This window comes from Gavia stellata, chromosome 25 (assembly GCF_030936135.1).
Source record: "Gavia stellata isolate bGavSte3 chromosome 25, bGavSte3.hap2, whole genome shotgun sequence".
Taxonomy (NCBI): domain Eukaryota; kingdom Metazoa; phylum Chordata; class Aves; order Gaviiformes; family Gaviidae; genus Gavia; species Gavia stellata.
Window position 1 is genome coordinate 4,437,170 of NC_082618.1, and position 114,176 is coordinate 4,551,345.

At 49.3% G+C, this 114,176-nt stretch overlaps 3 protein-coding genes across 6 annotated transcripts; 2 read left to right on the forward strand and 1 right to left on the reverse strand.

Annotated features, from left to right (window-relative positions):
• Positions 1-28,391: 28,391 nt before the first annotated feature.
• Positions 28,392-90,240, forward strand: CAMKK1 (calcium/calmodulin dependent protein kinase kinase 1). 2 transcript variants are annotated; one of them, XM_059829087.1, is made up of 16 exons: positions 28,392-28,569; positions 28,621-28,923; positions 39,054-39,101; positions 40,806-40,859; positions 47,919-47,970; positions 48,539-48,672; positions 49,280-49,316; positions 51,946-51,967; positions 53,928-54,016; positions 69,974-70,173; positions 70,904-70,957; positions 72,301-72,374; positions 76,840-76,927; positions 79,992-80,120; positions 81,171-81,274; positions 90,047-90,240. In XM_059829087.1, exons 1-16 carry the CDS (start codon positions 28,468-28,470, stop codon positions 90,117-90,119), a joined length of 1,563 nt encoding a protein of 520 aa, XP_059685070.1. In that variant the 5' UTR covers positions 28,392-28,467; the 3' UTR covers positions 90,120-90,240. The 2 variants fall into 2 exon arrangements, with proteins under 2 accessions (XP_059685070.1, XP_009812927.2); XM_009814625.2 differs by having other exon boundaries at positions 28,392-28,923.
• Positions 90,241-104,033: 13,793 nt separating this feature from the next.
• MIS12 (MIS12 kinetochore complex component) lies at positions 104,034-104,764 on the reverse strand. The gene has a single exon (XM_009814626.2). It carries the CDS (start codon positions 104,762-104,764, stop codon positions 104,132-104,134), a length of 633 nt encoding a protein of 210 aa, XP_009812928.1. The 3' UTR covers positions 104,034-104,131.
• A 578-nt stretch (positions 104,765-105,342) lies between these two features.
• DERL2 (derlin 2) lies at positions 105,343-111,910 on the forward strand. Of its 3 annotated transcripts, none has more exons than XM_059829278.1 (7): positions 105,343-105,435; positions 106,021-106,086; positions 106,369-106,442; positions 107,458-107,551; positions 108,085-108,280; positions 108,842-108,932; positions 110,936-111,910. In XM_059829278.1, exons 1-7 carry the CDS (start codon positions 105,343-105,345, stop codon positions 111,039-111,041), a joined length of 720 nt encoding a protein of 239 aa, XP_059685261.1. In that variant the 3' UTR covers positions 111,042-111,910. The 3 variants fall into 3 exon arrangements, with proteins under 3 accessions (XP_059685261.1, XP_059685262.1, XP_059685263.1); XM_059829279.1 differs by having other exon boundaries at positions 105,343-105,432; XM_059829280.1 differs by lacking the exons at positions 106,369-106,442; positions 107,458-107,551; positions 108,085-108,280; positions 110,936-111,910 and having other exon boundaries at positions 108,842-108,919.
• The last annotated feature ends 2,266 nt before the right edge of the window (positions 111,911-114,176 follow it).

The window sequence follows — 114,176 nt, forward strand, 5'->3', positions numbered from 1 at the left end:
GGGGAAGATGTTATGGTGAGGGAAAGGTAAGGGGATTCAGTCATTAGTTCTACTCTTCCCAGGACTAGGTGACTTAGTGCTGCTTCTCTCATCTTCAGTCTTTCCTGTCAGCCTTCTAGTGCCATTCTTTCCCTCTGCCTGCCCACGCTGCTTGGTCCTGAGGGATCCTTGTCCTGTGACCCTTTCTGAGGCTGAGCAGGGACTGCTCTGGTTTGGGGCTGGGCTGCTGGGAGGGCAGTGCTGGTCAAAGCTTGGGCCATTTTGGAGAAGCAGTGGGGCAGCGATGCTGGGATACACGGAGACCGAGCCTCAGAGCTGCTGCATGCTCTCTGTGATGGAGCGGGGAGCCTGGGGAGAGTGGCGTGTTGGGGGTCCAGGATGCAGGCAGCTTGCCTGACCACAAGTTAGTACAGAAACCTTGACCCGAAGAAGCCGTCATGGGACTGCCAGCAAGGCTAACTTGTGTGATGCCGCGCTGCCGTGCTGTTGCTACACCAGTTCATTGGTGTTACTTTTCATCCTCTAGATGATCAGATTGATGGCCCTGACCCTTTCTGAGACCATTTTTTCCTTTAAAAGTTCATATGGGGAATAAATACGGAAAAGAGAAATCCCTGAAAGATAAATAATCCTACAGTCTTCAGCTGGACACAGCTCCCCAGGAAACAGAATTTGTGGTGCTCCTTTTAACACTTCATCATCCTCAGCGGTCCCCGGGCAGGCGGTGTTGAACCCCTGTTGCACAGAGAGAGGAAAATGCTGTGTTTCAAAGTAGGAGTGAACTGAACAGCATCAGATCCAGGCATGGATTTGTCTGTGTGTCTTGGATCATGAACCATCTGAAGGAGTCAGTGGGATGTTTGCATGTGGGTAAGGAGTGGGCAAATGCAGTTTGACTTGGGTGCTGGCTAATAAAGAGTGTAGCACAGAAAAGAAAATCCTCAGAGGAAATTTAATAACTGGGGAGAATAATTGTGAAGTACTTCAGAATATTAACCAATGGCTGAATGCATCTAATTAGCTTAATGAAGCTGGGTGGTTGCGTTCTTTTTTAATCAAACAGATGGGAAAAACATTATGCACAAAAAATGAGATCTGAATACAATGAATGCATTTAATTAGCAAATAAAAGACAGAGAAAGGGTTTGTTTTTCAACTTGAGAAGTGAGAGATTCTTCTTCATTGAATGCTCAAAAAAAGCCTTAAATGTCATGGTTTCTCGGCAGTCTGAGATTGTTACAATTATTATTTATAATGGCTTGGGTGTTTGAGATGGGAGTCAGCCCGGGGCTGGCCGCACCTGCGGGGAGGCGAGCGGGTGCTGCGGGGAGGCGAGCGGGTGCTGCGGGCAGCAATGCCTTGCCAGCCCCAGCAGTGCTGCCGCAGCACGGAGCAATCCGTGGCTGCAGTTGTGGGTTGGAGTCCCCAAGGGCAGACTCAGCAGCAGTAATACTGCTTAACCCACTGCTCCAAAGCCTTTTACCTAAGTGTTTATATGTGATCACCTCTGTTTTGCAGAAGGGGAAAGCGAGGAAGCAGTAGCCCGAGGTTAACCAGGGTGTAAGTTCAGTGTTGAACATATGGTGCTGGTCAAGGTGCCCTCAGTATCTGGGACACCTGCAGAACATTTTGCTGATGGCCAGTGCTTGTGTGGTCCGTGCCTGGAGTTCCTGCAGCCATCCATCTGTAATGCTGCTGGCCTTGGTCAAAGAGATCAATTCCTGCCACTGATTTCACTGGCCTTGCTGCATTGCTGGCTCCCATCCCTGCTGGTGCCCGTTGCAACATGCGTGCTCTTCTGCTAAGAAGACCGGCCAGTTTTGCTGTGCCATGGAAACCTGGTGCAAATGAATGCCTTGCCTCTCTAAACAGAAGACTCCTCTCCATATGAACCTCAAGTGCTTATGTAGGTGTGTAATGTAGATCTGTAGTATCTCTGAGTCTTGCCAAGACTGGGAGCATTTGCTCCAGTCTAATCTTATAAGCTGAACAAGCCATTTTGATATTAAGCCTATAATAATAACACCTTGTAGCTAAAGAGTATGTTTTTCTCCATTGGTGGATTACTCAGCTCTGTTCTTCTGAGGCAGTGTTTAACAAAAGCAGAGACTTTCCCAGACTATATTTAATTAAACAGAGCTCAGAGATCTCTTCCGCTTCATTTCAATGCTGTGACTATATTGCTCTACAGTCTCATCTCCGGGGCAGTTAGAAATGGAGCTTGTGCTCTGCCTGCGCACAGGCCAGGCAGGTCACTGTCGCCTGCCCAGATGTGCTTGCCCAGATGTGCCCAACGATGTGCTAATCCTGGAGGGGCTCACAGATTTAGGGACCCACAGGCTCCAGCTGCTCTTCAGTACGATGGGGAATATGGCACTTAGGGCAGCCTCTGAAGCTGGATGTGGCCAATTCAAGTGGCAGCTCAACTAAATACATTACAACTAAGATTTGGGGTCCTAATTTCTACCTGTTTCATTTTTTGTGGCTAGCGTAGGTATAGGAGCATTTGGAGTACGATGGCTTGGTTATCAACAGTTAGATACAAAGTGAAGACTTTAACTTGAAGGTTCCTTATTTCTGTCTTAGGAGGTATCTGTGAGCAGATGGTGATATGCTCTGGTTTTGCTTATTGTTGCAGATTATTTGCCAGTTAATTTTTCTGACTAATCCTTTGGCCTGTAGACTGTTTAAAATCCTGGAGTCAGGTTTCTGGTAAAAACACTTGTGTTTGCAAATTTTAAAATCTGTTCCTGTGCCTGCTTGCTGATGTCACTGTGAGCAGGAGACTTTTCTCTGGGTGGCAGATGCCCTCTGCTCCGTGGGAGAGGGGCAGATCCTAAAGCAGAACCTCCCTCTCAGCGGCTGGGTGGGAAGTAGCACCTTCATGCCCGATGTTGTGTTTCTTTTATTTTAAAGCATGGTATGGCTGAAGTCCTAACCGCCGCATCAGTACTATCATACTGACCTCCCCTGAGGTCGCATTGCTGTGGTACGTAGCGTGGTAGGGAGGCACTCTGCTGACACAGGGCTTGTTTTGTGCAGGTGCTGCTGCATAACTTCACCTGTGCAGAGCAGCAGTGGGGTGATTTGCCTCTATGTAGCTGAGCAGGACACTGGTAGCAGCACTGATGGGGGTACTGCAGCCACCGGCACAGCTCTCCCTCTGCTGAAAGGCTGCTGTGATTATTATTATTATTATTATTATTATTATTATTATTATTATTATTATTATTATTATTATTATTATTATTATTATTATTATTATTTTGTTTTCCCCTTTCATCTCTTGCCACCTCTCCCTTTAAAAAAAAAAAATCTCTTGGATGTCTCTGGAGAGCTGGCTATGATAACTGCTTGACTGATTTATTCTAGTATTTTAACATTTACTGGATTTACATAACAGCCAAACAATCTGTTTCAGGAGTTTAATATAAACCCAACTCTAGTGAGTCACATCCATGTTAGCAATAATGCAAAGAGGCAGCTGGGGGAGTGAGGAGGTGACTTTTTCTGGGTTTCTGCATGGGAATATCTGCCTGCCTGAAATATCTCTGACACCTCATAGCCGAGTGACACTGCCAGTTCTCCTCTGCCATCAAGGAGTTGTTCTGAAACTTTGAAAGAGCAATGGGTACGTCACATCAGTGCTCCCATTGCTGCTCCCGGCTGAGCTTGGTGGCCTCTCCGGAGGTACCCGGGCAGTGCTGTGTGTCCCTGGCGCTCTGCAGCCTCGTGGTGTGTTAGGTACCTTTACCTGGTGTGTGCCTGTTTGAAAGGGGGGGAGTGTAACTATGAGAGTTGCAAAATAAAGCCTGTAGTGATTTGCTGCTTGCTTTTTCAATTAAAAAACGCATAGCCTTTGTTTGTTTGTGCCAGAACTTTGTGGGCCGGGTCCTCAAGGCGTGCAGATCAGCGCAGCAGCAAGCAGGATGCTGATGTGTACCAGTGGGCATCCCTGCTCTCCTGCTGGGGTCCGGCTGCACCGACCCATGGGGCAGGGTTTGGGGGCTGGAGTGGGTTCGAGCTGGTCCCGTGGCCCTGTGCAGTCATAGCAAGACAGCAGAGCAGTTGGAGTCTCACTGCCCAGGAATGAGCCGGGTGAGCAGGGCTTGTTCCTTGGGGACAGCAGGAGTGAGATCCATCAGGATGATTAACAGCAGGGAGTTCCCAAAGTGTGTTGTGTCACTTGCCGCTTTGGGTCCTATCCAGGCAGAATAATTTTCAGACTCCTTCAGTTGTCTTGTACAGTTAGATGAACGCAGCAAACCTCCGGAGCACCCCTGTGGTGGGCAGCCTGGTCCTCCCTGCTCCGGAGGCTCTGTCACCTGCGTAGTGGCGGGGTTGTAATGTGGTCAAGCAAAAATAGGTCTCCAACTTGAGTTGTCCTTTAGGAAAATCCGGAGCAAGAGACTGCAGGAATGAAATAGCCAGGTTTGCGTTTGTGTTGCTGCCTGTGTTAGACGTTGGCTGTTCAGTTAAGCAAGTGCTTCTCTGGCTGCAGCTTGCTTATTTGAATTCTTGTCTTCAGAATGGAAGATAAATGCTGGCTGATGAGGTCCATTACAGCACTAATTTTAGAGCATGCCAAACACTAGGAAATTGGTTTCAACCGTCAGTCTCATTTCTCCTTTATTTCCCCCATTTGTGAAAACCGCCTTTGTCATTCTTCTAAATTCCCGGTGATGTCCCGCTCGCTGGTATCTTCAGTCATTCTCCTTCCAGCGCTCTTTTCTGATACTTCTTCGTTCAGCTACTTGACACCGCTGTTACTAGAGCTCTCTCCGGGGCAGGCAGCCGTGTTGGCAGGATGCAGGCAGTGAGCGCTCGGCCAGCTGGTGCGGGATGCCAGCAGAGCCCGCTGCAAGGCTGGGGGGAGCAGGAGGGGCAGCATCAGAGTGGAATTTCTTATCCTTAGGCAACCAGGGCTTTGTAGGTCTTTCCAGCTGCACCACACCCTGCTTTCTCGATGAGCAAGAGGGGAAAATACAAATTTCCCTCTGGTCTGCTGAAGAGTTTAGGAAGCAGTCCCAAAACTTCAGTGTTTGCCCTTGGCACTAATGAAAACCTGAGTCGTTGCTCGAGAGGATGGAGCAGGCAGTGAGTTAGGGATCAAAATGCTTGATCAGTGCCAGAGGGAGATTTTAAAAACATGATTGCTTTTCATCGGCTGGAAGCTTGCACTGGTTTGAGAAAAGCCTGGATGCTTAACTGGTGGTCTCCTTTCAAACCTTCAGGGTGGCTGCAGACACCAGTGCTTCCTTGCTTGCTGCATTTAGCAGAGTCTGGAGCTCTAGCCTAAAGTTGATGGCTAAAGTCCAACGGTTTCACCCCATGCAATTTTCAGGAGCTCTCTGGAATATGTGTTTCATGGGTTTGGCAACCAGACATCCCTGCCTACAGCTGCTGTGACCATTAGTAGACAGATTGCTGGAAGACTTGGTGCCTGCCCTGGGGGGGCTTTGAGAACCTTCCCTCTCCTGCCCCCAGCTCTCACCCTTCTCTCATCCGGAGAGGTTGGTCTGCTGGCAGATGGTGGTGGCCGCGTCCCTCAGAGAGATCTGTCTCTTGCCCTGGCTTCTTGTGCCGGAGAATGGTGAAAAACTCCCTGCTCCTAGCGATTACCGTTTCATGCCTCCCCCGGGTGCGCTCGGAGCCCTGCGGCTGCTCGAGGTGTCAGCCTGCGGGAATTCGGCAGGCAAATGTCTTCATAGTCGGCCTTTGAATGTGGCTGAGATAAACCCTTTACTGAACTAAAAGCAGTAACAGCTAATCCTTTGGAAACAGGCACCTGGGCCCTGCATGATGAAAAGAGGCTTTGCTGCTCTGATTAGCAGCGCTGGCAAGAACATTAACTCACTTTTCTTTGGAAATGAAAAGCACTTCTCCAGAAGAGTTTAAGGGATTAGGTACCAGCTGGAATATTAAGGTAGGTGGGTTTTTTTGCACCTTCCTTCTAAATACATAGTTTAAAAGCCCAATCAGCCCTGATGGGATGGGTGACTACAGCTGAGCGTGCCTGTGCCACGGTAGAGAGGAGACTTGCTGTGGCACGGAGGACAGCGTGAGGCCAGTGTCCCCGAGGAGCTTCCCAAGTTGCTTCCCAAGGAGGACTGCAGTGGTGCGCAGCTTTTGGCACCGGCTGCCTACGCTGGGGTGTTTTGCGGGGCACCAAGGCTCGGTATTGTAAATTAACCCCTGTCAGACTGGCCACCCCCACCTAAAGGGCTCATTTAAGCCTTGCTAAGAGCCAGATGACACTGACCTTTTCCAGCCCCTTCTTTAGCGAAAGCCGAAGGCTGTGGAGAGCATTCCAGCTGTTCTGACAACTCCACTTTCCTTTTTGGGGGGAGATTTGCACTGATTTCTTTATTATTTTAATCACGATGCTTGGTTTCAAAAGCCTGAACTAGAAATTTCATCCATTAAAACCAAAGCTTTTGTACTTCAGTGAAGGCCACTTCGGGCTGTATTTTTGAGGCAAGGCTTTTATCTTGGTGCTGGTTTCCGTAAGGCTGCACGCCCAAGCTCTGCCCTGGCAGGAGTGCAGCCTGACCAACAAGCATGACATGTGATAGGGAAGGCTGTTGACCAGCAGCCTGGCTGACTGAAGGGATTAAAATAAAATCTGTCTATTAAAAAAAATACAAAAATTGAGAAAAGATTAAACACTTGTATTAAGTATTTGTTGTTCAGAGCAGGTTTGAGTGCTTAGAATACTTCCAAAATCCTGTTACCTTTCAACCTGTGTTTCTCCTACTGAATTTTCTATTTTAAATAAATAGCACAGAGTTAGCTCAGAAGGGAAAAGCTATAAGTGTCACTGTTCAAAGCGTGCTTTACTGGTGAGATATTTATGGGAGACATCCAGGAAATGAGCAAACACTTGAAAGTATATGTATTATTTATTATTGTAGCTGATTAATTACCGCTTGAAACCTTTTGGTTGGCGTTATGGCTCTGTATACTCTTCACCAAGCAATGCTCCAGCAATGTATGTGCTGGCATTTGTCCCAGTTAAACATTGCAGGAGATGAAAGTGCCGCAGTTGATTTATGGAAGTTGAGAGTTTGAGCAGTGGAAGATGACAGCGTGGCACTTGGTGCAAGCACCGGTAGAAGTGAGTGAGATCTGCAAGCGGACGGGACTGGTGAGACGCTTGGTGATGGCTCAGTCCTCCCAGCCCCAGGCTGAGGAGCTGCTGGCCCCATTTTGTGGAGAAGCAGCGAGGTGGGGTTAATGTGTCTGACTCTGTGTGATGAAGTGATGACAGTCAGGGGTAAAACTTGGCTCCCAAGCACCGGGCTGCCAGCCGGGACTCAGGCTCCCTGCTTCTGCAGTTACGATTCCTCCTCCGGACTGGAGTGGAGTAGTACAGAGTAATTGCTTGAAAAAAGGAGGTGACGCTTACCTGTCCCAGCCATGCAACTGGTTCTGAATCCACGGGCTCGTGGGGCATGCCATGCAGTAACCTGCCAGCTCCACCTCCTTCCTGGGCCCATTGTTAATGTTGCTATGTGTAAGACCATGCACCATCATCTCTTTTCCTGCCCAGGTTCCCGAGCTGTGACTGGAACACCTCTTTAATTCATGTGAAACCCACTGGGTGAGCAAAGCACAGATCCCATCCAGCAGTTCTTCCCTAAGCAATATGCGCTTTTAAGCATTTGCTAAGCTTTAAACAAGACCTAAGCAAATGAGGCATGTGTTGAGGTAGTTATTTAGTTCTAATCTGCACATCTGGAAGAATAATTTGATAAAACCACAGTGGAAGGGGTGGTGGGACTCTCTCTGCCTTCAGCAAAGTAGGTGCGATGCTCAGTTGCAATGGGAAGAATCCCCTTCACCTTCCTATTGCCAGTGTGACCGGAGGTGGGCCCTTTCCTGCAGGGTCGGCCATCCCCACAGGGATAGGCTCGTTTAAGCCTTCTGCATAAAAGGTTTGCAGAATGCTGCAATCAGAAAAGTTCCTTAATCAAATGACTCCTGCGGGAGAGGAGTGAGGGGGCCTGGAGAGGAATGGAAGAGTCATAAGAGATGTAGGAAAATGCTTTTTATGGAATGAATACTTTTTGGTGCAGAGGCGGCAGCGTCTTATTTAATTCTAATTTGGGGATTTTTTGGGAATGCGTGATTGACGCCCAATGAGGGGTGCAGGATGTTGTTTCTCAGCAGGCTGTCATTCCTGCGCTCCATTTACCTGTCAGCACTCCCGCGGAGACTTCTCTCTTTGGATGCCATTAACCCATTTCCCACAACACGTCCCTGCAGCCTCTCCCGGGAGCTGGCAGCACACGAGGGGCCCTGTCCAGTCCCTGCAGCTGCGGGGAACCACTTTGGGGTTGTGCTTTGGCTGGTTTTTCTTGGCTGTACCTTTGCTGCACTGGTGAGCAGGAGCCTTCCTGCTCTAAGTCCATCCGTGGCTTGTTGCCGACGGGCCGGGCACAGCCCAGCGCTGGCCAGCCCTGAGCTGGCTGATGCCCCATCAGCTCCAGGCTCACTCCCGCCAATGCAGTGTGGTTTTACTTACCTTGCATATGGTCATCCCTAGCTCTCCTTTCTCCCTGACATGGTTGTCATCTCCCTGGGAAGGACTGGCTCTTGTTGTATGTGGGTGCACTGCGAGTCCCTGTGCAGCATCGTGCCCAGACCCTGCTGAGTCAGCAGAAGTGATGCTGGCACTGGGGCTCCTTTCTCTCCGATACTGGCCTTGCTCAGGAGAGGAGGGACTGGTAGCCCTACCCTTACAAAAAGGGCCATTAAGAGTTTTGTTTTGCTGTAGTATAAATTTCAGCCAAATTCTTCCTCTTGGCCCTGTCCCCGTAATTAAGAGGGTGTATGTTAAATGCCGTGAGCCCGAGCAGAGTCTCATTGCAAAGTAAATCGAGAGCGTGGGACTTAGGCGAGTCTTTTGTTACTGCTGTACAGGGCTTATGCTAATAACAACAGCAGAGATTGAACCCAATCCCTGATGAGCTTTCCAAGAGTCTGATTAATCTGTTTAACAATGGAGCTGGGTTTTTGTTTTGATCTTTTTCACGAGAGTTAAATTTTTGTCCCTTTCGTAGTAGCTGTGGATCATGTAAGCGCAGCAGTATTGTTTTCCTAATTGGCTTCAGGTTTATCTGTATCTATTATGTTAAGGGTTTGCAAGAGCACCCGTCACCATGGCATCAGAATGCTTCCTATGCCAAAAACGCTTGATAAAAGCATACATATATGTGTGCACACACTTTTTTTGGTCTGTTGGAAAGTGCGAAGACATTCTACATGTGTTTTTGCATGATTGTATTCCCCAAATAGTTAGCTTTGCAAATAGCTCTTTTCTGCTCCTGCTGGTATTATGGCTCTGGTCCACATGCCATTGAAGAGAGAGAGACATCTTTCCGATGAGCTTTGGACCGGACCCTGTACAAGCAGAATTTTGCATTCCTGTTGTTTGTGGTTCATGCTGTGGGGATGGCGGGGCAGGGTCCTGTCGCGCAGGTGCTTACAAAGACAGTTGGTGACAGACCCTGACTCAAAAACTTCTTGTCCAAAGGTCAAGATGTAGCAAGGGGAGGAGAGAAGGGTGGGGAGGCAGGGGAGAGAGTACAGATTTTTAGCCAGTCAGACTAGTGTCTCCCCTGGGCAGGCCACAAATGCTCTGGCTGGCTTTGACTTTCTGAAAAATACAGCAGCAGTATGGGGAAGCAAGATATTTAAAGTGAAGATGCAGATGTTGAAGGTAACAGGATTTAACGGCTGCCTGGCACAAAATACAATGCGGCATAGAGCTGGAGGAACCAGGCTACGCAACGTGCGCTCAGAGAAACGTTCCACTATTTATAGCAAAAGCTTCTTCCTCTCTTGATTTCACCTCTTCTTGAATGCACTCAGTGATTGCTTTTCATGTATGAATGCTTGTAAAAATGGAGCTCCCTAAACAGACGGGAAATGTTTATGAGTTAACGACTTCAGAGAGCTCTGGCTGTTTAAAAACAGAGTGGTGATGAAGTTGCCTTGGCCGCAGTTGGCAGTCCTCCGCGGAGCAGATCCGGTGCCGACGGTGGGGACAGCGTGGTGGTGGCTGTGCACAGCTCCATCCTTGGGGAGCTTCATCGTTACTGACTTTACTAACGTGCTTATGGCAGGGTGGGAAGGAGTCTTCCCAGGGGGTGAGAAGTCCACGTGAAGTGCTAACCTCTGTGGGATTTGCGCTGTCACAGAGCAGAGGGTGAATGAAATCTCACCAGTGATTTCCAGTTGCAACAGGATGAAACTCTTAGCCTGAAACCAGGGGCTTGTCAGGGGTGGGTCTTTATAAAGTGTTTTATTCTGTGTATTCCTACTGCTTCTTTGCTCCCCACAGTCCCCTTTGAATTCAGCTACCTGGAAAGAGAGCTGCATCCGTGTGTTGCCAGTTACCCCGGGGGCAGACCTGCCTTGCCCACAGGTCGGATGCAAACAGCTGAGGGAGTATTTCCAGAGCTGAGATAGTCCTTACACCTCTGCAGCGGACTGCCAGAGAAAGGGATTAAGAATAACAGTAAGCTCCTTTCTGCCTGCCCTTCTCTTTCCCCAAGGTACAGCTATTTGTCTGCTGAGAGGACGTGTCTGTCTTTGGGTTTGCTTTTCGCCAGTGCCAGAGGCGTAAGTTCAAAGTGCCGTGGCAGCGTGCCGATCTGTAATCCTCCAGCAGCCAGCGAGTGCCTTCTGTGATGGCCAGGAGAGCTGGAGGTGGCCGGTGGAGTCTTGCTGCCTCATCGGCGCTTGGGAGAGTGGCTTGGATGGAGACAGACACACGGAGCAGTTATCCCAGCAGGGAGCAGACAGATCTCATGACATTATAACCATAGCAGAAGAGCTGGTAATTACGCTTTATTTTGAAGGATGCTTTTAGTGTGGGAGAGGGGACGTGTTTGCATCAGCGTGAAGTGAATTCGCGGTGGAGCTGCTGTGCATTCTTCTTGAAGGCTGTCAGGTTTTCCTCCCTCCTGGAGACTTCATTTGTGCACCTGATACAATTGCCATGGAGAGCAATAGATGATGATGTGCTGGTGGGATCTGAACTTTTTGCTTAAATTTGCGGGCACGCGTGTCTGTGAAGGTGTGTGTCAGTGCGTGTGCCATCATGGCAGCAGCTGGGCTGGGGTCTCAGCTGAGCTGTCAGTCCCGAGGAGCTCTGTCCGAACCCTTCGGAGGTGTGTGTTGACCCACCCGCAGCTTTAGCCGTGTTAGCTGTAATGATGCTGAAATCCAGCTTACCCTTGTACCTGCACCTGCAGGCAGCTGTTGTGAGCCTTTGTGGAGATTTTGAGCCTTTTCATCCTTCCTCATCAATGCTGGCAGCTGCTGCTTCTGCTTCACGGTAATTTTGACTGAGTTATCCAGGTTTTTCTTGGCTGTTTCTTTGGGTCTAAGTCTCTCCATCCTCAGGCCAGCCCATTGTCTGGGCTCTCTTCCCTTCTGCTACCCAAGATGGGTCATTTTGCATGTTTAAGTATATTATTTCAATGGTGAAGTTCTTGGAGGAAAGTGGGGCGTAGAAAGGTGGCCGGGAGGCATGGGCAGACATGGTCTAATGTTTCAGCCGAGGAAGATCACTGCCACACTCTGGCACAGCAGCTGTGGAGCCAAGGCTGACTGTCTTTACGGTATTAAGCCCCGTTATCTGACCTCAGTTTGCAAGAGGTTGAGTTGTGGTCACTGGATTTACCGCAAAGTGGTGAGACACTGGAATAAACTGCCCAGGGAGGTGGTGGAGTCACCATCACTGGAGGTATTCATGGAACGTGTGGACGAGGCATTGTGGGACATGGTTTAATGGGCATGGTGGGATTTTTTTGGTTGATGGTTGGACTTGATGATCTTACAGGTCTTTTCCAGCCTTAGTGATTCTGTGATTCTGTGAAAGTTTTCCTCTTGGACAAAGGGAATAGTGAAGGCAAAGCAGCCTCAGCTCCGTGGAGGAAAGCAGGTGGGTGTTGGCGACCGTTAACACCTTTAGTCCAGCACAGGCAAATTGCAAATTCATTCCCTGGTGAGACATCTCTATTCTTCTGTATTTGTTCATGTAAAGGCAGATGCTCACAGGGCTGGCCGGTTAGGTGAAAACCCTGGCTGTGTTCTCCCGCAAGTCTGTTGAAAGATTCAGAAAACCTAAAAACTGTGGAAATGCAGTACCAAGCCATTGGTTATAGTGTGATGACAGCAGTATGGTGCAGAACAATTTAAATTAGTTCTGTGAAGGTATTCCACCTACGAGTGTATTTTTTCTGCTGTGCTAATTGAACATGGAGAAATTAGCAGCCCTGCGGAAAGGCTGTGCACTGGACTGTAAAACAGATTGAACAGACTAATCATTTCTGGGGGTGCCCAGGCTGTTTGCTGGGTGCATTACCCCTTCTTTGCTTGTGGCTGCCCTGATGGAGCACAGCGTGCTAGGGGCCTTCGGAGGAGAGACCAGACCGGCTGACTGATGTCCTCGCCTGGATTTTAGGAAGAGGGCAGAGGGATCTGCCATAGACCTGCTGTCGGATCTTAAACTAGCATTTCAAAGGCATCAAGGTATCTGTTGGGGTCTGTTCAGGAATATTTATAGGAATTACATCTGCTCCCCGGTGCTCTATTTCCCTGCCTGCGAGTGTATCCCACGGGATGTTTGTGAAGATACGTGCATTTGTTTTGTCAGGTGCTTGTATTCTTCCAGAATGGAGAGATATTTCAGTACTGTAAGTGGTTCAACTTAATGCTTTTGTGGCTTCGTATAAGAGCTTTTGCAAGAGTAACAGAAGGATGTTGAAAGAGTTTGGCTGCAGTCCTGGCACCTGCCTGCGCTGAGCCCCGCTGGCTCTGGGATCCGGGCTCTGCCCGTCCCTGCTGCCAGGAGCAGGGCTTGTGTTTGCCTTTGCAGGGGTGCTGAGCTGCACGATCCACTGGTGCCAGCAGCTTGTATACGCTTAACCCAAGCGTTAGCTGAGGTTGGAGGCATCTCCAAAGTTGACTTTCAGAACACTTTAAAATGCAAACTCTCAATGTGTTTTTCCTCCGCTGTTTCAGCACAGGGTTTCCTAGCAGTGCTCTCTCTGTCTTAGCATGACAAGATCAGCAGCAATTACACTGGTGTCAGAAATGGGAGCCCTTTCCTGACCTTGGAGTGCTGCTGCATTAACATATAAAATGGACAAGCGATTTAGGTAATGAAATGATTTGGATTTGGTCGTGGATTGAATGAGACTTCTAGAGCCGATGTGCTTACTCATCAGATGACTCACATCTTAGTCACTTTAGAGTAAGTGCTTCTCTTTTTGGGTGCTTCCAGATTGGCATGGGTAGCGATGAGCTTAAAATTTCCACCTCCCCCTTTGATAATTTAAAAAAAAAAACCCTAAAAAAAGAATGATTGTGGGAGGGAAGATAATACAGTCAAATCAAGGCCTTTGGAAAGAACGGGATGGGACAATTTATCGGACAGGACACAGCTCTATGTGGCAAGTAAGGTGCACCCCAGGTACTTAGCCTGAATTTTACAGCACTGTGAGACTTTAATTTTGTTCTTTGCTTCCTGGTCAGGTAGAGTGATCTCATGCTTCAAATCAGACTTCTCAAGCTTTGTTCTCCGAGTACTCAAGTAAGTCGACGCTGTGGGTAGGTGCAAGTCTGAGCCTATTCTCAAATTCCTGTGCCACCAGCAGTACGTAAAAGCATCCTTAGATGGAAGCTGGCCCCTGAAACACTCTCAAGATTGCTGTGCAAATAAAACTCTGCTGTTCTCAACTTTTCTTTCTATGCAACTATATTTTTCATTACCAATATATTGAAGAGTTGACTTGAAATGTGATTGTTCAGAAACATGCATGTGTTTAAGAAAGTGTGAATAACATACCTGTGAACCTGGGGAAACAATGAAAAATCCACTACCAGCTTTATATAGCAAATAAACTGGGATTTTTCCTTTTTCTTCCTAATCCTTTTCCTTCTCTCTAATCTCAGTCATCCTGCAACAAATATAATGTAGGCTATTCCTGATCTAACCACGTTCATGATGAGTCAGGTGAGCTCAGAGTGGCATGGTGTGATCTCTGCTTCTTACTCGACCCACATGGCTGGGCAGCAGCTAAAGCAGGAGACCCGGGCAGGGAGCAACACAGGGCATTGCTGCTGGCTTAGGCATAGGCTTTGCTAAGCTGGATGTGGTTAAACTCTTATCAGTGCTTCAGGTGTTGAAAATGGGGATGCACTGACTGTCAATAATTGGTCTGTAAGCACGACTCCAGTGCAGACGTTTTGATTTCTGTCAGGAATGATGATGTAGTGTTGTTACAAAACATGATGCTGGAATTACTCTTACAATGGTGTGTTCAGTTATAGGGAGAGTACAAAGTCAAATGAAGGCGCCAGAGGTCGGGAATCAGAAATTTGGGATTCTCCTACTGAGAACTGCGGAGCCGTCTGGGTTACCCTGAGCAAGAGTGTCTCTTCCTAACTCCTCTCTGTAAATGTTCTTTCGGCCCTTGGTAAATAGGCACCATCTGTAAAACACGGGTAGGTCACGGCAGGTGACAGATACTATGTAAATGAGGATTTCCCATTGAAATGTATTGAGCTGCAATTTCAAAAACAGGAAGCTGAAGAATAGGGTTTTATTGTTAAACAGAACTGGTGAAAGGAAAGCCAAAAATAGTTTTCTGATGAGTGTCTTTTGTCAGGTACTAGAGAATAATTCACAGGCTTGTAGGTTTTAAGGTCTCTATAATTGTCTGTGCTAGATCTCCTGGGTCACAAGCGTGGAGGATTTTACCAGCAGTCCCTTTTGGAGAATACAAGTCAAGAGGAATTTATCACTTCCTCAAGAATTTTTCCAGTTTGTTTTGCCTCTTTTAATTGCAGAAGAAGTTCCTTTCTATTCTCTGTTTTAAGACGTAAATTTGCAAGATTGTTGCTAAACTTCACAGGCAAGGGAATTAAACTAATACATGATAATAATATAATAAAAATAAAGGCAAATGTTAGCAATTTGGTGGTGTTACTGCACAGAAAACCTCCCAGGTGAGGTTAGTTCACGTGCAGGGAATGTAGATAAAGCTGCCTCCCAGTGCGTTACCTCTGGGTTTATTTGTACTTCTGCTCAGTGTTTGGTTGATGATATTGGGTGTTTCTGGCATCCCTTTCCAAATGAGCGTGTGTGTGTGCCTCCCAGGCATCAACAAGCAATTAGGAAAGTATGGGAGATTACCATGCTCCCTGTCACCCCATGCACCTCTCATGGGCTCGAGCAGCCGCAAAGCAAACAGCCGTGGTGGTTTAGGGCCAGAGAGGGACAAAGAGAGAGGAACTGAGCAGGAGCTGCGTCCAAGAGTGATGCTGGAGCGTCTTCAGCCTATGATGGGAGCGTGACCGGCTGAGACCTTCCCGCAGCCCTCTGCCACCCCACAGCTGGTTTGGTCCTCTGTCCCCATGTCTTGTGTGCAGGCAGCTGCAAACTCGTCAGGACCGAGCCCAGCCCTGCCTCCGTGGTGTGTGTGGTGCCCCGGGGGCCGGTGGGGAGTGCTCGTACCAGGGCGGTGATGCTGCGGTGTTCTCTCCTCGCTTGCCACACAGAGCTCAAGGTGGCTGTTTGTGTGTTGCAGCTTGTGCAGGTGGAAGGAAGAAAGCTGGATAGAAGCAGACCCCATCTAAGAGGATGGATGCAATGGGAATTATTTCTGATGCTTCCTTGACGTGAGCCCTGATAGCCTAGGAAGAGCTGTGAATGCAAGTGTGGAAGAAAACACTGTTGTCCTCCTCCCCTCCTGGGAAAGCAGCCCTGAGATGACTGCAGTATAACTGGGCAGCTCTTTTGTTTAGGCACATGTGAAACGCATTTACCCGGACACTCACATGAGTATTTCCACATTTTTGAGGCTGAGATTTTCAGTGTTGTTCACGCTTCGGCACGTGAATGTTGTCCCTTCTGATATCCTGAAACCATAGTTAAAGTTCAAGTATGTGCTTAAGTGTTTTGCTGGAGTAGAGCCGACATCTCCATTGCAGAGAAAAGTAGTGTGTTGGGAAACTGGGTGGCTACATACAGACTAATTGTTCTGAGATGCATCCTGGAAGGTGCTGAGCACCCTGGCTGGGAGCCAGCAAGGCTTTTAAACACATGCTTTGCTTTTTTTTTTCCCCCCACATTGTTACCAGTTCTGTTCTTTGATTTCTTTTCCCCTGGCAACTAGAGAAGGATATCTGAGTAGCCAGAGCAGTGTAATTCATCTGCCAGCGATATCCTGATGTGTACCGCAGGGGTGTCTCACGGGACATGGAATGGCTGATGGGGAGCAGGTATTGCTGTCAGTGCCCAAGAGAATTGGCTTCAGATTTTCTTCTGCATTCTCCTGCTGGGCATGGGGCAGGCCAGACTGCATGAGCAATGCTCAAACTACATTTGTAAATCATATCCCATCTTTCCACATTTCAACATGTCTGCTTGCTATTAAACTGCATAAATCGTATTTCCTTCTCGGCTTTCCTCTTAGACTGTATTCGCCTTTCCCCTGCCTTGAAAATTTTGGTGCCAAACTGCCAAATTCAGGTTGTATTGGAAGTGGCATCATCTGCAGCGCAGCCCAGGGCAGAGCAGAGACGAGCCTAAAACCGCTCTGGGGGTTGCTGGCTTCTAACAGCCATGGGTGTTTCAGGACGCTGTTCTTTCTTTGCCTGCTGTGTGCAGTAGAAGGGTGCTACAGCCCTAGTCGAAGACTGGGAAGGAGGCTTTGATTCTGCAAAGAGATGGCCCCATGCATGCTGCCATCCGTATCGGTTGTGTCTCTTCTGTCCCTGTGTCTTCAGCTGGGGAGCTCCTCCTGTAGCTCAGTGTGCCTCTCTGGGCCTGGGGTTAGGGCTGGGGCACACAAAGCAAGACTAAATCCTGAATTGCTGTCAAACTGCACCTCCCTCAGCTGGGGACGTCTCCTTGCCAGCGGATTTACTCCCGTCCTCCTCCTGCACCTGCTGACTTGATGGCCAGAAATGTGCATTTTTCTGCTCTTCTTGCTGCAGCTCTGCAGAAGTGACAGAGCTGTTGGATGGGTTTGCAAGGTTTCTCATGCTTCAGAAAGTGTCCGGCTGGTCGAATACGACACGCAGTTCTTGTCCTGAGCCACAGAGAACGGGGGAACTGCTCTGGTGTCCCAGGGCAGCGTGGCACCCCGACTGTGGCTTCCGCTCAGCCCCAGGCTCGCTGTGCGCAGCCAGAATCACTGGGGTGCAACTAGGGTGCCCCAGGGTGGCATTTGCACACTTGTTTTTCCAAGCAAAGCTGCACCTGGAAACTTTCATTGGTCCTTAGGTGCTGCAAAGCCTTTTTCATGCTCTGACAAATGCTGAGATTATCATCAGCCTAAATATCTGGAATAGCATTGCAGTGACTCAAAAGAACAGCTTTCTCCTGAGCAGCCTTTGCCTGTTGACTCGCTGGATAATCTCCAGTCATGGACCTGGGGGCTTTGAAAGTGCATTTTGGCTTATAGAGCTAAAGCTTAAGGCTTCAAAGGAATTGGGAAGCTTGCTACCCTTTAAATTTCCAAGCGGTGTGGGTTATGTGTGCATGGACAAGGGTAATCGTAGGGGCAGTTTACCTGGTTCTGACTCCTGCGGGATCTGTCGCGCATCCCCCCTGGAGCCTCTTCCCTCTGTTCAGAGAACCTCTCTGCCGCTGCCGCCTTTGATTTTGTGCAGGTTAACTGAGGTCGTGTTTTCAAGTCCCGGGGTTTCTAAAAGATGTGAGGATTGTCAGAAGATGGGAGTTATCCGTGTGGAAATACAGGAAATACTTTGAGCTCTGAACTTGAAGTCCATTCGTCTTTTCTTACAGCGTTCACTGCTTTTTGTCTTGCCCTGTGTAGTTCTTCTGTGCTTTGCCTCTTGCCTTGGGGTATGCAGATTTGCAGAGCTGACGAAGATCTTCCACCCAGGGACACCTAGAGATGGGTGCTGGGATCATTTCCCTGGTTAAAACTCTTTGCAGAGATCGCCTTGAATAGAAATCTCCACCCATATTTGAACCGCTGGGAAGAAGAAAGCCTGCTGTGTTCTGTGCTGTACGTTTTTATTATAGATTGGCAATCCTGGAACAGCTGGAAATTAATGTTTTTAAAATGCCAGAAAGACTTTTCACTGAAGCTGGCTTACAGAAATAAGCAACTCAATATATCCCCTGAAATACCTCCAGATCTCTCAAAAGCGGCTGAAAGCTTTTTCCTTATCTGGGAGGAGGATAAACCTCTGAGACCGACATGTATAAATGTGAACTTATTTTGCCTGGTGGCTTGTTCGGTTTGTTGTGGTTGCTTTTTAAACAACACTAACTTCAATGCTGATCTGTGCTGTGAGATGTGAGGCTAGCAAAGGTATCTTGATGCTGAATTACTTTGCTGTGTTGATGATCTATACGTGTGCTTTCCCAGATCCCACTTTGCTCCTGAATTATACCAGTGTTGTTCTGCAGTGATTTGCTTTTCTGTCGTTGAATTCTCATATAATGTGGAGCAATAGGAAATCTGAGCATCTGTGAGCACTTCAAAAGCAGAGTTAACCATGGTCTGGAAGGTGCTAATCCTGCTAACGGGTGCAGGGGAGGAGGCAGTTAGGACTGAAAAATATGCTGGTGAAATAAATAAATTGAGGAGGAGGAAAGAAACAGCGAGGAAGCGTGCAGGCTGGCTGCTGGGTGCCGATGTGCAGCTGTGGGCTGAGACAGCACTCCTGAAGAAGCAGCCTGTCTGCACAATTTCAGGTTGCTTCTTCCTTCCTCCTTTATTTATTTACTAGGGTATATCATGAGCTCTGCTGAGGAACCAGGACTCTGTTCAGGCTCACAGGGCCTTGCTGCAGAATATATGCCAGAAATTTGGGAATTCGAGTAGAAAAACAGTTGCAGACCCTGGGTTGAGCTGGCAGCGTTCGTGGTTGGGAAGCCCCTCGGTTCACTTGTAACCTGTGTAGGTTTTATGCAGAGCGCTGAAAGCAGCGCTGCTTAACCTGCCTTTTACAAGACTTCTGTAAACTCATCCTGGCAGGAGGAGGGTGGCGTGATTTCCTCTCTGTTCCTTCTCTCTGCAGCTTTTGAGTCCGGCTGAGCAGAGGAGGAACCCTTGGAGGTGTGAGGTTCCTGCATGTGTGGCGGCCGTTGGTAGCAGGTAGGGGCTGGGTCTGGAGGAAGGCTGGAAGAGGTCTTCTCCAAGTGTGTAAATGCCTCCATGGGGGGAGACGGCAAAGAAGATGGAGCAAGATTCATCTCAGTGGTGCCCAGGGAACAGACAAGAGGCATTGGGCACAAACTGAAATTTATAAAGAAAAACAACTCCATTTATAAAGAAAAAACCCTTTTCTTTCACTGTGTAGCAGGCAGCTGAATGGAGGCTGCCATCCTTGAACAAAATTGCCTTGCAAAGGCAGTGGCCGGGCTGTTCCTTGTGGTCAGTGGAAGGTGGGTGCAGCTGTATATGATGTGTGGTCCTTGTGGCTTCTGGTCTCTGGTTTAACACGTGCAAGCACCTACTGCAGGCTCCTCGTCACACTCTGGCGCAGGAGGGAGCACGTAGCCTCACCAGGGAGCAATCCCAGAAGATGAGCCATTGCTTACGCTTGTTTTCCATTCTTCAGGGTCATAGCTTGGTGTGCGACTGCTGGTTTGCCGGGCTGGCAGGCTCCCCTGCTTTCCTGAAGCCTTTGCTGCAGGCTGGGCTTATCAGGCTTAAAAAACAGACCTTACACTAAAACCAGAGGGCAGATGCCATGTGCTGTGTTTGTTCACGCAAATCTCTGCCTGTGCTCACTGCTGTGCGTTGTGTTTTCGGTTCTCTTACATCCCCCTTTCTTTCTCTCCATGCCACAAGAGATGCTTTCTGTAGGCTGCTGGCTAGTGCCCTGAGCCCATTTTGATCGGATGTGTTCTGCTTCGCAGCACAGTCACGCGAAGGCACTGTGGCAATTGCAGTGATTTAGAGACAGGTTTGATTTGAGTGCTCAATTCTGCTCCCATGAGATCAGAGGGGATTTGGCTATTGTGGAGGGTTAGATCTCACCCTTGCAGACTAATACGCCATTCAGCTCCTCTTGAATTCTTCGTTTTGGTTTGTTCATCACTGTATCCTCTTCTGTGGCAATTTTGAGGTATCATTACAGATTGCAGCAGAAGATAGCTGATCTGAGACTAATCCCTTTCCCTTAAAACAATCCAAAAGTGTTTTCTCTTTAACCTGCCATTTACCTCCCCATGGTACAGACATTTGAAAAATCATTATTGCAACGAAGACCATAAATATTTAAGACTCCCTAATTCTGAGGTAGTTACTTTGCTGATGAATCAATGGGGTCTGGCTACTGCCTTACTTGTTAATATTTTACAAATAATCTAAGCCTTTCAAACCTCATGTAATCTGACATTCTTAGCTGTTATTTTTTTAAGCACCCCCTCGCCGGCTGTTTAAATGCCACCTCCAGCAAGCTGTGCTCCCTGCCACTGCTGCCCCCTCTCCTGGGAATCATGCTGCCTCTCAGCTCAGCAAGTGACAGCAACCGTGACACCTCTTCCTCCTCCTCCTCCTCCTCCCTGTTCAGGTTCAGCCCCAGGAGTCTGCTCCCTCTGCTGCACAAATTCTGCACTGACCCTACCAGGAACCTCTCTGTGTGAGTTGATGTTGCCCCTGCCCACCTGGGCCACCTCAAGCTGTAACAGCATGTATTCTTATAGTTGGTGGTCAGAAGGCTGCTTTTCCACTGCATTACGGGGTTCAGCTTTCCCTGTGCATGGCGCAAGTAGCATTTGGGGTATTTCCTGCACTCTTGATGGATATTGGAAGAGGAGGTTGGGGTAGGCAGGCTCTGAGGTCTGGGGCAGCGTTGGCTGGGTGCCAGGTGGGAGCACACACAGGAGCAGCTTTGGAAATGAGGGTGTCTCTTGTTCTCCTCTGACATCAAACCGAGTGATTCAGATGTTATCCAGCCTGCGTGTGCATATTAACAAGCCTGATTCCTTCATATTGCTTTCCCTAGGTCACTTAGATGTAGGGCAAACCATCCGGTATGGCTGGGGACATGCTGGGACATCTGCTGCGTGGTCGTGCAGCACGACCGACCTCGGTGCTCTCTGCCCGTGCCAGCCTCCTCCATCCTCCCGTCCTTCATTGCTGTGGACGTCAGGCTGGCACAGCGGCCGGGGTCCTTCCCCCACAAGGCTTTTGTGTCCCTTGTCACAAGGGCAAATGGGATTTGTTATAATCTGAGCTCAGGTTGTCTGCAGGGATGGTGTGGGTGTGTGGAGTTGGGTGTTGGGATGTGCTGGGTTTGTGGTCACTACTGGGATGTTGCAGACGGGGAGTGGAAGCACTTAGCATCATCACAAATAAAACCTTGGGATATGTGGGCTGAGTGCCTCTCATTGACCATTCCCCATGCTTTCCTGGCTGTAACTTGCAAAATAAAACCACCTCCAATGTTCATACACTGATAAACAGCTTTAAAAGATTAAAGCAGAAGCAAATATTGTCCAGCATCAGGGTCTGATATCCATAAGTCTCACTGAACCCCTATCTGCTATAAAACACGCAGGCAAATCCCTTATGAAAGTAGTTTGTAGCCAGGGCTTGAGTACAAAGGAGCACAACTCTTCTTCGATTCATTGGTGTTGTCCCCACCGAAGCCATGGTTAAAATGTGCTGAGATAGCTGCCCCCAGTCAAATAGTATTCTGGCAGGGCTCCTGTTTCACCGGCATTATCTGGAGTGTTTAATGTTAATATTGCTCTTGCTTAGATAGATTTGGCACTCCTCAATGTTTTCTTGTTACAGGAATTTCCTTAAGTAGAAACTTTTTCTTCAGAGTAATTTTTGGTTGATTATTGCTTATATATGCAATTAGTGTAATTGCATCTGATTATGCAAATTTATTTAATCATATAATTAGAACATGGAGGGTTGAAATATAATGCAGTTGGGAAATCTTTTGTAAAACTTCCTGAGCTCAGTACTCCGTGCACAAGGTGGTGGTTATCTCTCGTGCTGTAGGCTGGGTAGACTGGAGATTTTAGTTCAGCATCCTGGCTAGTTCCAAAACATATCTAAAATGTGCTGTTAATTGCTCCTGAAATTGCTTACATGGCCTTCATGGTGTGAAGGCGTGTATCTTTTATTTTTTCGTGATAATATCAGGAGCTCGCTGTTGGGCTCAGCCCCGCTGTCTTACACCTGCATCCACACCTTGCACCCGGGGTCATGAAAGCTTCAGTCCTGCGTTGGACCCAAACCCCGATCCTGTCTGCAGCCAGGGTCTCTCGTGGGGAAGAGAGGGAGAGCAGGACAAGCATGGGAGTGACGGGTCCTCGGGGTGCTCAGGGGCTGAACTGGCCCTGAAATCCCTTTTGAAAATACCCTGCCTTGGTAAGGCGTGTACGGGCTAAGGAGGAGGAGGTAGAAATGGTGTATTTTTCCAGACCGTGGTCTGGAGATGTTTATTGTCATTCAAGAAATCTGGCAGGAGCAGCAGCCTGAACCTGCTTTTCCAATTCCTCATGCAGTGCTTGAATTGCGAAAATACTGTTCTTTATCATTCAGCGGTTACTTTTAAAGCTGTGCTAGGAGCTTCACAGAAGTAATCAAAGCACCTCGCTTTTATGATCTAATTTTCAGCTGTGGCACAACAGCCAGGCTTACTGCCAAGAACTGTGGAGAGAAGAGGGGAAAAAGACTAGGATGATTATAGCAGGATCGAGTGATTTCTCAGCAAGACACGATTGTCTGTGCTCTGAAACAAGAGCCTTGTAAGCCGCAGGATAAAGCAAACGTATGGCGTGTAAGCAAAAAGCACAAACAGTACGTTCTTATTTATTATTTGGGTTGCATTAATGTCTCCTGCTTCTAGTTGGGAATTGGTACCAAAAGCGATTACCTTCTTCCCAGCGAGAACGCAGTCCAAATGGCCAGTCTGGTGTACATCTGTCTTGATTATCTCTGCAAGGGCTGCAGGGATTTGCTTTCTTTTTGGCTTCAGAGGGCTGCAGCTTCTCCTCATTCTTCGCCGCTTGGTTTGGGCTGCCTTTTAGCCAAGTGGACGTCTGAAGGTGGTTTTCACAGATGCCAAGAAGCTTGTGTGCTCTTCCGAGGCCTGATACCTTGCAGTGGCAGTGTGAGTGGAGACGGGCAGGAGGAACCTCACCTTCAGGTGCTGTGCTTGGTGTGCCGGGGGTGAGCAGAGCTGAAATGAAGGCCAACATGCTCTGAATTGAATTGCCGCAGAAAAAATGAACCCTCTGGCTGCTCTCCCACCACAGCAACGAGACCCGTAAGTGGTTGGCTCCTTAGATCTGAAGAGCCACGTGTTTCAAACCGCTTTGTGTTTGCAGGGCTTGTGGCAGCTCAGATGTTGCTCTGGTGCATGGCCGTGGGACCTAACTTGCCCCTTAAGCTTCTCCAGACTGAAGGCGTTGGAGCGAGCTGGCTGGCCTTTGGGCAAGGGCCTCCCCCGTGTATGAAAAGTTGATGGGGTCAGGGTGGGGGGTGTGGAAATATCTCCCTCATGTCAGGGTAGTGGACTAATGCTGAGGACTCAGAAGTCCTGCAGACCTGGATGCAGAACAGGGAGCACAGGAGAGAATCCGGGATGGAAATAGTCATAGGCTGTATTGCTTGGTGTGGAGGGATAGCTCGGGCTCTGGAAGGGACTCGCTGACCTAATATTTCAAAAATGTCATTCGAGGAGCTGTTCAGGACTTGGCAGCCCAGCTCAGGACTTGCTGCTTCTCTCCTTAAAGGGAGTTTCTGGTGCCGGTTGACAGCAGTCGGAGCAGATTCTTCATCCTGGCTGTGCTGCTGTGGGGGAACATCTGAAGGAAACGCAACCCAAGCACAGGGTGATAGAAGACAGGGCTGGATGTGCAGCCCAGCTCTGCCCCAAGGCAGGACTGAGGTCCTGGTGATGGTCTGACCTGAGCTGAAGGATGCTGGTGATGGACACGACATCCCCTCTGCAGGCAGCCTGTCCTGGTACCTGGCTGCCTGCACCATTTAGAAAACTTGGCCTGATTCCTGACCTTGCTAGCGTATATTAAAGCAGCAGACTAAAGCCTTCTGTGATCTTTGGGACCTCTCTTTGTGAGAGTGACCGTGGGTCTTGCGTGGTCAAGAGAGGCACCTAATGGATACAGCCTTCAAACAGGGTTTCAGCGTGACATCCCTGCCGGTCCCCGTGCTGGCACGGAGGATGCCATCCATGGCCATTTGGAGAAGCCTCCAACTCTGAGCAGCAGCAAAATTGCTGCCTGAATGCTTTCCATGCAAATGCTCGTTATAGTTACTATTCAATGTGACTTTATCGCAAAGGCCCTTGGTGCGGCAGCGCAGGGCAGATGCGTTCTCAGAGACAGAAAGGGGAAGCGGGACGAGGTGGGCTGAGGGCAGTGTCATTCCTCTTAACCTGGGAACTGTGGCAGATGAAGCTGTAACGTCGCTTTTCTGGGTAGCCTGTAGCAAAATCAGGAAATGAAGATTTGCTGAGACCCGGGGCCTTTGAACCTCCCTGCCCTTCCTCATAGGAACGTATCTAGTTAGCCAAATGGAAGGACCCAGCAGCAAACTACAGTTATGATTTTTTATTTTTCAAACAATGCTTTGAAATATTTACTGAGCAGCAAAATTAATTGCATTCGCTCATCTCCCACTCCCATGTACAATACGGAGAGATTTTCTCCAGAATCATGTTCCTTTCAAATGGGGTATTTTGTACCGTGCTCTGCTCAGCGCCCGTCTGGGAAACGTGCAGCCATTTGATAAATATATTGTGGAAAACACCATTGAAGTGGCAGTCTGCCTGCAGCAGAGGAACAGCTACCGGGAAAAATGGTAAGAAAGATATGTATAAATTAATTTTGCTCATATAAGCTTGTTTGCAGCTTTAGTTCAGGTCTGCAGCATAATCCTCTGACCCGCAGCCGCTGTTCAGTGGTGTGGGGGATCAGGCTGGTGGGCGAGTGAAGAGCATTGGGCCCACAGCTGCACAGGAGCTTGGGGAAGGTAGTGGGGGTGTCTCTGGTTTGCTGGGATTTCCCACCACAACACGGTGCAGTTGTGTTACAGCCTGACAAATCCACCATTGATTTTGCCTTGCAGAAATAAAACTCGGTACAAAAGGCAGTTATTTATGCACAGTAAGACTGGTCTGCGCATAACTGATTTGCTTATTCAGAAACCGTTGCTTTCCGATACACTTTTGGAGGATTTATCAGTGGAAAGGAATACTTCAAAACAGTGGAACATAAAACAAAGCCCAGCTCTACAGATGAACAATTATGTTCTTAAGTCTTGCTGGATCTTTTTAGCATACTTTTAGCAGCAGTGTATTGTTGGTGATGCTGTATGGGTCTATTTGTTTTGATCGGATGAACTGATTTATGCGGTTTATATTATCTAAGTTGTCAATTAGCTGAAGACCTACTTTGCAGCCTGAGCTGCGGGTTAGAGCTGTGCGAGTGTGCTGCTGCTTTTGGGGGGGGTGACACCCCGGGGTGCCTGAGCTGGGCAGTGAAGAGCTGCGCAGACAGCTAACACAAGCATCGCTGTTTGCTGGGACCTGAGTGCTGTCCCTGCTGCTCCTGGCTTTTTTTTCCTGTTAGCTGAGCAGTGAGGATGTGGGTGAGACACCCAAGTGTTCGAGCCAGGTGGGTGATTTGTGGGCTTTCACGGCCAGCCGTGCAGCAACACGGGCAGATGCTTCCCTCCCCTTGCTCCTGCACGCGGGGAAAAACTCGTGGCAGGAGGAGGGAGGAAGGTGGGGGAGCTGCAGACTTCAGTCGCAGGTTGATTTTCCTTTTGATGCTCCCTAGGAGTGAGGTGAGCTGTGACTGTCCGGAAGCTAAAGCTGCTGCAAGGAAAGGCCTTGGGTTTGTTTCTCTGTAGGCAGAAGAGCAAAGCTAGGCTTTTTCTGCAGGGTAGAATCAGAGGTTTCTTCCTATCCCCTTGTGCAAGCTGGATTAAATGGTGAAAGCATTTTTACTTCCTCCCTCCCTTCATTTAAAATAGTTTCCCTGATGGAAGGGAACATGCAGGCTGGAGTGCTGGACTGGAGGAGAGCTGCAGCGCAGAGGGCAGCTGCTGCTGCTGGAGACGTGGACCGGTGCTTTCCTGGCCATGCAAAGCAGGGCTGGAGGCCGGTCTGTGCATCCCAGGAGCCGAGGCGCTGATCTTCACCCAAAGCTAAGCGTGCAGGCATCCCACGAGGAGTCCTTGTGAGTGCCCTGTTGAGAAATGTGCCGCTCCGCAGGCTCTGGAGTGCAAGGAAACCCTCTTTAGAGATAGCAGGGCGGCCGCAGGCTTGCGGTTGCCCTGACCTGATGCTCCTAGGTCAGCCCAGAAGCTTTCCAAGTGCAAACCTCGCATGACCCTTTTGCAGACAGCAAGCCTCCTGCGGGCTTCCCACGAATCCGTTTTGAAGGGCAGGATCATGGCCGAGCCGGCGCAGGGCTGCAGCTGGCCTTCTAGCTTGAAGCCTGGTTTGGGAGAGCAGGGAGGTCTAGCAGAGCAGGGAGGCTCGTGCTGCTTTGCCTGCGGGTTTGTGGGACCATACGCAGCGTGTGCTGGACCGAACCCTGCACCCCTTCCCTTGCTGCTGCCAGCCACCCCCTGTGCCTGCATCCTGGCTCTGAAAGGGATTTGTGCTTTGGGATTGAAGGGTTTAAATATAGTTTTAATAGAAGCTTTTAAAGCTGATCTCACCATTTCATTACTGTTTCGAGTGAGTGGCACTTCTGTCAATTTGTTTCAAACAAGCCTGCAGAAAAGGCAGGAGAAGGGGGGAAGATTATATCCGGGCGGAGAAGGAGGGGAAGGAGATGCACAGTGGGCTGCGGGGAGGGACACGTGGATTTGGGTGCTTCCTTTCTGTGACACTGTGTGCCCAGCGTGCATCCCTCGTGACTGGCACACAACCTAGGGTGAAGCCTCCATCCCGATCTTTCTCTAGTGTCCTTATTGACCGACAAGATTGCTTGAGCTTGGCTGCTGAGCTTCTGCGGGGGACTTGGGATGTCATCTTTCTTTGCAACAGAGTTCAGCCATAGTGTGTTCAACTGAGTGTTGTTGGGCAGCTTCGAGCCAGGCTCGACCTCTGCTCCGTGCTCCTCGGCGAGGGTGTCGTGTGTGTTCCCAGGCTGATGCTGGATGGAGCTTTTTGAACTCGCTCATCCCCACCCTTCCTCGTATAAATTAATCGTAGCCGACGTGAAAACAGGGCAATGCAAGTGTCACCTGGCTTGCAGGGATTTTTATGCACAACCTGCTTTGTATGTAGAGAACCAAAGGTTGCAATATTTCAGAGTTAAACCTACACTGAAATTCACTGGATGCAGTCCAGGACGCTGTGACTAAAACTAGTTCTTCCCCACTGACCCCAGAAACTGGGCAGAGGGATGAGATGATGCATCCTGCAGCACTGCATCTTCAGAGGTGATTAAGGGATGACAGCCATGTGCTGCAGAGGATCATTTCCTCCTCTGGACCGCACTGGGAAGACTGAAATCTGTTTTAAATTGAGACTGAAATTAGCATCCAGAAACAGCGATTTTTATTCAGCAGTTTTAGCTTTGTATTGCATTTTTGTGTTCTGTAGGTCTTTTCCAAAGGAAAAGCTGATTCCCACATGCTGGTAATCGTTAAGCGTTGTTGATTTGCAACTCAATATAGCTTTTATATATAGTGGGCAGCAAGGTTAATGCGTGTTTGCACACAGGCTGCAACTGTGGTGGGCCAGGGGTGGCCCTGGAACCAGACTTGCTTTTAAATTCTGCCTTTGCTGTTGACTACGTTGCAAATAACTGAGAGTGTGGACGTCACCAGCCACGGCTTGGCTTCCGGGCCGTTCTGTGACACTCTCTAGGCCCTACAGGGCAGCAGAGAGACTGCTGTGGAGCCCTAAATGGCTGTGGATTGGTTGTTATGTGCATTGGGTTTGGATACATACCAGAAGCTCTTGTACCCTATAAAGAAGAATTCAAGAGGTCAAAAGTTTGACCCTTTACCCTCGGCTTGTTAAGAAACTGTGCTTCTCCCTTTATTGTAGGCTCTGGTTGACTTGATGTAGCTACAGAAGGAGAAGTTCTCTTTAGCTGTGTCACTTGTTGCACAACAGATAAAATCTCATCTTTATCGCTTTCATATCTAGCTTAATGCTTGGGTTTGCCTTTCCTTCCGAGTGTTTGCAACTTTTACAGTGTAAACACTCCTTCCGAGTGTTTACAGCCTGCCAGTGTTTTGCCTTCACTTTTTTTTTTAAACACTGGAAGAAGCCAGAGATGGGTGTCTTGGTTATGTTTGTGTTGAGTGAACATTATTATTCAGTTTACCTCTGTGTTTCCTCTCAGGTATTTCATGGAGAGATTCCTTCATGCCACATGCTGTCTGTGAGTGCTAGCGTCACAGCTCTCTGCAGTGCCATCTGAGACCATACGAGCTGGACACAGCGATGGGGGACTCTCCAACAAACGCCATGGATGGAAGCACAGACACGTGCTGCAAGGACACGCAGACTGAACTGGCAGAGCGGGTAGCAGCCATAGATGTGGCTGTTGGCCCAGACAAAAGTGACCAAAATGGTGAAGACAACACTGATGAAAAGGACACAGTCTTTTCTGACAACATAAAAGACATCCAAAGAAATGGAGTCAACAGTGATGTGGGAATGAATGAATTTCTGCCTTCCCAACGGCCAGAAGATGCTCACTGGAGGCATGTTCCCAAGAGACCTCTCACTAGGCCTGTCCTATCAAGTAGGAAGTTGTCTCTTCAGGAGAGATCATCAGGAGGTTATTTGGCTTCTAGCAACACTCCAGGTTATGGTGCTTACGCTACAGGGCCATCGCCACGTATAATGAGGAGACCAACAATAGAGTCCAATCGGGTCTCCATATCGGATTCTGAGGTAGGCATGTTCTCCCCTATAATTGTGGTGTCGAGGTAAGGTAAGTCTTTCTTAACTGGTAATGGGAGCCTTTTTCTAAAGGGGAAAAAAAAAAATTCCTGAAACCAGGATTGTATTAGGTTGGAATGGCTGAACGCCTTTGTGTCCATCCCCCAGACCGCTGCTGGGTGTAGCCCTGGTCCTGGCATTGGCTCCTTCAGCCCTTACCTGCCTGGGGTAGTCCTGTTAAGCGGCCGGACCCCTGTTGTGTAGTGGTAGCATGCAGAAGGCCTGTCAGGCTGTTCAGAGAAAGGGCTGTGGCCAAATGGCTTTGCTCCCGTGTCCCTGCTGTCTGTGCCCTTCGGGAGTTTATCAGTCACAGCAGCTTTGCCGATGGTATTTTATGGATTTAAGCTTCTGGAGATTATCTATTTCCTATTGTGTTTTGCTATTATTGAAGGCATGATTTAATTTTTTAAAGAGCTTAAATGCACTAGTGTTTCCTACTCCTGTCAGGATTTTCCTTTCTTTAAAGCGTTTGTGACAGCAGTGGTAACCAGGGGCCGTGGCCGCCCTCTCCTTCAGAGGAGCATCTCTGGGTGGCTGCGACTGTTCCTGCCATCCGTCTTGCGGCTGCTCTCCCGCTACCAGACCTGGGCTCAGACCTGTCCCAGAGGTGTAACACACTGTTAGTGGTCAAGTGTCTTGACGGAAGCGGCTGCTGGTTGCAGTTCCCTGCGCTGTGATGTGCCGTCATGGGGAGGACGGGGAGCAGAGAGGGGGGCTGTTCGGGCCATGCTGCCCGGTGTCGTGCTGAAGATGTTGAGCCTGCAGCAATGCCCATGAAGAGGCACGCAGCAGGGCTTTCTTTGACAGCCAGGCGTGAGGGAGGTGGTGTACAATGGGTGTTTCTTGAAGCCAAAATATTTTGTAAAATGCTACTGGCTGGGGAAGGTTTTTCAGTAGGGAATGGGCTGTCTGGAGTACTGGAGAGGGAACGTTGTCTCACCGGCGCTGGCAGCTGGTTTGGGAAAAAACACGGAGTCACACCTGAATTATCCCCCAAGCCCAGGCTGTGCCTTTTCCTGAAATTTTTATCTGCTATTTGTGGAGGAAAAACAAGTTTTCCATGCCTTGCCGTTTTTCTCCAGACTGAATTTGTTTCCCGGTCATATTTGTTTTGCGTTTCTGCTCTTGGGGAATGGGGCAGGGCAGAGGGAGGGGTGGGGGATGTCTGTGGGTGCCACAACTCCGTGGTCTCACTCTGAGGTGCCGTAACGGAGAGAAGGCAGCGTGCTGGAGAGAGGAGCAGTGGTGGTGTGGACGTGCTGGCCTTACCCTGCAGGGAGGGCTGCATCTCCTGCCCTGGTGCCATGGGAGGTGAGCTCAGGAGAAGCCTCTGGTTCATCTTGTGACCATGAGCCTTGTTCTGGTGAGGGACAGGCCCTTCCCGTGGGCGTTTTCAATCTTTTTCCTCTAGAACTGACAGTACAGCAATGCTCACCCATGGATTCACCTCTGCTGCTGTGCCCTGGCACTGAAGCGGGACGAACACAGCAGCCAGGGGCTCAGGAGCAGTTACAGTCTGACTCTTCCTCACCCAAGTTGCTGAACATGGCTCTGCCGGTGCCACTGTGCCAATGTGCTGCTCTTGGGCTCCGTGGTACTTCCAGCCGCGATGCCTAAATCCCACCGTGGTCCTGCCCTGTGTCATAAGGGATCCAAATCACTGGAGTTTAGACTTTTGCCAGTGTGGGTCCAGGTGACCTGGAGCTTAACATCTGTGTGGCTTAGTGTTTCTCTCCTGAAAAGTGGGTGTTTTCCCCTTGCACATCTGAGAGGACCGGTGCTGTGCACGAGCAAATCAGCCATTATCCTCTGGGAAGTTTTGCAAGTCACATTAGCTGTGAGATGGGTTGTGGTATCCCCAGCCGATAAGAGGATATCTGCAGAAGGTGCACTGCAGAGCTTGCGGCTTCTTTGACAGCAGCCGTATGCTTTAATAAGGGAGACGGGGAGGGAGAGGAGCTGGTTCTTGGAAGCGGACGTGACTTGTGTGCCAGCTCTCCCATCCTGCAGTACTTTGACTGTGCCAGGAGTGGGGCTTGTCCGAAATCTGTTTCAAAGTAACTGCAGTCGAGTGTGACTCGCATGTTCCCATCTGCAAGCAAATTCAAAATCAATACTCTGTCCTCTTCCACAGCACCTGCATCTTGGGGAGCAACAGCTACTGCCTTGGGGTAGGAAATGCTTAGTTTGAAATGCAGTTGCGGAGCCATTCATTTTGCTGCTCCTGCAGCAGTCCGTTACACAGCGCTGCATTTTTAATGGTCACTTTGATATAACTATTTAGAGCCCTGCTCTGGTGCAGCGCAGCTGCTTAACAAAGCCGTGCTCATTGCAAAGCATCATTCATATTAATGGAGAATTGCTGCGGTACGAGGGGGAAGGGAGCCCAGGCGTTCGGAGGTGGGTGCTCGCCCTCGCAGCGGTGCTCTCGGGAGCCGTGCTTTATCTTCCCAGCTTATAGGGACAGTATCTGTATTCTATAAAGAATAGCAAAAGGACTAGGAAGATGCGTGCTTGTTTATGGGATAAAGTTTGAGGCTGGCAACTAAATAATGAGAAATAAGTGTGAGGTGTGTGACAGCAAGGCGAGTGTGCAGCCCAGCTCCAGCACCCTGCATGGGACCTGCCAGTTGCTGCTGAGCGGTTGTTGCAGGGTGGTTGTGTTCCTGGCTGTGAGAGACACTGGCAGTCCAAATACAAGCTATACAGCTAACCAAGATACAGCAGGGAGCTCAGAAGAGAAATGGAGAACCGATCTTATGTTGTTACATGCATTTGCTTAATCCGTTTGCTGTAAGCAATTAGCAGAGCTAGTGGGCAGGGAAGACTGAGCAGAGCCAGGAGGTAGGGGCAGGGCTTGTGAGAGTTACAGGGGACTCCCTGTTGAGGCTTTTGGTCCTATGGGGGATAAAATAACCCTGTGATGAGAAATGCAATCATGGTGTACTTGGTAGCAGCTGCTGTTGTGTTTTCTGTTGATCATTTTGATACACAGACCCTCAGTGAGCAGGGCGGCTGGTAGGTCACACTGACAAGATCCAGCTCACTGGTCACAGCATTGCCCTGTCTCCCTGCAAATGACTCTTTGACACATCTTGTTCTAGGTAAGCTACACATTGCTACTCAAGTCCGTGTCTCTCACCTGCTTAAAGTCATTTCGGAGTTGCTCCTTTCTCCTTGCATTGAGTATCCAGCATCAGTCACTGCCTTCCGGGTGGCAGGATACCTATCGCTCCAGCTCGCAGCCGCTGCCCGAGTGCGTTACAGTCTGTGCAAAAATGAAGTTCGTGAGCATTTGGGCTTTATCAGTGGCACACGTGCAGGTGCCGTCCATCAGGAGCTGAGATGGATGAGGCTGCATATCAAAATGTTCTGTGTTACGCCGATAGCGATCTAGGATTGAATCTGCTTTCCCTCTCCAGTGGTAGCAGGAGTGGTGGCTCGCTGCCTTGCTGTCAGTGGTTCCGTGTTCTTGACTGTCTGGAGAAATAATGGAGAGATGTGCTACGGGGAAACGGCAGAGGTGAATTTTCTGTTGTTCTCTGCTACATTATGGAAGAACCATGTGTTCAGCTAGAGAGACGCTGCTGAGCTTTTTATTGCTGATTTAATACTTGTTCACAGGCTGGGAGAAAAACTTGTATTCAGGGATCAGAGGGCCAAGAGCCGAAGCTGAGCCCTGTGAGACTGCAGGAAACCTCACCTGGCGCTGCGAGCGGGCAGTGAATCATGCCATCCCAACCCCGCATCTGATACCCCAATCGCCTGCCTTCTGAGCGGGGTTTCTTGGGTTTGTTACTGAGGAAGACGATGGCTCCTAGGCTGGCAGGGCTGCAGCAGAGCCAGGGCTTGTTGTCTTGCACAGAGGCAGTTCCCAATCAACTGAGCAGAGCAAGCAATTAGCTAATTGCCCTGGGACGAAGAGTTGGCAGCTGCTGGTGTCTTGCAACCGCTGCTGATAAGTCTGGATCTACAGTATTAACTCTGCAAGAGAAGTAACCCGTTCTGCTCTCCTGACAGCGTTACTGTGTACTTAATTAACCTGATCTGTCATCTCTCTATCAAAATTGATCTGTAATTTTAAAAATTCCCTGCTTGTTTCCTTCCTTTCTTAGATTATCCATGGACTATGGCCTGAAAGGTCCTTTCAGCGTCGCCTTCTCCAGTAGGAGTGTCCGCTAGGCTGGTGGGAATTCTGCTGCCTTGGCTGCCCATCAGTGCTTCGCCCTAAGAAGGGAATGGCTTTGCCTTTAGCTGTGGCACAGAAGTGATTAAGCTGAAGCTATTAAGCCTACGTAACTCTGCAGAGCTGAGGCACAGGCCCCAGAGTTTAGGTCGCTGGCCCACATAGCCTCTGTTGATGGGATGTTCCCGGCTCCTGCTCAGTGCTGGCAGCATGGCGAGAGGGGAGGGTTTTCCTGGGGCCGCTAAAAGCAGCGTCTGCTTTGCTGCACAGACGATGCTCCATTGCTTGTATGTACCAGGGCAAGGCTCCCTGTGAATATGTTTCTACAGATTGATGGGCGTCTCATCACCGTGTTTGACAGAGCTTGTCCCACCTAAAATGGCAGGGCTTCTATCTGTGAAAGGGTAGAAGTGCTGCTTGTCGGAAAGTGGCATTTGAAAAAGTGATGCTGTTTGGTTTTCTGTTGTTCTGCCATCCCAAACCAACCTTTTTAGGTAGCCAAGAAAAATCTCACTTGGGGAGTGCCTAGATGAAGAATAAAAGATGTCTTTTTCCAGGCTTTCTCCCCAGACCTGCCAGCACAGTTAATTGCTTTATACTTTCTCTTCCTCCAGTCTCTTCTGACTGAATCGTCCTTTCTTTCACACATTCCCTTTCTCCCCCCTGCATCCACCCACTCCCTGGCAGCCTGCTTCTTCCAGCCCCGCTGTCCGTGTGGTCCCTCCATCCTCGGGGATCAGCGGGAGGTGGTTCCAGCTCCCCACTGCCTGGGCGGCCCCACATGTCGTGGTGGTGGGCTGGGGCCGTGTGTGCTTTAGCAGGAGTGGAGAGGATGAGTCGGGCCATTGTGTTCTCCCTCCTTGGTCATGCTGCTAGCCCAAGCAATGCAGGGAGAAGGACGAGCTGACAAAGGGAATTTTCTTATGCTTGGTGTCCATGGCTTATCCCAGAGGTACGGAAAATTAATTGCTGCTTTGTCCTTTCTTTCCTTGGCTTTCCACATCTTTATCCTAGGCCTCCTGCTTGTTTGGCCAGCTGGTTTGAAGGAACTGGTGTTGAGAGGTGTGACAGGCAGTGCTTCGGCGCTGGATTGATCCAGGTCTCGTGCTCCTCCAGTCTCTTGGAGCTGCCTGGTTTTCTTCACAAGGTCACGATTTCCTTGCTGTACGCAAAGGTAAACGCAATGCGGGTGGGAGCAGGGCAGTGATGGAGACCGAGCTCCTACACAGCGTGGGCTGGAGCATTTCCCCTTCCAGCCCCATGAGTTGTCCAAACTAATTTCTTCTAGAGGTCTTAGTGCGGTGCTCAAACTAGAGCTCTCTTGAAAAGATCAAAGATACTTGGAAAATATTTCTTCAAAGAAGAATCCCCCACAGGCATTGCTAATTTCCTTGAATTAATTAACCTTTATTTAAAAGTCACATTTCCAACTTGTCTAAGGGCAGGGTTGAGAGAAGGAGAAAGCCCAAAGCTGCAGTTGCAGAAGGGCTGCCTTCGTCCCACTGGTCCTGGCCCCCTTTTATTCTTCTAGCCACTTTCCAAATGGTACCCCAGGGACCCGGCGGGTGCCCGAGCTCCTGCATCCAGCTTTGGGGTCTCGGATGGGTGACCCAAGGCTGTGGTGCTGAGCTTCAGTGTTGCACTTTCTGCCCAGCTGTGGCCAGTGCTCCTGCCAGTGGCCAGTCGTGATGCTGGGCTTCCAGGTTTGCACTGTTTTTTGGATGTTGTTTAAAAATCTGTTTCTTTTTCTTACCTCTGTGAGCTCTGGGCTTCATGTGTATCCTTCTCTGTCCCTGGACAACTTTCTAATTTGTAGTCATTGCTGCCCCAAATACCCGTTTTCTGGCTTTTATTTTCATTTTGTCTGGTTTTAGAACTGCTTTCACTTCCTCTTCCAGCTGGGATAAGTTTAAACCAGTGCTGTCTTCGTAACTGGCTTTTAGTTCCCCATTTTCTTTCCCATGCTTCTCTTTAAAGTGTATCTCTGAATTGCTGAAACATATAATTCTTTTGGGATTGGTGAATTTGGCTTCTTTTCGGGGGCAAAATTCTCCATTATATGTGTCTGTATGTAGACAGTCTGATTTGTTTTCAGAAATGTCTTACTTTGGAAACCAGCTCTGGCGCTTCCTTCCCATCCCGGTGTCCTCCCGGACAGCAAAGGCTCAATTCTCAGTTTCTCATGGTTTCTGTCACACAGCAGTGGCAGCAATGGATTTATGGAATTGGGCCTGGACTCTAGACTTAGCTGCGCTTTATGATTTTTCATCAATTTTTGCTTTCTGTGGCATTTATTCCCCCTACCCTCTCTCTTGAGTAATACCTTGGACATGTTAACAAATGGGGCATCTTGTTTTTTAAGGCAGAACAATTGCTGCACACTTGGACGGACACAGCAGTCTAATATGCTGACAGCTTTTCATTAAAGGATCTCATTAGGTTCTTGTTCTGTTCGTATTTATCAGCAGTTGCAAATACATTGGCGTGATGAAATCAAGAGGATTGTACAATGTTATCTTTAAGAAACACTTGGCCCAAAGATGGGTGTTTTCCTCTGATAAAGGAATAGTTCAATTATCCCACTTCCTGCAGGAGAACCAAATAATAACAGCATAACAACCCTGCCAGTCTGCCCAACACGTGGCAGGAGTCGCTTGAGCTGTGAATTATGGTCTTTCTGCAAGGAAAAAAAAAAAGGTAGAAAGCACCTATAATCTGGTTTGATTTTTGCTGCATTCAGCTCAAGTGCTTGAAGCACTGCAGAAGCTAAAATGATAGTGCTTCTGATAGTGCTTCTCACCAGTAATTATCTGAGCGGAGAGCGATGGAGGTGTGGATCGGGTAGGGATGCAGCGATAGTGAGTGCAAACTCTCGGAGGCTGTGCTGCAGATCTGGAGCCCAGACTCTGTCATCGCCTTTCCCTCGGACCCTCTCTGGGTGCTCCCATCCCAGTATTTATCCATCCCTTTTGAAAAACCATCACCCAAAGGCAGGTGTCCTGGCATTGCTCACAAGCTCCGTTTAACAGCAGAGGAAGTCCAGAGAGATGCTGCAGGTGATGGGATAAAAGTCTGGTGTGGGCTAAAAGTGGTAATTTCTAGCCAGAGGTAAGAGGGGTGGTGGAAAGGTGATGGTCAGAGTCAAAGGGATTGGTGCCTCGGACACAGGGAGCAGACATAGTCCCTCCTCGGTTACACTACATATCAGTGCTCTGCAAGGCAGTTTGCCCAGCTGGATGGATTGTGTCCTGCACGAAGGACTCTGCTCCTTCAGGTGGGAGGGAAAAATGCCACCGCGGCTCCCTGGATGGTGTGTTTGCAAGGAGGAGCAACAAACTGTGTGCTTTAGAGATGCCACCTGGGCTTGAAACAAGATACCAAGTGCAGAGCCAAGAGTATGTGGCCACATATAAAAGCCTGTCTTTACTTGTGTGAGTAATCCCTACTCAGGGAAGGAGGCCTGTTCACAGAACCTGGGCATTGCAAGCGTGCTGGTTTGAAGAGCAGGAGATACTGAGATGGCTGGAGGCTTTCTCAGAGGGGTGCTCGCTTTTCCTGCCTGTCTCAGCCACTCTTGTGAGCGTTTCCCCATCGCTGCAGCACTGCAGTTCTGCACAGGACGAGGCAAGGGGTGCGAAGCTGAGCACGGGGAAACCCAGGGCAGGAGACATCGACAGAAAATCGTTCCTGCTTAATTTGTGAAAATCATCGTGATGCAAAGCACAACCTCGCGCTGGGAAGTGAATCTGCTGACACAGGGTTTTCAGGGGAATTTGTCCTCTGTGTGTCCGTACACTGGGTTCCTGCGTGCTGCTCCCTTCTTTAGGGAGAGGAGTCCTTTCTACAAAATTCAATGGCATTTTTCTTTTCCTTATGTTTCAGAGGTCTTATGCTTTGCATCTTGGCTTTTGCTGGGTCATATTCTCTCCTCTGTCCTTGCTCCTAGTTCTGACGGATTGGGTTTTGCCTTTGGAAAGGCATGTGCTTTGCTAGCAGCACAGTTAATACACGTCTATGGCCCCATTACTCACAGTTGGCTCTTCCTCCCTGTCAGGGTGGTGGAAAAATCTTCCTTCTCTGGAAACAAGATCAAGATTTAAATCATTCCTTGTATTCCTGACAAGCCACTGCTTGCAAGCTTAAAAAGTCATCAGTTCCCCATTCTTTTATTCTCCTTCATGGTGATGATTGCTTGTGTTTGGAGTGTTTTCTGGTTGGTGATGGGGAAAAGTCAAAATAATTACCTACCACATCCACGCTCTAATGCATCCCGAGAGGCAGGGGAGTTGCCTTTAGTGAGGATGCTGCATGGGGAGGGGGCCATAACACCCCCTGGTCTTACAAACGGACTGAAGGCACCTGGCACAGCTTTGCTGTCCTGGCACTGCTTGTGTAGGTTGCAGGGCTATTTTGAGGTTTATGGAACGGCTCATCTACCTGCCTGCACGTTTTGTATCAGCTTTTTTCCTAAAGAGGTGCCCAGTGCAGAGGTTGGAAGTGACTTTCCAGCCTGCTTTAGTGCTTTCTCAGGGAGAAATACTGTGTTTTAAAATGCTGCCTGGGGAAGTGTGTCCCATCTAAGGCTCAGCCCATACCATATGCTGTGCTTGGAAGCTCCCCCCTTCCCTCACCCCGCCAAGTTTGGGGCTCTCCCCTCCCCTGCAACGCACTGAAGTGCTGTCTGTTAAGTCAGGACCAAGGCAAAAGCCACTGCAGCCCGCGCTCCCCGGTGCTGGCACCGCAGAGATCCCCGCAAGAGCACTCTGACTCTGTGCCAGGAGCTTTGCCTTGCAGCGAGGTGTGTGCTGTCCTCCTGTGGACCCCCTCACGGTGGCCGAGCCGGGCAGGTCCCCTGGGTGCTCCTGGGCAGCTGCAGGTGCCCACCCTGTGCTCATGGTCTTGACCCCCCAGGCTTCTGCCGCGTCTGGGATTTTCCTCTTGTAATTCATGAGGGTGGAGAGGTCAGTTCCAAGTGAAACGCAGCCATGGAGGTTTTGCCGCTGCTGTGAAAGGAAGTGTTTTCTGTTAGGTAGTACGATATGGTGGACTTAGCATCAGATGACTGCATGGCCCCTCTGTTCTACCTTGACTTCCAGCGGTCCATGCCTGGGGCCCCCTTCGTCCCTGCGTGGTTCCCGGTCTGTCGAGTAACTCAGCACTCCGTCATTACACCCTTGTCACAGCTTGCTGGGGGTCTGCATCCACCACCCTCCCACCCCTTGGGGTTTCAGTGCTGGAGAGCTTGCGGATGGAGATCAGGCCTGCTTCGGGGTGATTTATTTTGGCAAATACTGTATCGGCTGAAGGGAATCCATACTGTTTGTATTGCATTACAAAGGAGCTTGGCTCCGTGTGCTCTACTCAAAGAGCAGCCGGGGATCCAGGTGAGGTTTCCCTGGGTGCAGCCCCAGCCTTCGCACATGGCCCGCCGAGGGTCCCTGTCTTTGCCAGGCTGATATTGGGATAGGTACAGGCTCATGCTCCAACTCTGGAGCTGGTGTGGGTGCCTGGGTGCTGGGAGCCAGCCTGGGAGAGCCCCGTGGAGCTGGGGACGGGTGTTTTTCTGTTTGGCGTTGAACACTGTCCAATGTAGACGGTCAATGAAGAGAGGCCGGGGGCTGCTGTCAGGCTCACCGGGCTGCACCTGGAGTGATGCTGGGGAACTGGGCTGGAGGGGCCGCTGGTGTTAAACCAGCACAGCCAGAGACAGAATTCAGCTGATAATTACTTTGTTCTGGGCTGTCAAAAAAACCGCAGTGCCTATAGTGTAACATATACCAGTTTAAATAAGATTTAGTCTTTCATTATTCAGCACTCTGCCTCTACTTAATACTGATTCAAACTCAGTCATTTCCTTTTACCAATACTCTAATTATGTTCTCCTTTTGATCCGCAGGACTGCGTGCAATTAAACCAGTACAAGCTGCAGAGTGAAATCGGCAAGGTATGTTACTGGAGCTCGCGTTGGTCACAAGCAACCTGCATGTACACACATGAGTATGGGTGGAAAGACTGTGCCAGCCCAAGGGATCTTACTGGCCAAGACTGCTTGCAACTTCTGTTTGGTTTGGGGGTGATTTGTTGGGTTTTTTGCTTTATTAGTTTGAGCAAGTTTTGTTCAAGGTCAAAGTGGAGCTACTTCCTCTGAAATCTAAATTTATTTTCCTTCCCTCTGAAGGTGGTTAAGCTGGCTCCCTTCCAAGGTGTTTGCTTGCCAAATGTAACACTAAGTGCCTTTGATGCATTAATACAGCCCAACAAGGAAAGAAAACCAAAAAAAGATGTTTGGTCCCCATCAGGACTAGTTTAAGCCCATGAATGAGATGGTAGTTTAATTCTAGTCCATGTTTAAAAGCTGCAGAATGATTCAGAAGAGATTCCTCCAAAGTTATTTAGAGGTCTGGGCTGGCGAGCAGTTCAGACACCTGCACATTTGGATGTCTGCCACCATTGCAGATGGATCCACGAGCAACGGTGCTCTCTGGAAGCTGTACCTACCTTTGCAGTTGGAAGGGACTGAACGCTGAGCTGCAGAGACCTTCACCAAAAGCTTCATTAACCCAAACTCCTCTCCAAAACAAGAAGCCCCGGGCCGTGGGAGGAGGGACCCTTACTGTCTGCGCAGTGGGCTGTGCCTTTGGCTGCTGGCAGTCAGGGTGTAAGGCTGGAGATACCACTGCTGGTGGTACCGCAGATGTCGTCTGAAACTCACGCACAGCTTCAGTCCCGCTTACGGCTTTTGTTGTTGGCTTAAGTATGATTTAAGGAGAGTATGAGGCCTTCTCTCTGGTGGATTTGCCCCTGCTGCCTCCTTCCCTGTGGGTCACAGCGAGCAGATAGGCACCCTGAAATTGGTGAAGGGTCTGTTTGACCTGCTGTGCTTCTGGGTGAGCCAGATAGCTTGTCAGTCTCCTCTGAGACCTGAACCTTCATTCCAGCTCTCAGTGAAGTCAAGAGAAATGTTCTGAAAGCTGTAGTGTTCATCCCACTCATTTATTCAACAGGCATCTGTCAGGGATGATACCTAGCCATGGTGTCATGTCTCGCTTGCATAAAATGTATAGCGTTGACACAGAACTGTGAAAAAACAGTGGTTTGGATGGAGTTTGGCTTCAGGCTGTCACTGGAGCTGTGGATACAGCAGCAATCCAGGTCTGCATCTGCCTGGGCAACATGCGGTTGGTGGAAAGCAGGCAGCTGGTCCTCGCTGAAGTCCATTTACTATCAAGAGATGGAGAGGTTTCGTGCTGAAAATGGTCTTGCGCAGAAGTACAGGAAAGGTGTTCATGAAGAATTTCCAAACTTGCACAAAAAAAATCTGCTGGAAAATTATTCTCTCTGCTCCCTAGCCATGTTTGAGTTGACAGACACAGTGGCTTTGGCTCAGGGCAGGAGGTGATGGGCTAACACTCGACTCCTCCAGACATTGTTAAGCCTCAAATGCCCCGTTGCTCCAACAGAGCTGCCAAAACCTACGACCTCGGTGCAGGGTCACATCACCTGCAGACTGCTCAGGGGTAGGCATGGCCTGGGGGCCTTGAAGGTTTTTTTTTTTTCCCCTGTGTAAGGCCACCATCTACCAGCCTTGAGCAGCAAGGAGATGAGGTGAAGCTGCTGAACGGACTGTGCAATTTGTGTTTATTTTTAGGGTTCCTACGGTGTTGTGAAACTGGCCTACAACGAAAACGATGAAAAGTATTACGTAAGTGTCTCTTCCCTCCGCTCCTCGCTGCCGCCGCTGCTCCTCATTCCCCTTTGCCCCCCTGAGAGCTAGGTCCCCTCTGCCTTGCTGCTTTGAGCATATGCATTTCTGATTCGGGTAGCATGCAAGGAATCGAACATCCCCGCTGGGCATGGAGCTGCTGTCTGCACGCCCGCTTGCGTGCGGTGCCGAACGGGAGGGAAGTCGGGTGGGCTGCCTTACATAACAGGCGGGGAACTCGGAGGCAGGCTGCAGAAGCGTATCGCTGATTTGTCTTGACATTTTCTAGCTATGAAGCGGGTCACCTGAAATTAGAGGCGTGTGGGTGGTGGTATTCAGCACCTGCTGTGCATTGGAAGATCGGCCTGGAATGAGCAGGCATGTTCTGTAAGGAAATGGGGACGTTTATCAGAAAGATGCTGAACAGGGTGGCCCAGGCAGTGCCTGGCTCCCCTGCATCTTACCCCCTTGCGGGATGCCTCCCTGTACACGGAACAGGACCTCACTGTCAGGTCACGAGGTGTACGGTGCAGGGGAGAAGGCAAACCTGGGCTTTGAAATCCGTTGCTGAGCTGAAGCCAGATTTGGAGGGTTTCAGATTCAGATTTCTCTGCTGCAATGGAGTGGCCTCACGTGGGTGAAGATGGGCCCATTAGAGCACCCGGGCAGACTCGTGAGCTGCTCCCTGTCCCAGTGCACAGAGCTGTTGGTCTTGGTACAAAGGGGAATAAGAATATCCTGTGGAGATGTAAAGCATGCTCGTTCCCTGTTATTTCCCAGCTAGCTTTTCCTCCCTGGCTCTTGGATTTACAAGTGACACACCAGGTTGGAGGGGTCGGGTGGGAATTGTATGCCTGTTAGTATTTGTTAGCCCTTCCATGCTTCCAGCAGGCATGAAATTGCAGGAGAAATGTCTTGAAATGAAGGATGGAAGAGATGAGACAAAAATCTGGACAAGGTGCCCTGGAGCTGGCCAAGCAAAGGAACCACAATTCTTTCCATCCCCTGTCCTTTCCGAGCTGACTCACCCACCGCACCGGAGCGGTTGCTGTTTCCGATGGCTCCCTTTCTCCACCGCCCTCCGAGTCGTCCCTCCCATGCCCTGCAGCGAGACAGTTTTGTTCTGCAGAGAGCGATGGTGCCAGCCGTGGCATCCCTGATCCATCTGTCCTGCCAGCATAGGCAGTGCCAGGACCGGTGGCACAGAGTGGGAACGCATCACATCACATTTATTTCCAGCTGAAAATATTTTTGCTTTGAAAATTGTAATCTTTACATTTTGGCACTGCCCTTTTGTTCGGGGAATCCCCATGCTGTGCTGCGGGCTGCCCAGGGCAGGCAGGGCAGTTGTCACAGCTTGGCAGGAGAGAGCTGGGTTTGGGTTAGCATTGCCTACTGCGTTCTTGTCCGTGTTTTGGATGTAGGTTAACGCCGTGGACGTAGATTTAGCTGGTCAAATCAAAGCCAGAAGTGAAAGCCTGTGTCCAGGATAGCCTGGTGTGTGTTAGTTAATCCCCGCTTAATCTCCATTTCTTTTTCTAATCTAAGCAAACACTTTAAAGCTACTGCAGCCCGAGAGTGGCTCACATGCCTGGGCATTGTTTCAGCCTCCCTACCCAAAGAGGCACGGGGTGTGCAGCCCCCCCTTACCGCCAGCATTGCAGGGACACGCTCTTCGGTTTGCCCCCATCCTCCTGTTGTGGGGGTTGAGGCAGGGTCTGAACCAGATCCTGGCTGGGACCCTGGGGCCGTGAAGGTGATCCTGGGAGGTGTGTGGAGTACTGCGGCAGATGAAGAGACGGGACCAGAGCGAGAGCATTGGCAGTGTCTGCCTGTGTTTCATTGCAGTGGATGTCAGCATACGGGAGAGGAGAGGGCAGATGGCAGCACTGCTGCCGAAAGGCTGTGATGCTAAAGTCTGTGTTTTATGTACGTGCTACCCTTTTGGCTGCGGCAGTGGGAGCTTTCCGCCTTTCCCAGCTGCAGTCACATGCAGACAGGCCATCACCCCTAATCCTTCCAGAAGTGCCCGTGCTTGTGTTTACCAGGAGGCCAAGCTGCAGTGGAGGGACCTTCGCTTTTCCAAGGCATTAAAACAGCCCGGGAGCTGGCAAGCTCTTTAAAGCTTCAGAGAAGTGGTGACCAATTGCATAACTGGCTAATGGTTGCTTAGCTCCTCATGCCTCCCGGTACGTCTGGCCCACGTGCTCTCCCAGCGCTGAGATAACTTCCATGCTGCTCTGCTTTTCACTCCTGTCCAAGGCTGCATTGCAGCAATGCGCCCCGACCCCCCGGAGGGATACCTAATGCAACTGCCTGTTACTAGCAGTTAGTAGCAGCAACTGCAATTCCGATAGTTGTGGAGGGCCCTTTCCGTGTGTTTATTTTTCCCCAAATTTAGCTCTGGAGAGTTGTTTTTGTCTCAGTGGTGAAAAGCAATAACAGATGATTGGAGGAAACCAGTCCTTGGTTGGCCTTTAGTGATCAGCCCCTAAAAGCCGATTCATGCATGCAGTGTTTTAGCACGAGACCGGGGTGTTGCTGCCTGCTTTATTTTCTTTAAGCTAGTGTGCTGCAATAAAAAGGAGCAAAAATTTAAAGAAAACAGAAAATTTTTATTTTGGAGTATAATTCAGAGTGTAACTCTTGATTCTTGCTGAGGCATGGGGCCCTTTGCTAGCTCTCTTCAAAAAGACAGGGTTTATAGGTACCAGGAATTGAATCTAGCTCCTGTCAAAGCAAAAGGAAAGATTTCTATTGCTTTAACGAGTTTTGGATGTGGCCTAGAATTAGTAAAAACTCTCAAGAAAAAAAGCTGATCACCACATTTGGGAAAAATGTAGATGGGTTGGTTGTATTTACTTTGTGGGTTTTTTTAACCTTCCGTTAAAGAGGAGAGAGTGGTTCCAAGAGCTTTATCCGTCATTGCTGTGAACAACTGCAGTGCCGTGGAGGGCTGTGAAAGTGCGCTGACTTACATCAGCAGATGCAGGGAATGTATTAGACTGAGGAAGTTGAATTTTCAGCACCAAGTATTGTGACCCAGTGCTCTTTTCGAGGGGGGGACCCCGTTGGGATGCGGAGCTGGTTCCCAGAGCAGAGGTCCCTGCCCTGCGCTGGGTCCCTGCTGCTGCTGGGGCACGTGAAGCTGTTACAGCAGCATTCACGGGGCTCTGCCAAGGAACCTTTTACAGCTGGAGAGGTTTCAATGTCTCAGTTCGCAGGAGGTGCTTTGACGGTGACTAGGGGAAAAAAAGGAAGAAAAGCCAAGCTCTGTGAAAAAGCAGCAAATAAAAAGCAAAGGCAAATGTGTCCAGGTGGAGGTCTGGTTTGGAGTCATTTTGCTGATGGAATTTGATTCTGTGATGCCTCGGGTCATGTCTCCTTCCTATTTTCAATCTCTAAATCAGCTTGCAAAGAGAAGTGGTTATGATGGACATTTGTTATGCTACTTCTGGACAAAAGCAATAGAATTGTAGGTTGTCGGTGGGTTTCTCTTTTTTTTTTTTTCCTTCTTTTTTAATCTGGTTTCCTTTGCATGGAGGGCTGTTTTCTACCAACTCTCAATGTTGAGGAGAAATTCCTTCCAAGTTTTTGAAAAGAGACGGCTGAACAAAGTGCTGCTGCTGAGGGAAAGGTGGCCAGCACCAAGCCTTGAACTTTCTAGTCCCTGGAGAATCCGCTTTGGTTGCCACCCAGGCGGGAAGGGAAGGCACGACTCTTGTGTTTCTCATCCTCTTGCTCATGTAACAGCTACTGAACTGCTGCCAGTTGCGCTCCGGTGCGGTGAGGACCAGGGAAACGATCTCCGGTTTGCTTTAACCCCCCGTGCTGTTCAGCAGCGGGGTCGCGAGGAGCTGGGTCACCCGGGGTAAGAGCAGGAGCCTCTGGGAGGTGGCTGGAGGCCGGTGAGCGCGGTTGCTCCAGGAAGGCATCCTGGCTGCCGTGCTGCCAGCCCGGGCTGTCGCGGTGTGGATGGGGCACAGCCTGCCGATGTAATTCTGCTGCCGACGCGACGAGTGGTGTCTGGAACAAAAGGTGACAAATGCAGGAGCAGGATTTTAGGGGCATGGCAGCTAAGCCTGTCTGGTTTAGGCTTTTCTCTCAGCGTGTAGCACTCCTCTCTCCCGGCACAGCTTCCCTCTTAAGCACTTTATCTGAGGGATGTCGTTGTCAGACAGTACAGGTGAGGAAGGGCTAGCAATGCTCTCTGGTCTGCTCAGCATTCCCACAGGGTGCTGTCACGCTCTAGCAGAGGATTTAGGTGGTTAGTAGCAACCTTTGAGCAACATCCCACTCCCCTGGGAGCTGCAGGTAGGGACTGTACACAGGTCTTCTGCCCTTGCATGGGTTTGGGTCATTTGCAATGCAAGTCCCCCTGTTACCAAATAAAATGACATTCTAAGTGCTGTGAGAGCATCACAAGGTGATAAGTTCCCTTGGCTCAATCCAATTTTATCACCTTTCCCTCCCCAACTAATGGCCATTGTGCTGTTGTCATTACCAGCAGCAGGATGCGGGCTCGAGGTCTCGCTGTTGTGAAAGCTGCTGTGTCCCAGGCATCCCTCCTCTCCATAAACTTGGGATCTCCTTTCCTTCCGGCGTCCTCACAAAGTGGCTTCCCTGTGGCTTCCAGCTGCAAGGTTGCTAGGAGGAGAACAGTAAACAGAGGTAATAAATGTACATCAAAGGACAGCACACGGTTCCCACTGCCTCTCAAAGGAAAATGTCACAACCCATGTCCACGTGTGAATAGTCGGAAGGAAGGTGGGTGGAAGGGCATGTGTGGAGGAAATCTCCTTTAGGCTCCCTCTTTTCCCAAGGAAGCTGAAGCAATGCTTGCCAGTTCAAAGGGAAAATCCCTCGGCTTGGCTCTGAGCTGGTTCTTTATCAGAAAGGCATTATCTGGATAATTAGCTCTGCCAGTGAGTACAAATGTCTTTGGCTCTTTGAGGCACGTGAGCCTGGAAGGAGAGGTTTGTTGAAGCATCCCTGTGTTGCTCCCATTATGTGCAGCTACAGTTGAGCGAGGAAGCCTTGTCCTGCTAACTTGTGCTGTGACTAAAGTGAGGCTTCGCTGCTATGTGCTCTCATCTCTGCTCTTGTGATAATTAAGTGGCTCTGGCCCGTTTCATGATGAAGTTTGCTCTTCGTCTCCCTGTTTGCATTTGAAAGCGCAGTGGGGACAGGTCCTCTCTTCTGATCCAGCCCTGCTTGTGTAGTAGCAGATACTGGCTTTAAAGTTGGTATAAGCACGTCCTGGTACTTCTTCCACGGCAATAGAGGTGATTTACAGTCATCTCACCTATGATACAGGAATCCCCATTCATCTCCCTGTCACCCCTCATAGCATCCTTCAAGGAGTTCAGGTGACAGCAGTAGCTCTTGTTCCCTCCGTTCCTGTCCCCGAGAGCAATTCTTGTCTTTGCTATTGCTCTTCTCATACCTTCCTGCTCCCTCCAGGCCCTCCCCAGAGCCTGCCCCAGGAAGGACTAGCCAGATGTGGGCACGGCTGGTGGCGATGGTTCGGTTCCTCAGGCTGGGTTCCGCAAGCATTGACGCAACTTGGGAGCTTTCAGCAGCAAATTGTGTCTTCTATTTCTTCTTTTTCTAAAGCTCCTTGCCAGAAGGCATGGAGGACTCAAGGTGGGATTGGAGCAAGGGGAGCCTTCTCCTCCCAGGCTGGCAATGGTTGAAAAAGAAATAGGTGTACCAATTCCTTTAATTTTTTTTTTTTTTTTAATTTTTTTTCCCCCATGAATTTTCATTATGGAGAGATAAAAGCGAGGAGCATAGAAAGTCCTCCAGGCTTGGTCCTAGCCATCCTTGGAGGTCGTTGCGCGCATCTTGGATCCTTTTTCAGCAGACCACGAATCATTTGGCTGCCTGTATTGGACACAGTGCTGTGCTAAGTAAAAGATAAGCACTTCTGAGACTGTCTCTCAACACCGTCGTTTCCAACAGTTGGCTCGGGAGCTGTCAGGCAGGATTGAGAACTACACAGTCTCTCTTCTCAATTACATGGGTGCAAATCCAGAGGATTTCACTGGATCAGTACCAAAAATAACAACCCTTTCAGCGAGCCGTGAACCTGGCTGCAGCGGGAGCACTGGTGGGAGGTGGGGATCCTGGGGCACACGGCGGCATCGCTGCCAGGAAAAACAGCTCAGGAAGGAGCTTGCCAAAATGGGTTTGGTGACCTGTTCCTGGTGTATGTGTTAAAAACAGGTAGTGTGCAGAGAGCCTGCCTCTGTGGTATTAATGCAAAATTCCTTGGCATTTGACATGTCCTGCGGGAGTTCTTGGTTAATTATATTTCACAGGGGTCACTCCAGTGTGAATTACAGATTTGGATGCTTAATTAATAGGAGTAACTAGCCATTCTAGGGGAAGGAGCGAGTGACCATCCCAGCTCCTGGGAGCGTAGGCTGTTTTCCTAAGCAAATTGTACCATGAGCTGGTTTCTCATGAAATATTTATCCGCTGGGCCACTTGGGGCTGTTTGAGTGGCCCTCAAAAAGGTTATTAACGCACAGAGCAGATGGAGGCGTAGAGACTGTTTATTAAATTCAGATTGCCTTTTGCTACTATGCTAAAGCCAGTTGGATGGCAGAAAAAATTATCCTGACCCCCTCCCATGCCTCAGCTGCCGGGGTTCGCGACATTGCCAGCATATGGTCGGGTACAAGAAGGGAGGGAAGAAGCCATTGGCAAAAACCCGCTTCCCTCCCCGTGCCTTCACCGTGCTCTTGCACAGAGCTGGCTCCGCTGTTTCTGATGGGTGCAGGATGGATGCCCGTGAAGTATTTTGCTCATGGTCTTGGGCATGGTGTTGGATCACACTGTAGGTGCTCTGTACTGCTCCGGCAGCATGGAAGAGGTTTATGGGGCAAAAATAGTCTCTGGGAATACAAAAGGCCTCCCCAGGCAGCGCAGAGCTGGTGGAAGCGCTGCGTCCTCGCCCTGTTCCAGGTCTGTGATGGAGGTTGAAAGGGTGTCACAGCAATGAGCGCTTTGGCTCTTGTTCAGTTTTAACACTGCTTTTCCTTCTTCCTTCAGGCTATGAAAGTCCTCTCCAAAAAGAAGCTCTTGAAGCAGTATGGATTTCCACGTGGGTATCTCAGGTTTAGGGGTCTGCCTGTTGTCCTCAGCCAGGCAAAGCTCTGTAGAAACGTTGTCTGCCAGGACTGCAGAACGTGGCCTCGTTTGAAAGCTGCCCAAGTAGCTGGGGGGGCTGGTTAAAATGTAGTGGTAGCGAAAGGGCAGGCACAACCACAGGAAAACCAACACACTCGGTAATGAGGTTCCTGGCTTTGATTTTCTGAGTCTCTTTGAAGTGCTGACTCTTCCATGTTCACTGTCTATGAAGCCTAATTAAGTGTTGGAAGTTAGGCAGGGTAGACCCCCTCCTCCCAGGGGCTCTCCTACGCCCTCGGGTAGCGCCTGGCGCCAGCGGCTGGGCCATGGCACCTGGCCGCGGCACCAGTAGGAGCTGGTCTGAATGGGGCTTGGAGATCTCTGTTCTGGGTGGAGACTGTAATGCTTTGGGATGATAGCAAGGTGATGAGATCTTCCAGAATAGCTGGAGGTATCTGCAGAGGGGCCAGTGGCTGCTCACTCCTGCGTGCCGGGTGCTGCTGAAAAATGAGTAGTTCTTCACCATGTTATCATGATTGCAGGTCGACCTCCTCCCAGAGGGTCGAAAGCATCCTCCGGAGAGCAGCCAAAACCCATGGCACCACTGGACAGAGTCTATCAGGAAATAGCCATCTTAAAGAAACTGGACCATGTCAACATCGTTAAGCTGATAGAGGTGAGCTGCTTCTCCGCCCTAAGCTATGCTAAACCAAGTCTGGTTTGTATTGCAACAAGAGGATCTTTCTTCAACTGCTCCTACTTCAGCCAAAATTGGTTTTAAAATAGTTGTTCAAAAATTTAGGCTGGTGATTCCAAGCAAGATCATACCAATTACGTATGACAAAGTGACATATTTATCCTGGGCTTTGGGCTGGTGCCCAAGAGAAGGCAGCTGGCTGTGCTGGTAGAAATAGCAGCAAGCTTTGACCAGTGAAACGTGCATAGACAAGCCTGGGAAGGTGCACAAGTGCAAGGCTTCGGTGCCACTTTCAATATTGGCTGAGGTCAGATTAGGACAAGTGGTGCCTTTATGGGTAGGCTGTTCCTCCAAATACAGGCAGAAGCCCAGATTTTTTCTGGAGACAGGGAAATGTGTGTCCTTCAAAGTCCCTCTCTCTGCGGGAATCTCTAAATATTAGCCTAAGTTGTTCTCAGTGCTCTGCAGCTCAGCACAGTGTACAGGGAGCAGTAAAATGTTATTTGATTAAAAAACTCTTTTTTTTTTTTTCCTGCTGTTTTTCTCTTTTTCCCCTTTCCCCTTATCTCTCTGTTATCAATTACAGGTCCTTGACGATCCTGCAGAGGACAACTTGTACATGGGTATGTGAGTCATTATATACTAACAGAACTTTCTGGGCTTAGACCTAGTGATGCAAGTTAACATGTACCAGGGCTCAGGGTCAATACCGGGAGGAAACTTGTACCAACTTCAGCAGACTTATTTTTTCTGAAAAGTTAAATGCCTGTAAAGGCAGCTGGGATGGAAGGGCCCCTTGCAGTAGAGTAAGGTGGCTTTGTGTCTTAGTACAGATGTGCGCATCTCCTTGCCGTGGGGACGCTAAAAAGATGTGACAGCGGCTCTGCCCTCTCCTATGTATATGTCGGTTCCAGTCCTAGAGCCAGGAGAGAAGGGAAGGATGCAGGATGGTTTCTCGTCCTCCTGGCACAAGGTCGGTTTCTCCAGACTCCTCCTGTAGGCTGTGGATAGTGGTAGTGACTCTGGAAAGCCGTCTTGTCTCAGGGTGTCCCCTGTGACCCCTGCAGAGACACTGACCACCCTGCTGAGCCCCAGGACCTCCTGAGACAGCAGTACCCTGCCTTTGGCCTCTGAGCCCAGACCCTGCTGTGGGGTGCCCAGATGGGAGGCTGTAGCTGACCCTGTGTTTATGCAGAGGGTGGGGAATTTCCACCCATTTTGTCCTCCTTTCCCCCAAACCTTGGAAGTGGCAGCCACAGCCTCACCCCCATTTAGGTAAACGTGGAGGGACAGCCCTGGGAGGCGGCGAGGTGCCCTCTGAGATGGGCCAGAGGAGGGGGATGTCTGACCCTATTCACTCCTCTGCTTCCCTGTAACGTTTCCTGATGAGACAGGCTGGAAGGCTGCTTCTCATGAAATAATTATGGGATGCTTTTGAAGCTGCCTGTGAAAGGGGGCTCTGCTGAGCAAATGAAGCTGTTTGCCTTTGAAAGGCCACTTTTCCCTTTCAGCTGAAGCCCCAGTGGCACTCCGGCAGCATCGCCAGCGTGGCAGCCAAGGCAGGCGCACGTGTGGTGGGGAGGGCAGCTGAGGCCGTTGTTTAAAGGCCCGAACTCCTGGGGCTGGAGAGAAGGGGAGAGATGAGGAAGCAAGCTTTTTGTTGAATGACAATAAATGTATGAGGAAGTTCCCAAAGCTGCAGAAAAGAAAAACCAAGCTCTCCCTGTGGAGCAAGAGAACAGTCACAGAAATGGCAACAAGAGCAGCAGGACAAGCGGGAAATCTCTGGGTCCCATTGGGGTCCTGGGGAGGTTGCACTGGTCCCTGGGCAGCGAGCAGTGGCTGTGGCCGTGTTGTCCATGCCCCACCACCTCTTTTGAATCATAGAATCGTTTAGGTTGGAAAAGACCTTTAAGATCGTCAGGTCCAACTGTTAACCTAACACTAAGTCCACCACTAAACCATGTCCCCAAGCGCCTCATCCACATGTCTTTTAAATCCCTCCAGGGACGGTGACTCCACCACCTCCCTGGGCAGCCTGTTCCTTACTCCCCTTTGCTCTGCCTGCGATCCCGAATGGTTCAGGCAGAGCAATGCAGGAGAATCAAGCTCCTGCCTGCAGTTCCCTTGGCAGCAAGGGGAAGCTGTGGGTGCTCAGCACTGCTCAGGATTGAACCTTCTGCAAGTGGGTTTCCTCCCTCCTGCTGCTGATCCAGCTGATAACTGCACCTTTCTCTTTCCAAAAATGCCCTCCACTGCAAAGCAAAACTAGAGAGAGTGGAGTTTGCTTGTTGCTAATTACTGCTGGCATTAAGTACTGCTGTGAGCACTCTCTGCTGTGTGCTCACTGAGAAGAAAGCAGGGGATGGAGGGTGCCGATAGAAATCGGAGCAATCTACAGTGGCACAAGATGATTGATTAATGAAATGCTGCCACAAGCTGCACCTTCTCCAACCTGGAGAGCAAGATGAGCCGATGCAGGCTGGTTTGTGGCATTTGTACCTTCAGGTGGTCTAACATAGCAGCTGTAAGCAGAGCTGCCTGGTGCTTTGGGGAGGGCAATCTGCTCGGGTTTCTTGGGAGGTGCAAGAAATCCCTTAGTAATTCATGAGGAAAGAGCTCTCCTACTGGATAAAGACAGATCCTTCTGTTTGCAGAACAGGTCAAATGCAGGATCAGAAAAACATGTTGCCACTAACCCACCCTGGGGCAAGCCCCCATTTAATCCCCTAATCAGGCAAAAAACCTCATGTCCTCTGCCAACCTCAACTTATGCCAACAAATCCTCTCCAGTCGCTCCTGCCAGGGAGCGTTTACCTCTGACAGCCGTGTAGCTGTGCTGCTTATTGACACAGCAGAAGTGGAGCATCATGTTCTTACAGCATCACGTTTGGTATGAGCAATTTAGCAGAAATATCAGACCAAACACCCTCCCTGAAGGTACTGAATAAGACGGGGCTCAAATCAGCAAGGGCTGACACCGGGAGCAGCAGCAATGTGGTTGATAAATTAGCACCCGCTGTCTCTCTGCGTGGAGCTGGTGGGAAGTGGGGATATTTGTCTTTGCTGAAGAGATGAGTATTTTCATTTTGCATCCTCTGGTGTCCCTGTTATGGGTGAGGGAAGAGAAGTGAGTGGAGATAAACTGATTTTGCAGGTATATGAATGGATGTGTTTTTGTAGGTGCTAAAAAATTAATAAGCCCAGTCCCCTCTTCTGATTCATTCATGGTTTGATTTCCTTCTCTTGCAGTGTTTGACCTCCTGAGGAAAGGGTAAGTAGCCCTCCTGGGATCCCTTGTGTTGAAATTTTTGGTGTTCATCATTAGCCTTCTAGGCGAAATGGAGGTTTGATATGTACAGTGGGGCAAACCGCTGTCTGCAGGCAAGCGCAGAGGAGGCAAAATCCAGCTGTAGTTGCCTTTGCACTGTTACAGACTGGAATGATGTGGTGGAAAGTAATGGGCTTGGAGAACGTGTCCTTGTGTCAGGCTTTGATCTGGAAAACAAATTTGATGCCAATTCCCCATCAAGTGCCTGGAAGAAAAGGTTTTACTAGGAATACTCTGCTGGGGTAACAGCTGCATCGTGGCTTCCTCTGGCACAAGGGCTGTGAGGTTGCATCAACATTTACTTGCCACCCGCTGCCTTATTTTACCCCTAGCACTAACATATTGTGGGAGGCTGTTTTGTTGCTGTATTTTTCCATAGCAGGAGAAGTGATAAGGTGATGGGAGTCTCCTCACTGCTTTTTGCTATACCTGCGCTGATTCTGCAGCTCTGCAGAGTCACAGCGAGGTCAGGAGAGCTGTGCCCAGGACGGGGGAGATTCCCAAAGGGCTTATTTTTCTCTCTGGCCCCATGAACGAGCCTTTTGCAGGCTGCCAGCTCCAGCAGGTTGGTGGTGAGAGGCTCCCCAGTCTCCCTGGTGACCAGGCTGATGACTCTCCTGTAGGAGAGGGGGAGAAAAAAAAGCTCCTGTAATCAGCTGTGGCCAGGGAACGTGTAGCTCTGCCGAGCGCAGCCTGTCTGCCTCTAGCAGAAGGCAATTAGACTCCATTAGTGGCTCTGCCAGTCCTGCCGCCACATTATTTCTCCCTGGTTTCAGCAGGAGAAAAATGTGCATGAAGAGGGAGGGAAGGCAGTGGCAGAAAAATGCAAATGGGAGATGAAGGTCATCGCTCAAATGGGCAGCAAGGGAGAAGAGAGAAATGCTGCAGGAAGGGTTTGCTGCTGGGGGCTGAGGGGGAGAGCTGCAGAGCCTGGTTCTGGCGATGGGCTATTCTCGGCTGGGGTTTGGCTTGCAAGTACGGTGTCTCAGCACTCGCTTACATCCAGCCCGAGTCAGTGGGCGCATGTCCAAATGCAAGGTCAAGCTGCCGAGCCCAAGGAGGATTAACCCCCAGTGCAGTGAAGTCCTTAGCTCCTGCCATTCATCCGCTGGGGAAGAGAAGATGCTGACTAGCTCTTACAGCCTCTTTGCCCTCAGCTTTCGGCAGGCACAGGCAGAAGAGGGGCTTTTAGAGGATACTGTGCATCTCTCAGCAGTGGCGGCATACAAAGGAAAGGAGAGGAGAAGCTGACCAGGTAACCTTGGCTGTTTAGGGCTGAATGGCTGAGTTCTGGTGGTGGCTGAACCCTGAACAGCTAAATAGGTTTTCAAAGCGGTTTAGCGCAATACCCTGGAAATGTTCCCACTTAACCTTTGAGCCAGTGGTTCATGTCTTGATTCTGCCTTGGTTTAGACTAGCTGCACGCTGATGTTGCTTCAGGACTGAGCCCTAGCAGGCATGACATCAGTACACAGCAATGGGCGCTCTGTCCCCGCTGCTGCCTGGTACCTGCTGGTGATGCTGGTGCTCACAGCCGTGAGCAGCTTTAGCAAGAAACCAAAGGCCAGATCCAGTTTTGTTCTTTCACTACACTTTCCAAGGAAGTGTTTGCCCTATTTTGTGCAGACAGCAGCAGTTAATCCTGGTGTGGGTGAGGGCTCTGTGGCTCATGCTAGCTCAGGGACCGTGCAAAGCCGCCCATCACCGCTAGCCGAGTTCACTAACCTAGGCATCACCATGTCCAGAAAGGATGGCTGCACCTCTGTCCTGTGTCGCAGCACCCAGAACCTCTTGGGAGCCTGGCCCTCAATGCTGGGGAGATAGTGATGGAGAACAAGAAACTCCTCCAGCAAGGAGGGTTACTGCCATTCTGCAAAGTATTTACTTTCCCTCTTCCTAACAGGCCTGTCATGGAGGTACCAAGTGACCAGCCCTTCAGCGAGGAGCAGGCTCGGCTCTACTTCCGAGACATCGTCTTGGGCATCGAGTACTGTGAGTACCACCAGCGCTGACAGCAGCTTTGCAGAGCGCGTGCGTCAACCTCCTGCTCAGCTGGGGAGAAGCCTCCCGACTCTGGTGGGCTGTCCGGCAAGTGAGCGAGGTCCCCTCTAATTGCACGTGACAGGGTTTGCAGTTGATGGTGGCCCCTGCTTAGCTCAGATTTACCCAGGCAGTATCACAGCCAATCCTTAGAAAAGGACATTATGAAAATAGTGGCTTTCTTTTTTCTTCTGTTTATCTCTTTTTGGAGAGCATCTTTGAAGGCAATAGCAGAGCCAGAAAATGGGTGTTTGCAGTGACACAGAGTCAGTTAGCTTCAGCTGGAACAAATTGCTGTCTCCAGCTTAGCGGGGGAAGCGCTGGCCATGGGGAGAGCTGGGGAGCAGCGCTGGGAGGGTGTCTGCCCTTGTCCGTTCCCTCTACGGCATCAGTCTTGTCGTCACTCAGGGCTGTGGGGTGACAAGAGCCCAGCACTGCTCTGCCCTCCCAGGGAGGTGGTGACTTGAGCGTATTCCCAAGCTCTGTCCGGACACTCCAGCAGCAGGTTTCCTGTTTGTAGCCTATTTGATTATCATCACTGTTTTTTAGTAAGTCTTATCCCAGCGTGGCTGAGGCCAGATTCTTTGCTGAGCACCTGTCCTGAAGAGTACAAGGAGGCCACAATAGGTCTGTAAATGACAGCAGGGATTTTTCTGGCCCCGTTGTAGTTGACGTGTCCCTGCTGGCATGAACCTGGCAGGGGTGGGAGAAGAGGGGTCCCTGAATTGAAGACACAAGGTAGTCTATGTGCTGGCATCTTGCAAGCATGGGCCCCGAGGAGCAGCGAGGGCTTGGCTGGTGTTTCCCCTCGTGGACTCTTAGCAGAGCTGGTGTGTCTGTGTAACCTCTCGCTCTCTGCAGCTGGGGATATGAGGCTGTTGGATGGTGCATTTTGCTCGCTGCTGATCTGCAGGCCTTGTGCTGCAGGCTTCATGGCTGGGCTTCTCTTCTGACCTGTGCCAGCAGTGGGAGGATACCCATGTACTTGCTGATTGCTTTCTTTGCTGTAAGACAAACCTCTGAAAGTAGCAAGCACAGTAGAGCTGGGCATTTATGGGTGCAGGACACATCTGTACCATGCAGGAGGGTGTGGGTCGGAGAGCCTGGTGCTTTGATGTGGTGTGCTGCTGGTAGCTGGCATTACTCCCATGTTGTGTCTAAACATACTACACTGCACGTTCCCACTCCTCCGGAGCCTCCTACCAGCATTGTCACCAAGTCAGAAGGCACGACTCAGATCCCTTGTTGCTCACCCACATTAGCCTGAGCCCCTTCTCTCCCTTTTCCAGCAGAAGGTCCCTGCCTTTACCCTCGGCGCGGCTCCTTGCACTGGAGCAGTTCATGCACAGGGTGCTATCAAGGACCCATGTAGCATGGAGGTACCCATGGGTGGGTTGGTCTGCAGTTACTGCTTGTGTACCAGCTGGGCGTGTTATCAGACAAACTGCTGGTGAGCTGTGTTTGTCTCTGTGCCAGTTTGATTCTGCTGTCCTCCTTGTAGACAGCTCTCCGTAGAGTTTAGTGATCTCATCATTGACTGCTTTCTCTGCACATTGATGCACTAAAGAATTGACGATGGTTGGATGGCTGAATATAACGACTGAGAGATGATACACCTTTTTTAGAGGCAACTCGTGCCTTGCAGATCTATTAGTTTTTGAGGCATCAACAAAAATGTAGATAAGATGATCCTGTTACTACATTGTGTTTCAATTGCCAAACAGCTTTTGATCAGATCCATTAACAGTAGCTCATAAGGAAGCTCATAAGTCTCTTCGGTTGGATGGCCTCTTGTGGATTAATAACTAGACAATAGGGAAAGTAGGAATACAGCTTTCACAATGGAGAAAAGTCACTAGTGCAGTTAAACAAGAATCCATAATGTGGCCTGGGTTGTTCAGTATATTCCTAAATGACCAGAAAAAGGGTAGAGTACAACAAGAGAGATTGGTGATGACATCACAGAATCACTAAGGTTGGAAAAGACCTGTAAGATCATCAAGTCCAACCACATCTAGTTATTCAGAACAGTCATTGTTAGAACTGACTGTGAAGACTGTCAGGAAGATGCCATGATAGCAAGTGATGGCATGATAAAATGGCAGATAAAAATTCATGTTGCTGACTGCAGGGTAATGCATGAGGGGGAGAAACAACACTAAAAATATGTACATAGATGGACTCTAAATTAGCTGTTCTCACTCAGGCTTCGTTCTGGATAGTTCTCTTGAAAATGCCAGCCCATTATTTAGTGATAGTCAACAAAGCTAACAAGATTCGGGGAATTATTGGGAATGAAATGGAGAAGAAAACAGAAAATGCCATTATACAGTTATTTGGATCTGTAAGAGCTCGTAGATACAGGCAAGGAGTATCTTGAATATTTTGTGCAACTCGGCTCAGCCTGTCTTAGAAACAGCTCTCTAGAACTGAAAAAAGCCTGAGAAGGGTGATTAGGATGGTCCTGGAACATCTTCTATACAGAGATGGAACATCTTCTGTACAGAGATAAGACCAAAGCTCTTAAGATTTGAAAATTATCACGTGAAGGGGTGATATGACAGAGACTTACAAAATCCTAAGTGTCAGGGAAGTGGTGAACAGGGAATGAATCTTCTCTGTCTCTAAAAACACAAGAACAAAAATGCAAACAAAATAGTCAGGTGGCAAGTTTAAACCAGAAGGAATTACACTTTTATGTAGCATGTAGTTAAACTGTGATGTTCATAGCTAGAGGAGATAGCAGGTACCAGAAATAAATGGGCTTAAAGTGGTTACATGAGTCTGTAGAAGAAAAGAGCATCCAGGACTATGAAATATGAGGATGCAGGCAGAGTTTGCCATCAGGCTGCCTAAAGCAGGGAGTATGGGTACTGAAGGTGTTACATCTCTCCACCTGATGCTTTTCCCCAAGCTGCTGACCCTGGCAGGAGTCGGGGTGCTGGGGTCGGTGGCCTTTGGCTTGGCCCCTCTTCCATCCAGCAGCTTGTCCACACCATCCTTGAGGTTATCGCTGTGCTGACCTGAGGGCAGAGGTAGCTGCGCAGTGCCAGGTTCTGTGAGACTGATGTAGGTTAGCTTGGTGTCTCTCAATGGCAACCTTTCATAAACCTGGCTTACTTTGCCAGTGCAAGTGCATGGTTTTGGTAGCAAATCTGAAGGCAGGGCAGCCCCAGAGGGGAGGGACGTGGGCACTTGAGCGAGTGATCGTCATCCCCAGTCGATGAGCAGCGTGCAGCGCGTGAAAGGTCAGACGTGTGCGAGAAAGAGCTGTGTCACCCTCCCTGTTTAGTCCAAGGTGAGATTTTTCCAGCTGTTTCAACCTTTGGAAGTAAATACCTGCTGCATTCTCAAACCAGAAGGAATTGTTTCAGATGTGCTTCCAAGAAGCCAACATGTAGCTGTGTCAAACTCAAAAGGAACGCTTCATGCTGCCGTACTGCTTCGAGCCACGTCTGACTTTGTTTCACCCCCCTCCAGTGGCCCCTGCAAGCTCAGCAGCTCCTCAGAGCCCGAGCAAGCCCCTTGCTTCTGTTGAAGACTCACTTGGTTTCAAAAACGTGCAGAGAACAAGTCTCTGAGCGTAACGGACCTTGCTGAGGCAGAGGAAGGTGGTTTGCATTGCCTTGGTCCATCTCCACCCTGAAATGCAACACCACCTCATTTTTTGTCTAAAACCAGTTGGGTGGGAATAAAATCAATGTTTGCAAGTCTGTGACAGACCAGAAACTTCCAGGTTCTGCCAAAATCAGTCAGGTCACCCCAGGAAGTCGGTGGAAATGTATATATGAATGGGAAGCACAAGACTGTTTTTCAGTGGAGTTTGAAGGGTGAAGACTGCAGCTTTTTATATTCTCATTAACATTCATTTTGTAGCAGAACCTGTATGCCTCAGCTGGGAGATCCAAGCTCTGCTGTGCTGGATGCTGCTGGCGTAACGGTTCCTGCTCAGAGGAAACTTGTAAGTTTAGAATATAGTCAAAAAGAAAAAATAAAAAGTAAAGTGTGGCTAGTCCTAAGCAGAGGGAGTGAAACAGGCCAATAAATTATAGGATGCCTAAACATTCCCAACGATAGGTTGCTTTATTTTGTGCTATTGAGTAAGCACTTATTTCATTAGCGAATGGAAGTTAAAAATGGTGTTCTCTCAGAACTGCTGGGTAAATACGTGGCAATTATTATGTAATTACAGAGGAAAAGTGTACCTTTTGTGCATGCTGAAGGAAAAGTGTTGCCAGGCAATCTAGAGATTGCAAGGTAATTTTAATGTAAGCATACATAATTGTTATGTAATTTGGGAGGCGCAGTAACCGTGCAGCTGCTTGAAGCTCGCAGTCGTCACAGCAGCAAATGCATCGTTGCTGGTTGGGTTTTAGTAAACCAGAAGTTGCAAACTGGATTCCTGTGGGAGCCTGCGAGGCGTTAATCCAGGCCAGTGCGCTGCCCTTGGTGCAAGTGGTACGTGGTGAGTGGGAAAGGAGCGCAGGAGCCAAGCGGGTGGGAAACGTGAGCTGACCTTTTAAATTACTGGTGATGGCACGTGGTCCACGGCCGCCACGTGTCCGTGGGGACTGGACTCCACTCATTACTCGTGACATGTGCCTGGAGTGGAGGCTTCCTGCGAGAGGGCTGGCTCTGGGGAGAAGCGTTCGGGGGGAGGCAGTGGTCAGTGTGATGAGAGCAGAAATATCCCATGCTGGGTGTGAAGCCTGGCTTAGGCACGGTGGGAGGCAGGGAGAGATAGATGCCCTGGAGAGAGCCGAGAGCTCCCCTATCCAGGCAGTGACCTTGCTTTGTCGACTGCTTTTGGCTGGGTTTCTTGGTTTAGTATGTTTAATACTGGGAAGGGCACTTTGCTGCATGCATGGTCTCAGCCTCGTTCACTGCTCGATGAAGAAACAGAGGCAGGTTCACAGTTTGAGAGCCAGCAAGATCTGCCCATGGTAGAGTATCCCTTCCTCTGGCCCCGAAACTGCTGGGAAGATATTTTAAGCTTAAGTGTGGTAATATTACTGGTTCACCTGTTCTGTTTTTGTATGCCTGTCTTGGACCTGGGTGTGCGAACTACTTCAGGAGTCATTTAAGCACATGCAAACTTTAATTCCCATCCTGGTGAAATGGGCCTTACAAAGGAAAGTGCTTTTGCTCCCGCTTGCAAGACTTCCCCAGCACTGACGGCATTGCACACCCCCCCGGTGAACTGGGGAGGCGGGCTGTCTGCTTTTTGTAAGTACCACTGGAGTGGTAATTTCAGAATGTGCTTAAGTGCTTTGAATGGAAAAGTTTTGCTGGATTATTTGTGTTGTTAACTAAAGCATGTGCTTAAATGTCTCTGAATTGGGGATATGTGCAATTACCTCCCTTTTCACTTGTAACTTCCCTCTAGTAGTGCTTGTATAGGGTTATTTAAGCTTCAGTCTCCCTTCTAGTAAGGCAGACATTGCTTTCCCAATGATACTCGGCAGAAATAGATGTGCTGGATAGCGAATAGTCGCCGAAGGATTTGCAGCCGGGGCAGGAGTCAATCCTGAAAGCCGGAGGCGAACGCGGTGCTCCCCCGCAGAGCCAGGCGGCTGCGGCTCAGCCCAGGGCACGTTGCAGCTGGGACCCACCAGCAGTGCGGGCCAGGCGGGCAGCCAGCCGCGCACCCTGCAGCATGCCTTCCAGCACCCCGAGATCGGTGGCTCAGGCATTTCCCCAGCCAAAGGTTGGTGTTTTTAATAGCCTCTGATATTGTTCCATTCATTTGTCCAATCCCTCTTTAAACTTGTGTAAATCTTCATCGTCTGCTACCTCCTACTTACATACTGTGGGGAGCAGTTCCCATTCGGGGTTGAGTCTGATCCTGCAGGTTTCAGCTGATGCCAGGAGTGACTTAGGAACAATCATGCCCTCTCCGTGCCACCCCTGGTTTACAGACCTCAATCACATCTTAGTGCAGGGGTGGCTTTTCAAGGCTGCAGAGTCGTTGTCTGTGCCAAACGTTCTTCCACCTCTTCGACCGTCCATTAGAAAAATCTAGCAGTCCCGGAGCCCCCCACGCCTTATTAATTGAGGACACAACAGTATTTCAGAGTTGTCTTCTACAGTAAATGTGGCTGAAAATACTTACTGCAGGAGTTGACATAAGCCTCCCACCAACAAAGCCTACAGGTTTGCTGGACAAAGACAGATATTCTGCTGTTTTACTTTGGATATCCTGGATATGGTGATACCCGAATACAGGTTTGACTTCTTAAAGGCAGTAAAATTTCCTTCTGGATTGATTCAGTGGTGACTTGTATTTAATAACTGCACAGTAAATGGGTTTGAGTGAAGGTGAATTTGGTGTTGTGCCAGTTTGCTTTGGCAGATGAACAGTGGAAACCAGTACCAGGTGAAGCATGTAATGGGCAGATTTTCTTCCAGTGTCTGGCTGCTGTCCGCTGGCCAGAAATGTTTCACTTGTTGTGAGCAGATGTTTGGTCCAACACAAGGAGTAGACACCTTAAACTCTTCTCCAGTGGCAGGAGATGCACATGAGAGCCGCAGGACAGGTTGTGAGGCAGAAGCACACTCCATCAAAAGATGTGAGGGATATGACAGGCAGGTATCCCAGTTTGGTTTTGGGACTGGGACACAAGTAGCTTCGTTTAGTAAGAGCCTAAGTAAGGAATAAGAATAAGCAAACGAAAAGTCTGTCTAAGCAGGTAAGGTGGCTGTGACACTAGCCAGGAGCAGACGCTTAGCGCAGAACACGCACACAAGCTTGACCCAGGGGAAAACCCTGCTGACTTGCACAGTCAAGATGAAGCACAGCGGTGGTCCCTTCTGCTGTTTAGCTGTAAACTCGGTGTTTTATCCAGCTCACGAGAGGCTGAAACAGTTGCTGTCAGTGTGGCTGAAAGGAATAAAAAACATTATTTCCTGCATTGTCTGTAGAAAATGCACAGTTTCCCTACTGCAGCTGTGTCTAGGGAGACGAAAGGTGGCAATTCTGCAGAGGAATGCTTGTCTCATCTGAGCTATTGGGTTGAAGGGAGGGTCATGACACGCAGCTAAAGGTGTTGGGAAGTTACCTTTCCAGCAGCAGTTCCCTGCAGGGCACCTGTATGGATGCCTGCAATGCTCTGGAGCCCTGCATGCTAAGCCTGCAGCAATAACGAAGTGCCTGATGTGCAGATCAAAGCTGGCTTTTCTGAGATAAGACTTAATCTACTTTATCATCGATATGTGAGTATAATTTCCATTATCCCGAAATGTAAGCAAATAAGTCAACAGCTGAGTCAACACAGGCTTGTCTCTTCAGAAGAATATCTACTACAACCCAGGGTAGGTGCGCTGAAGCATCGGTGGTGTAGATGGTTTTGATTTGGTTTGGCTCTTGGCAGAGGTGAGTTCCTCAGACCTCATGTTGGCATGAGCCAGCAGAGCTGGGACACGAGTCTGTGATGGAGCTGCTGCACGCTCTCCTGTGACTCCTAACGAGCTGCTTGATCCATCCGTGCCTCCGTTCCCATGTGGGAAATGGGGACCTGCTCCTTCTCTGCCCCTGCTTCTTGCCTGTGCAAGTTCAGAGTCCCTCAAAACGGAGCGTGTGGAGGTGAGGGCTCTCGACTGCAACTACAGCTGCAAGGTGCTGGGTGATATAAATGACACCACCAGGAGAAGAGGGGCTGGCTTGTGTTTTATCACGTGCAGACAAGCTCTGTTTAGAAGATTAAAAAAACCCCAACCAAACAAAAAACCTTTCATGTAGCTGCAAGTGCTGCTGATACTGATCAATGAGGACTTTGTATAAGAGTTGAGAGTATTTAGCTGGTGGAGCAGATCAGAGAGACGTGCTAGAGCCTCTTAAGAAAGATTAGGCACTTTGATTTTTGTTGTTGTTTGATGCAGATACGTAAGCACTTGTTACTCGGGTTAGAAGCAGCCCATGGCACAGACTGTGCAGGTTGTTTTGGCAGTACTTGCTGCACGTACCCTGCTCCCCACTTTCCCAGTGTTCCCTTGAACGTTGGCACGTGTGTAGCTGTGGCAGGAAGCTCTGCATGGCCTCTGTGACTGGTGATGTATGGTGTGCTCACGCGGGTCGGAGAACAGCTGTAGAAGGGCAGCCTGTGGCAAGGCTACCTCTCCTTCCTCTTCCCCGTTGCTTCCTACCGGCAGTATCCTGTACCTGTCCCTTCTGTGGCAGTATCCCCTACCTATCCCTTCTGCCAGGAGTCCGGTGGGCAACCGGGTGCTGAAGATGGAGCACAAATGGAAGCTGGACTCTTCCAAAGGGCTGGGCCGTGCTGGTGTGTTGGGATCCCCCTTTGTAAAACCTGAGCTTAAGCAACATATTCAAGCGGCAGAGGTTTGATGGATGCAGCGAGAGAGTGGCAAAATAGCGAACAGAGCTGAGAAAATCAGAGCTGGGATCCTCACCCCAGCCGCTACGCGACACCCCTGCAATGAGCTGAGCATGGGAGGGAAGGTGTTCCCCTTGCACAGCCCACTACATCCATGTCCTCCGGCTCTTTCTCAGCGGAGCGTTGTGGACAAGTACAGAGGCTTGCTTCAAAGAGCAGCCTTCTGTTTTAAGCTCTGGATGGTGGTGTAGCAGTTTCCTTGGGAAGGTGCTAAATCATTTCTTTGCTACAGGGGTGATGTGAGAGTAATACTAAGCAGACTCTGCAGTAGCACCATATGGATTGCTTTTGCCCTTGAATGAGAATGGGATTCTGTTTTTAATCAAGTGTAATTCAGCATCAGCCTCAGTAAATAGCAGGATGTGTCAGTGCATTGCGAAGTTTTACATGTATAATTTTTAAATGGGCTTTTAAGCAAGTTGGTATTAACCTGCTGGAGCTCTAAGGTTTCCAGAAGGGAAGGCAATGAAAGGCACCTTTTTTAAAAGGACCAAGGAACAATCTTTCTTTTTCTAGCACTCCTATCTCTGCTCCCTCTTGGTCTTCACTGGCTGTTAATCTAGGCAGACAGTTCCCAGGCGTTTGCTTCTGAATGAAAAGGAAAGCCTATGTAGTCTCCGAATAGCCTGCGGTATCTAGAAATTAGGAGCATTTGTGAAATGTGTTGCATGTTGCAGAAAAGGCTGGCTTGTCCCACCGAAGGCAGCTAAGGGACTAAACAGAAAGAAATGATGTGCTCAGAGGGGCTTTGCTAACGAGCAGTGATGGAGCAGGGAGGCAGAGCAGCAGACCTGCGGAGAGCCCAGGTAGGCTCTGTGCTGCGTGCACAGATGGGAGCCAGCTGGCCCAGCAGCAGAGACACTGCCCAAAATCAGCCCCTTTCTCCAGCCCCATCTATGGTACCACAGCCACTGAGGGTTCACCCCTGCCTGAATGCTGCTTTGCGATAGGAGTGCTGCAGGATCTCTAAGCCACAGCACAGTTTACAGCGTGATGCTCCAGGACCTCGGCCCTGCCTGGGCGACCGGGGCACAGCTGAGTGGTGAGATCCCCGCGGGGGCAATGTGCGTGCTAACAGCAGTGGCGATACGTGGAGTACTGGCTTTCTGCAAGAGTTTCGTTTTGTAGTTATTGAAGTCGTTTGGCTCTGACTATTGCAAACTTAGTTCCACAGGGACACTGACCCCAATTCAGAGGCACGTAAGCCTATGCTTTCGTTTAATACCATTCCCACATCACCCACTGGCTTTTCACAGAGATGACGTTCAGCGTGTGCCAAAGCGGTATCCTAAACGGGCATGTTTTGTGACCTGGAAGTACAAACTAGCTGCTCATTCCCTGGACAGTCAGCATCCAGAGTGTTTGCAGGCTCGGAGGCGTCTGGATGGCAGAGTACCACCGGGCAGCTGTGACAGCCTCTTGGCATTAAAGACGTGCTGTCCTGTTGTCTAGGGCCAAGGTGAGAAACCGCGTTTGTGGTGCTGATGAAGTTATGGGAGAGGTGGGTACAGACTGCCTGAAACTGCTGAAAGGATGTGAGCAATCCAGGTCTGCTGCTGGAGAGGCTTTCAGAGAATCCATCCTGTGACAAGATCTGCCGTAAGGACCAGCTGTAAGATCACCGGCAGCTTTTCATGAAGCTGCGGGTGCTTTTTTCTGCCCCTGTTGGGAAGGTGTGAAAGCAGGAGAAGCAGGCAGCCCCGGCACAGCACACCCCACATCCTCGTTGCTCTGAGAAACTCCGGGTTCCTCTGTTTCATACCTGAATGCTCAAACTATTGTATCAATGCTGCTAATGCCAACCGAGTTAAAATACATCACAATGAAGAAACAAAACAAAGCCCTGAAAAGCCAGATTGTCAAGGAGACCTTTTATTTTGCGTTGTTGTTTCATATGGGCTCGAATTTGAACGCTCAAGTACGGGTTCATCCTAGCTGCTATAGGCAGTAGGTCCAGCGTACCTGCCAGAGGCTCTGTCTGAAATCGAGAGGGACAGAGGACGATGGTCCTTTCCCAACTGTTGCTCACACCCTGAGTGCTCTGAACCCTCCTCTAGAGATTGTGTCTCTCTACCCCATAGCATCAGCCTTCAAGGGTTTTCTTAGGTGCCTGCGCTCCATGCCCGAAGTCAGGAGACAGTCTAGACTTTTAGGCATGATTTCCCTTGTTTCTGAGCACGCCGGGGCTCTAGGGTTTGACTAAGTCCAACGTGGGATGTGCCTGGTCAGGCTTTCTAACACCGGTTGTGATGGAAATGCGGTACATGCGCCCTCACCTGCCATATCTTCTTTGTTCATGGGGTGGCTGTGAGGTTTAGCAAAGAAGTATTTCTAACATGCTTTGGGATCTTTGCTTAGACGATGCTCTAGAAATCCACAGGATTGTTATTCGGATGCAAATAGGTCTGAAATACTGTTACCTTTCCACTGAAGTGAAGGATGGGTCTAATAAAACCGAATTTAACGGAGTGCTGCGCAGTCAGACTTTCTCCTAAGGCCTCTGTAATATCTTACAGTTTCATTTTCATTATGAAGAGGTATTGATCTATTTTTTGAATCGGGTCTCTCAGCACAGAAAGCGCAGAGCATCCTGGAGCCCAGGGAAGTTGGTCAGGGAGCTGCTGACCTCTGCGTTTAGAGCAAAATCCTTTCCAGACAAAAGCGACAAGTGGAACCATTTTGTCTGTTTGTCAAAGCAGCTTCAGTAAATGCTCTGCTTTGGCCAGCTCAGCATCAATTTTGACCTTGGGAGGGATGCACATGGGTACGTTTGCATGGGAATGAGTGCTTTTTGGCTGTTGATGTCCTCCTTGTGTGTGGCACATGGGGCCTGGGAGGGGAGCACCGATACGATGGTCCTTCCCAATGCTGTGCATCCAGCACCCATGTCCCCATGGCTGGACGGCGTGGATCTCGGGGCAGTCTCGCCAGGGCTGACGTCTGCCTGCTTTGTGACTGTTTCTGTAACGTCAGGAGCAAAAAACCCAATGCCTCGTTGTGGCCCGTCTCTTTGAGGAGGACACAGAGTAGCTGAAAGTTCTTTCTGGAAGGCACAGACTCAGCTTAGGGGTTCCCAGTTCCCCATGGAGAGAGCTAAGGGGAGGTCATGGGTTGGTTTAAAAGAAAATCCCCAAACCCTCATGGAGCAAGTGGTGTGTGGTGATACAGATATTTTATGTTCCTTTAATGCACATTTGGGGTTTTATTTATGTGGAAAGTGCTTTTCCTTCTCCACTGTGCCTGACACAGCCCTGCTCCTGTTTGCTAGTGGCTGTGTCACAACGTGTCCTTAGTCCCAAGGACAGGACGAGTGTTTTGGTTTTGGGACCTCTGGTCCTGGCTTCCAGTGACATTCAATAGCAACCCTAACAAAGCTGCCTTTCCTACCTGCTGCTCTTACAACTGCAGAGGCAAGGAACTTGCTCCCAGATGCTTCAGGCTGGTGAAATTAGAGGGTTAATTTGTGCTGGTGATTGTGTTTAACTGACTGGCTGTCACCTGCTCCCCCATGGGTTGTGGGGTTGTCCCTTCTGTACAGCCATTAGCAGTCTGGAGGGTATCATTAGTGGTAGGCTTTTATTTCTGAGATGCTTAGCTCTCCCTCTGGAGTTCTGCAGGGATAACACCATCTTTTCCTCTGCATGTTGTGCTGGAAATGCAGGTCACGCTGGTTTAACGAGTACCTTTCCTGCAAGACAGCTGGCCCTGGGCTCCTTTCGCAGCGTGTGGCAGCGATGCTTGTGTCACTGCAGGCATGTCCTGCCACTTGGCTGGTCAGCCTTTGGCCAGCCTTGCTGAATTAATTGTTCCCTGCCCTTCTCCCTGCAATGCGTTACCTGCAAGAGATCTGGACTTGCAGCAGAAGTTGGTGGGTTGGAAAGTTTTTCTGAGCTTAGTGGCATTGATGTCCTGCAGGTGAGTGGTCCTGCTTCCTTTCTGCAGCTCTCAGACAAGCCGGGTTTTTTCTATTGCCTGCAAGTGGACTTGGGAATGATTTTTGGGGAATCTTTTACTCTTCGTTCTGCAGCCCTGTATTGTACTGAACTGTACCAGTGGCAAGGCACAGCACAGGAGGGGATAAGACCGTGCATTTTGCAGCCTGAAGCCCGTTTTGGATAGCTGTGCAGGGGAGGACGCCCACAGCAGCTGGCAGACTGGGACTTTAAGAATTGTGCTTCTTCAGAGCAGAAAAGGGATTTCAGTTTGCCTTCATCAGGTTAGCAGCTCCACACCAAATCATTTGTTGGCAGACGTGAGCTCTTGCTCTTACACTTTTTGTAGCTGTGATGGAGCCTCGTTCATTTACACCAGCTGGTGCTTGGGGCACAATTCCTGTCCCTCATCCTCCTCCCTTCATGGCCATTGCCTCTGCACAAGGCAGCTAGACAGGGGAGAGGATCTGCGGATAGCATAAGTCTTTCGAGCCAGCTGGCACAGGACTGGCATTACTGTCACCTAAACAGCGTGTGGGTTGGACACTGCTCCCAGCACCGCCACTCCTGACCTGGCCAGCCGCTTCTCCTCTGTGCCCGTCTCCCTCCCATCCCAGTTTGTTATTATTTAAACTGTGTGCCAGGTTTGCAGAAGCGCCTGGCTAACGCTGCATTGCAAAGCCCTGGGATGTGTCAGGCTCACTTCTGAAAGTGCAGCCTGTGCTCCTCTGCCCAGCAGGCACTTGTGCTAATTTTCACAAATGTTCAGTCTGGAGAAGAGGAGGCTGAGGGGAGACCACACCGCTCTCTACAATTACCTGAAAGGAGGTTGCAGAGAGGCGGGTGTTGATCTCTTCTCCCAAGTGACAAGTGACAGGACAAGAGAAGATGGCCTCAAGTTGCGCCAGGGGAGGTTCAGGCTGGATATTAGGAAAAACTTCTTTACTGAGAGAGTGGTGAGACACTGGAATAAGCTGCTCAGGGAGGTGGTGGAGTCACCATCACTGGAGGTGTTCAAGGAACGTGTGGACGAGGCATTGTGGACATGGTTTAGTGGGCATGGTGGGGTTGGGGTGATGGTTGGACTTGATGATCTCACAGGTCTTTTTCAACCTTAGTGATGCTGTGATTCTCCTCTGAGCAGTCGAGGTCAGAGACTGTCACTGTCCCTAACACTCACATCAAGCACGTGGATGCTCTGGTCTGGGAGGCGCAAATGTTCGTTGACTCCAGTGTTTGATGGCTTTGCTTTTTGCAAAGGATGCGTTTCTTATTTCTTTGTTCGACATTCATATTGCTCCTGTGCCTAACAGCCAGCAGTGCCCAGACCTGCTGGGTACCAGGCTGAGATGGGCACTGAACAAACCCAGGGCATTTGGCAAACAGCCCGTGTTTTTCCTCTACTTTTATTAGATTGCGCAAAGGCAGGGAATGTGTTTTACAAGATAAATAGTTATTTGATATGGGAATTGGTTTGTGGTTTTGGTTTGGTTTTTTTACTTTCCTGTGTGGAAGAAATAATAAAAAGCCTAGAGTACCTGCTTGCCTAGTGTAACTCCTTCAGTTTTCACAGACTTAGCTCCAGCGATATACTTGTATGGCCTGTGTGTATTTGTGGCCTGTGTTATTCTTAGAGGCATTGGGAGTATTAGCCCTGTGGTATCAGGCATTGTACCAGACACCTGCATTAAGGCATCATCTCCTGAAGGGAAACTTCACTCCCCCCTCACTTTTTTTTTTTTTGTTCTCCCTATATTACCATAATGAAATGTCAGCTTGCCACCAGCTTTGCTGCAAAGCAGATGTCTCCCCGTAATTACTGTTGTTGCAGGGTTTTCAGTGTTTATCCTGACTGTCTAGCCAGGCTGTTACAGCCTTAACTGGCTCACAGCACAACGTGGCCACGCAGTTGCTGCACGTCTGGAAGAGGATGTAAGTGCCAGTGCTCTCCAGTGAGCTTGTCTCTGCTGGGTCTCCAGATCGGCTCTTTAATGTGCCACGGGCAGCATCCCCCGGCAGTGCTTTAAACTAAAGAGAGGTCCTTGCAGAAGAAGTATCTGTGAGTGTGACTTCCCCTCCCCGGACACAGCCTGCTGGAAAGTTGGCTTGAAAGGAGCAGAACAGTTACGTGAAGTTTGTTCTTTCTTGGTCCTAAAACACAAGCTGGGATGCTCCGTAGGGCAGGCTGCCTTTGTGGCAATGCGTTGACCAGGTTTGTAAAGCAGGAAAGGGTTAGACCAGCATTTGCCCCCACCCAATTGTGGATTTCCTAGGAGATATGAAAAGTGCTTATGGGGAGATAGGAAAACAAACACGCTCCATTTGCAAGAAGGAAATGTGAAAATGGTGGTTGGGGCTGCGGGAGGAGGGAGGACGAGGGGTCCTGTTCCCTGGGAAAGGCAGTAAAGACTTAGAGGATTTCTTCTCCTGTTCAGTAAAGTCTCTTGGGTTTTCTACAGTTCTGCTTTTGGGGTCATTTCATGTTCTGAAACTTGTTTTTTCGATTTTTAAATTTGTTCTCCAAGTTCCTGAGAGGTCAGCCACTTTCCTACAACTCTCTGCTGCTGCTTCGCTCAGTAGCACAAAAATGGCTTTCTTGCAACTGCAATATTGCTTCCCAGATAGCTTGTAACGAGAGGGATTTTCGTTTGCTTTCGATGCATCTCAGCCTTCAAGCTCTTTGAAAGGGTTTCTTTCATTTTGGATGTACAAGCACTTCAGCCGGTGCCCACAGTTGGCCTCATGGAGCCAGGACAGAGCTGGACTCTTTGCTGCAGCCTTGCGGAGCGAAGGGCCACGTGTAGGAGCAGCCTTTGCTCTGAAGGACGGCGTGGCATAGGCTTGGCCACAGCTCTGGGTGCGAAAGTGGTTGGAGTAGCTGGCAGCTTTGGGGATCTGGGGTGATGCAGAACAAGTTGAGGTTGTTTCTCTGGGGCCCATTGTGAAGCACAGCTAGACAGAGTGCTGGCACCAGCCAGCCGGTGATTGCTCCCTGGTCGGTTATCTTTTGAGTTGGAAATACCCACTGATTTCTGAGCTGTTGGCTGGACTTGGCGCTCAGCTGCTAGTTCTCTTATTTTGCCTAAATATCTCCTCTGGGCTTGTTTCATTCTGCCTGTAGTTCTGCCCCTTTTGATTAGCTTTACGGCACTGCAGTTTCAAAATAAACAAATTAAAAATTAACCTCTTTATTTGCATCCCATAAACCTTTAATACAGCAAGTCGCCCAATCCATCAGCTGGTCTGATGAGGTCAAGCAAATCTGCAAGACTTGAGTGATTTCCTTCTCTAACAGCTCTGTTCGGTCCCGCTGGTTGGGCTGTTTCTGGGTTCATGTTCGGTCTTTGCATAATTCCTGGTGACGGATGTATTTGGGTGTTGTATTCCGGTGTACGTCCCAGTGAGGCACCGAAAAGGAATGGCTATAGGAAAGGGCACTTCTGCTACATTATACTGCATATCCAGCAGCAGCTTTGAGTGGGGTGCCTGAGCTTGCACCTTTATTTTCATCCTCCTGGAAAGGTTTCCCCTGGGTGTGTCGGCTGCCGTGACAGACAATGCTCCTGTGTTTGGTTTTTTTTCAGTGCACTACCAGAAGATCGTTCACCGGGACATCAAGCCTTCCAACTTACTCTTAGGAGATGATGGGCATGTCAAAATCGCTGATTTTGGAGTCAGCAATCAATTTGAAGGGAACGATGCCCAGCTTTCCAGCACGGCAGGGACACCAGCCTTCATGGCACCAGAGGCCATTTCAGACACAGGCAAAAGTTTCAGCGGAAAGGTAGGTCTCTGCTCATAGCTGATGTCTCCTGGGACCCCCAGGCATGGCACAAAGGGCAGCACCACACCTGCATCTTTTGCATGTTGGCCACCCAGGGATTGGGGTGGTTATTGAGTAAAACTGAAGCTCTAATTCTGTGTTCAGTCCAGGCAAAATTGACGTTGGTTGTTCTGTGGAGGGGGCAGACAGACTTTGCTGTGGATCCCTGCCCAGACAGGAGCTGTGTTAGAGCCCTTTCGCTGCCCAAAGGGAAAGGAGGAAACTCCTGATTCCCTTCCAAAATGATCAAGAGACACAGGGGGCTGCTGGGCACCAAGGTCCTGTCTTGATCCCCTGAAAGCGAGGAGCACTGCCAAGTGCTGTGATGCACATGTGGGGCTAGGGTCTAGTGTTTGGGGGTTTTTTGCCTGGAAGAAGACTTTTGAGGTTCAGCTCCTCTTCAATATTCAGCCTTGAATGGTGTCATCTCCTGTAAGAAGAAGGGGCTGCTTGCTGGTCACCGCGCTCCGCAGCAAGGACAAGGGTGGCAGTGGCTGGCCCTGCACAGTTCTCATTCCCCAGACATGCTGCAGATGCCTTTAGGAGCCCAACTTCAGAGAGACTCTGCACCATAAAATAGAAAAAGTTAAATGCGTACAAATAATATTCTGTGAGTCGGTGGGAAAATCCAGCTCATTCAGATCGTCTCTGTGTTGCATCTCATTTACTGCCTGCACATGCTTTCTTTCAGGCACTTGATATATGGGCCATGGGAATTACCCTGTACTGCTTTGTTTACGGGAAGGTAAGCTGGCTTTCAGATGCTGGAGCCCTGCATGGGAGTGTCTGCCCGCCTGGCTTTTGTCTCATTCCTTTCCAAATAAAGACAAATATTAGAAAGACCTACCTTCTGCAAGCTCCTGTTTTCCCAAATCACCCTGTGGATGAGAAGGGACTGATGTTGTGACCTGTGGAAAGGATGTTTTCTAGAGTTGGCCTCTGTACTCAGAGCAATTGTTCGTGCTACAAACCCAGAGCAGCATCAGTAGCACCAACAACAGTTTGTCGAGGGGTTATCCATATTGCTTGTATTTAGAAACAAGCCAGATAGAGCATGGAGGGAGGTATAGGTTTGATCCCAAGCTCCTGCAGCACTTTAGCAATCCAGATTACAGAAAACTCTGTCTGCCAGAGCTGAGCTGGGCCAGATGGAGTCCTCATTGGCAGAGCCAGCTCTTCAGAGCTGCCTTCTGCAAACTCCGTATCCTGTCATGGCTTTTCCCTCTCCTGTGGCCAGAAGCCCCTTGTCACACCCGTGCTCTCCCAGGGCAAGCAGTACAGCAGGTACATGCAGTCTGTGCAGGTGTGTTACCTGAACCTCCCATCCAAGCATGGACCACTGCAGATCCCACCACACAGGCATGAAGCATCCAGCCCAGGGGTAAGAAATGGCTGGGGGAGATGGCAGAGGCAGAACTATCGCCATTGATGGGGTGATATCACTGAGTTAAGTCGGGATGGAAAATATTCTCTGACCTGTGTCTATAACGATGTCTCATTTGGTGCCAAATCCTCAAGTGATGGGGTATAACCTTGATTTTATATGCTGGTGTAACCTCATGGTGATATTACTTTCCTATGTGGCAAGCATTGAGGGAAAGAAAGAGGGGAATATAAAGACATACAGACATTTGTCTGTTCCACGTGTGCCGGAGAAAAATATGCTTTGAATCCACATATCTGAATTTACAGTGGAAAAACAGGTGTTTTAATAGTAATACCTATCTCCAAATGATGCTTGTCACAGAGACACCTCAAAGCAGTGATACAGGCCAGGCGGTATCAGTACAACCATTTTGCAGGTAGAAAAAGTAGAGCGGAGAAAAGGAAAGTGAGTCACCTGGTAGGCTGAATAGAGGGGGGTATCCCAATCCAGTTCTGTATTCCTTAGGTCACTCTGCTGTTCTGCATTGATTATTTAATAAGGAATAAATCAATCTATTGTATGTGGGGAGATCTCACTTATTTCCATCTCCATGTAAAATCGAGAGAGTGTGCAGAGAGAGTATACTTCTGTTACGTGAATGACAAACGCCTAAGCAATGCCAAGACCTCTGACAACTGGAAAATCTTTTGTTTGTTTTACAGTGCCCTTTTATAGATGAATATATTCTGGGTCTTCATAACAGGATCAAGAACAAGCCTGTAGAGTTCCCAGAAGAGTAAGTAAACTTTACTCACTAGTGTAAAATAAAGTTCAGTTTTCATTGTTATTCGTTGTGCAGCATAAATGCCAGTAGGTCACCACGGAGGGACAGACGAGGGTGGGTAAGGTGCTTTGTGTTCTCCTGGGTACTTCACGTGGGTTTTGTGTAGACGTTGGTGTTGAAGCATTACAGCTGCCTCTGCTGCTCCTGTGTCCATGTTGTGCAGGTAAGTACTAGAGGAAATGGCTCTTGAAATCTCTGGAAGCAGAGGAGTTCCAGTATGGGTCTAGTAAGTTCTGCCCCAGCTACTTGACGCTGGAGATGCTGGGAGCATGGTTTTGTTGGGGTTTTGTGTTTCTCCCATGTGCTAGCCACCAGAATGATTCAATGTATTAATTTTCAAAAGCAGTGTGGTTTATAGACCTCGGTCTCAGTCTAAGTAAAGACATGCTGCTTCCTTGGACTTACCTTGGAGCTGCGGGAAGTGTCTGATGGAAGGAGGCTTGTCCTGAGATACACAACCACAGCTTGGTACATCCCCACTCCTCTGCCTCCTCCACCATTCTCCAGGAAAATATGTGTTTGTCTTGTGTGCTGGCAGACTGGGGCTGGTTACGAAAAAACCCAGAAATTAATTTCCCCATTTGACATTGAGAGGCTGCCCCCCACCCCGCTTTGGTCAGTGAAGGAAACCCATGTTGGCCACCGTCAGAGCTGCATGGTGGAGACTACTGGGCTCTGTTAGGATGGGATGGCCGCCTGCACAGTCCCGGTGCGTCCTCTGACCCACAGCAGTGCACTCAGCGGGGCGGGGGGGACAAGCCAAGGCCACTTGCGTGCCATTTGAGCAGTGAGAAGTTCAGCATCGAGGCACTGAGCAATGAGTGTTTGTGGTCTTGTCAATGAGCCTGGCAGGAGGTTACACTCGATACGTGCTCAGTCTCTGCCACAGAGCCACCGTGCCTTTTCCTTCATGTATTGGCCACTCCTTGGCCTTTCCTCCGTCTTCAGGCCTCTGGTGACTTTCTGTTGGTGATTAATTTGTTCCTCCTGTTTGCTATCAGATGAAGTGACTAAAGTGGGACTCTTTATTTCCCTTCCCAAATCAGCACAGTAGTCAGGCAAAGATTTTTTGACTTCCAAGCAATTTTTGACCTTCTTAACCCAATTGCTCATTCTAATAGAGAAAAAATGACTTAATTTAAAACAAGCATGAAGACATTATAAAACTCTAATGAAAGGCACATCTGGTATTAGAGAGGAAGGGAGGGATGGTGTCAGGCAGCCCACAATAGGTGCATGTATCCACCATCTATTACGTGAATTTTTTGTGAGATGCTCGCTGAATTTTTAGAGACCTACAGCGAGGGGCTGGGCCTCTGCCTTGGCAGTCCCCGGCTTCCTTCTGAGTCTGCAGAAAGCAATGGGTACTCGGGCTGTCCTATTTTAGACATCTGCTTTAGATGGGATGACTCACGCCCCAGGCTCCCCGGGCTGTATTCATTACCTCTCCACTGACTGTGAAGCACAGCCGCTGCAGATAGCTCAGACGGAGCCATCTCCGCTCAGGCTGGTGGAGCCCACGCCAGGGACTGTGTGGAGCACACCTCCCAAGGACCTGCGGCCACAAGGTCAGGCCGCTTGTTACATGGCAAACACGGGCCCCAGTCGTGGGTATGGAGCAATTCTGGCAAGCCGACCCTGTGCTGTCGGAGAGGTTTTACAGCTAACCAGGCTTCAGGCATTAAGAGCACGAAGGGTGGACATGTCACACTGCCGTGTTCCCACCGGTTGCTCTGCGGTTGGGGCAGGACTTTGTCTTGACAGCACTGCAGCAAAAAAAAAAAAAAATTGTTTATGTTTCCCTGGCAGTTTTCTCTCTGCTTGCTTGGGTCCTGGCAAGATGCCTCTCCTCTCTCAGCCATCATATATTTGGGTTAGCAGTCAACTTACAAATGACTGTTCCCATCTGTCTCTGCAGTAAGTTATTAACATTTAATGGGCTAACTGGGTTGTGCTAAGGACCTTTTCTTCATTCAGACATTTCCTTCAGCGATAATTCAGCTGCATGATTTATTTGGGTTTCTTGGTGACCTGCTCTCGCAGTCTAAAAAAAGCTGCACCCCTGGTTAGGTTGTTGGAGGAGCAGAGAGTTACTGGGTGTTGACGGCTGTCTAAACTACATCTATTTGTTAGATAAAGGCAGCAACAGAGACGCACATAAAGCTGGAATTCACTGGAATGGATCCACCCTGAACTCCCACAGAATTAGCACCTCGCTACAGTTAGGAATATTTTGGTTTCAATTTATTTCACCATGGCTACAAAAGACACATTCCTGTTTGGAGACAGTCCATGGAAACTCGTTGCCTGTTTCCTGACAACCTTTAGGACAGATGGAGCTGACTGTACCAGCGTCATTGTCCCTTCCCTTCCCTTAGAGACGCTGGGATAAATATTTATCGCTCTGGAGTTCTCATTCATGTCAGCGAGTCCTTGGCATGACATGAGGTAAATGGGGTTAGCTCACACCTAACGATCCTGGCGTGACTAAAAAGCAAGTTGGGAAAGTTTCTGTCCAGACATGTGTTAAAGAGAGCCAGAAGCTCTGCGTAGTCCCTCCTGGTGAAGAGCTGAAGTCCGGGACAACATTCTCTGACCTGCAGGCACCCTGTAAAATGATCTATGGTGCTGGCAGCGCTCCCAAATGGGTGCTGAGCTCTGTGATGCTTGGCATTTTCCTGAGAGCCGTTACAGGACTTATGACTGTGAGAAATTCCAGATAGTGCAGGCTTTTCAGATGAAAAATGCCGTTGGGCACAGCATGCACCATGGCAGAACCGAGAGAAGGAAAAACAGAGCCAGGGTGATGCGGTCTGTTACCTGGCTATCACCCACCCGAAACTTCGTGATCCTGGTTACAGGGCTTTTCCTTAGGATGTTAATCCTGTGTCGCGCAGAAATCAATCTGGTGCCCAGAAATGTTTGGTGATTGTATATTTTATTTCTTGTATTTTAAATAAAGCCATTGCCAGATTGGCACGGATCTGATATTAAGTATTTTTAAAACACCATCTCACCTGCATCTCAAGTGTGGTCCCCCCGTAGGAGTCTTTTTATTCTGACCTCCTAAATGCACTGTCACTCCCCATAGCTGTTCCTCTGTGCCTGGAGCTCATCTTGAGCAGCACCGTTCTTCCCATTCCCACCTAAATTGTCACCTGCGGTGCAGCCTGGGCAGTGGGAAGTCTCTGAGGACTCAACCTGCCATTCGCCTTGGCTGGGCCATGTTGTCTGCGTGCTGCAGACCCTTGACGCAACTCTGAAAGTGTTCAGGCTTCAAACTGAACCCACTTTCTGCCCCTTCCCACTGACCAAGCAGGGTTTCCTTGTGGCTGTTTGTTGAAGATCCCATAACCAAAGTCCATATAAAGTATTCATAAATTATTAAACAGCAGCTCTGTTTTCATCAGACTAAATTATCCCTTACTGTGAAATGATCTTCATTTAGGTTTATGATAGTTTATTCCCTCCTGTGCTTGGGGAGGGCACAGAGGAGGGTTGGCACAGCACCTTGTCCTCATCAGTGTTTTCAATCTGAAATCCAGCCCTGCTGGGGAGTGACATTTTGTGCTGCCAAATCCCATCTCCATGCAGAAACGCAGCTCCTCGAAAGTCATTTGCAATACAGACTTTCAACTGCCTAATAAAATTCTGTCATATGCTGGCATTTTATTTCGGTAGCACTTAGATTATACAGATCAAGTGTGTTTTAAAGATGTTGCCTGCATCATTAGCAACAGAAGTCATTGAAGCCTTTGGACTAGAGGGACAGACTGCAGGACCAAGGGCTCCATGTGGATAGGATGGCTTCTGCGTTCAGGTAGATGCATTTCTCTTAGTCATGTCTGCTCATTCCCTCCTTTTGTTACCCCAAGGCTGATCTATACAGGTAAGAAATACCTACTTACCAAACTGGCTGCCATCAGCGTTCATGGAAGCAATTTAATTAACGCAACCTGCAAGCTTAGCTGGGAACTTAAAAGTCAAATGGGGATGTTCCGTCCAGCACACGGTTGCTCATGATGCAGGTTCGGCAGATCAAGTTGTGCCCTTCATGTATCATGGAGCCCAGCTCCAGTTCTGCTCTCAGTAACACTTCGTTGTCCCAGAATCTGTCCTCTGAAATTCCCCTAAATGTGTTATCTTTAAAAATGTCCTTAGATCCATTCACCTGATCCCTTGTGCTGCATTTTGAGAGCGTGCAGCCGTGTTAGCGGGCAGAACAGGATAACCAAACCCCATAGCAGTGACCATGATGCCTGAGAAGGAATCGAGCCAACTAGACCTTCCTTTGTCAAGCCGGCTTTGCAGAGAAAACACCTTCTGAGCAGAGCAGATTCTCTACCGAGTAACTGCAGTATGTCTTGAGCGCTTATAATTCCCTTGTTAACTGTATACTGCTCTTTTCTTTACTCAGAGCACAGATAAGTGAAGAGCTCAAGGAACTGATCCTACGCATGCTCGATAAAAATCCAGAAACCAGGATAACAGTCCCTGAAATTAAGGTAAATTGGACATTGATTTTATAGTCTTTTGTCTCAGCTGATTTTGTTGTTCCTTTGGTACCTTCTAATGAGGCAGAGCTGTTCCCAGTGTTTGTTTTGGGAGCTTTCTCTGGCATGCCGCCTCGGAAAGGGGGAGTGCTCATTTCGCAGCATGTAACAGCTCTGTCGCTGCTGCTGCTTGTTGGGGAATATTGACAAAAGCTTTCTTGTTTACTTATTTAAATTAAAATTGCTCAAAAGCTGGCTGATCCTCAGTGAATCCCCGGGAGAATTGACATTGTCACGGGGACTGCTAGCTGCAGACCCTGCGCTGTCAGCGTTGGACCTGCGTTATGGGGGCTGGAAGCGTGTTCCTCTGGTGCTTGCATGGTCAACAGCCTCAAGGCAGCACACTTGTTTCTATCAGCTTTACTTGGGGGATGCTTACTAACACAGGGAGTGACTAGGACTGGTAGAGCACAATGCTTCACAAGGCTCGGCTTTGTTCTGTTTTTGCGCGGGCTTTCTGTCCTCCTGTTACCCCCCAGCGCGGCCTTGGACCTGCTGGAGGCTCTCAAGATTTGCGGAGATCCATCAGCATCCTCTGCGGGCCACACAACCTTTCTTCGCTTTGTCTCAGGCCAACACCAGCACATTTGCCACTGAAGCTGACAGTAGGAAGGTTGAACTTTGAGAAGAAACGTGATGTCGCTTCCCTCCATGCCCAGGAGGCCACAGCCGGTGATGGTGGGAAGTGCTTTGGAGCTGTATTAAGTGGATTTCACTTGGCAGCTCTTGCAGGCACTTGATGTGGAAACCTGAGCCCTGTAAAAACCCTGGGGAGAAGAGCAGAGCAGGGCGCTGGATCTTATCCCTGGCAGTGCACTGAAGATGCTTGATGTGCTTGAGGACGTGTGTTTGAAGCATGTCTCTCTTGCGCCAGGCTGGGCTCTGGGCTCAGCCCAGGGCCTTGAGCACTGCTTTTCTCATGCTCTCCACCAAGGAAACCATCCCATGAGAGTCAGTAGAAAAAGGACAGCTTTCTTCTGTTGTTCCCCCAAGGAAGGTGATGGCCAAGCAGCTTCTTGGCGGAGGCGGCTGTGGAGTGACTGCCACCATCACTGAAGGCCCTGGCCAGAGGAATCCAACCCAGAGAGTACAGAAGACCCTGACACGTGCAGCTGATGTGGTCCAGACAAGGAGATGACACACTCCCTCCATATTTGCATTCACAGACTAATCCCAAGGAGCTTCTTTGCTGTGAAGCAGCACCCAGCTGGCCACATGGCGTCGGGGCTCAGCCTTGGCTTCTTGCATAGTCAGATGTTTCTAAGTGACTGTTCCAGGCCTCCTTCTCCTCCTCCCTGGGTTCTTTCCATTTTGTTTTCCCCTGTTTTCACGCTCCCCTCCTCTTCCTCTTTCATGTTCCTTACTTGTAAGACAAAACCCTGACGTGGCTGCAAACGTTCTTGTGCTGGTGAGCATTAGCTCCACGCTGCTTCTCGTATGTGATCGTTTATAGTTGGTAAATCTTTGATGTCAACATTGGAGATAAACATGGCAAAAGCAGGAAGGAGGTGGTAAAATTATATAAGGGGGTTAGGCTGGACAAATATCTTGACTGCTCTACCAACTGGGTTTGGAATTGCTGTTCACCATCAAAATAAATCAAGCAAATCGTTTTGTATGAGGAACGTTGAACATATGGCTAGGCAGTCCTCTCCCTAGCTGAAATGTTCGCAAGCCCCAGGCAGACTAGGGTTTAGTGCACTGGTTTCACTTAAGGCTGGACATCGTGATGTGACTTGAAAAGAGTTATTAAAAGCACAATTAATGATCTTTGGAAAATGCAACTTAATTAAAAGTGCCGTAAAGAAGCTCATCTCTAAGCCCTTGGAGAACACTCTGAACATCTGCATCCAACTCATTGGAATGGCAGTAGGCAGTAAGCATCCATCCTAATTAAAGTCCTTGTCCTGAAGGGTGAGGCAGGCCTTTCTAGCACCAACACTGGAGGATGCTCTCCCTGACAGGCAGAACGTCCAGCCCTGGATGTGGGTAGCAGAGAGCCTTGTCCTGTCCTGCCGCCAGCTCCCTTCCACAGCAGTGACAGGGAGGGATGGTGGGAAACTGCCTCCTTCCTTTGTGTGGGTGTGTAGAGGTTTATGTGGTGTCCAGGTGGCAAAATGCATTATTTCACTATTTATGTAGGCAGGAGGCCATTGCAGTAGCACAAGTCCTCAGTACTCAGACCTAAGTACTCACAGAATCACAGGATCAGTAAGGTTGGAAAAGACCTGTAAGATCATCAAGTCCAACCATCAACCAACCCCACCATGCCCACTAAACCATGTCCCACAATGCCACATCCACACGTTCCTTGAACCCCTCCAGTGATGGTGACTCCACCACCTCCCTGGGCAGTTTATTTCAGTGTCTCACCACTCTCTCAGTAAAGAAGTTTTTCCTAATACCCACCCTGAACCTCCCCTGGCACAACTTGAGGCCATTTCCTCTTGTCCTGTCACTTGTCACTTGGGAGAAGAGACCAACACCCACTTCCCCACAACCCCCTTTCAGGTAGTTGTAGAGAGCGATGAGCTCTCCCCTCAGCCTCCTCTTCTCCAGACTGAACAACCCCATTTTAAACTCCATTTGAAACACCTAAACCCTTGTTTGTGCAGATGCATAAATGATCTTGATTCTCCCAGGTGGCGAGCACTTGTAACCCTAGATGAAATGCGTGCATATGAGAGAAGAAGATTAAAAGGCTCTGGGTAACTGAGATTTTCAAAGCATTTCAAACTTGATTTGGAGGGTGCCGGGTTCCTCCAAGATGCTGGTTGGTGGCAGTGGGTGCGACAGCACTGGGCATTAGGGGATGCCGTCTGGCCAGGCACCAGATTGCAGCGATTTCCAAGGGAGCTGGTCGAGCTACATCAGTGTACGTGGAAAATGGAGCAGTACCAACAGGCAGCTTACCCCCGTAATCAGTCCTGTGCCCCTGTTTCCCTCTCATCACCAACATCATTGTGCTCTGGTGTAGAAGGGAGACCTGCAGCTGTCCGTGTTCCTCCCCGTGCAGGTGCATCCGTGGCTAACCAAGGGTGGCGAGGAGCCCCTGCCACTGGAGGAAGAGCACTGTACTGTGGTGGAGGTGACAGAGGAGGAGGTGAAAAACTCCGTGAAGACAATCCCGAGTTTGCCAGCTGTGGTATGTATAAACCACAACCACATCCTCTGCATGGGTTGAGAGCATGATACTTTGCTGAAGCTCTCAACTGCTGGAGGAGGGTTGGAGAGGGTGCACATGTGCTCCTGGCATGAGAAACTTGGCCTTTCAACCCAACGTGAACTTTCTGTGCCTCTGAGTACTGCAGCAGCCTGACTGCAGGGCCTGACCGTGTGAGCAGGCGTTTTATATCTCCCTGGCTGCTCTCATGAGAGCTGTAGGGTCACACCCTCAAAGTGTCAGGCATCAGACATCCTAGAACACCAGAAGCATCCCAAGTGTGTTTTGTTTCATTAATCTAGAGGTTGCAAGACACCTCATTTGGCTCCTCAAAGTGAAGGCTCCAAACCTGGAGACGACCTCGCCAGAGAAGCAGGGAGAGGACATCTGCCAGTGGAGTATATAGCTGGCACTTGCCTGCCAGCCTTGGGGGACCACAAGCGGGTGTTCAGGGCTCTCAGTTTGTGTGGAGCCAGCTGGAGGTCTGCCCTAGGTGATTACTACAATGCAGGTGCCTTTGAGGGTTCCTCGTACCGGGCACAGCGAGGACCCATTTCCCCAAAGCTCTTGTGGTGTGATGTTAATATAGACACTTGCCCCAACAGCCAACTGGGGGAGTGAAAACCCTCCTTTCCCCTGACAGCAGCAACTTTGCCTTTGAACCCCCAGGAGCTGTCGGCACTCTCTGCACAGCGCCTGCCTGGGAGGATGGCCGAGGAGAGCTCTGGTGCCTCTTTCTCACGGCCTTGGACCACCATGGGTTTCAGGCAGTGGTCAGCAGCATCTGCTTCGCCTCTTGCCAGCAATGGTCTGTGTCCAGGGGTCTGAGCTTGCTCCCAGGGGAGTGGCCTTGACACTGCCTGGAACGCACATAGCTGTTCTGTGGGTTTCTCTAGTTTGTGCTCTAGCTGTAATTCCGTTAAATGTCTGTTGAATTATTAAAGAAGCTGTCGTTAGCCTCCTTCGAACTAGCTTCAAGGGGGCCATATGTCAGTCCTGCTGTTCTTACTGGTCTGTTTTCCTTCCTCAAAGATCCTAGTGAAGGCCATGCTAAGAAAACGCTCCTTTGGAAATCCGTTCGAGGTTCAGACCAGGCGGGAGGAGAGGTCCATGTCTGCTCCAGGGAACTTACTGATGTACGTATATACAGCTTTACCCAGCTCTGCTGCAAGTGCAGAGTAAAGATGTGTGGGGAGGATGAAGGAAGCAGTTTGCAAATCTTTTCTGTAGCATTTAAGGACAAAACTCCCTTCTAAATCAAATACTGAGGCTAAAATCTACCTCAAGTCCTCTAAGGTTAAAACACAATGCAGTAAAGCAGCCTAAGCACTCTTTTTATAGATGCCGTTGTCTCTGTAAGATGGGTTTGGCCTAAACACATGTAAGGTGTTAAAATTGGGTCTTTTTTTTAACCTGTTAGTTTATAATACGCTGTGATCAAAGATCCATTAGAGATTGGCAAACTAAAATAAGTTTAATTAAGAGTCTAGTGTAGACATATATTGGAGGGTTTAATTCTTCTCTCCTTTTTATGGACAAGAGAAAAGGCACCAGATGAGCAGTTTGCATGTTTTATAAGCTGGAAATGAGATGATGTGGTTTGTCTGTGGTCTGGGCCCAAGTCTGGGCAGAGACACCATGGAGATGCATGGGTAGACAGTGGAGAACACTTTAACGTTGCTCTTTCTTCTGAGAAAACGTACAGTATTTTTTCCCACACCCAGTTGTGAAATGATGGAACACATTGCAATGGAATATTTTGGAGGCTGGATATAAATGGCTATATTGGGATTAAAAGGGAGTAGACCAATTAATTACTATTAGATTAGTCAAAATTTTTTAAACACAATGGTCTTGGATATTCGGGGGCAGGAAGGATTTCTCTATCCTTTATTTGGCTTTTATTCTTTTCCCCTTGTGTTGGTTACGGATCCCTTTCAGAGCCAGGATTCTGGGCCATCAGTCCACTAAGTAACAGATGGACCATTAGCCATTTAACCATTAAACCTGGGACAATTATTTACATGTTCTCACCCTGCAGAATCTGTAAGGCTGCAGTTCACAACAAAGCTGTGTTGTCCCAGAATGATCCTTTTCCACCCCAAATCCCAGTACCGTGCCTAGCAGAATCCCACGAGGGTGTTCCAAGAGCCTCACTGCACCTTTGACAATACAATTAGAGGAGTGTCTCTCTCAGGTGTGTAGGGATTTAAGGGCTCAGCTCAATTAAGGGTGATGATGCTTTAGGGCCCAACTGTGTATCGGAGACTTCGGTAAAGGCTTTGCCTTTATGTCCAGGACTAGTTAATATTAGAGAGCAGTTTATCAGCTAAACACCCCATGGACTGAGTGCTGCTGTGGGGACGTAGCTGAAGAGCACGGCAGTCACGGCTCCTTTGCCAGCTTGGCACAGGGGATTTGTCCTCATTTGTTTCCCTTGGCTCGTTGCCTTCCAAATTAGTTATTGCTAATTTGACACACGTCCCTGCCCATATCTTCACTATCATTCCTGGTCACTGCATTGCATTGCTCTGAGATGGGAGAACTTTTACTAAATTTGAAGAAAAATATATTGTATGCTTCCCACTGTCCAGAGCAAGGCAGGATTTCTTTTTTTCAAGCTCTGCCTGAATTGATATTTCAAGGTAGTCTGCTGTTCTAGTACCTCGAGCCTGTGTCCAAAAGGGACCTGTTTCCTTCCACCTTCATTTGAGATGCTTGAAAGCCCATGCCACTAACTAACCGACTGGTGGGAAAACTTTTTGACCCTGATGCTGTGGCTGGTTCCTGCCTGGAGCCGGGTGCTTTATTACCTGCTCAGAATAAGTAAAATTCATTTGATCTGATGTAGCTGTGAAGTTTCTGATTATCCACGTTACCATTGTCTAGTCCCTTTTTAAATCTTTTTAGGCCTTCAAGACGAGCTGTAAGCCTCCATTTTTTACTTCTATTTGTCTCCTTTCTACAGTTGTTAGTCAGATTCTTCTCAGCTTATACAAAACCAGCATCTTTCCCTGTCTCTACTCATTTCAGCCCCACGTTTGCATTCAGGCCCCTTGTACAGGACTATACTAAAAGGTTTTTGAAAGCAGTGTATAATTTTCACTGTTGTGCTGCTGTGTCCAGTGCCCTTGGTTTACAAGAACATGTCGGGTCAGGGACGGAGCTGCACCTGTGCTGGGCTGGCCTCTGCCCAGCAGTGTAAGTGCTTAGAGATGTCCAAAAAGAATGTGAATGGTCTTTGTGCCACTTCTCCACTGCACTAACCTCTGCACTTCATTTCTCAGTCTCATGCCATCAGTGCCAATTTTTGGCAGTAACAATTGACTTTCTCCTAAATTAATTCACGCACGACTGAAGCTTTGAGAACCCATCTCGAAACCCTTCTGTTGAAAAGAAAGACATTGGCTAGGTCTCTTCAACAATAGTGTCGTATATTAAACACTACAGCAGCGATGCTTTTTTTAAGGAATGTGGATTATTATTTCAAACTTTAAAAAAATGCTATACTGGTTAAAGCTGATGAAAATTGCTTTAAATTTAAATAGATTTGTTGAATCTAATGACATTCATTTTAAGTGAACAGAGTCTAAATGGGAATGTTCATTGTTCCATGAGTTATCTCTTGATTACAGTGTTATTTCCACAGGGGCAAACAGAGCTAGACACTAAGCCCATCCAGTTCTTAATTCACAGCAGGTTGTTCTGTAGTAAAACCACCCTTAATACACATATAAAATATAACATCAGTGCAAATGTTATGAATAGCGCTGTGTTAGTTAAAATAAGTTTTGAGTGAGTCTAGCTGACTATAAATTTGTAGAACCTAGCAGGAACAGAGTGCTGTTGTAGCATACTCGGCAGAGTTCCTGCTCGTCAGGCATCCTTTCCACCCCCGTAGCTGGACAGGGGACCCCAGAAGTGGGACTTGCCAGAAGGGCAGCACCCGCAGCCGTCACTGCTTTCTGGCCCCACTGCCGTATGGTTGCCCACAAGGAGCCAAGAGAAAAAGGAGCCACTTGCCAAGTTCCCAAGCTCTCCACCACAGAGCTTCTCCTCCCAAGTGGCAGTGTCTTTAGAGAGAGGTAATATTGCTCTTGTAAAATTGCATCTCCTTCCAGTTATAGGTAGAAAATAACTTGTTGTGTTTCTATATAAGAAAAACAGAAAAGCAATTAAAGAACTCCAGTTTCACATTCGATTTATTTAATTAGGCTGCATGTGAAATTGCCAGAGCTCTACTCACTGCTGCTTCAAGTATCTTACATCTGTGCCCATACTGAGATTATATTTTGCAGGAAATCCTCTGACAGCTGAGTCTGCTTTCTGGTATTTGATGCCTAATTGATGGTTCTTAAAATGGATCTGTCCTTTAAGAAAATAGAAAGAGAAATGAGCCAGTTTAACAGCTCACTCTCTGAGATTGGAGAGGGGGAAAGTGTAAATCATGTGGTTGAATTTTTTTTTTTAATTTCTCCCCGTACACAGTGTGCTGGGCTCTGTTCTTGGAAATGCTTCGTGAGGAAGCTGCATGTGCAGAAGTCTTTGTGATAGCGGGAGGTCTTTCATGTTTGCCGCAGCCTTTGTTCCTTTGGAGGACACCATTAAGACACCAGTGATTTGAAATAGTTCTTCAATTAGTACCGGGAGGAGAGAGGGCTTTTTTAGCACTCCTTAGACCGGGAAGAAGCAAATCCTCTCCTGGCTGTTATTTATTGCTTCGTTTAGTAGCACTGAAAAGGTAAAAAGGCAGCTGTTAAAATGGCAGGCATATTCAGCAGGTAGAAGGGAACTAAAATGAAGATGCCCCCGTTTAGCAATTCTTGTTTTGCCACAGCTGCCTCTCCCACGAGAGCGCCTCTGCACAGCTGGAAGCCCTGTGTGAGTGCTGCCGGCTGTCGCTTTACCCCCTCGGCTGCGCGGTAGCCAGGGCCGCGTGTCCGGGCAGCACCGGACCTGCCTTTTGTGCAGGACCTCCCAAAAGATGCAGGGATTCACTGAGCCTTGCAGATCCTGCAGACCATGGCCAGGTTGAAGCCTTTCATTAGTGGTGGCTGCGGAAGCAACCGATAGTTTTTAATTTTTCTAGTTGCAGAGTATTTTTTAAACCCAGCTGCTTAGCATTCACAGCAAAGTTCTGGGTTTCTCTTAGCAGTGTTTGCTACGTTTCTTCTGCCTGCTCCAGATTTCTCCTAATTGAGTCAGCCCTGGCTTCACCACATTTTATTACTCTCATTTATTGCAACTACTACCTATCAAATTAATTGCTGTGTTTTGACAGACCCAATTTACTTTCCCATTATGGCTGCTGTTACTATTGATGAAATGAGGTTGTCAGCTCCTGTACGGGGGATCAGTCTGTATACAGAAAGCCTACTCTGCTTCCAGCCTTCCCAAAAAGAGGAGCAAAAGAGCTGTCACTGCCCTTTGGGCCATACTGTCTGTGTAGGCTAGGCACGAGGAAGCCGGGGGGAGAGGGAGGTAAAAAAGTGGCTGACCCAGGTCTCCAAGCAGAAACAGCTTCTCCCAAAGCAGCAGAGAGGTACCTCCTACCTGGGGGCTTTCTGCTGAGAAAGTCCCAGAGCTCGGTGTCTGTGGGCTGCTCAAAAATAGGCTGCGGAGATCCCCCTAGGGCAGCCAGGTTTACAGCATCCTCTTTGACAAGGGAATGGCTGCAGGTTGGGTTTAAATTTGCCAGGCGTTTCCACTAAAGATGCTCCATTCGCCTCTGCTAGTGCTCGGTGTCTGTCTCTCCAGTCCCTGGAAGATTGCGGGTAGGTAATACATAGATACTGTCAGAACAGAGTCAAACCCAACCAAAAGCCCTATCAATTTTCACTGCAAAGAGAGAACTGTGTGTCTCGCAGGAAGAGCCATGCCCCACGGTGCAGGTAGGTATCCTCGGAGTCCACCTAAGGACCGAGGCACCGACTGTGGCACAGGATTTTCCTCTGGCAAAGACCCACCCTCAGCCGGACCCTCCGGCGAGCGGCCCCATGCTTGTGTGGCCACTGCACGCCCCATTGCATGTGGTGGTGACACCATGACCGTGGTAGGACACGGAACCCCCGGAGATGTCAAATTACATGGCCCGGGAAGGCACAGCGGGACATCAGCAGTGTGCTGGAAGCCATCTGGAGCTTTCAGCAGTGGTAGGGGCTGGAGAGGGTTTGTACCAGTGCTACCAGTGCCCATCCTCATCCATCCTTCGGGCTGCAAGTAAACGTGACTCGTGCTCCACGCTCCATTTCACTCTGCTTGCTAGGCTTGTTAGGTACAGAAATCCAAGCTCCTTCTCCTGCTGCCATCATCTTCATGGTCACTTTTTTCCTTTGTTTCATTGTTTTGCTCTCAGGGACAGACTCCTCTTAAACACGTCTGTATATTTGCATCCGTCTTTAAGGTAATTCAGTGTTTGTGTTTCCCCTGGGTGCTGTAGCAACGTGTGTCCTCTCCTCAGCCTGCGTGATTTGTGTGGTAGTGAGAGCATTCAGCTCCGTCCTTCCTTCCTGTAGGAGCAATTTTACTGCAGTAATTCTCTGTGTGTGACACTAATGTTTATGTATACTTTCTTTAATTACTGTTATTTGTGGTTCTTTGGCGTTTCAGCCTTCTTTGGGGAGGGAGGGGTGGAAAAAGCCAGGAACTGCTGCTCAGCTCCACGTTTGCAGAGGCAGAACTACAGAATTTGGGAAAGGCTGAGGCTGAACTTTGTAATTGGGGCTCGGGTTTAATATGTAGTGCTTATGCGAAAGAAATAGATCCAGAGCCTTCTCTTCTCTGGCTGCTCCACCACTCCCCTGTGCTTCTGCCTCTGATGCCGTGCTGGGAGGGCTCTGGGCTGACCGAAATTGTCTGCTCTGTGCGACCGACCGCCCCACCTCAGCCAGGACTTCATTAAAACACAGTCATTTGGCTGACCAGTTGCACAGACCCTTCTAGGAAGAGGTCCAATTAATTCTGTTAAATGACAAAATAACATAATAACATTCAATGCAAACCGTGACAAACTGCTTACGAACATCTCGGAGTGAAGTCCCAGGATCTCGCGCTTAGGCAGGACACAGCCTCCACCCAGGCCTGGGGAGATCTGGTCTGGGGTGAGAGGCTGGGAAATAACCACACACCTCTAAATACCTTTGGGAGCAGCTCCACCGCTCTGGAGACTCCGGCTGGCCTGGTTTACCGCTCCGAGTTGAATGGATGAGCCAGAGCCAGGATGCCACCCGCTCCGAGCGAGGAAGGACTTGCAGACATTCTCCAGAAATAGTTAGAAGGCAGGTGGAGGAGGACGGGGGCTGACGTCGGTGACAGCTGGTGCCACTGCCTGCTGCTACGTTTTTCGTAGAGACCTGCTTTGTGAGGAACGGCCCTTTTTCTTTCAAGACGTATTTCAGGAGTGACTGCACAGCCTGGCCACGGTCAGTTTGCCCCCGAAGTCTGCCCATGTCCTCAGCAGAGAGGAAGGGGATGTCACCAGTGTAGACGAGGGCAGATTATTGGTGTTAAATGGGGACTCGGTGGAGGAATTAAGCACTTACCAGGAGTGTGCGTGTGTATATGCTGTGATTCAGCTTTTTGTAGGTTGTCCCACTCCATCCCTGTCCCGTGCTGCCTGTGTTTGAGGGGAGTGCTGTGAGGCTCGTTCTTCGCTGGACACGAATCGGAGTTAAATACTCAGTGGCTGTGATCTTCCTGCAGCTGCTGCAGTTAACAGCGATGTGGTCTCCTGGGTAATTGTACAGGGCAGGCTTCGCTCGCCTGGGCTTTAAAAAATATAGCAGAAATACAGTCTTGTTTCTTAAAAAGAGTTATTTAATGGAGATTCACATTCAGCCTCAGGCCTCACGGCACAAACCCCGGCTCCCGTGCAGACTGCAGAGCGCTGACGCCTTGATCTCAGCCACCATACGTGCAACCCGAGTTCAGCTGATACTCATCGCTGCGCACGGGTCAGGTCAACCTGGTTTGCGTTGCAGCCCTCCCACGCTGCCGCAAGGTGTTTGGAGAGGCAGAAGGTGCTTGGGGCGGCGTTGAAGGCACCATGGGCACGGAGCAGGCTTGGCCGGACGCACCAGGCGGCTGAGGGCAGGGAGCTGTGCTGTGCGGAGCTGCCTGTGCCGTGCCGGAGAAAGGAGCCTCTGCTCCTGCGCAGGGTGATAAATCATTTAAAGAGGGTGATGACAGACACCAAAGACAGGGCTGTTTCTCAGCCTCCCCTCCCAGAGAAATGGTCCACGCTCCAGGTTCGAGGTCAGGTTTATCACAGGGCTTTGCTGGAGCACAGGGAGAAGGGAACGTGATTTTGATCATTTCCAGTTCTTTGAAAATTGGCACAGCCCTGTGTGCATTTTCAGTGTCATTCCCAGCCAGACAGTAACCCCTGAGCCCCAAACCCATGCTTCCCAAATGCTGCTCCAGGCACGTGGAGCAGCGCTGGCTCTCCGGTGCTGAGTTGGCTTGTCCCCACGGACTGATCCTCCTGCGGCCGCGCTGGCGTGAGCGGGGCCGGGTACCCTGGGAGACACGGATGCTTGGGGGTAGCATCACCTTCTTTACACCGTGGATATCTTCACATCTTTGTGATGGAGAAACAGGCGTTTTAGGTGCAAGTCATCTCCCTGCCGTAGGTCTCCGCTGTGGGGTGATGTGGATGGCACCTGGAGGTGTCACATTTTCTCCATTCAGTCTAGAGCAGTGACAGCTTTCTCTGGTCAAATCCTCGTCACGGGCTGACTTACGGATGGCTGGGCTGGGTGGAGGTGTTACTCCTCAAGGATGCCCGGGAGAGCTGGAGCTGACTTCGCCCCAGCGGAGCCAGTGGCACCGACACACTGACAGCGCTGGAGTGAAATCAGCTGGCAGCAGGGCTTGGGCTGCCCACAGGCTCACGGAGCAGAGACAGCAGCCACCCTGTGCTGTGGCTGCTGCATCCCAGGAAAGCGGTGGCAGCGTGTACCCCACCACACGGCATCCAGCAGTGCTCCTGGGCCTGTGGTTGATGTGGCTGCCAGTATGGCTGAGGCTTTGCTGGACTGGCTGGCTCAGCTTGGAGCCCATAAAAGCCCCCCCAGCCCAAGCCAGCAAAATGCTCTCTGAGCCTAAATGTCTCCGCTCACGCTTCCCAGTGATGCCCTCAGCAGCTCTGAGCCTGACTCCCCGCTGGCAGAGGTAAGGTGTCCCTCCCACCTCTGTCCCGTCCCACCACGGCAAAGCTCAAGCCTTCTACAGAGGACGACACTGAAAACGAAGAGCAGGGGAGCAGGCTTGAAGCTGTTGTGGCATACATACAATGCAAGTAAGTCACCTTGGCTGGGTTTTAGGGACTGCTGCTGTCATGTGCTGAGCGATTTTGGGGACCAAACTCACAGCAATTGAAATCAAGCAGCTGTTGCGTAGGGAAAATTGGGTTCTGGTAGAAGCATTCAGTTTTTATTGCCTTTTACAGTCGAGCTTTGGAGAAGCAGTTATGGTATCAAACCATCACTCCGATCTTTTAAAAAAAAAAAAAAAAAAAAATCAGGTTAAAGAAAAGGAAACTAGAACTCCCCAAATACAAACCAGATAATTTGGAAACATTGCTGCTGGTCTGCAAGACTTTCTCCAAGAACTAGGAACCTCCTCGTCACGCTGCAGCCGGATGAAGGGCACTCGGGGAAGTGCAAAGCTTAGTCTTTGGGGCGCAGAGACCAAGCAAGTGTTCGGGCAGAAGTTGCATAGCACTGCAGCACATCGAGCTGGGATGTTGCTGAGCTGTTTATGTGGTACCAGCCCAACAGGCTGGTTCTTTGCTATCCCCTCTTAATATTGATGTTGTTGACCTGGGTTGCCTGTTGGGAAAAAAACCTGCTTTATTTCTTGCATTGCTATGTACCTATGATCTCTTTATTTCCTTGCTGTTCATGTAGAAAACAAGGGAGCAGAGAAGGAAGCAGGGACCCGGAGCTGCCCGATGTGTGTGAAGATGAAGCTACGTCCTGAAGCTGCCTGGCTGTCGCAGGCTGGCCGCTCACGTGCTGCTGCTGTTGTACCCATCGTGGTGTTGTCTAGCACACATCTGCCCTCATCGCCAAGTCCAGGGCCTGCAAAGCAAAAGAAAAAAAAAAAAAGGCAAAACGGACCAACCCAGAAAACCAGAAAGGAGGAACAGAGCAGCCATGAGGAGAAGAGCGAGTCCTTGGGCAGCGCGGCTGGCAGAGGGCTGGCTCGGCCTCGCGGGCGGCTGCGTTCCTTGTGCGAGGTGTCCGTGCGCTCCTCCGTGCGTGCCTTGCTCTCCACTTGTGCTTCACGTGTGGGCTTCGTAGTTGGGTGTCTTGGCCGATGAATGTGGTTTTATTTGTAACGCAGCAAACCAAATGTTGTCTCGTGGGTCGTTCGCCCTGGAGATTTTTCCATGCTTTTTTGCATTCTTTATTTCAAGCATTGGGGAAAAAAGAAATTACATCGGAGCCAGGTTTTATATCAGAGGGCAACTGTTTTATTTAATGCACGGGTAAAGCACTTCTGTATACCAGGACACATCCTGCTCCTTTTGGAGTGGCCAGCAAAATTTCTATGGATATGAGTTAAATGAGGACGAGATCTTCCTTTTGGAGTGAGCACTGTCGCTCCCTATACCTTTCTTTCTCTTTTTTTTCCTTCTCTTCTTATCCCCCAGTTCTGCACAGTGTAAATCCCGCCAGCATCGATGGCTTTAGTCAGGGCAGTGCTGTAAAATAGAAGAACTACTCAATATTCTCTGTAATGTGCAATGAGCCTTTGAATGTCATAGAGATCTGGAGCATTGGGATATGCTGTTGCATGGAAAGGCTTAATGCATCGAGGACATCGGCTAACCAAGCGTGCTCTTCCCAAAGAGTTGGGATCGCAGTCCATCCGCCGCACCCCGTCCTGTGTGCACGGACCTTGTTCTCAAAGGTGGACAGAAGTGGCAAGTTTTGGGTTTGTTTCATTTAAGGGTGACTTCCTTTCCCTCGCTCATCTCTTAGCTCCTTTAAAATTACGTACCTGATGCTTTTAAACTTTAATTTCCTGACAAGTGACCCAAACTGGGAGAGCTCCTTAAGGTGGAAGATGTTGGTGGAGGCTTTCTAGGCTAAGGAACGCTACAGAACACAAATGAGATCAAAACTTGATCTTTTGGGGTTTTTTAAGGCTTTAATTTTTAATTTTATTTTAAAACTGTAATTTTTATGCACGTGCTGATGCTGCTATTTTATCCATAGATTGCTTCTAAACTTGGGATTAGAAGCTTCATCTCTACAGTTTGACAACAGGTGAGAGATTGCACTTAAAGGGCAAATGCAGCTATTTCAGTGGCTGTTGACTATACGGACTGTGTATAACCAGGAATTTCACTCTTGCACTCAGTAAAAACCAGTGATATCAATCTGTCAAATATACGTCAATATATTCCCTTGAGCTTTATGGGGTCTGAACATGCCCCTGGGAAGCCAATGGGATTGCATTCTTATTTTATAGTACTTAAATAAAGGACATGATTAAATTTGGTTCCTACATAATCATCTTACTGTCTTTTTTTAGGTAAATCCTGAGGGCTTGGGACTTTCAGTCCCCTAATTTTTTGTGCGAGGGGATACGTTGGTAGCGATTGGTGTACGGGTGTTCCCGTTCTGTTTACTGCAGTCTAGTTTGGTGGTTCCCAACATTTTTCCTAACGGGGCTTTGCTGCCGGTGCCTTCTGCTCCCTGTCCGCAGTCTGCCGCCTCCCCTTGCTGGTCTTCACCACCTCGGTGGGATGCCCAGAAGCAGTCGCCAGCGTGGGCTCTCCTCCGCGTCTCATCTGTAAATATTGGCAAATTGGGAGATAGTATTGCAGCTGATGTATTTTATTAAGGAGACCTTTAATTTTTAAAGCTGGCAAAGGGATGATAATCCTGTAAAGGTGTCTGCTCTGGGTCTGTGCTTTGCTTTGCTCGCATCCGGATGGTAAATCCTGCTTGCGTTTGTGTGTCTGCCCGCACCAACTGTGCGCTCAGCATCCTCCGAGGGCCTGCGCTTCTGCTTCGGCAGATACATCCCCCGGGTTGGCGTGCTCGAGCACGTGCTCGGACCCTGCTGCCTGGTAATGAATGTATAAGCACCTGGTGTAAGGGATGAAAACTGAGGTGGGGGCTCGGCAAGGCTGAGAGCGCAGGGGGTGCGCTGCAAACGCGAGAGGAGGGACTGGCCCGGAGGAGCCGCTGCCTGCGGAGGGGATGGTCTCTGGATGCAAACTGGTCTGTGCTGGGGACAAAGGGCTGGGGTGCCACCGTGTCCTGCTGCGCACCGGGGGCCGAGCTGAGCAGCCCGGGAAAACGGTAGGAGCAAACTGTCTGTCCTCCAGTTGCGGAAAAATGGGCTTTTTCCAGCTGCTGTCCCCGGGGCTGGCCATGGCAGAGCTCTGCTGCGGCAAAACCAGGCTGCCGGCAGCGGGGAGGACGGCTGTGATGCCGGGTGAGCGCCCAGCCTGAGCAGGGGGGTGACCTCGGGACAAGAACACGTCTGGAGAAGTCGCCTTACCCCGGGACAACAAAGGGAGTGCCAGGCGTCATTATCCCCAAGGCTCTTCTGAGGTCTAAGCAATACTTGGGTGGTGCTCAAAGAGCTCTAAGACTGCAAACGTGGGGTTATTTATTGTATTTGTAATATATGGTAAGAATAATTTGGGAATGGAGAGACACTTTGCTGATCCAGCCAATTGTTGGGGTTATTCCAGTAATGCCCAAGGGGGTGGGAGCTAGCGGGGCAAGGCTGCCGGAAAGCTGCTCTCAGCCTCAATTAATGTGACCAAGCAAATGATCCTTTATAAATTAGGTCTGTGTCATGTTCCTTTAGTGGTAGCTAGAGTGTTGTTTCAGTGTTGGAGGGGAATGGGGTTTTTTTTATGATTATCCCAAAATCTACTTTAAAAAAAATTGCCCTTTTTACTGAAGGAAATTCTTCTGGAGCTGTTTCCACAGGTCCAGGGAGCAGCCAGGATTGTACAGCTGGGCTTGTGCCATAGCTTGTTCCTCCAGCAAATCTGCCAGCCTTGTGGGTCTGTCTTTTATACCTCCAGAAACCATCTGTATTGTGTCGCAGACAGCTGCCTGAAAACTTCCATGAAATGAAATGAAAAAGGTGCACTAGCAGCAACAGAAACGCTCAGATTTATTCAAAGGCTTAGTAGGACTCCTGCAAAAATACGCTCTACTTCTCACTTAGCTGAAATGAAATCCTTGCTTGTTTATGTGCATGTTAGGGCAGCTCGGAGCAATGCGATTTCTGCTTTGATGAAGAGACTAAAGAGATAGTATTTATTTAAAAATAAAACGTCTCTGGCAAGCCAGCCCTTTTATTCGTTCAAGAAAGTCTTTCTCTTTGGCTGGATGGCTAAATACTTGTCTCGCTTCTCTCTGTGAACGAGGGGATGGGGTTCGGTGTGGCAGGGCTCCTCCGAGCAGCAAGAAGAGCTGGCATAGGCGTGCTCCGATGCTTTGTATATGCTCTGTATTTTTCCCCTCCAAATCCTCACTTGCCTGCACTATTCCTGGAGCAGCGGCACCCTGTGAAGATACCAGGACGCTCTGAACTGCGCTTGCTGGGCTCTGCGTCCCGGGAGGGCTCCTCTTTCCCCACTGCGTGATGGCACGGTCGGCTCTGGTCAGCTTTGGGTGGCTTTTCCAGCTTGGGGCTGGGCCCAGAGCGAGACACCTTGAAGGAAATTTCTCTTTTGGGAAAATCGCACGTCTTTGTGATCTCCAGGAGGTAGACTTCTCTCTGTCTTGCTCAATTAATTGCTCTGGGCTTTTGGTTTGGGAGGTGGTGCTAAGTAAAAATCCTGGTTTAGTCTCTCCTGACAGGCACAAAGGAATACTGCAGTGAATGTCTTTAACCCTTTGGGCAGGAATATGTTGCTATGAAAGTCACACTTGCAAATAAACGAGGTTTTCAGCTCTTTAATGATGTATTGCAGCGTGCGAGCAGATGCACGGAGAACCACTCACGGCATTTACAAAGCCGCCGCCCCCAGCTGCGCCCGTGCAGGGGCTCTGCTTTGGGTGGTGGTTCCCAGGGAGGTATCCCTGAGAAATGGCAGCGTGGGCAGCCGTGGCGTAGCCAACGCCGGAGGCCCGGGCTCGTGAGAGAAACTAAATTCCCTGCAGCAGTAAGTGTGACTGGAAGGTGATTATTTTTTATTTTTTCAGTGCCTTGAGACGCAAGAAGCAAGCTGCCCAGTAAAAGACTGGGCTTTCTGAAAGATCAAGTGCCACAAATGTCTTTGACGTGGTTTCTTTATCATCGTTTCGATGGTGGATACGTCAGGCCTGTCCTTTGCTGGTCATGGTGGCATCAGTTACGTATCTTGTTCATGTCCGATCTGGGGCCAACATCTCTGGATGCTGCTTCACTCTTTGCATCTTGTGGGATTGCAGGTTAGAGAAATCTTTGAGTTTCAGAGCTGAACGTTCATCCGGAAACTTGTGCCAGGGAGCGGTGCAGGTCGGTTGCGGGTTTGCAGGTGCAGCCACGGCGTGTGCTGACAGCGGGTCCGGCCGGGGGGCTGCAGCCTGCCTCGGGCACCAGCACGGGCTGCTGCCCTTCCTCGCCGCAGAGAGGTTGGAAGTGGAAAACGGGGCAGCTTTAGGTATCTTCTCCTTGCGTATCCCCTGTGATACACCATGGGGGGGACACCTGATACGTACGGGGTGTCTGGGGAGCCCCGCAGGCCTTGCCCCATTCTGTGCATGCCTGGCCCCTTCGCAGGTCTTCATCTCCTCCGCTTGGGCCCCCAAAACAAGCAAAATGGTGCAAAACCCACGGAGGCTAAACACCCCCCCAGCTCCTTGCAGCGTGGCGTTGCTAACCCAAGCTGCGCTGTTTGGGGGTCCTAGGGAGAGCGGTTTGACAAATGCTGCCCTGGAAAATAGTCCTGGGGAATAAAATGGGGAAGGTGGGAGCAGCCGGTGGTCGGGCAGCATCAGGGTTGGTCATGGGAAAGCTGATTTCGTGTATGGCTGCATCCGATGGGAGCCTGGCGGGGGGACGGCGTAGCTGCTCCTCGCAAAATGAATTGCAGCTCGGTGAAACAGCTCCCAGGATGGGGTTTAGTTCCTTATTTATTGCCAGACTTGCAGGGGAAAGCTGGTGGGAGGAATTTCCTGTTCCTTCAGCACAGCTCTCTATCCTGAAGCCATCAGCAGCGCTGCAGCAGGGGCTAAAGGTTTTGTCTCCATTTGGGGTGTGTGGCCAGAGGAGCTCGTTAGTTCTCTCCAGCTCAGTGCTTTCCCTCTTGCATCTTGCCCAAAAACCTGAAGCTTCATCCCACCAGCTGTAGGCACCAGCTCTCTCCAAGGGTCCTGGCCACCCTCGCTCATGCTCAGAGTCCCTTGTCACCCATCGGCTGCAGCGAGCGAGGTCCCGTAGCTGGTGCGTTGGGCTTTCTTACACCAAGCAGCACAATCGGATGCGTGAGAAGCTGTTGCATGATTGCAAGTTACCCTTTGACAGTGCAGCTAATGCAAGAGCTTCGAAGCAAATGCAGCAAGGATTGTTGTCTCTCCAGTGTTGGGCAGACTGCCTGTGCAAGTTGAAAGGCTCATTTACGGTCTTGGACGCCTTCATCAGTGATTTCCAGGCATAGAGCCCACATCTTCAGTGTTTTCAGGGTCGTTTTGCTAGCTGCTCAGTATTATTGTTCTGCTGCAATAAAAGATGGTCCTTCTTCGGGACAGGCGATCTCACCTTTGTGCCGGATGGCGGTGGCAGGAAAGGCAGGCTCCTTTCTGCCTGGAGGGGACGGGGATCTCAATAAATGTAAAAACGTTTCCAAAGGAAGGAGGAGTGTGCTGCAGTGCCGGGGGTCCTGCTGAGAGCGTGAGCACGTCGGGTGTCCAGCAGGAATACTGCAGGCTGGAAAGCAGATAGTGGGGGTTTTGTGTCTCTGTAACTTAGTTTGAGTACCCAACTTCTCCACTTTACCAGGGCACATTTACAGCCGTGTTTGCTGAGCAAAGCAGTGAAAGGGATTTCTTTTCTGGCCCAGAGCCTCCTACAGAAAACCATGCTCTGATCAGGTCCCTCCCAACCTGAATTAACCTGGATTATCCCATGATGCTGTTACTCTGAACGCAGCCTCCCGTGGGACCAGGGAAAGAAAGGAGCTCGAGAGCTAGTCGCTGCCTTTCACCTTCCCTTCCCTGAAGAAAAGCCATGCATGCTCAGAGTTGCTGCTAGCAGCCGCCCAGGCTCTCAGTCAGTAACCACAAGCCATCAGTCAAAGCGTTCCAAAAAACAGTGTAAATTCAACAAAAAAATAAACTGTAACTTTTGAGGATATAATTTGAATCCTCTGTGCCATAATTTTGCTGCTGTTTCTGATTTATAGGCCTGTTCTGTTAGTATTTAAGTCTCTTGTTATACTTGATGTTAAATATATGACTCTCTATGTACGCTGCTATAATTCAAGCATGATGTATATGCACTCAGTACTGTAATGGCACGTGGCCGTTACACTGTAAATATGTACCATGAATAGAGATGCTATTTTTTGCATGCTTTTGTACTCTAGAACTGAAGAGAAAATTACAATAAAGTCCCCAGAAACGACGCTTGGCGTAAGTGCGGTTCCTGACGCGGTGCTTGCTGCTGGCTCTCGTGTGCTCTCTGCTGTTCAAGCTCTCTCCGTGCTTTTAGCTACAGCAAAGAGGGGCTTACAGGGCTTCCACCACTCCATTCGTCCCTGCCCTTTCCCTGTTGGGCTTTTCCCTGGACAAAGAGGCTCAGGGACTCATCGTGCTTCAGTACCACATCCCCAACTGTTACAGCATCTTGCTGTAATGTGAGCTGTGGAGTTGTCTTGCCTTAATTGCATTTGCTTCCAAAGAAACGTGCAATTTGCTTTGAAAAAGAAGGGTTGGCCTGGGCTAGAACTGACTCTGCGCGGTTGTGGAATCGACAGCAAAACCTGGGCTCGTCTGGTGCCGCTGGGCAGGACTGGCCGGCTGATCCCGTGGTGCTCCGGGGACCTTCCTCCAGGTGAGGCATGCGGAGGCACCGCACTCCTCTTGTCTTTATAATACCAAAAAAGAAAGAAAAAAGAAGGTGAAGGCATCTATCTCATCACCTGTCATTAATGTTCTGCCCAAACAGACACATGATGGGCCCAGTAATTGCTAATGCTAAACACACCCGTTAATTCATGGGTATATAAATTGCTAGCACCCGCTGAGCCTGAATGTAGAAGGACCCGAGGTACAAAGTACTCGTAGTGAACTGGCTCTAGGGTCTCGTCTGTTCACCGAGATGCCCTGGGCTTTATCTCTTCTCCTGACACCTTCGCAGCCTGTTCCCGAGCACCGCAATGAGCTGCCCAGGAGGAACCGAGACCCCCTGAACACAAGGGAACAGTCAGGCTGTGTGTCCCCTGAAACAGCTCATCGCTCGGGGGGCACAGTGCTCAGGCCCTTCGGTTAAGCAAACCGGGCTCAGCTTCCCCGTCCCGTGAGCTGATTCTTTTTTGGCTTCACGGGGACAGAAATGGGGAGACCAAAACCCTTCCAGCCAGGGATGGTCTCCCATACAGGTCCAGGTCCTCGGCTGTGCCTGGACAGCAAAAGTAAGTGGAAAAAGAATAAACTTGGATGTATTGTCTCCTGAAGCATGTTTTTCCAGTAGAGCTGGGCTGTTTGCTGCTGTGTTGTCAGGAGGGGATGTGCTGGGGGGGTGAACGCTCCGTTTTGCCAGACAACCCATGTTGTTTCTAGGTGGGCTTTGTCATTTCATCTGGTTCGGCGAAGTCTCCAAGTGTCGGCGTAGCTCTGGAAATCCCTAACCTCCCTTTCCTGCCTCCCTGAAGAAAGCGAGAGCCCCCTTTGTGCTCTGAGCCAGTTGCTGTCTGCCGGGAAACTCTTCCCGTCACAGAAACGTCCCTGTCTGAGCCGATCCTCGCCTCTCCCCTGACAGCCGGCAGAGGATAATGAGGCACGTCCGTGCTTCACGTGAGGATGTTACAGCTTCATTTGCCTGTTCTGCTTGCAGCAGCAGACTGCACACCGAGACGATGGCTGGTGTTTCCCAGCAAACCACACTGAGACAAAACCTGCGATTTACTTTGCAAGTGCTGAGCTAAAAGGACTTTGTGGCCCCGTTACTTGTAACGAAGGATATAGCGATTACCATCTCTTAGGTGCAGCCCCAATTAAAATGGAGACAAGTTTTGCTTGAATTTTATAAGCCATGCAGCTTTATTTCTCACCTGAGAATGTTTATTCTTAACAACTTCAGCCTTTGCATTTTTGTTAAAGGGATGACCCTCTCCGGGATGGCGATGAGGATGGACGGCTGTGACTCTCCTAAAATCATGGCAGAAGTGGCCGGGGCTCAGGGGCTGACTCGGTGCTGGAAATGGGGGATGAGCTCCATCACCAGCTCCTGCGGGCTCAAGGCGGCCGCTGAACATCACTTCAAATTTTTATCCTCCTTTTTTTTTTTTCCCAGCTGGGTTTCCTAGCTTGTTCCCAGCACACCAACACCAAATCAGTGACCGAAGAGCTGAAATCCCCTTTGGGGCCGGGTCGCTCAGAGCAGCAGCAGTCCTGACCGGCCAAGCCTTAGCGGGTAAGGAAAGTACCGCGTTGCTTTGTGCTATGGGAGAAGCGATTTGTGTGATAAGCTCAGAAAAACATGCCCAGATGTGCCCCAGTGCCATAGCAACAGGGCTGAACCCACTGCAACCAGCGCCACGAAAGGAAGGAAAACCGCTCCGTGAGAGGGACCGGCAGAGGCTCAGGTGTGCAAACGGGGACATCGAGGACTCATGAATGCACAAGCACTTTTGCTGGATTAATGCTATCGCCCACTCCCACACCGGGTGGATTAAGACCCAGCGTTTTGTCAGGGAGTAAATAAAATATTGAAGTCACATAATCGCTTGTTCCCCGGGGATGCGGTGTCCTGGTCCCACCTTGGTGGGTCACCTCGCTGCCACCATCGTGCACCCAGCCCTGAGTCATGGTCAGTGACATGCCCCAGGCCAGTAAATGCCCCCGACAGCCCTCCCCCAGTTTGGAAAGCGTTTTCTCCGTGTATTTCTGGTCGGTTTAGGATCCCACTGGGGACTCGATCTGGGGTTTGATCCAGCCAGGTAAATGGCTTGCAAGCCTCTCCCCCTCATTTTCTTTTAAATGGGCTGCGTTTCAAAATGGATTTCTTGAGCAGTAAATTATAATTTAGTGCTTATTATAATATTCATTAAGAGCTGACTTCTGCTGTAGCGTTATACCAAATACTAATTATTAGAAATTAAGGTGACAGGAGGGAATAATACTCTGAGTTGTGTAAGTAGGAGTAATAACAGCCTGGGAGGGATAAGTGCAGCAGAGCAGCAGAAGTTCCTTTCTGTGGGGAAATGAGAGGTGATAAAATCCCCAGAGGCAGCCGTACGGGAGCCACGGCTGCCCGGGCAGAGGGTGTGCAGTGAGGTGCTGGGCTGGGGAGCTGCCGGGGGTAAGGGGACAGAAATAACCAGAGCAGCTGGCGGGTGCGAGGGCACCAAGCAGAGGGGTCGCAGGTGTGGGACCATCGTGTCCAAAGTGTCCGGTTTTGGGGCATCGCTGCCTGGCAGGATCCGTGCAGGGCTCAATCTTGCCTCGACATTATTTCTCTAGTCCATTTGCTTCTTTTATTATTTTTTTTCCCCCTTCAGGCTGAAATTAAGTCTCCTATGACGATTTCCAACACAAACTGGGAAGACGTTTCTGCTGGGTCTGATATTAAATGCCAGCGTGTGTCCTTACGAGCTGCAGGTTTGGGGCTGGTAAGAGGTTGCTGTCCAGGCTTTGGGCACGGTCCGGCTACAAATGGGTGGTGGTTTTAAAGCCAAAGCCTGAGTCCTTAGTTACAGCCAAGGCGGAGCTAAACCAACCTCTGTATAACATTTTGCCATTCCAAGTTTGGCCCTGGCAGCCACGACTGCCACTTAAAACTAACTGCAGCGTTGGAAGGATGGATGCGGGGGCAGGATGAACGGCCGGGGAAGCACCCAAAGCCGTGCTGGGCTGTGCGAGGGATGTGTTTTTTCCTGTCCCCGGTGAAAGGGGAGGGATGAGCCCTCAGAGGACATAGCCCCAACCGGGAGTAACCCCGTTGTTATAAACTTCACCCTTTCTTGTTATCCGTGCTGTTCCGCGCCAAGCTGCACCGCCTCCAAGGCTTCCCTCCAGCAGAGGCTGTTCAGTCACGCTTCCTCTTTCCTATGGTTTAATTGAGGGAGGGGAAATGATCTTATATGTGAAAGTGATCCCTTTGTGGCTAAACATTTCAAGGATTTTTCTTTTCTTCTCCTTGAGCAGGAAAAAGCTGTTTACCGTGTTCTTTTCTAAAGCAATTTCCGGGGAGGTTCAGCAAACACGGCCAGGAGCCGCCAGCGTCAAGCACTAACCGAGTTTCTTCGCTTGAGTAAATCAATGTTGTGCCACTGATGTGATCTGAATGCCCATTTTCTGTGCCCCATTTATTTTAATGCAGGGGCTGGGGTGCAGGGGGGGCAGCACCAGGCAGCTCTCCGTAAATAACACCGAGGCGCTCGGCGCTTTCACTCCCATCCAATTTTACGGTGTGTGACGTGCAAACACATTAGGGGAGAACCACCGTGCACACCGGCCGGGATAACTCGCAGCACCCATCTGCATCCCTACCTGTCGATCCCTATTTTTTTGGGCAGGGGGGGTTTCTCAGGGCTGTGTTTCGGGAAGGGGGATGCTCTTGCTTAGTCCAGGCCGGTCAAAATCCTTGTGAAAGAAAATTTTTTGGCATAACAGGGTGGGGTTTTTCTCATCATTAAGAGTGGGATGGTGTTGCGTGAGCATCTGCCCACTCAGATCCTGCTGCGGGACGGGGACGGGGACGGCAGCCCCCAGCCACCGTGGGACTGCCAGCGAGGGAGGGAGCTGACCCACCACCAACTTGAGGTGAAGCGATTAAAGCGTGTGGCTGCCACTGGTGTTTCCTGCCTGTAATTAAAGCTTTTAATGAGAAAGCATATGGTAACACCCCCTCCAGCCCCAGGCTGGCATTTTGCCAGGTGTGGGTTTATTAACGGCTGCTAATTACACCGTCATTCAGCATATACTGCGAGGAGGGCAGCAGTGCCTGGCCCTGAGTACTTGAACTGGCTGTGAATGCTGTCAAAAAAATTCTTAATTTTCTTTATATTTGTTTCCCTTTGCATTGGGAACTGAACCCCCAGCCGTTTGTAGGGCATTCTGGGGACACCACCACCCCGGGACATGGTGCCGGCTCCTTCCCCACTGCACCTGACCCCCTTCTGCATGCGCGGAGGCTGCAAATCCGGCTGCGTGTCCTCCCCGCAGCTGGCGAGTGCGTTTTATTCCCTGGAGTGAGTTTTGCTGAAAACCTGATAGTGCGGGTAGCTGCAGTGGGGCTCGAAGCCTTTCTCCACCCCGATGGCTGCTGGGACGTCCCTGGCCCCGACAAGCCTCAGGGCTCCCATGTGTCTCCAGACCAGGAGTGCTTGTTATCCCAGTAAGAAAACTGATGGCTTCATTCCCCTTAGACATCAGCTCTGCTGCTGGGGTGCTTAGTGGACGCAGTGCACTACAGCAAGGCTGTTTTCCCCTTGCAAAATGTTCTTGGTAATGTTTTACAACAGCTGGTTATATTTTTGCGTCTTATAAAGTACCTTGTTCCCAGCCTGGGGCTCTTTGAATCTTCCAGCTCCGTGCAATCATTTAGAGAAAATGCGCATTAAAATCAACCACGTGGAAGTTCTCCCCTTTCTTTAAAAGCCAGTCCCGGGTCCTGCTCCTGCAGCAGCTTGGTGCCATACTGTCTCTGCCTGCCTCGTGCCTGTACCGCTGTCACCGATGGGACACATGCTGTGGCCATCGCTGCTCCCGTGTGCTGAATCAGCCCCCGGCGAGCAGGGGCAGGACGGCCGGAGAAGCCAGTGAGGATGGAGTCAGGGTATGTCAAGCTGCTCACCAGTATCTGGACCTCGAGAGGACCCACAAACGCGTGAGCACGATTCGGGGCTGGGAACGCCCCTCTGACAGCGTTGGAACCCGCAGCTGAAGGACGAGCTGCTGCAGCAGCAGTAGAACCTGGAAGGAAAACCCCGTGGCATTCACTGGATGCCGTAACGTTGAGTGAGTGTCTGAGGTTAATCGGGAGGATTCCCCAGGCTCTGGGAGCTTCCCTGGTATTAGGGATTCGGGCAGCAGCAGCCCAGAGCAGAGCGAGGCGTTTGCAGGCAGCTGCCTAACGAGCTTTGGCAAAGCGTGGCGGCAGCTCCGAGGCTCGCATCCTGAGGGTGGTGGGTGCTGCCTAAAAGCGTCTCCCACACTATCCTCTGGAGTATCAGGAAATAATTTATTTCAAAATATTTCATTATGTTGACTCTAACGACAGGAGCGCACGTGATGGGATGTGATTTTTGGGAGCAGGTAGAAAGGGGCGTTTTCAGGAGGGTGTGAGGCCAGTGCCCTGCCAGAGCCCTGACCACGTCAGCTATCCTGCACCGGGAGGGTTGCATGTTCAATACCAAATTTTCTTATCTGAGCTATTTACCTCTTTGATGTTAGAGGGGATTGTTTTAGCAGCGTGATACAGCAATACACAGAAATCACAACACAAAGGTAACGTAGCAAATGCAATGTCCAGGCGAATCCCAGTTCAACTGTCATGCCCAGTACCCGTGCTCCCTGCTCACCCACAGCTCTGATTGTGAAAAATGTACTGGAGAAGACCTTGGCGCACATCAGGGCAACATATGTTTGAAAATACTGGTTTTACCAAGCTGATTCTAGATGAAGTCTTCAGAAGTCAGGGAAGAAAGAATTGCAAAGTGTATTTTATGCTTTTAATATTTTTTTTTTATTGCAGTAACTTCTAAATTATTCACAAGTGTAATGTCTTTCAAACTTCTATGATAGTAAGGCAGAAATCAGTATTGATATTTCATGATACGTCTGTACAGGAGATTCAAAACCTGCTGAGGCCAACGGAAAGATGCATGCAGACTGTAATGTATTTTGAAGCAAGCAGAGATAGAATAAGCGTAACTAACTGACTTCAAAGAACTCAAGCATACCAGTCAGTCTTCACAACATTCATACAGGAAAAACTGATTAAACATGAACAAAATGAACTTTGCTATTTAGTAGAAAAAGGACACTGGACAACAAAAATAAAAACAAACAAAATATATGTATAAAGCAACGTAATCTAAAGCAGGACAAAGCAATCGAGTTGCTCATTTCCTCCCGTGGCGTCTATATCTTCGGTCCGTGGAGCAGCACGCTCTCCTTGCTTAAAGAAAACAGAAGCTGCCTCTCTGCAAACACACGTGGAGCAGTAAGTAACACTGAAATTTCAGAAATTGGGTTGAAATTCAGTATTGATGCAAATGCTTCTCTTTCTCATCAGAGCCTTGACAACAGTGTCACGGTCTCACACTTCTCTATGGACTTCCTACTTGCTGGCTTTTAAAACACAGTGAACAGCACCTTAGCCTTAACAAGACTCTGCCTGTGCAGCACAGCTCCCTCGGGATGCTGGTACAAAGTCCCAATGTCCTCACTGACAGAAACATCGACTCTGAACTGGTATCAGCCTGGAAATTCACTTAGACATTCTTACAGGTGGATTTATTTTTTTTTAAATAATCACAGTAAACAAATGCTGTGTTGTGTACAAAGCTAATGTTCCTAAGGTCAGGAAGGTACGTTCACAGCCAGGTTATCCAACCCAAAATTTATTCCTAATCACCACTTTCAGAGTTACATTTCACGGAAAAACTAGGGTTTTTTCTCTCCCTACTTCCCTAGGGAGGTGCTAAATAGGTGCAAACTGACACAGGTCAAGAGCTTTTAGCCTAGATCCTGGCAGGATTACAGGAGTAAGGGATCAGGGGAGATGCTTCTGGAAAGGTAAGACCCTATCACTTTAAGCAAGCTGCCTAAATTATTTTTATTGCCTTTTCAGAATTTCCATTACAATAACTGATCATGCTTCTTTATTTTTTTGCTTTTCTCTTCAACATCTTTCAGCACATCTTGCAGTTTCTTAGAGTTCTGTGTCAAGAAAGCAAAGCTTTCTTTGAAGTTGCCGGTCCCGTGTTCCCTACAGATATTCTCAAGCCCATCAAACCATTGCAAAATCTTCTCAAGCTCAGCCCGAACAGCCTTCTGTTCTTCCAGTTCTGCGCGCAGTGCCTGCCCAGCGGACGCCTCAGCCCTGTACTGCTCCTGCAGCTGATGGATCTCATCCTGAAGTGCCTGGAACTGTTCTTTGCTGTAGGGGTACTGCTCGTGGACCTTGTCCTCGGGGAGGAGCACGTTCTTAGGGATGTTTAACACCAGCTGCAGAAGCACTTCTTCCATTTTACTGAAGAGTTTATCAAAGTGCTCCTTCATGAAGAGAAGAAATTTCTCCGTGCTTTTCCGGATTTGGAAGGGGCTGATCTTACAGTCGGGAAACCCTTCCAGCTTCTTCAGGATTACACTCTCAACCACCAGCATCATTTCGAAGAGGTAGTCCTGGAACGCGATGTAGACGCGCAGCATGCACGTCTGGGGCGTGAAGCCAAAGAACTGCGCTTCGTAGGCCATGGGATTGACCGACATGGCGGCGGAGGAAAGCCGGTAAGGAAAGGAGGGAGGAACGCAGGCCCTGGGGGAGACGGGCCTTGCTGTAGGCGGGAAGGCCGAGCCCGGAGCTGAGGGGAAGCCGGCTCCCACAGGAGGCCCGCGCAGCCGCGGCCTCCCGCGCCGTTACCCAAGGCACCGGGGCCGCTCCTCACGCTGTAGTGCTGCAGACCGAGGCTGGTGACTGAGGCCGCTGTGGGTGCCGGTGCCGAGACCCCCCCCGCCGCCGCCGCCGCTCACCCTCCGGCCGCTCCGCTCCCTCCACCGCTTCCCGCCTCGTTCGAACTCCCTCAGGAGGGCAGCACCGCCCGCAGCCAATCAGTGGCCGCGAGGACAAAGGCGCCGCCCAATCATCAAGCGCTCCAGCCCTCGGGGGCGGGGAAAGCAAGGAGAGCGTAAGAGGCCGCGCTCGCTGCTCGGCCAATGAGAGCGCAGCGCCACCGCCCGGACGCTGCCGGCGCCGATTGGCTCCGCCGGGGGTTGGCGGCGGGGGCGGGGGGCGGTGCGCGCAGGCGCAGACGCGTGGCGGAAGCGGAAGTGGCGCGGGGAGCGCTAAGATGGCGTACCAGACCTTCCGGCAGGAGTACCTGCAAGTGCCGCCCGTTACGCGGGCCTACACCACGGCCTGCGTCCTCACTACCGCCGCCGTGGTGAGTGGGGCCGCCCCGTCCCCCCCGGCCGCGCTCCCTCTGGCCCGCGCCTCCGCGGACCCTCCTGAGGGCCCGGCCCGTGGGCGGGGGCTGTGGAGCCGGCTCCGCGGGGCCCCGGGCGGTCGCCTGCAGCCTAACCGAGCCGGCGCGGCGCGGGGGAGATGAAGGCTGCGCGGAGGGTGCCCGGGAGGGCGGGCGTGGCTTGTTGGAGCCCTGCCGGTGGGCTGGGGAGAGGAATGCGCTTGGGAGCCGCGGAAGGGTTTACGTCGGTCACCCCCGCCCCAGGGCCGGGTCTCTTCCCCTCAGGGCCTTCTGAGCGGAGGGGATCCCCGGAAGGCAGAGCGTCCAGCAGAGCGTCCAGGGCCCCCGCTGCCTGCCCACCGTGAAACTTGGAAAGGAGCAAAGCACAAATAAATAATAACAACGGGGGGGGGAGGGCTGAAGCTGGCCTTTGCTAGAAAGATCAATGTGCTGATTGAGAGTTTCTCCAGCTCTTTTTGGCACAGAGGAAGGGGGTTACTTATTTGGGTGCATATAGCTTTCTCTTGGTGTATTGATTCCATCAAATGTTCTCTTCTTTTTCAGCAATTAGAACTAATCACACCCTTTCAGCTGTATTTCAACCCTGAATTAATATTTAAACACTTTCAAGTAAGTGTTTTCTGAAGTATGGGAGACTTTTAAGTACGCTGTTGAGTTTGGAAGTGCTTGTCTTCTCAAAACTTAGTGTTGCAAATGACTATGACTTTTCATATTGGAATTCTATCATAAAAAAAAGCTAATGAAACTAGAGTGCAGATCACTGTATCTTAGCTTAGGTCTTAGATTCATTGACCGTAAAGGACGTTTCAGTTACGTTGTTACTTGCTTTTCTATTTAGACAATAAAAATAAGTTGTCGTGTTTAAAATCCTTGTATTTGTCTTATTTCCAGGTATGGCGGTTAATCACAAACTACTTATTCTTTGGACCAGTTGGCTTTAATTTTTTATTTAACATGATCTTTTTGTATCCTTCATCAAGTTTGTTTCCTTTCCTTGGAAAGCAGAGCTCCAGAGTACAGGCATGTTGCTATGCATGCGTATAGGCAAAGGTTCAGTTCTGCTCCACTATGAACTTCCTGGGAGTTTAGCAATGCTGACTTCACTGATGTCATGAATGGACGGACATCAATGGGATTTCTTTCCTAAGTTGTCAAGAATTTTTCCGTTTATTTTTGTGGTGTTAAGATTTCATTGTACAAGCCTAATCCTTCAGGTTGGTTCTGACATACAGGAGAAAATTCGAAGTAACTTTTTTTTCTCCTGGGTCTGCCTTCTTGGTTGAGGCACCCAGAAAGAGCCAGTTGATGAAGTAAATTGATACAAAGCTTACGTTGACATGCGGAAACAAACTTCACAACTCACAAAGAGTTATAAAGCAGGCATGTTTATTGCGGCGCCAGGTGCAAGGGGATTTCTCTACAAAGCTTGCACACCAGGTTAAAATCATGACAGGTATTTAAAACAGTTAACAAAGTTAGTTATGCCTACTGGTGCTATCCCTTAATTAACTATTGGTTAATACTTTTCTTACTTCATCTTAAAGTTACAGTTCTCTTTTAATTCACCACGCATGCTCAAAAGAGTAGGGGGCTAAATTGGGTTGGGGCTTCTCTAGCTAGGAGGTGTGTTTTTTAGTATTATAATGAGACAAGTTAAGTCTAGGGCACTCTTTTGGCAGTCTTTTCTATTTTTCTACGATTCGTCCTTGTGCTAATCATTATTGCTAGTTAGCAGAGAGTCAGTGGAGACAGTCTTTATCAGGAGAGAGTCAGTGGAGACAGTCTTTATCTCTAATATGACTAAGTACGGGGTGCAGTTGTTACAAAGTATCTTCTCTACATTTTTCTTTCTTACTTTTAACCCTTGTTTCTCAAGATGCCCTGTAACAATGTCTAGGCTCATGTATAATTGAATCCTTTTCCGCTTGGTTCTTTCTTTAAAGTAATTTGCAATCAAATTTTCCTGACCTGCGACTTCAGATATCGTTACTGCCGAATGCTTGAAGAAGGCTCTTTTCGAGGTCGGACAGCAGATTTTGTATTTATGTTCCTTTTTGGAGGACTTTTAATGACTGTATCCTTTTTTTAATTCCAAACTGCTGTAGTGAAGCTAAAGATATGCGAATGAGAACTGGAACCATGACGTTACATTTATCTTATTTCTTAGGTGATATATTTTGTTTGTAGTATGAGGAATAACAGTATTTGTTAAAGTAGTTTTGAATGCTTTGTGGCTGTTGCTGTTAAATACTGGGCTGGTCTTTCAGGCTTTTTACTGCTTGACAGGATTATGGAAGTGAGATTATCAGATAAAAGAGGACTGCTCAGGTGTGTAATCATGCGCAGGCTGTCTAAGAGAAATGCCGTTGCTTCAGTGATTTCATGCTAAATTATACTTTAAAAGGATTATTCATGCTGCAGGTACCCTGAATCCTGCTATAGGTGTTGAATTTGATCGGCAGTAGGTTTGATTTACTTGAGCTTGGGAAAGTAGAGATAGGAATTGTATGGAAGATGTAGGATCACAGGTCAAGCTGGAGAATTCTTCTCATGCTTGACCTTACAACAACTATTTGGTGAACTGTTTTCTTTAACTACCCATCGCAGCTTTTTGGCCTGTTTGTGAACTTGGTTTTCTTGGGTCAGGCATTCACAATAATGCTCGTGTATGTATGGAGCCGCAGGAATCCCTATGTCCGTATGAACTTTTTTGGTCTTCTCATCTTTCAAGCCCCATTTCTACCCTGGGTATTGATGGGTTTTTCACTGCTTTTGGGGAACTCCATCATTGTGGATCTCCTGGGTAAGGAATTGCAAGAATCACAAGGATTTGTTCCTGCTAGTGTTTTACATGAAACAAAAAAAATGTGGAAAAACCAAAGAGCTAAATGCCTCTTACTTAGTATTAGTTAGTCTGGTATAATGGTGCTACGTTTATACTAGTCTTTTCTTGATTTCTAACCGCTGTAGCGTATTTTGTACTGTAACAAGGGTGGAAAGAGCTTCTGATGCTTTGGCTTTTTATTGCTTGGAATCAGCCCAGGTACATAATCCGATTGTGGGCATCAGACTATTGAAACAAAATAGCTTATTTTACTATTTTTATCAACTCTAGTAAAGCCATAGTATCAGTATGTTTAATAACAACAATTAGTTTTCCTTGTATTAATGTCTCGTAGCATAAGTTAAGCTTTTCATCTGATGTCAGTGTGCTTCGTTGTTTTTTGTATTTCTATATCTCTTACCGTATTTTCTGTGAAAGAGTCAATGTGTGGGGTTTTTTCTCCTGAAAACTAGTGAAGCATTTGGAAGCTGTAAAGGAGAAGTATTGAAAATCACCATTTGCCTTTTCTTTATATACTAGGCATTGCCGTTGGGCATATATATTTTTTCTTAGAGGATGTCTTTCCCAATCAGCCTGGTGGTGGAAGGCTTCTGAGAACACCATCTGTCCTGTAAGTATTGGTGTATGATTTGGAATGGATGTAGAAAAAGGGCTTGCATGGAAAACTGTTGATAGTTCAGTCACATCAACTTCTGGTAAATTAGACAGCTTGAGACAGAATTGTGGTGTGTCTGTACTTGCTCTTTTATTTAACTCATGTGTTGCCAAACAAGGGGGGGGGGGGGTCTTACAGATGTGTAAGTGGGAACTAACTTCTTGTGGAGAAGGGCTAAAGGGGTTTTGTAACCCTTGATTTCTTTGGTAATGCTTTATAGTCTTTGCTAACTGGGTTTTGCCTGTTGGTGGCACCAAAGATGCATGTCTCTTATTGAGGTGTGAGGAATAAGAAGAGTCCTGCTGTGTACGAACAGAGTGACTGAGGCGTTAAGTATATCTAATATTTTTTTCATCTGTAAATCTTCTCTATTTGACAACTTTGGCAAAAGATTTCAGTGTTTGTACTATTGAGTGGTGCTACTCCTGCGCAGTTCCCTCTTGCACAGAGTGCTGTAATCATCTGTAATGCTGTACAGCAGCCTGGGTGAGAGCAGCTTGCCTAAACGATAGGGCAGTTGAGACATTGAAAGTTGAGCTCTGTGAGACTCTTAGAATTGTCTAGAGCTGAACTGATTCTCTTTTTTTCGTTTGAACTGGCCTCCAGAAGCCTGGATAAACTAAGCAAGGGTATGACATTTTAGTTAACTGATGGGTCATACCTGTTTGATTGGACAAGTACACTTACAATGATAGTTTATTTCTGTTCAGTTTAGGCTTTGTCTTCGGCAAATAATTGTACCAGGTGATGGCTGCAGGAATGGCTGTCCCAGGACAGCTGTGCTGATCGCTTTTGTAGGCCTACACTGATCTAACTTGGCCTTAGCAGCTGAAGGCTGTTTCTGGTGAGGGCTGCCTTCGTATAAATGCAGCTCTAGACAAACTGAGTGTCCAATTACACATGTGCGATAAGGATATATTTGAGATTTCCCATTTTCGCAGAGGGTGTATGCACCCAGCTGTGTGCAGGAGGAATCCAGAGGCTGTTGGAGCAACATGTGCTGTCTCAGTAACTCTCTTCCTCTATGGAAGAAGTGTCAGCCTGTCTTCAGGCTGCCATTTAAATCCTTTTACATATCTGTGTTCAGAAGGCTGCTTATGATTCTTGTCTGGATCTAGAATTGTGGATTTTTTCCCCCAGATGCTTTAATTTTCTTTGATGTCTTAGCTGTAATCCTGTAATACCCGTAGTATTTTGTTTTTTCCTGTTCTGAAAACTCTGAAATGGCCTGTCACTCTGGGTGAAGAGAAATAATCCCTTTAGCTATTCTAAGAACTGTCTTGTTAAACACATTTTACTTTTAAGACTTTTTGGATATAATGATTGCTTGTATGCAGCCTGTGATTTATTTTGTTTGTTTGTTTCAAAGAATCTACTACATTTTTGTTTCTGAATAAAGAAATCTATGGAGAGAGAACCTCTAGTTTTGAGAGTGGCAAAATAACCTACAAAATTAAGCGTGATTTTTGTAATAATTAAAAACCCGAGCCTCTAATGTTGCCTCAAATGCAGACTCTTATGTGGATTTCAAGTCTGCCTGTCAGTGCCTGCATCCTGCCTGTGAGATTGAGATAATCCTGCCTGTATTTGACTCTTACTTTCTCCCCTTTTCAAGAAGTGAAGAGCTCGTCAATATCCCATTTGTGTTTTGCTCCCTTATCCTATCCTGGGAGAACATGCTAGCTGTATGAAATTCTGCCTTATGCTGGAGGTGGAATTTTAAGTTTTAGCTGAATCTTGTCAGTCTCGGTTGATTTAGGCACATAATTCTACACCTTCTTCCAGACGGCTCCTAACTGGAGAGCAAGTGTGACTTTGCTATAAATTACCAGTGCTTTGACAGGCTGTTTCTGAGAGAGGGATGCTGTACACGTGCGGAATTTGAGCAGTCTTGGTCTTACTGTGAAACATGTATTCTAAAGGAAAAAAACCAAAACGGCTTCTTTTTGGTTTTTCAGGAAAGCAATATTTGATACACCGGAAGATGATCCTAATTACAATCCCTTGCCAGAAGAACGACCGGGAGGATTTGCATGGGGAGAAGGTCAGCGCCTTGGAGGCTAATAAGTGTCTGTGCCAAAACCCAGCGACAACTGGGAGAGACTGACCTGAATGGAGTTCCATACTGGGGACTTTCTCATTCCCGTCGCAGAAAGGGCACTTTTTGACAGCTCTATGGTTTTGAATACAAGCACTTTATGAAATGGCAGTTTAGTCCAAGACACCAGTGTTACCAGTGTCTTTCCCAGCCAGGGAATTTATTGTGCTGGTAATGAAAATACTAATCCAGTGGAGCCAAAAACCTAAAACTGGAAACCATTTCCTGTCAACTTCAGTTAACAAGACCACAAGTACTTGTTTAAAGTGATTTCTAAAGCATTTTTTTCAAGTTATTTGATACAGGAAACTATATGGGAAGCTTTACAGGGGACAAAACCAACTTTTTTGGTTTTAACTCATTTTTTATTCTTGGATAAAACAGCTGCAAGATGGGTGAAAGTGTAAGTCCCTATTTCAATGGCAGAAGATTTTTTTTAATCTGAGATGCTGTTGTCTTCAGTCGTGTTTGAATTGTGAGAAATATAACATGCAGCATAATGCAGGCTTTTCATTTTGCCAGTTGGGTTTTTGGAACGTGCCTCTGTGTGAATACCCTTGCAGGCTGAGACTACATTTTGGTGGCTTTTCCCCCAAAGGCTGTGTGTTCAGATGAGCAGGTTTGAGTCTTACTGGTTTGTTTAAATAGGTAGTTCTACAACATCCACCCCCCCCACATGCACACTTCTAACAGTTATTAAATAACTTGGAGTACTAGGGAGGAAAACTTGTCTGGAGTCAGAACTGCTTAAATATCTCAGACGATTAGTTGAATAAAATGTCTTCTGGATCCTTTTTCATTAATCCTTTGTGTAATCCTGTAGTCTTGAGGCAGCTGGTGAAAAAGCAGAGGCTGGGAAAAGCAAGTCCCTTAATGCAAGCTTTTCCCACAAGTGTCTCTCAGAACTGCTAGGAAACGCGAATGCCTGCTCAAGATGTTAAATTGGTGGTCTGTGTATGAAGTTTGTTGTGGGAGGACTGTGTGCCCAACACAGGTCAGTGACACTGGGTGGGATTTAGCTTGAAGTTATGTTGATTATAAATACATGAGGAACCACATAAGGAGTTCGGAGCATGGTTCACGTCATCATGTTCAGTCATTCTCAAGATGTTATGGACTGTACTGGGTAGCTCTTTATTGATTATATCGTAGTAGATAAAGAGATACTGTTGAAATTGCATCTTCCTCCTAAATTTGGGAGGATAGGCTCACCCTTGACACACATGTGATCATCTTGTTTAGTCTCAGATTTTGCTGTTCTTAAAAACTGCTTACAGGTTTTTAACTTGTTTGTAGTCCAGGAGATGAATGCGTTGGGATCTCATGGGGAAATCCTTTGTCTGCAAGCAGTGTCTTAGATTCTGATACACAAAATTGGTGAGTCCATTTGTATCTGCATTTTATCTGTTAAAGGTTATAAAAACTTAAGGGAGATACTATTTTTTTCCAAAACAGATTTTTAAATCTTACTCTCTAGGACTACTAAAAATGTTTTGGGCAATGTTGCTTCAGGGTAGCTTATGAGACAGGAGTTGGATCAACCCCTTTTTTTTTTTTAGTTCCATGTTTAAGAGCCTCTTAGTAGTTTGCTGGTGGGACGTTAGGGAGTGGGGATGAAGCTAAGAGACAGCCCTGTGGCTGGGATAAAACGCAAAGCCCCGCTGTGAAGCGGCAAGGTGATGTGCCCCTTCCGGAGGATGACCTCCTGTTCCAAGTCATGTATTGGTAAGACAGCTTGTCTGTCCTCACCCTTGCAAAGCTGCTTTCCTCACGCGCTTCCTTCCACTCTGGTGGAGTATTTCAGGTTGTACTCTTCTCTTTACAGAGTAATGCCCTAGTATCTGTATCTGGGAAGAACTTTGTTGCTTACTTGCACCTCCGGACAGAATTGACTGTTACTGGCAGATTACTGTCTAACCTAGCCTTTGATTGCTCTTGAAACTATTCTCGGGCAGCCTGTCCAACAAAGAAGTGTGTTTAAATAGCAAAGTCCTCTTTGGAGAGTGTATAGTCAGCCGTGTGTGATGGCAGAGATTATCTGTGCTGACGAATCACGAATTGGAATGATGTAGGTCTCGAACGTGCCTCTCTACGGTACTATCTACTAGTCAACCCTCAGCCCTCCGTAGCTGATGTCGAGGTTCTGTGGCTTTCCCTGCTCGGAGAGAGGGTTTCGCCGGGCTCCCCTTGCCCCCAGGGACACCGGAGGGGTTAGTGATGCCCCAAGACGCGCCCTGTAAATGGCAGCGGGCGCCCAGGAGGCCCCGGGACTGCATTTCCCATAAGGCCCCGCTCCGGGCGGCGAGTCACGTGCGCGGGACGGCGGCGTGATAACGCCCTAGTGGCGCGGGGGGCCGTAACTGCCAGAGGGGCCTGAGGCGCGGCGGCGGCGGGGCGATGCGGCAGGGCGGCGAGGCGCCCCCGGCCAAGCGGCTGAAGGCGGCGGTCCGCCCCCGCGCCGCCATGCTGCCCGGCTACCCCGCACCGCGCCGGCGCCCGCCGCCCGCCGACTCGCAGCGCCGCGGCCTGCCCATCTTCCAGGCGCGGGGCTCGCTGCTGAGCCAGCTCCGCGGCCTGGACAGCGCCGTCCTCATCGGTGAGTGCGGGCGCCGCGCGGCCTGGGGCGGCCCCGGCGGGGGGCAGCGGGTTTCCTCAGCGCCGCCGCCCGGCCGGGCTCCTCCGGGGCCTCGGCGAGCAGGGCTCCGCTCGGCGGGCGGCACCGCGGCCCGCCGGGGAGCGTGGCTGCCGCCCGCTGAAGCGGGGCTGAGCGGGGGCGAGGTGGTCGGTGGTCGGCGCCCCGCGAAGGGCAGCGGGGGGCCCGGGCGCGGGGTTTGGGCCGGGCCGGCCGGGCGCCGGGGAATGGCGCGGCCTGTGAGAAGTTGCACAGAAACGGTTTGGGTGTAAATCCCAAATGTGGAAAATTAGTAATATTTTTATTCTTGAGTTTTGACTGGTCAAGGCAGCTGGTGACTTAATTTTTATGGAGAAGGCGAAAGTATTTCTTTCTCCTTTCTATTTCACCGTCCGCCTGGAGTTCAGTCAACTTAAAGCCACATGGGAAAACCTCGCTCTTTGGAAAAAGTGTCTCCTCAGCTACATTT

Coding starts and splice junctions, on each gene's coding strand:
- CAMKK1 (XM_009814625.2), top strand. CDS start 28,468: ATGGGGGACTCTCCAACAAACGCCATGGATGGAAGCACAGACACGTGC. Junction 39,102..40,805: donor TGCAGAGTGAAATCGGCAAG/GTATGTTACTGG, acceptor GTTTATTTTTAG/GGTTCCTACGGTGTTGTGAA. Junction 81,275..90,046: donor GCTCCAGGGAACTTACTGAT/GTACGTATATAC, acceptor CTGTTCATGTAG/AAAACAAGGGAGCAGAGAAG.
- MIS12 (XM_009814626.2), bottom strand. CDS start 104,764: ATGTCGGTCAATCCCATGGCCTACGAAGCGCAGTTCTTTGGCTTCACG.
- DERL2 (XM_059829278.1), top strand. CDS start 105,343: ATGGCGTACCAGACCTTCCGGCAGGAGTACCTGCAAGTGCCGCCCGTT. Junction 108,281..108,841: donor CATCATTGTGGATCTCCTGG/GTAAGGAATTGC, acceptor TTTATATACTAG/GCATTGCCGTTGGGCATATA. Junction 108,933..110,935: donor CTGAGAACACCATCTGTCCT/GTAAGTATTGGT, acceptor TTGGTTTTTCAG/GAAAGCAATATTTGATACAC.